This window comes from Myodes glareolus, chromosome 17, assembly GCF_982192425.1.
Source record: "Myodes glareolus chromosome 17, mMyoGla1.1, whole genome shotgun sequence".
Classification (NCBI taxonomy): Eukaryota; Metazoa; Chordata; class Mammalia; order Rodentia; family Cricetidae; genus Myodes; species Myodes glareolus.
Window position 1 is genome coordinate 39,780,566 of NC_142042.1, and position 144,179 is coordinate 39,924,744.

Sequence of the window (144,179 nt, forward strand, 5' to 3'; positions counted from 1 at the left end):
TTGTCATTCATGTAGCGACTCACAACTTGAAGAGCATTGTTGTGGGAGTGATATTGTTTAAACCATAGTAATTAAAATTTCTGAAAGTCAAAACTCTAAAAGTCAAGCTGGTTTGTAGGCAAACACAATCCAAAGGTATACATGTAATCAATACATTATATCTTGGCCTATTTATTTATTTTTAGTCTGCATCACTAACCTTACCTTCTGCATGCTAGGTAAGCACACTTACCATTGAGCTGTATACAAAGCATCCATACCATAGTCTTCTACTTCTTTGTTTTTACATATAAAGGCATGTCTTCTTCTTTATTAACAAATACAAGGAATTATATAAAATGTTTACGTCTAAATAAAAACCATATCAGATCTACTGATGCTTTAAATTCAAGAAAGAAAGTTCTCTATGGAGTCTGATCATGTGTGTGTGTAACTGCTACCTAGGGGAGTGATTATCCTGGTTTAGTTATCAGGGCTTGCTTTTTTCTCATTGCCATTTGTGGAATTTCCATGTTTAACAGACAGAATCCTCAAGAATTGTGAGGAACTAAAATCAGGAGGATTTGAATGCAATATTTGAATTTTTAGAAGTTTGTGGTAAATTGAATGCAAAATAAGACCCGGTTACTCACCCATCTCTGCACCCACCTCATTATTAGCCCCTTCTTTAGACTGGGGTGGCTCTGAGACATAGTTTGGCCAACTGAATGAGATGGGCAAGTGGCTATCTGCCATCACACAACTTGTTTCTGCATTCTCAAGCCAATCTGCTGAGGCTCCTCAGTTTCCTGATAGTTTTCTGAGTTATATAGAGAAGATATTAGAGTCTCAAGACATCCCCGACCACGTGGTCTGATAACTTTCATGTACATGAGAAAAGTTATGTGTCTTTTAACTATCATTTAGTCAGTACTAAATGTGAATCATTTGGTATCTAGAACCATATTTCTATAAAATCCTGGGTGAAATGAAGGCTGATTGCTCCAAAGAAACATGATTAAAATGAAAAGTTACTGTGTAGCTTGGAAGAGGTTTTCCTTTCTCAAGAGAAAAATACCACTACCAGTCTTTGACTAATGACAAATTTATAAGTAAGAATGAAATGCAAATATGTTTTCATTGTGTAAAGGTGTGGCCAATATCACCTTTCTAATGAATGGCATGGATTTTGATTCCCATTGGAACAGTGGAGGTCCCAGTGTGCCCACTCATCTATGTTTCCTTGTTTCAAATTCTTTGGGTAATTCATGTGAAAAAAGGCAATCTGAGTTTATAATTCATGAGTCACGAGAATAACAGTTTAGGGAAACACAATTTATCATCAATCAACCATATCCGACAGAATCATTGGACTAAAAAACAACCGAATCTCCACTGAGTGACAATAGAGAAAAATTCAATTATTCATCTTCTTCTTGATTGGAGATCTGATCACTTGTAATCTGGTATAACATGCTGCCTTGATTTGTATTTCTAAAGAATTATAATCCATAGCATTCATAAAAAAGCGAATTGTGAGATTCATGTTTCCAGTGTACAAACAGAATCACTTGGCACATGCCGAGGTGACCCTTTCAGAGCACAACCAGAGCTTGAGTGGTGATGGCCATAGGGACAAGATGAAGGGACATCTGCCTCTTAGTTGCTTGTCATTCACAGGAAGAAGACCGACTATACATCGCATGCCTGTTTGGTGTCCAAAGTCATTTCCAGAAGTTTACGATTTGTAACTACAGAACTTAACAGGATCCTAGGAGGGTTTGTGGAGTGTAAGGACCATTTACCTTAACTAGACGGAATCAAAATGGCCAATTTGGTACATTTTTAAACCCTCTCCAGCCAATATGAGAAATCTTAACTCTATGCACATTGGCAATGATTCTTCATTCCTCTGCCCCAATAAAGACCAATCCATGAGGAAAAAGAAATTTAACTTTTAATTTAATTTTTAAATTTTTATTTGAAAAATACAATACACAGCAGAGAATTATTTCCTCCCCCACTGTTCTCTCACAAAGGAAGCTATGGAAAATGTAACCAAGATATTTGGCTAGGATAGATCCTGAGAAAAAGAGAGGCCCAGTTAGAAGTTGAATAGACAAAGTTTGTCAAAGAAGGTTCACTTCTCTTTTAACATAAAAGACCCTTTTAAGTTACCTTAGGCATCGGATAAGACTTGTGCGGAATTTCTGCCATGCAAACAGAGGCTACTGAAGTTTTCAGTTGGAACAATTTACACTGACCTGGGCCCCAAGGAAGAGGAATAAAAACGAGGGTCTCTATCAGAAATGTATGGGATTGCCTGCTTTTACTAGACTATGTATGTACATATGTATATATCGAGATTCGTGCTTTCTTTTACAAGTCCTGGGGATTGAACCCAGGACCTGTGCACGCTCAGCAAGTACTGCACCACTGAACGCCAGCTTTTGTGATTGTTTTAACGTTTTCTCAAATGTGTTTTCCATTATTCTCAGTAATAGCATCATGGTTAAGTAATCTTTGCTGGGTTTGGTTTATTCTCACTCATCTTTAATTTTTTTCCTGGATTTTATAATTGTAGAACCTTCTTGATGCTTAACTAGTAGGAGTGATTTTTACTCTGATACTGTTTTGTTGTTTAATTCATAACTCTTTTATAGTGACCAGGTTTAGGAAGGTGCAAAAAAAAAAATCTACACTGACCTTGACATCCTTATATAATGTAAGGCCACCAAGGAGAAAACCCTTCTTTCTTAGGTCCTTCTAAAGTGGGTGTAGAACCACCAGAATTAAACAGCTGTACAAACCCAACCAGCCACCCGGCCTTTGTTTAGTATTATGCTCATACCGTTTATTCCAGAACCAAACTGCCCATTACTAATGCTTTCTAAAGTATTTAGAAATTTAGCATTTGCCAAAGGCATTTGTAAACAATGCCTTTAATAGGTCAAGACATGAAAGCTTGTTCTAAATTGTCAAAATAATTGAATTGTGATAGAGATCTCAATTTTTATAAAAGGGAATTTCTTCATTTGGCTCCTAGTGGAAGTGTTTTGACTCCTGCAGGATTGAAATTGGACAAATGAAATCCATTTGTAAATAACGGACAAGTCTTTGGTTTTAATTATTTGCTGATTAGAGGGTAAATTAAATGTTTGCTTTCAACTATTTTTCAAGACTAGAAAGATTTTTTTTAATTAGTTTCCACACATATAAATCAAAGCATCTTGGGTTAGCTGTAGAGATGCAAAGTGACTCTTTGCTTGATTCTCCTTATATTCTCTCTTTTTAGTTCCACGTGGTTACTGTAAAGTTGGTCCCTCGGCTGCTTTCCTGAATGGCAGCTGAGGTGCAGAATGAAGACACTTGATTTGGACTTCCCTTTTACAAAGAGCCTCACATCCGGACACTGAAACGTCATTGTTTTAGTAATAAAATTATTAAAAGAACCCTAGATAGCTCCGTGTTTGAAAAATGTGTTTTATGTTCATTAATATAAGGTAAACATTTAAAATACTGCAGACATTCTGTAACTCTATCTTGGCATTTCTTCAGCTTTTTAAAGATAGGTAGTTTATCAGAACTCTTATGGCCTCATAAGGCCTCAATGTCATGAATGTTGAGGCAGTTGTGGCATATTTAAGGGGAAAAATGCAAATCCAGGGTAATTCTGTATTTCAGCTTTTTCTCTCTGCTTGACTAGAGGTATGGGATTGGGCATGTTATCAGTCTTGGCTTCATTTTTCTCATGTGTAAATAAAGCCATCTTTCAATCTTTATACAGGATTACTGTGAGGATCAAATGATAAAGTAAATATAAATACATATTAATTAAATTATTGGACAATTACAAAAATACATTAATCATATTTCTAGCATCTACATAATTGCATGGTAAGATCTGGTTCATTTCCACTTAAATTATTTGAATTCTTGATCAGTAAGAAAGCTTATGACTGGACTACAGCCAACCTTGACACATTACTAATGATGGAAAGTTACTCAATAATATGGTATCATGGCTGGTTTGCCTTCATCTATTCCAAATATTGCTGCTTTCAAAAGTTGCAACTCAACCATTAAATCACAAGTGCCAAAGAAAAAGTCCAAATAAATAATTTTAATTATGATACATTACTTAGTGACAATAAAAATTGGCAATTTCCCCTTTAAAAGCAGAAGCACCAGTCTTAGAATGTGTAGTATGAATGGCATTGTAAGTGACATACAGAATAATGTGATGAGCAAACAATTTAGTATAGGACATACTTTCTAAAAGTAAAATGATTTCACACCCTGAAATCTGTTAGAATGGAAAAAAATGTCATGCTGCATAATAAAAAAAAGCCCCCGTGACTTTCAAAATTAACTTCAAATTAAATATACTGTACTGTTGAATAGATATATGAAAAATTAAAAAGGCTCAGTGAGTCCAAAATAGAGGGTTTCTCTCTTATACAAATATAACCCACATGGAGATTTCTTTTCACATAGTCACAGAGATTCTTTTGAGAAACTAAAGCGACTATTTTATTTAAGAATTAATTGGTTCATTTTGTCATCGTGTTTTTACTGAACACCCACACTTTGTGCTGGGCGGTAGGTGTTGGGGATACAGAAAAGAAAGCCATGGTCCTGCTCTTGAGGAGCTCACAGTCTAGTGGGGGACGGGGGAGGGGGTGGATCAGGGAGGGTGCTATTGAGTTTTCAATTTATAAAAAGTCTCAGATAACTTTATAAATTTCCTGTGTAATCAAATAAACCTTCTTATGAATGGATGGTAAAGAGAGATGACGTCCAGTGCAGGGAAAAACCATCTGCTTCAATATCATGTGACTTCTGCAAAGGCAGTGATGTGGTTCTGGAAGAGAAAAGGGAATTCCATAGTCAGAGTCCTGTGGAAACTAATTCTATAAAGTATTTCACATATTTGACAAATAACAAATATTAATTTAATAAAGACTTGTGGTCCACATGCATGCTGCCAAAACACGCAGTGCTGTTAAACTCACTTCTCGGTACTGTTATGTAATGTTAGCTAATTATATCTTTTATTCAGGATTCTTAATTAACGGAGTAGATTAAAATGTTATACCTGCTTTGCTCAAAATTAACACTCAAATTTGCGTAGACAAAAATGGGAATACCAGATGCATTAATATTCTGTGCGCTGTTAATGGACTTCAGTGTGCAGGCTGTAGCTTCAGACTAATTGCTCCCTGTGAGACAGATGGTGTAGAGTGGGGTGGGCAGGCGACTGAAATAGCATTCGGTAGTTGACAGAGCTCTACTTAAACACTGCACTTTTGATGCATGAATTCAGACTCCACACCAAAATCTGGGTTTGTTGTTGTTTTTATTTCCTATGACTACAGGATTATTTACAGCCTCCAAATGCTTTTTTGCTTCTTTTGCTTTTTTTTTTAAAAAAAGCCGTCAATTATAGAGACATAAACTTTGCAGAATGGCTAATGTTGAAATAGATTCAGGCATGTAATATGGATGCCATAGATGCTGAGATATTGTAGCAAAAAAAAATTGACAGTCTATGATTAATCCTGAAGTATGTGGAATTACTTTAAGGTCTGGAATAAATGGCAATCTTGTATCACGGCAACATTAGAAAAAGGTTCTCTCATCCACACTGTCCGTTCAAAGTGCTTTTCATAGCAGATATGTTCAGAGTTTTAGAGATAGAGACCGAGGTGTGACCATGGCAGAGTTAAAGCCCAGGCAGATGAAGAATAGGATTTACTAAATATCCATTAGCTACTGTTCTTTCAAGTTCACACCACACCAGCAGGCAAAATAATGAGGCTTGTCCTTGAGTGCAGGGGTCCCCTGAGGAAATAATCACTGTGTGCCTTAAAAGTCATTTTAGATCCTGAAATTTAGAAAATTTAAGACAATTTTGATATTCTGCGTGTCAGGACTTCCAGACATAGGTGCTGGGAACCTAGGGCTCCGTAGAGCAGCAACTGCTTCTAACCAGAGATGTCTCTCCAGGCGAATCTAAGTCCAGTTTTAATGCTTCAAAGTCTACGTGAAAAATCTTCATTTTACTATGTACGTCTCTAGGCAGTGTAAAATAATCAGGATGGCGTGTAAGTCAAGACTCATTTATTTACGACACCAGAATTTAGTGGTGGCTTCCTACTTGACAAGATCTGCCACTCACAAAATCCCTTTTTTCAAAATCAGGAGAAAAAAAAGACAAAAGAGCACTCCTGAAAAGTATTCATAAACAAAAGAGTTCAGAAAATCAATAATTTTAAGGTATTAAACTATTTCATTTTTTTAAAACGCTATATTTCTATTGAGGAAAAAAAATGAAGCAGTAATGACAACCGCAGACAAGCTAAGGGGTGGGATGAAGATCCCTGTGACTGTTGGAAGCCTGCGCAGAAGGACACAGCTCTCTGTATTTGCTCTAGCTCCGCAGCACAGCTCCACCACCAGTGCGCTGACGCGCACATACGTTTATTGCCTTAATTGGAGGTGTTCGCAGTGGCTAATCCCCATTATCCAGCCGAAGAACCTGGCAAGGCAGTCTTTATAGGACCTCCCCTGTGAATTTCCTTCTTGATCATCTTCCATACATTGGTTTTGGAACACCTACAAAATGTGGTTTACATGCGATTTAAATATTAACTTCTTCGCTTCAGTGGAAGTACTTGTTGCTTCAGAGGTCTAGGTTGCTATTGTTAGGTCACACACCATAAAAACATGCTAAAGTGATAATGTGTTCCATGACCCCCACTAACATGCCATGTGAACATCTCTCCCAAATAATTTGTAAATGAGTGTGTTAATTTAGTAGAAAGAAATGAGTAAAGTTCCCCTTTTTTTCAAGATGGCAAAAAAAGACCTCATATCTTAATACAATGTTGTCAAGTCAGCTTCAGTTTTTAACATAAAATGGGATATTTATGTTCTGATTTTTTGACTGAGGTATTTGCTTTCATGTTGAGGAAGCTGAATGGCACAGTAGACTCTACAGACAGATAGGTTGAATATCAAGTGTTTAAATGTGGCCTTCATCATAATGGGAAATTGCCAAGCAATTTGACCATCAAAATTCAGATTTCTCATACACAGAATACATGTATATGTACTTCAATGGATTTTTATTAATGTTAAATGATATATACGTGATCTTTCTTGTCCTCATTCCAACCCTCTTTTTGTGGTTTATCGATCATTTATTTGTGGTTGGTAATATTCAAAGGAGTGAGCTAAAAATAAACATTTTGAGAATTAAAGCAAAAAAAGGAAAAAAAGAATTAAAAAAATAATTAGTTGGTAGTTTTAAATAAAATTCACCATTTGTTCTTTCATCATAAAGTCCATAATTCAGAAATTGTACAACTGTAATATCCAATTCAACCTCAAAATTCAAATATTTATTACAAGAAGAATACAAACTCATTTGATGGCAAAAAACGTAACTAACGACACAAGACAATATATACTCTGTGTTTTGCTACATAAACAACAGTATTTTAATTCCAAAATCAGCAGTGTCTCCAGGCTACTTGTGCAACAGAATACATCATTTTCTAAAACACAAAGTATTTTGCATGCTGAAAACCATCTGGCTCTAAGGATTCCGAATAAGGGATCGTAGACCTACTGTTAAATCTACCAGTGAGGTCACTGTTACATGGATGCTGCCTACCCTTCACCAGGGGAAGTGGATTGCCTGTCATAATCAACAACGCTGCTATGCTACATTTTGCTATTTGCCTCCCTATTGCATTCATTGTCCGCGGTGAGACAGGGAGCATGGACAGCAGAGCAAAGAGAAAATGTCTGATTTGATGGCCTGTGCCTCTAATCCCAGCAAAAGGATAGGCTGCAGAGCTCAAGGGTGGATGTTGCTACATACCGAGCTGAAGAACAGCCTGTGCTACAGAGACTCTTTCTGAAGATACAAAAAGTCCCAATAAGATAACAAAAGTGGCACCCCAAAAGTAGAATGTGTCCTCCCCTCCCCACCAATGTGCCATGTGAAGTCTCTCTCCTAATGATTTGGAAAAAGAGTGAGATCATTTAGTAAAGAGAAATCATTTTATGTTTAATGATGAAATTATTAGAGCAATTCAGACTTGAGGCTCTGGAATTGGTGGGTCAAACTAAAAGTAAGCAATTACTGTGTTTAACGAAACTGAGAATAAGGAAAAATAAAAGCCCAGATATGAACTGCATTGGACAGAAGCACTTTTTTGGGACAACTTCTCTCTCTCTAGTGACTTTGTTTTAGTGCAAAGTTTTGTATTAATTCAGAGCTTTCCTTTAATTCAAGAATTTCCTTTTTATGCAATTAAAAGGGACTAAAAGCTACTTTCCGGAGAATCCTCCCTGCCTAGGAAATCTGTGGGAGGCTTCTTGTGGCAAGTTAATTAAACAAAAAATGGATCTAGGCTCTGCTGAGGCATTAGCTACATGAGCTTAGGAGCCTGAATAGCCATAGAAGCTGCAGCTCCCAGTCCAGATTTTTAGATGCTCTGGTGCTCATCCTGGGCTTCATACTGGAGTTTGACTAAATACAGGCACAGCCCCAGAGATTTGGATTTAATTGGTCCAAAGCCTCATACAGCCACCAGAATACAGAAAACCTCTCGTGTTGATCCTAGTGTGCAGCCCAAGTTGAGAGCTGCTGCATCGGATCTGCTAACCCATCTACATGAGGCCAAGTTCTAGTTTCATATCTAATTGCCCGGGAAACTTGATGTGCATTGCCCCCATCTCCAGATCTAAGCAGTGCCTATTGCAGCAGAATCCCTGGGCTTTCATCCCAGAACTTTACCAGTTTTGAAAGCGCTATCTATAAAAAAAAATTGTCCTTGGTGGTATAGGTATCCAAATAGTTTGTCATATCCTTCCTAAGACTCAGCACTTTTCTATCTGCCACAATTTTCATCCATATTCTCAGCTATGTTCCTAGAAATATGTCATGTTAGGAATGTAAACTCCTAGCTTCCCTCATCTAACTGCAAAATTTGAACATGTGAACACTTTTTGACTACTAATTCCTACATCATCCACCCCAGCTTCAGGTCCTAATTTTTTCTCACTCACTTGGACCCCATGATGATCTGACTATGATTAACAGCATCCCCAAACCTCTTATCCCTATGCTCTGACTTAACCTGTTGGGAAATGGTTCTCCTGTCTCTTCCTAGGTGATGCTAGGAAGTGAAGGAGGGTTTCCTCCAATGTCTTCATCTACCACATCTGTTCCACTGCCATCTGGGTCTGCTTGCAAAATAATGTCCTTCCTCACTATAATGGAAACTCAAAAGGCCTGAGGAATATATTACCAGCTTTTAATTGAGTGTTTGTTCAAGTTTCATTTATTGTAACCCTAATAGAAATCACACTGACATTCTTAGTAACTAGAACTTATCCATAAATTGTTTCTATGCTTCATTTATGCTGATTTAACCTAAGTGCAATCTTGTTTGTTTGGTTCCTTTTAACCTTTAAAAATGCTTTAGATTGGCTACATAAGCAGACACACACACACACACACACACACACACACACACACACACACACAGAGCAATCCCCAGCAGAGAAGAATATGAGGATGCAGATAAAGGAGCAGGTGCATAGTAAACTCCTTTATAACCAGTTGCTGATTAGCACCCAGAATCTTGTCTGTTTCCACAAAAATGCACTACTCAGTAAAAATCCAGATGGGCCACTTTGAAAATTCCTTTTCCAGGTGTGTGTCTCTCTCTGTGGTGTGTGTGTGTGTGTGTGTGTGTGAGCATGTGCATGTGTATCTATAATTTATGAATAAAAAATGTTTGTTAATACAAAATCTGTACATTAATATTTATGTCAGTTGCATTCATAATTTCTCTTGATCATATTCAATCTAAATGACCTCCAATCAGCTGATGGGAAGAGAAGCTGTGATACAGTCACAAAATAAAACACCTTTTGCCAGATGATGGTCGCACGCACCTTTAATCCAACCACTCAGGAGGCAGAGGCAGTCAGATTGCTTTGAGTTTGAGGCCAGCCTGACCTGCAGAGTAAGTTCCAGGAAAGGCTGAAAAGCTATACATAGAAACCCTGTCTTGAAAAACAAAAACAAACAAACAAACAAACAAAAACACCACACAAAGAACACTTCACTCTCATCAACAAAAGAATGGGTGGACAAGGACAACATATTGATACCCTCTCCCCCAAAAGCCAGACTCAAAAGCCTGAATATTATGTAAGCCTGTTTATGACAAACTAAGAAAGGCAAAGGTACAGGGACAGAAAAGAGAGCAGTGTTTGCCAAAAGGTGCTGCGGTATAATGCTCTTGTACACTCTAAAGATTTGCCATTCATATTGGTTTAATAAAATGCTGATTGGCCAGTAGCCAGGCAGGAGGTATAGGTGGGATGACCAGATAAAGAGAATTCTGGGAAGCAAAAGGCAGAGACAGAATTGCCACCCAGATACAGAGGAAGCCAGAAGAGAATGACTTACTGAGAAAACTTATCAGTTATATGGCAAAACATAGAAAAGAATTATGGGTTAATTTGTCAGAGCTAATTAATAATGAGCCCGAGTTAATAGGTAAAACAGTTTATAATTAATATAAGACTCTGTGTTTCTTTGGTACTGAATGGCTACTGGACTGAGCAGGACAGAAACTTCTATCTAAAAATAACACCTAAACGTTTGGTAAATTTCCACATAAAGCCAGAGAAAACCTTAAAAAAAAGAATTCTAGGCCGACAAGAACAGAGTCATGCACAGTTTCTTGGTAACCATCTTTTCTCTAGTAGGCTCTATTTGCTAGCAGCGAGCAAAGGTGCAGATCTTTTAAGAAAGGCTTACTGGCTCAGTGTTAGCAGGAAAAACCTTGCAGCTCTTTTAAGAATCTCTACCACCAAACATTTAAATGGCGTTTATGAGCAGCCAGCATTAGACTTCTTGGTGGTGACATGGACCTAGAAAACTCCAGAGAGTTGTGACAATAAATATGGCTCCCACCAGTACCTCCACCATGAAGATAGAATCTCAAAAAGCTAAGGAATGGGTGGAACCTGCAGCCAAGGCTGTAGCTTTAATCCTAGCCTAATCACTTAGCAGATTAAAAACTCTCCTGGTCACAAAATGGTTATAGAAATACAACTGTAGTTGTAGGCTGCTTGTTTGTTTCCCAGCCAACCAGACCTGAAATAATTACTCAGAAACTGTATTAATTATATCACTGCTTTACCAATAGGTATCTTTTCTAGCTAGCTCTTATATCTTAAATTAACCCATCTCTATTAATCTGAGCATCACCATGAGGTCATGGACTACCAGTAAGGTTCTGGCATCTGTCTCCTCCAGAGGCTACATAGTTTCTCCCTAATTCTGCCTACTCTTTCCTCCTCTATCTGCTTGGAATTTCTGCTTTGTCCTATTCTTCACTGCAATAGGTCCAAAGCAGATTCTTTATTAACCAGTGGTATCACAGCATACAGAGGGGAATCCCACATCATACAATAGAGACAGATTCAGATGGAAAAAACTCTTAATGGTTTACAGTGTGCCTAAAAATATACATAGGCTTGGGAGACAAAAGAAAAGGATAAAGAAAGTCCTTTAAAAAGAAAGAAAATAGCTAGGCATGGTGGCACATGCCTTTAATCCCAGTACTTGGGAGGCAGAGGCAGGCAGAACTCTGTGTGTTAAAAGCCAGCCTGGTCTACAGAGTGAGATCCAGGACAACCAAAGATACAAAAGGAAACCCTGTCTTAAAAAACCAAAAATTAAAAAATAAAAATAAAAGGAATAGAGTATATAAGAAAGCCATGTAAAGATGGAAAATATACAGAAAGTCTAGATATTGTATGATATTGTGTTGTCTTTATAATCAAATGCTTTTTAGCAGCTGTTGCTCATTCTTCAGCAGTCAAACAATTCAAAAAAACACAATAACATACAATATCTAGACTTTCTGTATATTTTCCATCCTTACATGGTCCTTGGGCAGTAGAGGAGAGGGTGCCTGAACTGGCCTTGTCTCATAGCCACACTGATGAATATCTTCAATATCACCATAGAACCTTCATCCGGCGATGGATGGAGATAGAGATAGAGATTCACATTGGAGCACTGGACTGAGCTCTCAAAGTCTAGTTGAAGTGAAAAAGGAATGAGAAGATGAGAAAGGAAGTCAGGACCACAAACGGTTCATCTACCCACTGAAACTGTGTGACTGATCTAGTGGGAGCTCACCAAGGCCAGCTGGACTGTGACTGAACGAGCATGTGATCAAACCAGACTCTCTGAATGTGGTTTGACAATGGGACTGACTGAGAAGCCAATGATAATGGCACTGGGATTCAATTCTATTGTATGTACTGGCTTTTTGGGATCCTAGTCAGTTTAGATGCACACCTTCCTAGACCGAGATGGAGGCAGGGAGGGCCTTGGACTTCGCACATGGCAGAGTACTTTACTCTCTCTTAGAACTGGAGGGGCAGAGGGTAGGTGAGTAGGGGAGCAGGAGGGAAATGGGAGGAGGAAAGGAGGTGGAAATTTTGAATGTTATTGCTAATAAAGCAATAAAAAAGAACACACACAAATATATGCAGACATATACAAAGTATATATATATGTGTGTGTGTATTTGCATAAGAATAAAAATGAATAAATCAATAAATACTGCTGGATAAACCCAACCTATATATTTTGAAAATATCTTGACTTCAAATTTTATGTCAAAAGATACATTACTTTGGAGAAGAGGTTTTGCTTTTGTTTTCAAAGGAAATGAGAGGCTGAGGCTTCATTCTTGATTAAGAAAAATAAAGTTTGATCAAGGAAGACCCCCTTGAAAAAATCTTTAATGGGAACACATGGTCCAGATGATCTACCATTTCAGAGTACCTCTGTAGCAGTTTCTTATGAGTTCTACATCCAGAATAGCTTCAAGACTGCTGGCTGAGATGATCAAGTCTCACAGAATACTCGAATCGGGACTTGACCATAAACCTAAATTTTCTTTGGGTCCCCATAAGATTATCAGTGCCCCCAATCAGCAGGAAGTAGTCTAGAAAACTATACCCACATTCCTAAAAATTTGTTTATGGATGTTTGTCTTTATTTAGTGTGATAGTTACAAGTTGTTATGGAAAATGGTAGGGAAAAAAGCTAAACAAAGGTGATTAGATTCAGGGTTCTTGTTTTGAAAATAAAAAGGAGAAAGTGCTGTAGGACAAAGCTCTTGTACACTTCAAAGATTTGTCACTCATATTGGTTTAATAAAACGCTGATTGGCCAGTAGCCAGGCAAGAAGTACAGTTGGGGCAACCAGACAAGCAGAATTCTGGGAAGACAAAGGCAAAGAGTCAATCACAACCCAGATGTAGAGAAAACAAGAAAAGAATGCCTTATTGAGAAAAGGTACCAAGTCACATAGCTAAGCATAGATAAGAAGCATTTTTAAAAAAATCAGTAGGAACACATACCAAGACAAAATGCCACAAAGTTCATTGCTGTTTCAAATACTAATCCATTTTTTTAAAAGTAACCGTGCTTTATTTGTTCCAGTATTCATTTGGATAAAGTTCTGTGTGCATAAAAAATTGATGATGAAAAAAGAATTATGGGTTAATTTAAGTTGTAAGAGCTAAATATGATAAGCATGAGCTAAAAACTTCTTCCTTTCCAATTCGGATCCCCTTGGTCCCCTTATGTCGTATTGCTATTGTTAGAACTTCTAGCACTATATTGAAGAGGTATGGGGGGAGTGGACAGCCTTGTTCCTGATTTCAATGGAATAGCTTTGAGTCTCTCTCTGTTCAGTTTGATGTTAGCTGTCGGCTTGCTGTAAATAGCTTTTATTATATTTAGGTATGATCCTTGTATCCCCAATCTCTTCAACACCTTTATCATAAAGGGATGTTGGATTTTGTCAAATGCTTTTTCAGCATCTAACGAGATGATCATATGGTTTTTTTCTTTCAGTTTATTTATATGATGGATTACATTGATAGATTTGCATATGTTGAACAAACCCTGCATCTCTGGGATGAAGCCTACTTGATCATAATGGATAATTTTTTTAATGTGTTCTTGGATTCGGTTTGCCAGGATTTTGTTGAGAATTTTTGCGTCAATGTTCATGAATGAGATTGGCCTGTAATTCTCTTTCTTGGTTGTATCTTTATGTGGTTTTGGTATCAGGGTAACTGTAGCTTCATAAAAAGAGTTTGGCAATGACTCTTCTGTTTCTATATTGTGAAATACCTTAAGGAGTATAGGTATCAGCTCTTCTTGGAAGTTCTGGTAGAATTCTGCATTGAAACCATCTGCCCTGGGCTTTTTTTGGTCGGGAGGTTTTTGATAACAGTTTCTAATTCTTCGCGACTAACAGGTCTATTTAGATTGTTCACCTGGATTCTTTCCTTAGTGTTATTAGTTTTCAAGGAACGTCAAGTATGTAGTACGTCTTTCACTTTTACCTTGTGTATGGTTTACTCACCCATATTAAATTTTCAAGTATTTATTCAAAGAAAAGTTTCCTTAAACTGTGCCCTAAGATATGAAGAAGATTAGATAATACTGTCACTGCTCTGCTGACTGCTGTGCTCTAGAAGACAGATCTTGGTGGGGAGTCTTCTCGACTTGGGTCACTTTCTTTCTTGTTAATTTATTCTTTAGTCTATCTTTTTAAAGGAAGAAAATACTTTTAATTTTGAAGATATGTATGTGTATATAACCATGTATGAGTTTGTGCACATGAGTGCAGGTACCTGCCACTCAGAGGTGTAAGATCCCCTGAAACTGTGTTTTAGGCAGCCTAAGCCTCCTAACACTGATGCTGGGACTAGAACTTGGGTCCAATCTAACAGCAGTGTTTCCTTTTAATTGCTGAGCCGTTTCTCCAGCTCTCTCTGTAACTCTATCTCAATCTACCTGTTTTTACTTTCCTCAGCATGGATTTTATTCCTTGTTTATGATTTCTAGAGTTGGTTTTAATTCACCAAGCCACCACATGAGTTTCTTCACTGCTTTCTAATCATACAGGTTATAATTTACCTTTCATTCCTGTTCTATTTAATTTCCTGTTCTGTGGAAAGGAGATACCAAGGCCAATAAATGTAGTCCAATTTCTTATTGTGTGTGTACAGGGGCAGGGTGTTGTAGAGTGTTTGCGCATATGTGTTCGTTTGTATGTGTGGGTGTACGGACACTTGTTAACATGTGCAGAGGCCAAAAGTCAACACTGAATGGCATTTTTCAATCCCTTATTTTTTAAATAGAGTTGCCTCCTAAAAGCAGAGATCCTCAAATGATTAAAATAGCTACCTGTTTCTGGCATCCCAGCACCAGTGTTACAGACACACATGGCAGCACCTGCCTTTTGTGTGCATGCCAGAGATCCCAACTCACCCCTCATGCTCGTGAACCAAGCAGGCTACTAACTGTACCTACCACCTTTGCTCCATCTCCCTCCTACCCATTCTTGCCTGGGCAATAAAACGCATCACACTGTCCCTCATGCTTGTCACAATGTCACACCAAGGGATCTAAATTCATGTTCTGATCACCCCCACTTGGTATAAAGTATATTTAGCTCAGTTAAATTTCCTAAAATGTGGGAGAAAGGATTCAGGAACAATCTAAACATTTCCCTTATGGAATCTTCAACTTCTTTCTGAGTTAAGAAACTGCAAGATGTGGCTTTCTGTCCTCATTTAGAGAATAAGAAGATAGTATGTGTGAGGAGATTCAGACCATGGGCATTTTTAGTAAGATAACTTTATTACTGTATAGTTTCATTCAGTGTTTGCTGACCCACTATATATCATGGTTATGTGCAGCCTCATTTCTACTCCATAAAGTTGGTAGGGTAGATGAAGCCAATTGTTTCTCTTGCTTTTGATCTGCTTGGTTAATTTTAAACATTTGTTTTTATTTATATGTTTGAGTGTTTTTTTCTACATGTATATGTAACCACATGTGTGTCTGGTACCCACAGAATAAAAAAAAGATTGTATCTTTTCTTGGGAGACTCTCTGGAGCTAAAGACCATTGTGAATTGCCACGTGAGTACTGAGAACCAAACCTGGGTCTTCTGGAAGAGCAGACAGTGCTCTTAACCACGTATTCATCTTGCTTTATTGGTATTTATTGTTTTGAATGAACGTAATTACCCACTCAGTTTGGTTATCCCCATTTCATTTAAAAAGAATTCTTTCATTTGGAATGAATCAAGACCAAAGTTTAGAGTGGGGGAAGTATTTCCCTCAACATGGGTTTATCTATGCTGTATTTGGTAGACATTCCTAAAATCTGCAGTAATTCGCTTTGATAATCAACTATTATGATATCAAGGCCTTGCTTATTCTTCCTAAAAATAGGAGGCAAAAGACAGCAGAACTATAAATTATTGCATCATCATTTCCTAGAAGAAAACACAGATCCTTGATTCTTAGATTCCCAAGGGGAATTAGTGTTTCGAGTTTCTGGAAACATCCCGAAGCTAACAACACTGCCAATTCTGCTGGAAATGAGCCTTGAAGGAGGAAGCAAACAGAATGAGTTTGGGAGATTGGGAGGTGTGGTATCCAAAGAGAGTTAATTCCCTGGGTATGAGACAGTAGAAACTTTAAGAGAGCTTATAAAGGAAAGATGCCAGCATATGAAAAGCCATAGTCTCTGTACTGATAGGACTTAAGATGACTGCAGGTGGACCAAGGAAATCTGAACCCTGAAGTGAGTACATGGGAGCTACAAGCAAGATTTCTGTGTTTAATTTGGCAGAGAAACATTTCAAAAGGAAATAGAAAAGGGATATAAAGTGTCCTGGAGAGATTTTTGTTTTTTCCTAAGGAATTTTGGTCAGTCTGAACATATCAATTAATGGGATTAATGAGGAAGTAGAACCTTCTAGTAATCAGCTCAAGAAAACAGGGTATTTTAAAACTGTAATCATCTTTAGTTGTGCATTTATTCATCAATAGCGCATAGCATAGCATCTGCTTATAGATAGAAAGATGGAGGAAGTGAAGGGAGAAAAACAGAGAGGGGGAGAACTAGAGTCAGAAAAAAGAGGGGAAACAAAGAAAAAGGAAGGTTTGGGAATGGACATGATGTCTTGTTTCCCACTCTCATTTTCTCTTAAGGTCTGAGCATTATTGTATTTGTTCTTTCATGGTCTCGGCCTATTTTTCTGTCTGTCTCTGCCTCTGCCTCTCTCTTCTCTGTCTCCATCTTCGTCTGTATCTGTGTCTCTATGTATCTCTTGTCTCTGTGTATCTCTGTCTCTCTGTTTCTCTCTCTGCCCCTCTCTCTCCCCCTCACCTCACCATATCTTCACTCCTCTACAGATAGTAGAGGTGAATATCTTGTGTGGTATTTTGAATAACAGTCTTCACTATGCACATATACAAGATTTTATATACATAACAATTCTTTTGCATCAAGTGTGGTGGCAGACACCTACAATACTAGAATTTAGATGAAAGCAGGAGGATCAGAATTTCAAGATTGTCCTAGGCTATATGAAAAATTTGAGACCAACTTGGGTTACATAATACCCAGTTTCAAGCACCTTAACCCCACCAAAATTTATTTTTAAAATGCTTTACAATAGATTTTTTTTGTATTTTGATGTACCTGTTGCATTTTATCACTGTAATAATAATAATAATAATAATAATAATAATAATAATAATAAGCCTTGTTGAGTTTCACAGGTACCAGACACTGTTCTAAGTATTCTGTGACTAACTTAAGGAACTCTTATATTGGAATCTTTTAAACAAGTTTCCAAAAAGAATCATTCATTTCATAAAGTGATATGAATGTTCAGACTTACTTAACTTTGAGACAACCGTTACTCTTCCTCATAAGTGATAGTATTCCACCAAATGAAAAACTACCTACAATTAAGGAATAAATCACTGGCATAGAAATAAAATGTCCTTGTATATTATAATTATACAGTAAGTATAAATTCATCAAATGCATGCTTGGAACATAAGAGGTTTATAAGTTTATGTAACTTCCAGAAGAAGCACACAAACGTGAAAGCAAAACAATGACATAGCATTATATTAAAGCTTTTGGCCCTGCCCAAACACCAGTGTTAACAAAAGCCTCCTCATCTCCCATTACAGGAACAGTGTTAAGGAGTAAATTACATTCTCCAATTTTCACATATTGAAATCAAAGCACTTGAGAAATTTTTACATGACCACCCTCTTGTTTTGGGAGAAAAAAAAGAGTAGAAGGCTCTTGAACTTCCTTCATGTGACTGCCCTCTGGCTCTGGATGAGGAACAGAAATGCATGGCCTCTTAGCAGTGAAAATTCAAAGGGTAGAATAAAATAGGCTTCCAGGAAATTCCTAGGATGCCTGCCGTGATTCTCCCACAATGTGGTCAGGGATACAGGCCATGTCTAATGAAGAAAGAATTCTAGTAGGGAACAGAAATAAAAAGAACAGAGAGGGTGTGGTCTTCACATATTCCAGCAAGTAAGAGAACACAGAATTTGCCTCATCTCAACCTTATTCCCCAAAGTTCTAGACTGCAACACACTGTCTAGAAGAACAAACGCACAACACCAACGCGATAGCATACCAGACCTCAAAACCAATCAAGAGAGTGATTAGTCATCCTCATAAGCAATGTTGCCACTAGTGAACTAGTGGGTCCTTCTTGCCTGGCAAGTTGGTATTGTAGCAGGCAGGATCTAGTACCAAATAAAACTACTGCTGTCCTTTCTCCCCCAGAAGCCTACATAGCACCATATAGTACTGTGAATACTAGTCAGACAGGAGAGAGTTTCCTTGTAATTCAAAACTAATTTTTCTTCCCATTAGCTAAAATAAAAGGCATATTCAGCAATAGGATCTTCGCCTCAAGTGTTGATGGGCAACCAAGAATAAGGCAGCAACCTGTGTTATTTTAATGTTTCCCTGAACGATCACTTACATAAAGGTAAGCCATAGTGACATGATGTTTTTCATGTAATAACATATCTTCTAGCATGTACACAGATGAGAAGTACTGCTTTTCAAACTCACCTTAGTTCTAGAAAATTAGTATTTTACTTATTTACAAACTAGTAAAATTTCATAAGCTTTTTCCGTACATCCTTAATTCTGCTTAATTCACCACCTTCTGGTCTTCCTTTTGTCCTGTGTCCTGTGCTCATCTCCACATAAATTTTTAGCTCAAAGTATGCTCTTTTTTCATATCACTTCTTGTACTATGAGCTCTTACTAAATGTTTTACTGGTTTTGCAAGATCACATACATTTCATTTTGGTTCAGCCTTCCCCGGTCCCTCATTTCTCCATTCTCAGTGCTCCACTATCCACTAGAACCCTTCTTTCTCAGCATTGCCCCTCTTTACTTTCATTTCAGCTCTATTCTAAAAATTTCTGCTTCCCAAAGTCATTTTTTTTCTGACTTGTTTCTAGTTTCCTGGATTCCATATACTCCAGGTTCAAAATAATTTGAAGCTAAGAATCCACATACAAAAAAGAATACATGGTCTTCATTATTAGGGACCTGGGTCACCTTACTCAGTACATTTATTTTTTTCATTTCTATACTTTTTATGCATAGTCAATGAGCTTAGATTTCTTTATAGTTGAATAATATTTCACTGTGTATGTGGGTTTGTGGCCTGCTTCACAGGAGAGAATTCATGCCAGGTACTGTAAGCGTGTTCAAATCCCATGGTTAGGGAATTCACTGGACCTAGAGGAGCACCTACTAAAACTGTTTTTTCCAAATGGTCATGTTGTCAAATTGTCTTCTAAATGCGTATGGCTATGTTAGTCAACCTGTGATGCGCCTCATCTTGGTTACAGGTGCTTTCTATTGCAGTGGAAATCAGTTAATCCAGAGACTCATTATCTAAGAATGAACGATCGATCATGAGTGCTCAGCCACAGGCAGGACCTCTGTATCAGCTCTTTCCTGCATATGTCTCAGGGAACATTATGGAAGATGGGGTGGTGCTGCGGGAGCATCTTCCACTGCTTCAGCCAATAGTCACTGAAGCACGAGCCCACGGTGCTGTGGGAGTGCCTTCTGCTCCATCAGCCAATAGCCGCTGAAATACCAGCCCACTGGGGCGTGGTATATTTCTCTTTTAAAAAGAGCCACAGAGCTCGGCTGGGGTCTCTTGGTTCCGGCACTTGGTCCCGGCTCCTGCTCCAGCAACTAGGCTCCCTTCCTGATGGTTTATGGTTTATGTAAGTTTTACCCCCCAAAATAAATAACCCCTTATAACATAACTGGTGTGGAATTGGTTCGCCGTTAGGGTGGAAAAAAACCAGAGGATGAGGAGAAAGGCTGCACCTTGCTGTCTTGGATCTACATGATGTGGCTGCTTTTTACGGGAACTCTAGGCAGCTGTGCTAACCTGCACAAGTCAAGCCAGTTAAAATTTCTAGCACTAGGTGGGGAAGAGCTCCTTAGGCCCCAGTCCTACCTGAAGAGCATTATAGTTAATTGATGCTGCAGGAGAAAGAATCACTTTTCTTTATGGGTTGATCACTAGTACGTTAGCCATGTCTCGTGGATGATTCCACACACGGGGGAAGCACAAATTGGACATAGTGGGGTTTTTTTCTAAAGTAATTTAAAAAGGAGGACGTGAAATTGAGAGGGAGATGTAATGGGGATCCTTGAAAGTGTAGCACTGAGAGACTAATGAACGGATACGACACACAGGATTAATCTAAACACATGTGAGCACATGGGATCTTTCCCCAAGAATACCATTTTCCATAAATAGAACAAAGTGCATTGGTACCTGGGCTATGCTGGGACACATGCTTACCAGTGTCCTACTGACCTCATGAGTCTTAAAGTGTGCTAAGATCACACCCTACCCTACACATTGACTTCTGCTCATTCAAAAATAAAACATTTGCTTTTGTTATAGTAAAGAGTATCTTATGGTTTATTCTACACATGATAAGGCAGAGTGAGACATTGTCTGAGGGGAAGGAGAGAGCAGCAGGAGAGAGGTACAAATGAGAATAAAGCATAAAGACATAAGAATTTGAGAAAAAAACAAGGAAGGAGTACATGGGAAGAGCTGAAGAGAGGAAAGGAAAGAGAGAAATGATGTAATTATATTTTAATTTAAACTAAAAATAACTTATTAAAATATGTGAGCCCGAGGCTGGAAAGAAGCTGTGAGCTAGCCCTTGAGTAATCATTTAACTAATTACAATTGCAAAGAACCACAGCAGCATTTAGGAAACATACCCTATCTGGTTCACAGAAGTTGCAAGAACAATTTTTGGAAAGTACTTGACTTCTTGCTCACAGGGACACCCACTGAGACATGAACCCGCTGTTTCAAACAATATCTGTGCACAGACTCAGCCCATCCTAACCCTCAGTACCTCTTCCATCAAAGAAGCACAGCAGGAGTTGAGGAGCTGCCTGATCCTTGTGCACTGAGGTTCAGTGTATGTCTCCCATACACTGAAGCACTTTCCTATTGACATAGAACATGGGAGAAATGGAGTATACTTTATTAAAAAAGAGATATCTTTGAAAATAAATGTGTCTTTTTTTCTGCCAATGTGTGAGGCCAATGAACAGCATTTATTAGACACTCTAGCAAAGTGCTGAATGAGTTCTCTGCATAGTTACCAAGCTTCTAGCATGAGAGATATCCATGGGTACTTTAAATGAAGTATGAATTTTCTAAGATGATCTTTCCAGTGATACATGCTTGCTAAATGACACCTTAGCTTCTGAGGTTAAGTAGGCAAACTAGTAACTGCACACTTTCTGAATACGCAAGCAGAAATAACTGTTGAGTTTGGTCTAGAACAGAAGTCATGGGTCACCTGCACAGATGCCACCTTTTCCAAAGGGCTTTCTACTCGAGGAATGTTGATCATCGGCATCCGGGCCACATTGTCCCTGTGCATGTGCCCATTTTCTGGTTGTCTTCCTTTGAAATTATTTACCACGCACACAACCTAAAATTTTAGGAAACAATTGCCATTAAGTAAGTCATGCATCCTGCAACTATCAACATTCTGAGAAGTTTAATAACACTCCTTATAGCAACCAAGATTTAAAATTACCTAAATGTTATACAAATAAAACTTTACATCCAGATTTACAATGAATAAATTTGAATAGCTATTCCAATTCAGATAGGTTCAAGAAAATTTACCGATGAATATGTATCAGAATGAATGATGACAATTCTGCTATTCCAAAATGTTCATTAATGTATAGACACTATTCAATCCGATCCAAAATTAACACCATAACCTTATAAAAAAAACTCACAGCAAGCTAACCTCTCCCTAATGTGACTAACCTACAACTTAATTTTCATTCTTCTTGTTTCTCACTATGTCAAGATTATTACATTCACACTAATCCTTGACAGTTGGCACTCTCTAATAATATCCATTTAATTATACTGGTCTATTGTCTATTGTGTCTCATATATATGTAAGAATTGAACAATAGCTTACCAAAGCGACTACTGAAACAGAAGACCCTTCACATAAAGGAAATTGACCTTCATTTTAACTGATTCTATTCTAGAGGTGAAAGAATGTGAACCAAAGCATGCATGAAAATTAAATTCTTGCAATGCTAAAAATACACATTTTTAACTCATATCCTCAAGTTTCAGATGTAGTAGGTGAAAAATAGGGTATAGAAGACAGAACATTTAAATGCATTCCAGAAGTTTCTGTATCAGGTGAATCATATTTAAGGAATAATAATTTAAGCCACACAGAAAAATTATTTTTTATGTTGACTTTATACTAACCACTGGGTTATATGTTTGTTTTTAACCTGGGCTCTATATTCTAGAATAAATAGGACTTAACTGTAGTTCCAACCTGATACTCATTCTAAATTATGCAAATGCTATCTCCATAATGATATGTTTAAATTTTTTTCATAAATTCGTTATTGGAAGATTTTTGTTAAACTTATTAATTAATGTTCATTTTGTTTCTAAAATTGTTTAAAAATTTATTCTATTTTTTGTGTATGAGTATGTTGCTTGCATACATGGGTGTGTGGCATATACATGCTTATTGCCAAAGAAGGTCAGAAGAGGTCAGATGGCCTGGAACTAGAGCTTCAGGAGATTGTGGGCCAACGTGTGAGTGCTGGGAATAAAACATAGGTCCTCTGCAAGAACAGCCAGTGCTCTTACCACTGAGCCTTCTCTTCAGCTACATTATTGCCAAGTAATTCTAAATACCAATTAAATCTTGGGTGATCCATTCTTGAATAAAATATACAAGTGTGTGAAATAATAACATACACTATGATACTTTATATCACAAACAGTATTTCATTTCAAGCTGTGATTTACTTTTTTTTAAAAAACCTTACTGTGTCCTAGAAGAGTTATAGGTTAAAAATATAGATCAAACCCCAAAACTGAAATACCACAGCTTTGTGGTATTTAACTTTAAATAGGGGCTTGAAGGTTGTTATTTAGTATGTCTTTTCTCTTATGAAGTTGTCATTTTCATGATCCCACAAAAGACTAAAAGAAATTGATTGCTCAAGAAATAGAGTCAGAATATTTTGCATAGAAAGAGGAGATATTAAATAATGTAGCAAATATTTTTGATGTTGTGGGGTCATAGTCGATGGCAACTACTCAACTCTTCCCTTTTGAAGGGAAAGCAGCAATTCCATTTGTTCAAAAGAGAAAAGACATGTTGACAGTCTGATAAACTGCACTTACTAAAAGAGGCAGCAGATCAAATTTGGTCTGAAGGCTAAAACTGATGAATGAGCGCTGTTCTAACACACAAAGGATAGATTTGATAACTTTGGGTAACAACTTCAATGAAACAAAGAGTTTCATATCCATATCATAACACACACTTTCAGAAATCACTCTCCTAGCATATGTTCAGGAAAGATCTCTTACTTCAACTCAGAGTTCACTAAATCCACTAGTCTATCTACACAGCTTGTCTAAAAGGTGTCTTTCTCAGCATTCCATGTGCTGGGATTACAGACATGCACATGGCTCTCTGAGCATTTTCATGGTTTCTGGAAATCAGAACTTCTCACGTGTGCACCAAGTGCTTCTAGCTTTGCCATGGATGTCTTCCCTGAGCCATAGACTTGGCAAGCTCACTGTTTCAAAGAGTTTGTCTTCCCTATGCTCACACAGAACTCTGAATCTTTCTGTCAGAGTAGCAGTCTCAGTATGACATTTCATAGAGGCTAAGAAAGTACATTGACTCATGTCTCATCTAAGACACAAATCGGGAACCCCATCTGAAGGCTGCTGCCTTTGTACCCCACCTGTCACAGGGAGCGACATCACTACAAATTGTCAAATTGTATGGTGTATATCTTTAATTAAAAGTTAATTTCTGCTGGGTGGTGGTGGCACATGCCTTTAATCCCAGTACTTGGGAGGCAGAGGCAGCCAGATCTCTGTGAGTTCAAAGTCAGCCTGGTTTACAAGAGCTAGTTCCAGTATAGGCTCCAAAGCTACAAAGAGACCCTGTCTCAAAAAGACAAAAAAACAAAGTTAATTTCCTATCAAACGCTGTGTTTAATATTAATGGCTTCCACTCATAAGTTTACATTCTCCTAAAAAGATTACACTAATTAACCACCACCACACATACTTTTGGTTTCTCTATGTTGTATTAACAATACATTTTTATGTGTTCACTTTTTTCTTTTCATAATTATTACATTATGTACTTTGTGGGGCAAAACAGTATTGGCTCCTGATTTGGTCTCAGTTTTTAATCTGTAAAGTGAGGACGATATATTTCAATAAAATGCTGTAGTGATTGTTACTCTTACATAAGCTCACATACAAGCTATTATTGGGATCAACAAAGCTGAACACTTCTGCTTAACAATTCCATCTCTCATGTTTGGGAGAGGTGAGGTTTTTAAGTTATCCATTTTTTGTAACAATAATTATCAGCAACTGCTGCTCAAGAATTAGTTTTGCATTTTGCTAAGCGTGATGATTCTACTCTTTACCCTTGAGCAAAATGTACAGGGGTACAGACAGATTTAGGACACAACGTAATTCCTTGTAAGATTCTAACAGTGCACACTGATACATATAGAAATTAAGGGGGAGCTGAGAAGATATTGACAGTTACAGCCTAGAAAATGTGGGACTTATCTGAGTCAAATCTTAGCAATGTAGAAGACTGGAATATTTGTGTAAGAGCTGGGCATGATAAGCAATGCTACAATGCTATGTTTACTACACATGAGAATTCATTGAGTCTTTTAAAGAACTCAGGGTAACAAATTTAACATTCATTTATGCTGCCCATATACAAGACCATATTTCAGATACATGAAAAGATAAGCAGTGAACAAAGCAAACAGAAATATTTCTCCACCATGGCTTATTTGCAAGAGAAATACCCGATGTGGTGTCTAGGAGTTGCAATGTGTTAGTGGGAAACACAAAAAAGGACTAAGGAGAGAAGATGTTCTGAGTGTGGTTTGGGGAAGGTTTCACTGTTTGATGGATAGTGAGCTGTGAGTGTTGTGTGTGGGGTCACACACATGCAAAGGCAGGACTCAGATATCCTTTTTTCTCACTTGCAACTGAAATATACAAAAGAAGGGGCATTCCCCCAGAACATATGTGTAGGAAGGGCAGCCTTGTTTTTGACAAGGGAAGAGGGTTGATTGTGATTCCATGAGTTGGATTCATGTACACAGTGAAAAGTGCAGGATACTTTTCACTAGCAAGTAAGCCATCAGATCATCGTGGACCCTGGAAATGCAGTAGAATGACTGGAGGTGAGGCATCAGGGAAGGTTTGTTTTGCCTTGTTATTGACAATGTATTATTGCAATAATTGCAATACAGGCCAAACCAGCAAGGTGATGGTGTGAGGGATATCTGTAGGAGTACATGGGAAAGGAAGCACACAGTTCTGGTTAGAAGGACTGATATAAGACACAGAAGGAATAATTGGGAAGTGGAAATGAACTTGAAGTGGATGAGTCACTGGTTGTTGGGGTTGAAGTGGGAGAATGAGTCAGAGGTAAATGCTAGGTGTAGATAAAGAACAAGACAGCAACTTGGAGTAGACTGATTTAATTTTATTTCAGACTCATTTTAGAATCCTAAAACACTGCAAGATAATTGCAGGACATTTGCAAGCCAGAGTTGGAGTGGCTGCACAAAATTCAAAATAAATGCTCTACTAGATTATCCAAATAAGGAATCTGGGAGTCATCCCAAGTTGCTTCCTGTCCCTCATCCACATCATCTTGTGTTCCCACAGGCTCTCTTTCTTCCCTTTCCCTTCCAAAGATTCTCTCTTCTTTCTGTGTCTCTATGGTCCAGTTTAGACCCTGATTTCCCTGGTTCTTCATAACACGTCTCCTCCATCTTCACTGTAGTGTTATGCTAGAGCATATTTTTAAAGCACAGGTCTCAAATGGCAAAAGGTAGTGAGCGGAAGCAAACTACCACTTATGGAAGTGTGCTTTACTAGTTCCCGTGGCCGTTCACTAAGCATGTACTACTTTGCTTAACCTTCTGCAAGTTCAAGAACAAGCCTTCAGGGAGGTTGTGATTGTCCTCATTTAAAGAGGTATACAGGAGCACAGAACGGCTCAATAAAGTACTCGATCGGACAAATTGACTACATGAATAAACTTGGACTCAAACAAGTCCCTTCGATTTCTACTCTTTTGAAGGCAGGGCATACTAACTCACCTACATTTTAAACAAAAGTCCACATTATTCTTCTGGCACACAAAACTTTTCCACGGCTCTAACCTTCATGATGGGAGACTAGTACCATTCCGGGAAGCTGTGCTTTCTCATTCATAAGCTGTGTCCTGGGCCTGTGGTATAAGAGCTCCACGCTCACTGTCTTTATACAGGCTTCCATGTTGTCTCTGTGCCCCATGTTTTGTTATCATTCCTTATGTAGAATCCAGACCTATCCTCTTTATAACCTCCCCAGGTTGATGTTTCACGTCTTCCTAACAGGTCTGGCACCCCAATAAAGTTAATATCTCCAGTACCTATTAGTAAATTATATGTAATCCTTTATAAAGTACAATGACTGTTTTCCTAATGGTTGTCTCTTTTTGTTCTCAAATATTTCTTCACATCTCCAAGTTCGGTATTTGTACTAGAGTAAGAACTTGGCAGCATTTTATTTTATGGTGGAAAACAGGGAAGGAGAGTTTAAGGGAATAGGCTCATCCCCAAACAAAACTCTAGCTCACAGTGGAGACAAGCCATAGTCATATGAGCTTCCTTGACTTACCAGTTGTTGCCTATAGGCACTGACATTCGTAAGTGATCATTAATGAGAACGTGATTCATATTTGGCTACATGATTGAAGCACCGTTTTGGTGTGACCTTTTCATGGAGTCATTTTTCTCATGTGTAATAATATTTAAAGGATGATTTCAGAATATGTGTAATATACATTCTTGGATTGAAAATGCACAATAGAGGGGCTTGAGCTCAGGGGACTTCACTTATCGAGTTCTCAGCTAGGGACATGGCTGAGATGACACTAGGGTCTGGTTTTACAGGATGACTAAGGCACTAAGATGCTCTCCGGTAGGAAGTTTGCAATGGCCACAGGAAGGACAGCAGGAGGCTGATGAGGCTTCAGGGAAGATAATCTACACCTAGGGAGCTGAGTTCCGTGCCATCAAATTTCCCTCACTTTTCTGTTTTGTTTTGTTTCTTTTAAATGTTAACCAGTCTCAACTGTGATGAGGGAAAGCAAGGAAAGTTTGTGATCCATGCTTGGCTCTGAGTTTCATGAGGCATCAAGCAGATTCCAAGAGACAGGGGTGTTAAAGGGTAACTTCAGCCTGTCTGTTGCTATATTTGGATGATGAAATTCAGCCAAAAGAGCCTGAAAGACTCAACAGTAAGCAATCTGTTTCTTATCTAGGAGCTTATCTGTAACCAAGCAACTGAATCTCAGCTATTCACATCACCTCAACCTCTAGCCAATCAGAGGCTATGAGCTGCCAGAATCTTTCCATAAAGGCAAATGCTGACTGGGGTCATCAGGTTATTTAGTATCTCTTCCTCTTCCACTGACCTTACCTGCCAACTCACTCTACAGATTTTTTAAAAGAAACTTTTAATCCAGAGTCCTCCAATGATCTTGAGACTCACAGTGAATGGCATCACAAGAGGAAAAAAAAAGGGTGGGAGAACAAAGCTCGGGACGCTGAACAGACATGAGATCATGCCCATTAATTTCCTACAGGAGGTTTTAGAGGAAATGCTTCATTTCAAATTCCAAGCATGTGATGTGTACTCAAACCTCACACATGCTTTTATTGCCTACTCATTATTAATTGGACAAAGGAGGCTGAGGAAGGAAGAAGCAAGTATGGTGGAAACAAGTCAAACTGAATGGAAATGGAAGTAAAGTGTTTCTGAAGCTACAAGGTGTCCCTGTAAAAAGGCTTTTGATTATCCACTGTGCACGTGGTCATCTAAGTAAGATGGTAAAAAACCCCACAAGTAACGGGCTGATAATTTTCAATTTAGGCTGAAATCTTCTATTGAACAAAATTATAGATTCATTCAAGTACATGTTTTAGCAGGCATACGGGTAGCCCCCATCAAAAGGCTCTGCGCGTTCTTCAGTGTGTGAAAGACATGACCGGGGATGCTAGTGTCCCCATTCCAGTCTCTGACGGTTTCAGTCCCCCAGGAGAAGTGATGCGTCTCAAAATCCTATGCCGTGGGAACACTGGTGGCGTAGATCTCATGGAGTGCACAGACTGAAGAAGGCATGAGGCACTTGGGTCCAGGAGGATGTTTTCATTCACTAGAGGCAAACTATCCTGAGGGATTTTGTGGATGTATAAACAATGCCATCTACAATACTAACTGAGAAGGGACAGGTGAGACAGCTCGGTGGATAAAGGTACTTGATGGCCTGACTTTAACCCTCGGACCTCACATGGTAGGAGAGAACTAACTCTCACTAGGTTATCTTTTGGATCTACATAGGCATGCCATGGCACATGTGTTCCCTGCCCCATAAATAAAAAAAATGTAAGATGCTATTTGAGGAGGAATGATTTTAGCTCTACTCCATTTTCTATAAAAGTATTTTAAGAGCAGAATTTATTTATTTTTCTTCCTCAAACCTAATCTTAAGAAGAATAAATGAAAGAAAAAAAAATGAGCAACCAAAAACATATATATTTCACATAATGTATCACAATGATTCATTCTTGTATTTTCTTAGAAATGATATTCAAGCTTTTTAAAACCAAACAAATATTTTAAAAATCCTACTTACCAGAAATACTGCTATAGATATTCCAACTAGAAAGCCCGCTATCACATCCGACCAATGATTTCGATATTCTGCTACTCTGTTGAGTCCAGTAAGAAAGGCCAAACACATTAATCCCAAGCATAGAACAGGCTTAGCAAGTCTGGTGCCTTTGGCTTTGATAGTGTTCGTAATGTACATCTGAAATAGCAAATAAAACAAGACTTTTCACAAAGGCATTTTCTTGGTCTACACATGAAATACATTATGTATACATTACAAAAATACAGTTAACATCTATATATGACTGTGTAGTTTTAATCATTGACTAGAGTTTGTGATTCTTGTATTTTTTTAAAAAAATGGTTATTTGCTATTTGGCTACTTAACTCAGGCTGGTTTCCAGCTCCCTACATAATATTATAGGTGTGTGCCACCATACCTATAATGAAGTTTGTGGTGATGATTTCTTAAATGTGGAATTTAAGAGTGCCAATTATTTAACTTTACTTATCAATCATGGCCATTTTTCACCAATTTTATTTTATCTTTTTAATTGCTTTTATTGAGCTATATATATTTCTCCTCTCCACTCCCCTGCTACTCTCTCCCATGGTCCCCATGCTCCCGACTTACTCAGGAGATCTTATCTTTTTTCTACTATTCATGTAGATTAGATCCATGTATGTCTCTCTTTGTTGTCTAGGTTCTCTGGGATTGTAAATTGTAGGCTGGCCATTTCTTACTAATTACCATTTAAAAAAATTGTGTGTGTGTGTGTGTCCACATGATTGCCAGAGTGTCCCGGATGGAACACAGCCCCTTGACCTGGAGTTACAAGAAGTTGTGAACTGTAGGATGTGGGTGCTGAGAACCAACTCAGTTCTTGTGTAAGAGTGGGGTGTGTTCTTCACTGCAAAACCGTCTCTTCAGTCCTATAAGAACCAATTCTTATGCCGTATCATCAGTTACCTGGGAATATGAGCACAGCCATTCCAAGTGTTCTCCTTCCTTCCACCCCGAAAACATTTTATCACACTTTTGTTTCAGCTGAATTTACATATTAGGTAACTCATAACATTACTGTTACAAGGGGTAAATTGATGATTTATTGATGTTTTCTTTTGTATATTCTGTATGGATAGGATTCATCCTTGGTGAAACCAAAATTATATATAACTAGAAAACTTAAATGGATCTTTCTAGCAAATTGATGGTACTGTGAAGATGGTAGTCCAGACAATGAAGAGTCAAGGCTAGTTTTTATATTGTTGCCTGGAAACATGAGATAAATGCCAATAAAGAACACACGGTGTCAACTGGTTGTGCTGACGGAAATATATCCACATTGTGAGCCAGCATGCCCAAGAATAATTTGGTTCTTCTCCCAATATCACTTATTCTATTGCTTCATTGCTTATAACTTAAGTCACAAATCATTCTGTTAGCAAACCTGTTGACTCCAAGTGTATAGTGACAATACTCATGTCAACAATATAGAGAGTGTGAAAGAGGCAGGTTGGAAAGTACACCTAGGCGGCACGGTGTTACTGATAACACACTCAGGAAAATACTTATAGAAGATATAATCTGTATATTATATGTATAATGTTAATTGTTATCTTGAATTAGATAGAAATATATTTACTTATGAGAGTAGACTAAAAGAGCTGTATCTAAGCTTTTAGTTCATGATGACCATTTTAGAATACTATGATATCCAACAATTATCTTTTTTTCTTAAGACTTTATCTCATTAAATCTTTAAAATCCTATAAAGTGAATACCACTATTAACTTCGTTATATAAATTTAAAAAATGGATGAAGATCAAGCTTACTGTAGACCACACAACTTTATTTTGGGGGTGGCACCATTGGCAAAGAAGAAATGGACCTTTTTTTGCTTGTTTGTTTTTGTTTTTTCAAGACAGGGTTTCTCTGTAGCTTTGAAACCTGTCCTGGAACTACCTTGTAGACCAAGCTGGCCTCGAACTCATAGAGATCTGCCTGCCTCTGCCTCCCAAATACTGGGATTAAAGGCGTGTGCCACCACCACCTGGTGAAGAAATGGAACTTTAAACAAAGAACTTTAGGCATTTCCTGATCATAAGGGATTTAGCAGGTCTTCCTTGCATTTCTTTTTCTTCTCTGAGTTCCTCTGGGGAGAAAATGGCCAAAAGACTTAAACAAAGTTTCAGAAAATGCAAGAAAGCAGGAAGCAAACATGAAAGAATGATGCCACCATAGCATTCTTTTTTAAATTAATTAATTTATTTATTAAAAATTTTCACCTTCTCCCCACCTCCCTTTTCCCTCCCCCTCCCCACCGCCCCATCCGTCTCTAGTTTTAAGAGCAGTCAGGGTTCCCTGCCCTGTGGGAAGTCCAAGGTCCTCCCCCCTCCATCCAGGTCTATATAGGTGAGCATCCAAACAAACCAGGTTCCCACAAAGTCAGTCCATGCAGTAGAATAAAAACCCAGTGACATTGTCCTTGGCTTCTCAGTAAGCCTTCATTGCCAGCCACATTCAGAGTGTCCATTTTGATCACATGCTCCAACACTCCCAGTTCAGCTGGCCTTGGTGAGCTCCCATTAGATCAGTCCCACCATCTCAGTGGGTGGACGCACCCCTCATGATCCTGACTTCCTTCATGTTCTCCCTCCTTCTGCTCCTCATACTATAGCATTCTAAGAGTAACAAAATGCCTGCTCCATTATTAGGGATGGAAAAGATGAAGTACAAAATCTCTACAGAATCTCTGTGGATTTGATAAATACTTGACATCATTCCCCAAGGGACAACTCAGTTACAACTTAACTCTTTACTTGGTCAGTTCATTTGGTCCAAATAAATTATTGACTTGGGCTTGAGCTGTTTCAAGTTTAGTGATGACTCTTTCCTTAATTACCCTACTTACTCTGGAAGGCTCACAAGAAGCCCCAAATAGTCTGTCCAGTTTGCGAACTAATGAAACATGCTTCTATTAGAAAGAATTCAAGCTTGATTTTTTTTTCTTCTATTACACCCATGTTAATGTCCAAACCTCGAATGGAGTGTGAGAGGTCACAGGATTGTAGACCTATGAGAATTACAAAAGCTAGCAAGAATTTTATAAGCCATAAATATAGCAATAAGGTTAATCATAGCAATGCTTTATAAAGTACACATATTCTTGAAGTATAATCACCACGAATATAACAAAAGGAAAACTAGAGAATTTTTTATTTGAACTTGGCAACTCTCTAGTAATTTATGACACGAGCCTTTTAAACAGTCTATTTGTTTTATCCTTGCAGAAAGTCTTTTAAAGCTAATCTGCAGAAGGGGAAATAATAGCATAATGATCTAACGAGGAAGCTAGATACAGGACGGTAATTGATTACTTCTGCTTTCTTTGTTTCTAATTCACTTATGAAACCATCTAGGTTAACCAGATGTCAAAATGTAGCTAAAATAAACACAAACAGAAGGTGGGTGTGATTTGAGCAGAATTTTGTTCCCTCTATCCTCAAGGGTCTGTGGATGCTAAAAGCTTACAGCCAACTCATTTAGCTGTGTTATCCATCCTTATTCACCCATTCCATGCAAGATGATGCAGAAGGCCAAAACTTATTATTTGATTCCTGCTAAGATCCTACTATACATTATTTCATGTTACTCTTTGCTTATTTAAATACATGCAAGACTTAATAGATACACTGAAATCTTTGATAACTGGTTTACTTTTACTAAAGGGTAACTACAATGTCCTATTATTCTGTAATGTGTGTTGTCTAACTTGTTATAGCAAACACCAATCCTTTAGTCATCATAAAATATAGTACTTGTAAAAGAACCCTGTTATAGCCAATATGCTTAATTTTTAAGCACCTACTATATGCCCAAGGCTGTATTTAATTTCTCCAATGAGGAAATATTCAAGATTTGATCCTGAAGGATGAGCATGGTTGTCCATGCCAGCAGAAACTGAACTAGCCTAGATGTAGGAGATAACCTAGGTAACCCAGCCATGTGCTTTCAAAGTATTTTGCTCATTTTCTTGGAACTCTTGCCATGGTGACTGGATCTTATTTGTTTTATTTGTTCCCCTCACTATAGAGGAGACATAGAAATGAAGCCTGGTCTTTCACTCTAAACTCTATGCTTGGCACTTGGCCTGACTTGCAGAGAACTGTTAGGAAAACGAGACTTAATACAGAGAAGATTGAGTGAGGGATAGCTACGGGGGAGAGCAGAGTATTTGTGACACTTGTCACCTTGTAGAAAAATGTATATACTGCCATGCTTCTCTCTTTTATAATATTCCGTTAGAATAGAACCTTTGCTCATTCACTGCTCTATCTGAAATGCTTAGAAGCTTTTTCACACAATAGGCATTCAAAACGTACCGCATGATGGAAGCATGAAAGGCATAGTTGGGCAAAGAGGGAATTTTGAACTCGTATTACCTGAAATCGCTACGTGAAATTATCTTGACTATATATGTGTTTACTAACGTACTGTCTCTCTTTATTTATTGTCATGTATTTCCAGGAGCAAAATCTGCAATGGGTGACTACTAATTGTGATAAGAAGACTATGAACCGCAAACAGACATCTATGAATCTTCAGTTCCCTGTTGTTTCTTGTGACTATGGTTCTTACTCACATGAGACTTTGATGAAGCCATGGGTGGAAGGAACACAGATACACTCTGATAAGGCTAGGAAATGTGAAGGATTAACTTGCCACAAGTATGTCCTCAAGGTTGGGCCACCAGATGACAAGTTCATTTTAGCCCAGTGATACCCATATTTGACTTCTGAAGTAATACACTTGCTTTGTTCCAACTCACTGTGTTTGTGGTATTTCCTATGTCCAATAGAAAACAGCTATACTTCGGCAGTATCTCTTTAATGTATTAATTAATACTAAGATTTGTAGTGATGCTCCATGGAGTGAAGTAAGTATGTTGTAGTGATCAAAACATCTACATTGGAACCAGAAAAAAATGTGTTGGAGTTCCAACTCTGACACTTGCATAAGGCAAGTCATGATGGTTTGAACAAGAATGGCCCCTATGGCTCATATATTTCAATGGTTGGTATCCAGTTAGTAAAATTGTTGTGGAAACATTAGAAGGTGTGGTCTTGTTGGAGGCAATGTGTCAGTGGGCATAGGTGATGAAGGTTTCAAAAGCCCATGCCATTCCCAGTTAGCTTTCTCTGCCTCATGTTTGTGGATCAAGATGCAAACTCTTAACTACTGCTCCGGCATCAAGCCTGAGTGTCTGCTGTCAGGTTCTTACTCGTGACGATTCTGGATTCTAAATAATATGAAACTGTACATCACAAATAAACTCCTTCTTCTATGAGATTCCTAGGTCCAAATGAGAAGCAGAAGGAAAGAGAACGTGAGCAAGGAAGGCAAGATCAGAGGGAACCTTCATCCTACGATGGATGGCGATACAGACGGAGACCCACATTGGAGCACTGGACTGAGCCCCCCAAGGTCCAAATGAGGAGCAGAAGGAGGAAGAACATGAAAAAGGAAATCAGGACCGCGAGGGGTGCGATCACCCACTGATACAAGGGGACTGACCTAATGAGAGTTCACCAAGGCCAGTTGACTGGGACTGAACGAGCAGAGCACGTGATCCAGCCAGATTCTCTGAATGAGGCCGGATTCTCTGAAAGTGGCTGGTCCGGACTCTTTCTGAAAAGCCATTGACAATGACACTGGGACTTGTTTCCTCTGCATATACTGGATTTCTGGGATCCAGTCTGTTTGGATGCTCACCTTCCTGGACCTGGAGGGAAGGGGGAGGAGCTTGAACTACCCACAGGGTGGGAGACCCTGACTGCTCTTGGGGATGGAGAGGGAGGAGGGGAGAGAGTGGGGGGAGTGGAAGGGGGGTTGGGAGGAGGGGCAGAAATGGAGACTTTTGTATTTTAATAAACTTTGAGAAAAAAAAGAGTTAGAACCTAAAAAAAAAAAAAAGAGAGAGAGAGACTAGGCTCCCACAAGGCCAGTCCATGCAGTACAATCAAAACTCAGTGCCATTGTCCTTGGCTTCTCAGTTAGCCCTCAATGTCAGCCACATTCAGAGAGTTCAGTTTGATCACATGCTCCATCACTCCCAGTCCAGCTGGCCTTGGTGAGCTCCCATTAGATCAGTCCCACTGTCTCAGTGGGGGGACGCACCCCTCGCGGTCCTGACTTCCTTGATCTTGTTCTCCCTGCTTCTGCTCCTCATTTGGACCTTGGGGAGCTCAGTCCAGTCCTCTAAAGTGGGTTTCTGTCTCACCATTTCACTAAAATCAGGAACAAGGCTGTCCACTCTCTCCATACTTCTTGTGTAGCTCAGGCTTCTTATTAACTAGCTCTTACATCTTAAATTAACCCATTGCTATTACTGGTAAGGTTCTGGGGCAAGTGTCTTTCTCCTTCAACAGCTACATGGCATCTCCCTGACTCTGCCTTCTTTCTCCTCTATTTCTGCTGGGAATTTCCACCTTGCCCTATTCTATTCTGCCATAGGCCCAAAGCAGATTCTTTATTGATCAGTGGTAATAAAACATACTTATAGCATACAGAGGGGAATCCCACATCAAGTCAGAGATATTTTTGCCATATTGTTTGAAAGTAAAGATATTAGGAGCCCCAAGAAATAAAGTCCCTTTTAACTCTGCCCTCCTATGTCTCATCCCCCTTTGTTTCACCTGAAAGAAACCATAGAAATCAAAATTCCTACTTTGAAAGATGGAGCATAAGAGCTAGAAAGAGGAGTCATACCTCCTGTACTGGGATTCACTTGGTCCATCTAAACTCTCAAACAATGAGCATCTTTCCATCTTCAACACATCTTCTTCAAGTCCATGTTCCTAATCTTAGCAACCCATCATCTACTGCTATGCTATTTCCTGTGAGCGTATTTTCTAATCATGTATGTCCTTATAAATAAAAAATGTTTCCTGGTGGTGGAAAGAGAAAATATTCTATGAAGTCATCATGATCCTGTCTTTGAATGGCAGAAGGAACACATATAATTCAGACTATGTTGGAAAATAAAGATTACCCCCATAACCTACATCCTTACTACCTCTGGTTCCAGTGGCAAATATCTTATCAGTTACTAAGCTTCTTATATCAGGGACATATTAAGGTAGGTGTTCTACCAATTCAATCCAGAAATAAAGTATAAATCCCTCTATTTTCTCTTATTCAAGGATAACTTTCCTCTGAGATGTGGTCTAATTTAAAGGTACTCATTGTTGGGTCCAGGGGGGACGCGCAAAGATGAGAGCACCACCGAGTCTAATAAACCAGAAGCAAACTTTATTCCAGAAACCAGATCCTAGGAAAACCAGAAGCAAACTTAAAAATAAAAAATAAAAATAAAACACCGCGGGGCACAGAAGCTTATCAGCTAGCTGAGACCACAGCCAGAAGTGGTGTTTGTTAGGCTGTGGCAAATGGCTGGTTTTTGAACCTACTTTTTATAGCAGGGGCACCAGTCATTATCCCTGAACAAAAGAATTTTACAACCTTGCCCCTGACCCTTGGGTTGGTCAGCGGAGACCCTAGGGAGGGGAGTGAGTGTTAATGTCAAGGAGGAATTTGGAATTAACTGGTTCCTGGGCTGAGAATTTAGGAGGAAAAACCTTTCACACTGCTTCCAGGTAAATCTTCAGATACTGGCTGCCATACTATATAACCTCCATCATCAGAGCTCATTAATTAAACCTTTGTATTTATCCACTGTCTCCTGGTACCTCTGGGTGTAAACTGAGGTCATGCCTCTCCTCTGGTGGTGCCAGTTTCCCATAACAGAGACAGTGTCTGACCCAGAGGTCACATATCTCTGTCTCCTAAAGGTTAAACTCAGTTTACATCTACTGTTTATTAAGGAGGGTCAGGACACTACCCTCAGTTTACAGGGAGATGCTCTGGCCTTGTAATAAAACAGTCAGTTGTAAATAGCTAACGTGATGGAGATTTCCCAGGCATCCGAGAAAGTAATCCCTGTGAAGATTGATCTGTGATCTGCTGAGAAAGTTGTTGATAGTTTACTTAGGTTTACAGCTTTATGTGTCCTTTTTCCTACATCCTAAACTTCTACCTTCTAATCTTTAGTGTCTATATTTCTATTTCTATATTTTTATTCTTGTCTTCAGACCCTTCACTCATATACATAAGCAAACGCACAAGATAGTCATTCAGTATTTTTTCCTGCTCTGGTTTTTCAGAACCCCAGCCCTTACCCTAAGTGAGCCGTTCCTTCTCTCCCAAGTACTAATTATCCTCCGCACTCTCCCTCCTACTGGCTTAAGTAAAACCCTCAGATTTCCTAGTTTTGCTTCAGCTATTCCCAAATTAGATTTGAGACTTAGAAATTCTTATTCTCTGGGAAACCCTGCCTTATTCAGTTATGAACTAAGCATAAGTTTTTTTTTTTTTTCCCTCTGATTTACACCGAATTCTCCTTTAAGGACTGCCCTTCACTAAATCCGATAAGGAACCTGTAGATACTTCAGCTAATGACTTCTTCAGCTGTGACTGGAGGAACTACAGAATCAAATCTTTTCTTCTACTTGATTTAATTAAATTAAGTCTAATTGAATTAAACTGATCTCAAAACTATTGCCTGATTAGGCTATCAGGCTATATTTAGGTATGTTCAGAACTAATTGGGTATGCAAACTTACATTTTACACTCTGGATTCTATGAAATCTAAATGTGGATCAAATATTTCAGATGAAGACTCGGTATCTGAATTAAGATGTTAAATTTGTGCTGGATTTAGAAAACTAAAAAAGGAATAAAAGGCACATCTAATTAAATTTTTATTGATACATGTTGAATGATGATTTTTTAGATATACTGGCAAATGTTTTCAAAATATCACAATTTTGCTTCTTTAAATGTGACTACTAGAAAATTGAAAAGTCATAGTTCACTTTATGTTTTATGTGTGCATGTGGTAGCATTTGTGTTTATATGTGTTTACATAGTATATGCGCACATGGGAGTATACATCAGGTGTCTTCCTCAGTCTTTCTCCACTACAGGTCTTGAGACATAGCTAACCCTGGAACTCACCTATTAGTCTAGGCTGGCTAGTCAGCCAGCCTCAGGCATCCTCCAACCTCCACATTCCAGCACTGGAATTACAGATGTATGGGCTTTTTGCCTAGGTGCCAAGACTTGAACCCTGGTCCTGATGCTGTGCAACAAGCACTCAATTATCAACTGAAATATCTCTTCAACCCCTCACAGTATGTTTCTATTAGACAGGGCTGACCTATCAAAAAACACCATAATTTAAGGGAAAAGGGAAAAAAAAGAGCTTTGAATTCTTTTAGATTACATCCATTCATCATTATCTACTGTTACTGTATTTTTTATTTATTTATTGCATTGGTTGGCACTAGCTACATACTAAATCCGAAGTCACTCTTCACACCACCTTTGTTTTGCCTTTGTATCTTGTACAATATTAATATGTGCACTTTTCAGATAATCCACACTCTGCTAAATGGTACTGTGGGATTATTTGAATACGCTAACAAACAAACACAGTCTGCTTTCTCACATACCAATTATCAGAACAGTTTCTAAAACTTTTACTTCATTAAAGTTAATGAACTGTTTTATATTTTATGAGTTTAACAAGCTGGATAAAGTCCATCTGCCACTGATTAACTTTTTAACCTTAGACAAATTATTAACCTTCTCTGAGCTTTGCTGGATAAATGATAAGTGAAAATGGCAATGCCGTTTATAGGACTTAGTAGTGACCACGTAAATAAGGTTTTTATTATTATCATGAGCAAATGAAAACTCTTATTTACTTAGAGACTAGAATGAAGGATTAAAATGATATGGTTATACTAAAATTACATAGGATAAATAATAAATTTAATGATCTGATGGGCAGGCAAGATGGCTCAGTAATAAAGGCATTTGTAATCAAGCTTGATGACCTGAATTTGACCCCTGGAACCCATATGATAAAAGGAGAGAACTTGCACTTGTAGTTCATGGCATAGAAGTTTGTGCACGCATATAAAATAAATAAATACATGTAATTTTTAAATGCCCAATTTACAGGCACAGCGGGCAAAGGATTTTATGATATTTGAGAAATCGAATGTTAGCATGCTTTATTCTTTAATAACCTCAAATGGACATCTAATAAAGATTACATCATCTCAAAGACAGGATTTATCCTGCCTTTGATGTCCTTGAATGGGTAACATTAGAGAGTCTCAAATGTGAAGTAAGTAACAAGCACCTCAGTGTTCAGGACCAGCTGGTACATGCAGTTTCAATTAGAATATGCTCAGTAACTCAGCTGCCCCCAGCACAATAGGTGATTGATGGCCTAGCTGTAAACAACAGCCCCTTCATCATGGCCTTAGCCACCTTATCCCTGAAGTGCAGCAATGGCTGATTTCACATGGAGACCATTTCTCCCTTGTGTACTACACACATAGCTCTTCACCCATCAGATGGGACAACAGGAAAACTTTGAAAATACTTCTGTCCTCTCTGAAATTAATATCACGTGCGCTCCTCTTGTACACACTTGTTTTCCTTGCACTGCACAGTAAGCAAGGTAAATTTTGCATTAATACAGCCTGCTCTCTTGTTTATGTTCCTTATAGAAGAAGTAAACAAGCTGCGACTTTTGAGGGGTTACCAGGAAATAAAATATGTTTGACAGCTGTGGTTTCAATAGCTCTGTCATCTCCAAGATTTAGAAGTATCTCAGTCGGAAGTAAGGAACTAAACTGGCATGCAAATGGCCAATTTGAACATTTTAAATCCGACAAAGAAATGCACAGTAGAGTGTTCGGATAATCTGAGGGATTTACTTTGGCTTAGCTTACAGGCAAACAAAGAAAGTAAAATCCCTATAAAGCTGTTAAAGATGTCTATAAAATTTAAGTTGAATGTTAAAGACAAAGCTAGTAAATGTACATTTCAAGTGTCTCTAACCTACCCTTAAGGTTTTGCTCACAGTTATATCTTTAGGAGCTTGTAAAGTTAAGGAAAAAAATTATAATTATTAACGATGTGAAATTCTATTTATATGATATTTTTGATGTATATATGTATGTAGTATATGTGTAAAGGTTTGGGTATTTTTCTGTGTGTGTGTGTACATGTGCTTGCAGGCGTACATATATGTAGAGACTTATGGTCAATACTTTATGACTTTCTTGATCACTCTTCACTCTGGTTTCTTTTGGGGGGCAGGGGTTTCGAGACAGGGTTTCAAGACAGTGTTTCTTTGTGTGGTTTTGGTGCCTGTCCTGGAAGTAGCTCTTGTAAATCAGGCTGGCCTCAAACTCACAAAGATCCACCTGCTTCTGCCTCTTGAGCACTGGGATTAAAGACATGGACCACCACCACCCAGCTCCACTCTGTTTTTGAGACACGGTATCTCATTGAATCTGCTGCTCACTGATTGAACAGACTGTCTTTCCAATGAGCTCTAGGGATCTGCTCATGTCTGCTTAAGCTTCGTGGCATATATTTCTTCCACTGAATCTCCTCTGTTGCTCCCAATATATGTGACCTATGAAAGAACTACAATACATAATATATTATTTATATAACCTACATAATCAGAAAATTCTATTTACAAGTAGATTTTAAATTTTGAGATATTGGTCTAAATTATATAATAATACGAAAAAACATAAATGATAACCTGAAAAGACAAATGTTATATTGTAATAAGAAAAATGTATGTCATGAAGCACAAGTGTGCAGACACTGTCAGTGTGAATGTTGGTGCACAAGTGGTATCTTGAGTCTTCCCAATGGCTCCTGCCCCCAACTGAGCAGCAGGGGACACAGGGCTATGCTACAGGGCCTGCAGAAAACTTGAACTTTGAAATTACCAAATAAACAGAGCAAATATTTAGGAGCTTGTACTGATGATCTTGTCTTTTTATGTTTAAATAGGATGTGTGCTTTGTGTATGCCCATAAGTGTGACCCAGGTGAAGGTCATAAGTGAAGAGCGAGGTGGGTGAGCACCATCACTCCTATTTCTGTTCTAGAACAAGCTCTGTAGAGTGAAGCCACCGGGCATACTAGTCCAGAACTCTCTATCCCATCCGGATGGATAATTGGGGTCAGTTACACCAAGAATTAAAACATTTGGTATCCCCATCCATGCATGCCATGGTAATCCCAAAATTGCTACTAAGAATACAAAATAGGTAATGGGTGGGTGAAATCATCATTTGAAGACTGAGCTGGGTGCAACAAATTGTCATCTCATGGTAACAATTTCTAACAACTGAGTTAAAGCAGCAGACTGTTCCTCTAGGACAGGGAGATGCTTATTTTGTCCTTCCCTGTAGCGTCCTCCCTTTGCACAAAGTTAGGAACACAGGAAGCACAGAAGGACACTGATATTCAATAAATACTTGAAAAAGCTGTCGAAGAAAAATTTGCATCTGGGTTGAGTTTTCACGAGAAGAAAAGAAATGTAGACAGAATTAATGAATTCCATCCATCCCACTTGCTGTCAATCCCTCCATCACTCCTCTATTCCCTCCCTCCCTTCTTCCCTCTCTCCCCTAGCCCTCCCTTCTTTTCTCATTTCTTATCCCCCTCCCTCCTCTTTGTCTGTATCCCTTTCCTTCTCCTTCTCTTCTGCTCTCTTATCCCTTCCTATGGGACATTCCTCTGTCCTAGACAATGAACCTGAGCTAGGCATATGGAGATGGCAAAGCCTGTCTTGCTGACCCAAAGAAGCTATTAGTGTAAGACAAAAGAGACAGATACATAAGCAGATTCGTTACTAGACAGACATAATGGCCAGCAGACAGCCTTGGCTAGATAGCAAGACCCTATATCAAACTCAAACAATTTTTTTCTATAAAATTAAACATTAAGAATAATTGAAGTATTCATCTGTTGTGAATTCTCTGTTCAGTTCAGTACCCCATTTTTTAATTGGGCTAATTAGAGTTTTAGTGTCTAGTTTCTTGAGTTCTTTGTATATTTTGGAGATCAGACCTTTGTCTGATGAGGGGTTTGTGAAGATCTTCTCCCAGTCGGAAGGTAGCCTTTGGTCTTACTGACAGTGTCCTTTGCTTTACAGAAGCTTCTCAGTTTCAGTAGGTCCCATTTATTCATTTCTTCTCTTATTGTCTGCGCTCCTGGGGTTCTGCTTAGGAACTGGTCTCCTGTGCCTATATCTTGTAGACTACTTCCCACTTTCTCTTCTATCAGGTTCAAAGTGGTCAGATTAATGTTGATGTCTTTACTCCATTTGGACCTGAGTTTTGTGCATGGTGATAGATATGGATCTATTTTCATTCTTCTACAGGTTGACATCCAGTTATGCCAGCACCATTTGTTAAAGATGCTTTCCTTCTTCCATTGTATACCTTTAGCTCCCTTGTCAAATATCAGGTGTTCATACGTTTGTGGGTTAATATCCGGGTCTTCTATTCGATTCCATAGGTCGACTTCTCTGTTGTTATGCCAATACCAAGCTGTTTTCAATACTGTTGCTTTGTAATAGAGTTTGAAGTCAGGGATGGTAATGCCTCCTGAAGTTCCTTTATTGTATAAGATTGTTTTGGCTATCCTGGGTTTTTTGTTTTTCCATATAAAATTGATTATTGTTCTCTCAAGGTCTGTGAAGAAGTTTGATGGAATTTTGATGGGAATTGCGTTGAATCTATAGATTGCTTTTGGTAGCATTGCCATTTTTACTATGTTGATTCTCCCAACCCAAGAGCAGGCGAGGTCTTTCCATTTTCTGGTATCCTCCTCAATTTCTTTCTTCAAGGACTTAAAGTTCTTGTCAAATAGGTCTTTCACTTCCTTAGTCAGAGTTATCCCAAGATATGTTATGCTATTTGTGGCTATGGTGAAAGGTGAAGTTTCTCTTATTTCCCTCCCTGCTTCTTTATCCTTTGTGTATAGGAGGGAAACTGATTTTTTGGAGTTGATCTTCGAATGGCCAAAAGGCACTTAAGGTCAAGCTCAACCTCCTTAGCGATCAGGGAAATGCAAATCAAAACAACTTTGAGATATCATCTTACACCTGTCAGAATAGCCAAACTCAAAAACACCAATGATAGCCTATGCTGGAGAGGATGTGGAATGAGGGGAACACTCATCCATTGTTGGTGGGAATGCAAATTTGTGCAGCCACTGTGGAAATCAGTGTGGCGGTTTCTCAGGAAACTGGGAGTAAACCTCCCTCAGGACCCAGCAATTCCTCTCTTGGGAATATACCCAAGAGATGCCCTATCATACTACAAAAGCATTTGTTCAACTATGTTCATAGCAGCACTATTTGTAATAGCCAGAACCTGGAAACAACCTAGGTGCCCCTCAATAGAAGAATGGTTAATAAAGGTGTGGAACATATATTCATTAGAGTTCTACTCAGCGGTAAAAAACAATGACATCTTGAATTTTGCATGCAAATGGATGGAAATAGAAAACGCTTTACTGAGTGAGGTAAGCCAGACCCAAAAAGAGGAATATGGTATGTATTCACTCATATGTGGATTCTAACCATAATTAAAGGTCTTTGAGCCTATTATTTGTGATCCTAGAGAAGCTAAATAAGAAGGTGAACCTGATGAAAATCATGTAGCTATCTGCCTGGAGATTGGAAATAGACAAGAGTCCCAGATCCTTCATCTGACGATGGATGGCGATACAGACGGAGACCCACATTGGAGCACCGGACTGAGCCCCCCATGGTCCAAATGAGGGGCAGAAGGAGGAAGAACATGAAAAAAACTCAGGACTGCGAGGGGTGCGATCACCGACTGATACAAGGGGACTGATCTAATGAGAGTTCACAAAGGCCAGTTGGACTGGGACTGAACGAGCATGTGATCCAACCAGATTCTCTGAATGTGGCCGGATTCTCTGAATGTGGCTGGCCTGGAGCCTTTCTGAAAAGCCACTGACAATGACACTGGGACTTGTTTCCTCTGCATATACTGGATTTTTGGGATCCAGTCTGTTCGGATACTCACCTTCTGGGACCTGGAAGGAGGGGGGAGGAACTTGAACTTCCCACAGGGCTGGAATCCCTGACTGTTCTTAGGGATGGAGAGGGAGGAGGAGGGGGAGGGGGGGAGTCGGAGGGTGTTGGGAGGAGGGGCGGAAATGGAAACTTTCATAATTTAATAAACTTTGAAAAAAAATAATAATTGAAGTATATGTCTTGGAGCATAAATGACAGAAATGATCCGCAGAAATCAGAAGTCACAGAGATCAATAAACTCTTTTAGGCCCTAAGTTTAAATATAATACCTGTCCTCACTGTGGGGGGGGACGGAGAGGGAGAGATTTTCAGGAGCAGCCATCCATTCAGAGGAGGAAAAGCTAAGCAAAACTTCTCCAGTGGGTTCTTTCTTTCTTTTTTTTACTATTTTTTTATTAATTTATAAAAGTTTCCACTTCCGCCCCTCCTCCAAATATCCTCCCATTCCCTCCACTCCCTCTCCTCCTCCCTCTCCAGCCCTAAGAGCAGTCAGTGTTTCCTGCCCTGTGGGAAGTTCAAGTTCCTCCCCCCTCCCTCCAGATCTAGGAAGATGAGCATCTTTCTTAACAAGAAGTTGAAAGATGAGGCTACAGGAGAAGTCGGGAAGGATTTCAGACAGAGGAAATCCCTTTGTAGAAAGAGTCATAAAGAGACAGTTACAAATTCATTTACCTTAAGGGCATGTCAGGTAATATAAATGAGCCCCACAGTTCAAACCCAGAAGCAGTCAACAGCAAAATCAACGAGCTCTCTGCCAAGGGACTCCAGCAATGTGCAGAGAAAATAGCCAAGGCTGAGCAGGCCAAGGAGACCAGCCCCTCCTTGTGGACAAAGCTGTCCTTAGTTCTTGCCAGTCAACACCAACACTCAAGGGAAAAGATGTCAGGGTTTCCATGTCACACACATCTCGAGGGTAAGTTGATGTGAGAGTTTTGATAAGAGATATTATCAATTTTCAAACTGTCTTAATAAGTACAATTTTAAAACGTGTTGTCTACTAGACAAACCTGTTAGTTGGACTTGGTATGCACCATTCATTCATCTCCTGAATGCATGAGGAGGGGAAACTCCCTGAAGGGCTTAGGATAAGTAATTCCAGATCATTTAATACATTCTGCAATGAATCCAGTCTCTAGGGAGGATGTACAGGTACCCCTTAAATCACCTTCCGGTGTTTCTCTAGTCTTACCAGTGAACTCATTCCCTGAAATCTAAGCTCATATCATGCTGAACTGCTTTCAGTTCACGCTGAGACTCCCATGCTCGCGCGCTCTCTCTCATTTCATCTCATCTCCTCACCTCTTGAATCAATTGATAGTGTCGCCCTGAATAGACATGATCAAATCGTAATCCGTGGAAACTTTAAATAGCACCTCATTTGGAAAAAGCATCTTTGCCTATGAAGTTTAGGAGGAGAGTCACCTGGCTTTTGGCTGGCCCTGTATCCTAGAGGAATTGTGTTTGAAAGAAAAGAATATGTAGAAAGAAGGAAAGAAGATGCAGGAACAGCTCCTGTGGGTGTGACTCTGTGGAGATAGGGTGATAGGGTGAGAATTAGGCTAGAAAAGCATTTACCACTTAATCTATTGGTAGCATTCAGTGTCTACCACCAACTCCCACTTGCCCCCAGTGCTGATCTCCCTCAGATCAAAGACAGAGTCTCTTGTCTGTGATGTCTCTGATCTCCTACATGCTCAACTGCTGTTTTTTTTTATTGACTAATAAATAAATGATTCAATGGCTTTTTCCGGTATTTGAAAGTTAACCAATTTGTACTTGTGTGGTTTTATTTTTTCAATTTTATTTATTATTATATGTGTGCATGTGCTTGCATGCACTTGGGCATGTGCATGTGTGCACATGTATGTGGGTATGTGTTCATGTACCATGGACAAGTTTCAGGAGTTGTTTCTTTCCTGGGCCATGTGTGTTCCAGGGGTTGAATTCAGGTCACCAGTGTTGGCAGCAAAGCACTTTTACCTATTGGGCCATCACACCAGCTCTAGTTAGATGAGCTACTGTATTCTAATATGTGGTATGATCATTGTAAATTGACATAAAAACAGAGTCATACAAAAGTCTATATAGTATGAGACCTTTTAGAAATATCAATTCAGACATCAAGATGACAGTAAAAATGATTTAAAAAGGCGATCAATAAAACAGAGGCAGAGATCCATAGCTAAGCCTGGACGGAGCTCCCTGAATCCAATCAAAGCGAAGGAGGAGCAATGATATGAACAAAAGGGTCAAGACTATGATGGGAAAACCCGTAGACACAGCTAACTCGAGCTAGTGGGAGCTCAATGACTCTGGACTGGCAGCTGGGGAACCTGCACAGGAATGAATTAGGCCCTCTGAATGTGGGTGATAGTTGTGTAACTAGGGCAGTGTATGGGGCCTCTGGCAGTGGGATCAGGATTTATTTCTAGTGTATGAACTGGCTTTTTGAAGCCCATTCCCTATGGAGGAATACCTTGCTCATTCTGAATTTGGCTGCTGTAGAGTTCAAAGTTGAGCTCTGAAGAAACCTGGGTACATGACCAAGAGAACCCAGAAAGTCAACCAGTATCAGGGACCAACCAGCCAGTATCTCTAAATTCAACTTGGATTCTTTGGGACACCTAGGCTGATGTGGGCATGAATCCTTCCCCAGGGAGGATCTGCAACTGTAAGACTGAAAATGATCTCAGGGAAAGTTAAAGAGATGAAGCTGTTTAGCAAGCAGATGTTGGGGGTTGTGCATCAACGCCAATGTGTATTGCCTTTACATCTCCTGGCTCTGATAGAATTGGCAGGAAAATGCAAGTGTTTGATTTATTTAAGGACCAGGAGCTATTTATTCAGAACCATTGATCCAGAGCTTCATGCAGGTACGGCCTCCTAAATCATGAGTATTTTCTTTTCTATATTAGCAGACTTTGAGATGATATATTAAAGGACTAAGTCAAAGCATCTATTTAAAACTCAGTGTTCCAAATAATAAGCACTTAATAGATGGTTGCAGTTGTTGGAGCCAATCAACATACTTTCTTATGTTTAGATTATATTCTTCCCATGATTAGCACTAAGGTAGCTCTAAAATAATGTTCTCCAGTCTTGGAGAGTGTATAATTTGCATGAGGTAAGAATATACAAACAGCTATAAAACAAGGCTAATCTTAAACCCGATTAAGTTCTAAATTATGCCGGCCTCTGCACATTATAATTTACTCAGAGGCATGCCATGAGAAGGATCCATCTCAAGTGCAGGAAATAAATGTTTGTGAAAACAAAACCTACCAGATGTACGCCTGGTCTTCATTATTACCACACACTCATCATCCTAAATGCTAGAAGGGTCTTATAAGCAGCAAGATCAAATTCCACACCACTATAGGGAAACCTAGGTAGGTGGATCATTCATGCGTGGTCAGTTTCAGTCTTCATTTTTCCCGATCAGGGCCAACAGGGAGATAAACAATCACAGTTGATTCTACACCTTGACTATGGAATCCTGTCACTCTTGACTCTCACTCTGAGTCTTCTCAGTAGAAAGCAGAAACAGTATAAATAATATTAAACCACATTGTGCCATTTTTCAGTCATCTGACTTATGTGAGTCTCTGAGTATGTAAATGGTTGTTCTCTGCCATCTTTGTGGTGATTAATCATGGAGTGCTATTAAGTGGAACGTTGCTTTAGGGTGAAATAATTCTTGTACTTCTTCCCGTGTTAATATATGTAAGTTTCAATTAGTACATTTTATTCTGTAATTGTGACTACACATTGTATTGTACCTGGAAGTTAATTCAAAGACTGCCCAGTCATCCATTTATTCCTGGCATGCAGACTCAGTTATTCAGATCTGTCTAGAAAGCAGGTTGGTAGAAAAGCTGGGAATCTTCCAAGTGCTTTGCAGGGACATTTAATGTCCCCAGGCCCCAGAGTGTTTCATTAAAATGGCAGGTTTGATAGAAGGCAAAGCACCAGTGCGTTTAACATGACAAAGATGAAGAGGGACGTGTGTACTTCAATTCTTCCAATCTAGGTGACTACTTAGAGTACTTAGTTATAGCTAAAACCAAGAAAAATTTTGAATACACAGTATAATATGTTCTATTGGATAAACACAAATTTCAGTTCATATGTGAAATAATATTTTTTCACATTTAAATATATTGTATTTTCATATAACCATAACATTCATTCAATTTTTTTTATTTAATACTTTGATTTCAAAATATTTTAAGTGGACGTTTTGTGTGTGCCATGACAAGAGACGAGTGTGTGTGTGTGTTTCTATTTGTGTGCCGGAGATCCACATTTCATGTCTTCCTCTATCATTCTCCTTCTCATTATTTTGAGGCAGCGTCTCCACCTTGCCAATTTGGCTAGACTGGCCATCCAGTGAGCTCCAGGGACCCTACTGCCTTTGCTACCACAAATGTGAGATTGCAGCTGACTTTGCTAATCCCTACCTGGTTACTGAGAACTGAACTCAGGTCTTCTTACTCTCTGAGTAATTTCCTGAACCCATTTTTACTTTTATATGTTCTTGATTTTAAAACTAAAAAATAAATAAACGATCAATAATCAATATCATCATCACACAACTATTATTTAAAAAGAGTTTTTATATAGAAGGGTTGTTAAACATGACTTTTTTAACATGTCAAATATAGGTATGCCATCAAATCCAGAAAGATTAGTTTCAATCAAGTTAGATAAATTTTCAAAGGGGTGCTTGTTATTGAGAGAGGTTATTATTTGCTTCATCATTTTTAGATTAGGAAACTTCTTTCATATACGCCTTCAAGATGGGAAGTAATTAGCTATAACCAAAACAAAAATCATCTGTATATGGCCTTCCACAGTGCCCTGGTAGACAGGCTGCTGGCACATAGTTTACATTCAGTTATTACAGTGGCTAACATGTAGGCGATACAGGCCTGATGGCAGCAGGGCAGGAAGAGACTGACTCATGGGAGGCAGTGGTACCAGAGTTGTACGGTCACAGCATCCCTCCTCTCATTTCTCTGTGGATTTATTCTTGCTGGCCTCTATCTAGGTCTTAGTGCTCCCTACTCATTCCTTGAGCCTCACATATCAACTTGTGTTTTGACAGCAGTTTGCCCAACTCAGCCTGCCTCATCCTCAATCATCTGTAATGCACAATGCTGACGAGAATATAAAGGTAAATTGCATCTTGTCAGAGTATGAAGACAATGGAAATATTGTAGGCTGAGGAAATCTGAAAGCAAGTGGATACGAGAGAGAGAGAAAGAGAGAGAGAGAGAGAGAGAGAGAGAGAGAGAGAGAGAGAGAGAATCATTATGCTTAGCAAATGGTAAAAATCTTCACCCAGAACAGAATTCACATGAACTGAAAAATGAGTTCCTAAAGAGGACAACGATGAAATAAGGGAGGTGCCCTAGTTAGTCCCAGTAGTCAGAACAAAATGCCAAAGATTAGATGAGTTAAGCAACAAAAAAACAGTTTTCACAGTCCAGGAATTTTGGAAGTCTAATGTATATGGTCAGGCTGTAGAAATGACAGGCACTGAATTAAAGTACAAAGACACTAAATTAAAGCAGGCATTACACTTGGTGTGGAGATGGTCAGAGTATTGCTACATCCTCTCCAGGTACAGAGAGACAGCAAGGGAGCATTCTGGTACCTCTTCTTATAAAGGCACTGATTCCATCCTGAAGGCCTATTTTCCTGACCTCATCTAATCTTAATCACCTCCAAAGACTCCATATGGAAACATCATCATGTTGTTGGTTATAACAACAATGTAGGAATGAGGAATAGGAGAGAAGAGAGAGGACACAGTTCAACCTATATTGTAGGATTTTTTTTAAGCCTTAACTAAAACAAAAATAGCCTCGGATGCATCACATGAGATTGTGAGGGGGCGATAAGGGGCAGCTACAGAAAGTTTCTATGCATACAGGAATGTACCTAGAGCTCATGCTACTCCAGGTACCTAGTGTAGTGTAGATGGGTGGGGAAAAGTTATATGAAGAATCTTATTTTAACGAGCACCTAGAACTGTCAAGGGCAGCAATACAAAAGCACAGAATTAAAGCAGTAGGAGAAAACAGGGTAAATGGGGAAAGTCTGAATTCCAGAGATAGATCAAAGGTGGAAGTAAGAATTAGTCAGACATCTGGATGTAAGGGTGTGGGAGAAGGAGGGGTTGAAAATGACTCAGATTTCAGAGCTGGATAATTGGAAGGGGAAGAATGCCAATCACCAAGGCAGAAGAGACAGACAGTTAACTTGGAGCAGTGGGAGTTGTCTCTGGTTTGGGAAATTTTAGCTGGAAGGAAGTGGTGGGACACTTCCTAAATTGATATTTTTAGGAATAGTCTAGTGCTCAGGAAAGAGATGAGGGCCAGTGAAAGACTTTGTGGATTTATTAGAAAAGACATCAAAATGGGGACTGATTACCCTTGGAAAGGGTCAAGGATCTGTGCTCTGAGGCAGGAAGATGGTTTCCTGACTTCCTGACCCTTCAGTAAGGCATTTGGGTGGGAGAGGAAGCGCATTTGGAGAGCATAGCATTTTTAATGCACTAAAATGAGTGAAGTTGAGATGAAAAACTCTGTGTACTTGAGTGTAAGAAAGGGGCAGCAGGTTTATGGAAAAGAAAGCTGAGGTCAAGCATCCTTCAGAACTACCTTTGTTAGGACAGAGCCCCATGACCATGTAGTGTGCTAAGATCTGGCCTTGAGATGAGAGAGCAAATAGGAGGGACAAGCATCCTATCAGTAACAGCATGACAGGCACCTTAAAGGCAAAGAGAGACTGCCTTTTTAAATCTGGAGAGGCACTACATCCTGAGAGATAGCTCAAGGTCAAAGTGAGACAGACAGACAGACAGACAGACAGACAGACAGAGATGGAGACAGATAGACCATGGAAGTAACCAAAGGGAGGAAGGAAAGGAAGAGGTGGGGAGATGATGAACGTAACCATAAGATATCCATGATCTCACTGAATCATGAGGTAGAAGTATAAGTGTGTCTTTCTAGAACTTTCTGTATACATGGACAGTATTTTCATTGCTAAAATTAATGAGATGTTAATTTGTGATTGTTAGGTTTTTGTTTTGTAGAAAGGTTATAAAGCAACATGTCTCTCTGCACTGTCCACAATCTAACACTGTTAAGTCCCTATGGAGAGGAAGATAACAGTAAACATACTGTATGGCAAGTTCTCTACACAGTAAGCACTTGGTAGTAATAATAATGGTTATGCCCTAGATTGCTATAGTATTATAGAGGAACGTCTACTTTTTATTTGAAGCCCTTCATTCCTCTTTCAAGATTTTTCCTAAAATGGCATAAACAAACAGCTCACAGTAGAGTATGTTCATAAGAACACAACTTTGAAGGTAATAAAACAGCAGTGGTACCAAGAAATTGCCTTCATTCAAACTGTATTTTTGGTTCAGTTTGATGGCTTAAATTAAAGTGCTGTAAGCTGTCCCTAGATATTAAGCCACTTACATGCGAATATAATTCAGGGAGAAACTCAGGAGATTGAACTTCATGCTGGAAATCTCTTGCTGGGCAATACCTTATAAAGTACCGGGAAGAAAGCTGCACAGGTTGGTAGCTTTCCAGTAAGCATAGTTGTGGGACAGAGATTGGAAATCTAATCAGAAGAGCTGAATTCTACAGTATGACTTGGCCCCATTGTCTGAAATCCTGTGACCATCTCCTCTGGCCGCCTGTTTTAACTCAGTGTAGAGAGAGAGTTCAGGTGCCTTCTAGGATGCAGTGCGCAGTTGTGAAATTAGGTCAAGGGTAATCGTGTGAAGTGCTATTTCTCATCCAAGTAGCTTTCTAGCCACATATTGCTCATTGAGTGTAGCCATGGAGTTTTGTTACAAGTCTTTTTGGCTTATTACTCTCTCCACTGTTTGCATCTCCTAATTCTACCTACTTATCCGAGCCCCACAAGGTCCTGTTTTCTTTGTTTCTCGGTCCTTTGTTTCTTTGTTTTCTTTCCTTCTTTGGCCTTGCATTTCATTCTGCTGCTCTTCTCCCGTGTTTCTTTCCAATTGCACAAACGACATCCAACCTCAAGACCCAAGTGCCACTTAGGTCTGAGGGATCCACCTTACCACCTGCCTACAGTGGACAATGTGGTGCTGTCACTGCCAAACCAGCAGTTGTAATACAACTGTCACTTTATTACATCCCACCGCAAGGGCAGACTTACTTTCTACATATCTTAAGCGCACCTACTGCCTAAGATGCCTTGAAGGAGCCAGGAAAACACTCTAAATTCTCTTAAAACTAAAAAGAGAGAAAGAAACAGAGACAGAAACACAGAAAGAAAGGAAATAACTTGATGATTTTTAGGTTCGATAAAACTTTTAGTGCTTCAAAAATATTCTTTACATCCAGGCAGTGATGACACATGCTTTTAAGACCAGCACTCAGGAGGCAGAGACAGGCAGGTCTCTGGGAGTTTTGTTCCAGCCTGGTCTCTGAATTGAGTTTCAGGTTAGCAAAGAATTTTGAAAAAGAAAACAAACAAAAAAACAAAAAATATCTTTTCATGGAAATACTGTCATAAAATGTTATTTTAAGATTTATAGGGTGAAAGTTTTCGGGGGCCTAGAGTATAAGCCTCAGTACCCCCTCATGGCTCAGAATAGGATGTCTATGGCAAGTGAAGATCTAAGGGGGGAAAAAAACCCCTCAAGTATGTTACTTCTGCATGTTCTTTATTTTTTACCTTCCTACTCAGTGCCTGTCCTCTTTAGCTATTTCTATGTGGTCTCTTAGCAAGTAATTTCGTGAGATTGACGCTATGTAAATTTGACCGTTAGAATAAAGAGTGAAAGTTGTCTCTCATGGTATTGGGGAACGGAAAGGTCATTCCATTGCCCGTGCCAGAGAAGTTACATTGCTAAGGTGTTTTGGGGATAAATTCTATTTTGAAGGGAAGAATCATGGCTTTGCAAGGTTTTTACAAATTTGACAGTGACTTTTCCAAAAGACAAGTGTTCCCGTAGCTCTGCAAACAGGTTCTTCCATGTGGACATGTACGTATACACTTCCTATGGATTTGTCTATCAGTCTGTCAGCTATACATTTACTGTATAGTCTCGTGGGCTCCAACACAAAGTATCCCAGGGAGGCATAATGTCCAGTGCCCACAAAGGTCACAATACAGCCCTCCCTACCTTACATTGTCCTGGGCTGGTAGGACCTCCTTTCCTAATGAGAAGGTGCAGCTTGCTGCAGTCCCCAAACTGCTTTGTTGACATTACCAAAGAAAACCCAACATATGAATGCCTATGACATACTTCTTAACTTTTAAAAATTGTGCAGTGAATATTGTATTCACTGATAATAAGCCCACATGTTCTAAAATGTCAGTGTTCTTTGCTTTCAGCCAGAAATAATTCAGCTGGCAGCGCTGGAGAGCTCAGACCGCTCCGAGGTTCTGATACACTGTTGACAATGCAGAGAGTTCTGGGATATGAGTAAAAATCCAGATACAATTAAAAATCCACATGTCAGTCACAGAACATACAAATACAGGTCTTATGTTTAGAGGCCATGTAAAACAAAACTTTGCAGAAAAATATGCGATATTTACATATCTTTAATCTTTTGCTTAAGGGTTTTATCACCATCTCACCTACATATTTTTGCAATTTTAAGGGTGCAATTTCAAAACAGCATCATTATACTTTATTGTTATGTATAATTGTTTACTGTCTGCACCCAAGATAGTAAGAGAGATTGTGTATTAGATAGAAAAATTTAAAACACTGAGTTCAAGAAAGAGAGTGGGGAAAGGGAACCAGTATGATGAAAAGGGCCCATGCCAGTAAATACATTGGAACACATAGGGTATTTTACAGATGGCCTTTGTCCCTTTTCGCATCAAACACAATAACACTCTGCTGGAAGCTAACAAGAAAAGTGTCAGTCGACTAATAATGGCAGTGGTGGCATCAGCCATCAATTTCAGGGTATAGTTGTTGAATTGATTGTGCGTCAAGAAATAATTTTTTATATATGTCTGAGCAGACAGTTGATCAAATTTACTCCTGTGAAATCTAAAGCCCAGGGATTTTATATATTTTAAGATTAAGTTACTTTTACGTGTGGAAGCTGCCATCACAGCTTAGGAATGGCAGCTGGCTCTCACTGGACAAATAAGACAGAGTGGGAGGCCACAGTGTGTTTTTAATATACATTATTTCCCCTTTAAGCATAATTTCAGGTCTGTCTTATGAAACAAATGGGGGGTGTTCTTCTAGTCATGTCTCGGCACCATATGATGTGTAGTTCGCATACATGGAGCCCTGTGAGATCACTACAAATACAGCTGGGGAGGAAGTAAGAGGAGTGTGCCCATGATTGACCACTAACACCTAAGGCAGAGGAAAAGCAGTAATCTTCCTTCCCATGATGGGGAGAAACATTGTTAAATTATGTGACGACCACGAATTCCTCCTACAGAATTATATCCACCTTTTATAGTCAAGTTGGTTGACTCTTCCACTCTACAGGTTGTCTGTGATTTGCCTGGATAGATAGAACATCATGATGTAATAAATACCGGGAATCAGGAGCATAAATCTCCAGACACCTTAATGCTTGGGGCTTCCATCTTTTTGGGAAGCTGCCCTAAGACACAATCTGGCTAGTTGGTTTACAGAAAGATCTCGTAAGAATGAGAGAAGTCCAGTTATTCTCACTGTACCAACTGAGGCAAACCCCAACTGACTGCTTAGGTAGCTGAACAAAACCCAGGAGGGAAGCTATGACTCACTTGTAGCTTTATAGTTGATCACTACAGGGAACTACACAATGGGAACCAATGACCACAGATTTAGGGACTCTAGCTTATAATTTCTTATTTTTAAGTTCTTAAAAATTATGTGTTCAGGAATTTTGCCTGCATGAATTTCTGTGCTCTGTGCACACACCTCATGCCTGCTGAGGCCAGAAGAGAACAACAGGATCATCGTGGAGCTGGAGTTACAGATGGTTGTGAGTCACCATGTAGGTGCTGAGAATCAAACCTGGATCCTTCGCAAGAGCAGCCAATGCTCTTAACCACTGAACCACCTTTCCAACCTTTCTATTAGTATCATGTTTTATTACAAGAAAAAATAAGGTCAGATTTGAAAGTGACCAAGAGATATGAGGGCATGCTTTTCTATTTCAAAAATTTATAGGGTTAACTGGGATTTAGATATGATTTTTCATTCTCAACATTGAAAGATTTTTTCTTTGCTTTTAATTTGAGAACTCATTCTCCAATATATATGAAAATACAACAAAACTAAATTTAAATATTATTTTAATATGACTTAACACTGAATCAGAAATTTGAGAGTTGAGGGTTAAATAACATTTAGATTATTCCCTCAACCGAGGAAACTAATAGCATTTGTAAAAATAGGATTAGGGGTTTTTCCCCCTTAAACTTCTCAGCAAAGCAAAAGAAATATCTACAATCAAATTATCTCCAAAGCCTTAATTAAAGTCAGATCCTTAAAGAGAGTTCAAATTCCTTGGGTTTATGCTAAGCCACACAGAGAAGCATCAAACAATCATTTCTCAGTTCATTTTCAAATACTTCATACTAACATCCTTTTATTCTTATGAGTTCACATGTTTATATCCTAACATTAAATAAACATATCTCTACACACCAGCATGAGATCATTTCCATAAAGAATACTGTTTGTGAGGCATTCTTTCCTAAATACCCTCTTATCGAAATTCTGGAAAACATTCCATGAAACTTAATTAATTTGAAACACCCAGCCTTTCCATTATAAAGTTTTTCCCAAGGTGTCACTAGCGAATCTGGGGCAAAATACATTTGTACATAAGTTCAAATATAACGGTAAAAGCTGACTGGAAATCCTGTGTTTGCAGCAGAAGTTATATTCAGAGTTGCCATAGCAGCCACCCACGTTCTCTCTCACACACAAAGGGGTGGTGAGGAAAAGAGAAGAAAGCAGTTAGCAGAGAACAGAATCTATTGTTGAAAAGACAGCGGTACCCATCAATGTAATTACAAGCAGGGATCCTAATTCTTAGTCTGAAAAGAATTTAATGATAGAAGATTCCGTAGCATTGGGCTGCTCTCTAATCTCATCACTGTCTGTACCCCCAGTTTTAAACTGTACTGGATGGTAAAATAATGTAGGAAGAAGAGGACTGTTGGCTAACCATGAACATTTGAGCTTTCAAAATTTAAAGTTTCCCTATCTGGGGCGTCTTGAAAACCATTATCACCAAGAAAATCTATGGGTCAATAGATCTGAACAAAGGACATCACTTTCTTGGTATCTCTGATTATAAATGGGTAGAATGAGTGCATACAGCTACAAAGTGTTGCACACGTTTTTAAAAACTATTGCACATAATAGATTATTAAATATAAATAATTATTAAAAGATGTTGATATGTATTAACATTAAAAATTAGTTTAGTAATAAATGAGTAAAGGTGAAGCCTGAACCACAGTAAGTGCTCAAGAGATGTTTGCTAAGGTCATTATAATTAATTATTATTAATACATTATTAGTCTTTTTTATGAATAGAACAGTGCAGAGTACAAGGCATCAGTTTCCAGAAGAAAGGCTTGCAGGTATTCAGCAGAATAGAGCTAAGATAAAACGTGAAGATTCCTTGAGCACACAAGAGGCTGATGTGCTGTCCCATAGCAATGTTTTTGAAGGACTATTTAGGATACTAAAAGGCTAAGCATTTTATTCTAGTGCATATTCATCACCATGGACAAAGACTGGATACACAGCAAAATCTAACTTCTATTGGTGCTAAAAGAGGGTACCATATCTGGCTTCAGAAAGCACCATGCAATTTCCCTTCCACCATTTGTTTGATCACATATTCATGTGCAGATATATTTAGAGTCTCTACACAAATATAAAAATTCAACATCAGATTTAGCTGAAGGCATAGATGAACAATTGCCAAATGCCTTCTGATTCACTCATTTCAAATCTTCCCCGTGTGACTGAGTACTGCATATTCCAACAGGAGGAGCCTGTAGTCACGCAATGGGATGAATAGGAAAGAATATGCGTATTCACACATTTCATTCAGTGGCAAGAGGTACTTTTCCTGTATAGGAGAATGCAAAGCTGATAGACTAAGGACACAAAAGAATTAGAGGAACATTCAGATTTGGGGGGGACAGAGTGAAAAGGCAAGAAGGAAATCGTGACAAACATTTTACAGCAGATTGCAGGAAGTGGAGGCAAAACAATAGGATAAGCTTCACTTCCGGACAGTAAGGGGTACAATTATCATGGCTTAGAAGCTTTCAAAAGTCTCAGTCCAAACACTTAAGAAGCTAAAGTGAACTCATTACCAGAAGTTTGAGGCCAGCTTAGGCTGCATAGTCAATTCTAGACCCATCTGGAAACAAGAAAAAACCCTACCTTTACAAAATGAACAACAGCAATTCAAATCTCTTCGAGTCTGTACTCTGTGACCTCTAGATTTCTCTTGCATTGGAAATGCTATGAACATTGGTGCTACTTAGTAATCTTTATTTTCAGTCTTAGAGAGACATATCATTACTTAACACTTGAGACTCTCCCTGCTTTCAGGGGCAGCCTGATGTGATTGCATTAGAAACACTCCCACCACCCAAGAGCTTCTGGCGTATAAAAATAATCCTGAGTTTTTCCAAGTCACTAGAAATAATTGAATTTGGTTTCAGTTGGGGCTGGATTCTTATTTTTTTTATTATTTTACAAACCTTTTCTTGATAAGGTGAGACCAGAAAGGAATAGATCTGGGAACTACTGAGAAGAAGAGGCCCCAAAGACATCTATCTACCTTCTCTGTGCTTCTCACCACGTTTTATGGACAAAGCCCACAGAAAACAAGTTTGGAGTTAAAGCCCACAACTCCAGCCTACTGGTGAAGTTGAGAAAGCTGATGGCCTGCACGATGGGGTCAAGTGCTCCCTGCCAAGGCTGCCCTTTTCCCCTTCCCTGCTGGCAGTAACACTGTGACTGCTCAGTCCCACTTCAAGGTCTTGGGATGCTTATACTCAGAGCCTGGCTCCTATCACCAAAATGATGGCAAATATTCAAGAATAAAAGGAAAATGTAATTTCTAAAGATATTTTGGTTAGTTCTGTGAGGAAATATCAGAACACTGATTGAGACTTTATGATGATGTAATTACCAATAACAGAAGAGCATTCTAAAATAAGAGTTCTTTCGTCCCCAGCGCCAGGCAATCTGAGAGCTTGAGTAGGCAGCCAGGAGCCCAGACAGTTCTCTAAACTATGCTATTAGAACCTAGTGGGGAGTGCTACAGAACAAATTTGTTTCCGTTAACTCTTATTAAATACAAAGGCAAATATATTTACAAACAGAAATTCCAATCGCAACATATTTTTTTTATGTAATCAGCTACCCACACATGACCTCAAGAGAATCAGCTGTGTTAACGTTGTTCACAGTACAACCCGCAATTGTTAAGAATAAATTGAATACTAGTTTTCTCTATTCAACTCTCATTACAGTGCAGGAAAAAATTTCACACTTGGGAAAGGGAAAAGACATTCCAAGGACTAGGCATTATTGATCACTCCTTACCGTCAGATACATGGCAGCATAGACACTGAGGGCAGCTTCTTTGGATGGGAAGGTTTTCCTTGCTCGCATGATGAGATCTGGGTTCCCTGTGCATGCTTCCTCTCCACTGATGAACTGTGTGTACTGTTGACACCCAAGAGCTGTGTAATTGGGCTTACACAAGGCCAGAAAGTGTGGAGCCAGGTTGCCTGTGACCACTTGTCCAGCATTTACAAAGATATCTGTAGCAAACAGCCCAAACGTGTAAATTCCTGGAGAAGAAAGAAAGCAAACGACATTAGCTTTCTTCTTGTTTAATAAAAAAATTGAAACTATAACACATTCCATACAAGCAAGTGCTCAGTTCTTTTCATTTTACATATCTCTAGTTTATTCCTTGACTTTCTGGAGTTATTGGGGGTGTTAAATTATTTAACATATTGAGCTGCCTTCCACTGGTTACATTTTCATGCATGGTAGGTTTGTGAGACATAAGATAAAGGAAGATATTATATTCTGAGACTATGTTTGGGTGATGTAGGTTTGGAAACAAAGAGACAGATCCCCTAAGAGGGTGCAGTGGATAGTGTTTTACTGATGTTAGCAATTTCTATTTTTTCCTTTTTTTTGACATTTTTTATCACACTAACATAAAGCAACGTTTTGTTTATAACAAATCTTGTCATCAACAAAAATGATATGCAAAAAACATAACCATCAAAGATACGGTTACGATGTGAAGAAATGCACTGGTTTCTAATTTGAGGTAATAAAACTCATGAGAATTTTTATTTTATTTTGATTATTTTCAAGGCTTATTTATTTTATATGACATGTGTGTGTTCATCTGAGTGTATATCTGTGTACCACATTTGTGCAGGTTCCCGTGGAGAGCATTTCACATCTCCTGGAGCTGGAGTTACGGGTGATTGAGAGTCACTGGATGTGGGCTTTGGGAATAAAACCCAAGTCATGGTAGAAGCAGGCTGTACTTTTAACTTCTGAGCCATTTCTTCATCTCCAAGGACTTTTAAACTTACAGAAAATAATATTTCCCAAAGAATTGGCCTATTGAAAAACCATATTAATTTTATTTATATAGATAAATGTTTTTTCTTCTTAGTTGTACACTTTGGAACTGTTTGTTTTTCTGAGACTTCCCTCACGACTGGCTGTTGTATTGGGAAGTCATCATGAAAACTGCAAAGGATTAAATATTTTTTCAGTATTGGATCCATGGGATTTTTTAATCTTCAAAATATTATGTAAGATTTCTTTATGCACAAAAATATACACATAACAAAACTTGAGTATCCAAATGTCAAGGTGATAGAAACATTGATTTTTCTATTTTAAGTTTCAAAAGAAAACAGCACGAATTCCTTTCCTGATTCTTAGCAGTTGCCATGAATCACACCAAGGAAAGGCTGTGAAAGGCAGAAACTCAGGGGAGGCAGAGAGGGTAGCAGACTGAGGCCAATAAGATGCTAGCGTACATAAGCTGTCCTTCAAAAACCTCAGAGCTAAGCACTGGCATCCATCCATATCTGTACTCCTTTGAAATGTAGGCTAAGATGTACTCATTTTTTTTTTTAGCTAAACTGATCTTTTTATCTAGTGTTAATAGGTCCCTTGTTTAAAATAGAAATATTTGGGAAGAATATAGAAATGTCTCTTGATACTTGAAAAGTTCCCGAATATGTCTTCAAACCAAAATGTCAGTGTTTCAGGTCCAAAGCCAATATTGCTGTGGATGACACAGATCATTTTTGAAGTGGGATCTCATAGACACAACCACCTTTTTGAGAGAAGGCACGGAGTCCCTATGCAAAGTGCAATCTCTTTATGCAGTGTGGCTTTAGTGACAGGCTTTCCTTTTCTTACAACAAATTTGAAACTTCAGGTCACCATAAAGGAACGAAAGAAAAGAAAACATATCTAATCAGTGAGAACCATGTCGAGTAATAGGCACACTTTACATTGTCGTACATGTTCTTCAGAAATGCAGGCCAATGCCGAGAACGTTTCTTCAACGACATAACCGATTTGCTTTGATAGTTCTTAGGAAAGTATTGATTTCAAGTACTTTTAGTTTTGCAGATGCCACAGAAGTCATTGATTATTACTTATTTTATTATTAAATGGAACGCTTCCAAAGAAAAGTGAGTTAAGAGCACATTACTTACACAAAGAAAAAATTTTGAGGTATATACATAATCTTAAAAACTGTATATGAGTATTTTATATCATTTTACATAATATTTATTATAAAATATTTATCTATTTTATATAATATTCCTTTAAAAGATAACTGGGGGCTTTGGAGATACCTAGAAGAATCAGGGCCATGGGCAGCTCTGGAGGCTAAAGGCCCATGGCCCTGATTCTTCTATGCCTCGTCTCTCATGTAGCAGCTACAGAACAGTGTGGTGGTTTCTGTCTCCAAAGCTCTCTCTTGAGCCCCATAACGTGAGACATACACTGAAAAGTCGCAGGCTTCTTGGTGAATCTCTCAGTGTTCATAAAAATTCATCTTGCATGCTTTTAAATACACACAGTGGTGGCCATTTTAATCTAACACACCAGGAAGTGATAATTTACAGTAAACTAGGCTGTCCAATGAAACTGGTTTGTCTAAATTTCTACTGAATTACAAGGATGCTTAGTAATTTGCCATTTTGTTAAGTGTTGACATTTTCATGGTGAACACCAAAGTATCAGTGTCTCTTGTTTTCTAACAAAAATGTCACTATAACTCAGTTTGCATGAAAACCAGCTCAGAATTAGAACAAGGAGAACAGCTTATTAAATATGATGTTTTTCTTGGGCCATGTTACCACTCAGGATTACTATTATTCATCATGCATACATTTTGAAATTTTATATACACACACTAAGTCATTTTTTTTTCATTGCAGACACGCTATTTTCTTTAAAAAATAATATTCAGGGGTTACAGTCTTGATTTCTTAATGTGGAAATTACATCCTAGGTCATCTTAAAAGTTGCCTTATATATGTTTATTATTATATTAAAGTAAGTCAATGGATACATACCAAGAAATCGGACAGTTCGGCGTACCAGTGGATTTATATAGCAACAGTCTCCAGTTAAGATGGTTTTTTCCTGGTTTTCAAAATCCCTTGTGGCTAACTGTAGGCAAAACACGGCAGTTTCTCCAACTATTATCTTGCAAAGAAGTAGAAGATTAAAGGGTGTTAGAACTTCAGAAGGCTATTTTCATTTAAAAGGTAGAAACTATCTCAATGTAAAACTGAAGCACAATCGCTAAGTAGACCCTTCAATTTTCATTTTGTCAGCACATATAAATCACATTTCTCTCAATTTTAGAAAGCATTAAAATGACAGATTTTTTAAATTCAAAGTAGACTATAATACCTGATATATACAAAAATTCTTTTTTTAATTGATTTTTATTGAGCTCTACATTTTTCTCTGTTCCCCTTAAGGGAATTCTAAGTTATTCTCATGTGAAATTTTCACCTTTAAAAAAGTGACTCTTTGCCCACCTGCCATCCAGAGGGCCATCGGAGGGGTGAGTTTGCTTCGGGCCCGCGGCAGGGGCCCGGCGAGGAGGAGCTCGGACTTTCCCCGACCCTATAGACTCCCAGGTCACCCTGCTCTGCTGGCTCCACCCTGCTAGCGCCCCCGCCAGCCATCCCAGCCTCCAGCCAGAGGGCCATCGGAGGGGTGAGTTTGCTTCAGGCCCGCGGCAGGGGCCCAACGAGGAGGAGCTCGGACTTTCCCCAACCCCATAGACTCCCAGGTCAACCTGCAGTGCTGGTTCCACCCTGCTAAGCTCTCCTGCCTGCCATCCCAGCTTTCATCCAGGTACAAATTTCTATATTTCTCCCTTCCCACTGGGGCCATAAAATTTCCCCAGCTCAGCTGCCTTGCACACTGGGCCTGCTCTGTAGGCATATCCCGAAAAGAGGGAGTGCCTGTGCTTCAATAGCCTACCTGAGGAAAGGTAGGCATTCTATCAGTGAACTCCCTGCCCAACAAGGGAACCTGACCCGCTACCAGAAGTTCCAATAGAGAGCATTTGAACGAAGAGATGGGCAGATGCCAAGGCAAGACCTCCTCCAACAATCTGAAAAACAACATGGAAACACCAGATCCCAACGACCCTACAACAGAAGGACTTGAACACTCTAACACAGATGAAGTGGAAAAAAGTGCCATTATGAAAGCAATAGAGTCCCTTAAACAGGATATGAATAACTCCCTTAAAGAATTGGACGAGAAGTATAACAAAAAGTTTGAAGAAATGAGTATAGAAATGGATGAGAAATATAACAAAAAGTTTGAAGAAATAAGTAAATCCGTGAATGATACCCTGAGAAACCAAGAAAAAACAATCAAACAAGTAAAGGAAACAGTCCAAGAATTGAAAACTGAAATGGAGGCAATGAAGAAAACACAAAACGAGAACCGGCTGGATATGGAAAACCTAGGTAAACGAACGGAGACTACAGAATCAAGCATAACCAACAGAATACAAGAGATAGAAGAACGAATCTCAGATTCTGAAGATACCATAGAGAAAATAAATGCTCTGGTCAAAGAAAACGGCAAATCCAACAAATTCTCTTCACAAAACATTCAGGAAATCTGGGACACAATAAAAAAAACCAAATCTAAGAATAATAGGGATTGAAGAAGGAGAAGAACTGCAGATCAAAGGCTCAGAAAATATATTTAACAAAATTATAGAAGAAAACTTTCCCAATCTAAAGAACGATATTCCTATGAAGGTTCAAGAAGCATACAGAACGCCGAATAGACTGGATCAAAAAAAAAGTCCCCTCGCATATAATAATCAAAACACAAAACATCCAGATTAAAGAAAGAATATTAAGAGCTGCAAAGGAAAAAGGTCAAGTAACTTATAAAGGTAAACCTATCAGGCTTACACCAGACTTCTCTATGGAAACCATGAAAGCCAGAAGATCCTGGATGGAGGTACTGCAGAAACTAAGAGACCATGGATGCAAACCCAGACTACTATACCCAGCCAAGTTATCATTCACTATCAACGGAGAAAACAAAATATTCCAGGATAAAAATGAATTTAAACAATTCGTAGCCACAAATCCAGCCCTACAGAAAGTAATAGAAGGAAAATCGCAACCCAAGGAATCCAACATTGCCATCAATGCCTACAATAACCCAGACATCTAGCGACCATTCACAACCACAACTCAAAGAAGAGAAACACACAAGCTCTACTACACAAACACACACACACACACACACACAAATAATAAACGGAATCAACAACCACTGGTCATTAATATCACTTAGTATTAATGGACTCAACTCACCTATAAAAAGGCACAGACTTAGAGACTGGATAAGAAAACAGGATCCAACATCCTGCTGTTTACAAGAAACACACCTCAACCACAGAGATAGACATCTACTCAGAGAAAAGGGTTGGGAAAAGGTTTTCCAAGCAAATGGACCTAAGAAACAAGCGGGTGTGGCCATTCTAATATCTAACAAAATTGACTTCAAACTAAAATCAATCAGAAGAGATGGAGATGGACATTTCATACTCATAACAGGAACAATTAATCAGGAGAAAGTCTCAATCCTGAATATCTATGCCCCTAATATAAAAGCACCCACTTATGTAAAAGAAAAACTTTTAGAACTCAAGGCAGTCATCAAACCACACACACTAATAGTAGGAGACTTCAACACACCTCTCTCACCAATGGACAGAGCAATCAAATAGAAACTCAACAGAGAAATAAGAGAATTGCTAGAGGTAATGAATCAAATGGACTTAACAGATATCTATAGAACATTCTACCCAAAAAGGAAAGAATATACCTTCTTCTCTGCAGCTCATGGAACTTTCTCGAAAATTGACTACATACTCGGTAACAAAGCAAACTTACACAAATACAAAAAAATATTAGTAATCACCTGTGTCTTGTCGGATCACCACGGAATAAAGTTAGAATTCAATAACAATTCGAATTTCAGAAAGCCTACAAATGCGTGGAAGTTGAACAGTCAGCTACTGAATCATCCTTGGGTCAAGGAAGAAATAAAGAAAGAAATTAAAGTCTTCCTTGAATTTAATGAAAATAAAGACACAACATACTCAAACCTATGGGACACAATGAAAGCAGTTCTAAGAGGAAAGTTCATAGCACTAAGTGCCCAATTAAAGAAAACAGAGAAAGCATATATTGGAGACTTAACAGCACACCTAAAAGCTCTGGAAAAAAAAGAAGCAGACTCTCCCAGGAGGAGTAGAAGACTGGAAATAATCAAACTGAGGGCTGAAATCAACAAAATAGAAACACAGAAAACAATCCAAAAAATCAACGAAACAAAAAGTTGGTTCTTGGAGAAAATCAACAAGATTGACAAACCCCTAGCCAAACTAATCAAACGGCAGAGAGAGAACACTCAAATTAATAAGATCAGAAATGAAAAGGGGGACATAACAACAGACACAGTGGAAATTCAGAGAATCATTAGATCTTACTATGAGAGTTTATATGCCACAAAGTTGGAAAATGTACAAGAAATGGATTGGTTTTTAGATAAATACCATTTACCAAAGTTAAATCAAGAGCAAGTGACCAATCTAAATAGACCTATTAGTCGCAAAGAATTAGAAGCTGTTATCAAAAGCCTCCCCACCAAAAAAAGCCCAGGGCCAGATGGTTTCAATGCAGAATTCTACCAGAACTTCCAGGAAGAGCTAATACCTATACTCCTTAATGTATTTCACAATATAGAAACAGAAGAATCATTGCCAAACTCTTTTTATGAAGCTACAGTTACCCTGCTACCAAAACCACACAAAGACACAACCAAGAAAGAGAATTACAGACCAATCTCACTCATGAACATTGAGGCTAAAATACTCAATAAAATACCAGCAAACCGAATCCAAGAATACATTAGAAAAATTATCCATTATGATCAAGTGGGCTTCATCCCAGAGATGCAGGGCTTGTTCAACATACGCAAATCTATCAATGTAATCCATCATATAAATAAACTGAAAGAAAAAAACCATATGATCATTTCATTGGATGCTGAAAAAGCATTTGACAAAATTCAACACCCCTTTATGATAAAGGTGTTGGAGAGATTGGGTATACGAGGATCATACCTAAATATAATGAAAGCAATATATAGTAAGCCGACAGCTAACATCAAATTGAACAGAGAGAAACTCAAAGCCTTTCCACTAAAATCAGGAACGCGACAAGGCTGTCCACTCTCTCCATACCTCTTCAATATAGTGCTTGAAGTTCTAGCAATAGCAATAAGACAACATAAGGGGATTAAGGGGATTCGAATTGGAAAGGATGAAGTTAAACTTTCGTTATTTGCAGACGATATGATAGTGTACATAAGCGACCCCAAAAACTCTACCAAAGAACTTCTACAATTGATAAACACCTTTAGTAATGTGGCAGGATACAAGATCAACTCGAAAAAATTGGTTGCCCTCCTATACACAAAGGATAAAGAAGCAGAGAGGGAAATCAGAGAAACATCACCTATCATGATAGCCACAAATAGCATAAAATATCTTGGGGTAACTCTAACCAAGGAAGTGAAAGACCTATTTGACAAGAACTTTAAGTCCTTGAAGAAAGAAATTGAGGAGGATACCAGAAAATGGAAAAAACTGCCCTGTTCTTGGATTGGGAGAATCAACATAGTAAAAATGGCAATTCTATCAAAAGCAATCTATAGATTCAACGCAATTCCCATCAAAATTCCATCAAACTTCTTCACAGACCTTGAGAGAACAATAATCAAGTTTATATGGAAAAACAAAAAACCCAGGATAGCCAAAACAACCTTATACAATAAAGGAACTTCTGGAGGCATTACCATCCCTGACTTCAAACTCTATTACACAGCTACAGTATTGAAAACAGCTTGGTATTGGCATAACAACAGAGAAGTCGACCTATGGAATCGAATAGAAGAACCGGGTATTAACCCACAAACGTATGAGCACCTGATATTTGACAAGGGAGCTAAAGGCATACAATGGAAGAAGGAAAGCATCTTTAACAAATGGTGCTGGCATAACTGGATCTCAACCTGTAGAAGAATGAAAATAGATCCATATCTATCACCATGCACAAAACTCAGGTCGAAATGGATTAAAGACATCAACATTAATCCAACCACTTTGAACCTGATAGAAGAGAAAGTGGGAAGTAGTCTACAAGATATAGGCACAGGAGACCAGTTCCTAAGCAGAACCCCAGGAGCTCAGACAATAAGAGAGCAATGAATAAATGGGACCTCCTGAAACTGAGAAGCTTCTGTAAAGCAAAGGACACTGTCAGTAAGACCAAAAGACTACCTTCCGACTGGGAGAAGATCTTCACAAACCCCTCATCAGACAAAGGTCTGATCTCCAAAATATACAAAGAACTCAAGAAACTAGACACTAAAACTCTAATTAACCCAATTAAAAAATGGGGTACTGAACTGAACAGAGAATTCACAACAGATGAACTCCGAATGGCCAAAAGGCACTTAAGGTCATGCTCAACCTCCTTAGCGATCAGGGAAATGCAAATCAAAATAACTTTGAGATATCATCTTACACCTGTCAGAATAGCCAAACTCAAAAACACCAATGATAGCCTATGCTGGAGAGGATGTGGAATGAGGGGAACACTCATCCATTGTTGGTGGGAATGCAAACTTGTGCAGCCACTGTGGAAAGAAGTGTGGCAGTTTCTCAGGAAACTGGGAGTCAACCTCCCTCAGGACCCAGCAATTCCACTCTTGGGAATATACCCAAGAGATGCCCTATCATACCACAAAAGCATTTGTTCATCTATGTTCATAGCAGCAGTATTTGTAATAGCCAGAACCTGGAAACAGTCTAGGTGCCCCTCAATAGAAGAATGGTTAAAAAAGGTGTGGAACATATACACATTAGAGTTTTACTCAGCAGTAAAAAGCAATGACATCTTGAATTTTGCATGAAAATGGATGGACATAGAAAACGCTTTACTGAGTGAGGTAAGCCAGACCCAAAAAGAGAAATATGGTATGTATTCACTCATATGTGGATTCTAACCATAATTAAAGGTCTTTGAGCCTATTATTCGTGATCCTAGAGAAGCTAAATAAGAAGGTGAACCTGATGAAAATCATGAAGCTATCTGCCTGGAGATTGGAAATAGATAAGAGTCCCAGGTAACCTCGGGTGCATGGGGTGGTGGGATGGTTGTTGGAAGGGGAGAGGGTTAGAGAGAAGGGAGTAGGGGAGGAATGGGGAAAGCTAGGTGGACTGGGATGGGGGGAGAAAGGAAGGATGGATGTGAGATCAGGGAAGAATATATTTCAACTAAGGGAGTCATCTTAGGGTTTACAGGAGACTTGATTATAAATGGGATCACAGGTCCAAGGAGAGATCCCCAGATTGTTCTCGGGACAGAAGAGAGGGTGCCTGAAACGGCCTAGGCCCATAACCATACTGATGAATATTTTGCTTATCACCATAGAATCTTCATCTGGCGATGGATGGAGATAGAGACAGAGACCCACATCGTAACACTGAACTTAACTCCCTAGGTCCAAACGAGAAGCAGAAGGAAAGAGAACGTGAGCAAAGACGGCAAGATCAGAGAGAACCTTCATCCCACGATGGATGGCGATACAGATGGAGACCCACATTGGAGCACCGGACTGAGCCCCCCAAGGTCCAAATGAGGAGCAGAAGGACGAAGAAAATGAAAAAGGAAATGAGGACTTCGATGGATGTCATCACTCACTGATACAAGGGGACGGATCTAATGAAAGTTTACCAAGGCCAGTTGGACTGGGACTGAACGAGGATGCAATCCAACCAGATTCTCTGAATGTGGCCGGATTCTCTGAATGTGGCTGGCCGGAGTCTTTCTGAAAAGCCATTGACAATGGCACTGGGACTTATTTCCTCTGCATATACTGGATTTTGCGGATCCAGTCTGTCTGGACACTCACCTTCCTGGACCTGGAGGGAGGGGGGAGGAACTGGAACTTCCCACAAGGCAGGAAACCCTGACTGCTCTTTGGGATGGAGAGGGAGGAGTAGAGGGAGTGGGGGGGGAGTGGGAGGGTGGTGGGAGGAGGGGCAGAAATGGAAACTTTTATAATTTCATAAAATTACAAAAAAAGTGACTCTTCTCTAAATTTCAAAATATTTTCTATAATCAATGCATATATATTATATATGCATATATGTATTAATGAAATGGCAAAGTGAATCCACTAATTCATGCTTTTAGTCTTTATGAGGAATTACTACAGTAAAAGATGATAATAAAATAAATTCTCTGCAAATATTTTTTACAAAGATCTTAGACATACTGATTTGAAAACATATCAATATAATACCCTTATGAGAAAAAAAATCAATTTGTGGATGTTTAACCTTGTGTTGATTCTATTCTGAGAAGTTTTAACAATTAGTCTATTATTTACACCCTACTAAAATGTGTTACATTAATCTTCATCAGAGATATGAAGTGAAGTATGACCATATCTCTTTACAAGTGAAGAAGCTGAGTACTTGTTCAGGACCTAGTGGTTAGAACTAGGCTTTGGCCTGGCTTCCTTGTTCCTGCTTACCAGAACTTGGCTATGATCTATTCATCATTGTTCAGTTGTGGTAGTTTCCATACATTTCCTCATTGAATTAGAGCAAGAATTCCTCCATTTTACAGATGAGGGCATGGAAACTTAGGGAAGTCAAATATTTCGTTCTCTTTCAGACTAATAAGAAGTCAAACAGAAATTTTTGACTTAACCAGAGACCTCAGATTCCATTTAGCATCATGGACAAAGGATAAGATATAACATTAATGAAGAAGTTTCAACAGGATGGCTCAGTAGGTAAAGGATAATACAAACTCAGCTACCCAAGTTGGATTCACAGAACCCATATTAAGAGGTAAAGAATGAACTGGCTCCCCAAAGTTATCCACTGACTTCCACATGCACACCGTGGCATGGGAACCCACTCAACATTAAGAAATTGAAATAAATTTTAAATTAAAATTAAGCAAAAAAGAAACGGGAGCCAATCATTTGCATGTTAATTTGTCGCTATTAGTTTTGGTTTTAATTTATCTTGTTGAGGTTAAATAAGCTGTTCTATTGAGAGAACAGGTGCAAGCCATGTCAGTTTGAAGAACAGGTACAGGCTATGCCAGCCAGGAAAACAGACCACTCGTGCCAGAAGAACAGATAGGAAAACTTGGACAGAGACACCCTGCTGGACCAGAGACCATGTAGCAGCAATAATTCCAGATAGGTGGCCACCAGGGAACCTCCTTCACTCTCTAGGTGCCTCTTCACATCATCCTCCATCTCTATTCTCCTTCTCATCACTATGCCCCATCCCCAACTTCCATAGGTACCCTCTGCTAGGCTAAAGGCCAAATAGCTGCCAGTACTCCAGCCCCCACTCCCTGATGAAATGGCTGTCAGATTCAGGTTGCAAAGATCAGAAGATGAAAGAGGAAACAGAAACAAAGGAGGAAAAAAGAAAACCAAACCAGACCCAAAACAAGCAAACAAAAAACAAAAACAAAAACAAATGAAAAGCAAAAATAAACATCAAAAACCATACCCATCCAACAAAGAAAAATTCAGAAATCAGTAACTAGACCTAAAATCACCCCAAACTCAGATGACTTGATGCCAGTTTAAGAACACAGTCAACAACAGTTAGGGCAATATGTCATCATCAGAGCCTAGCTATCCTTCTACAGCAAGCCATGAACATTCCAACATGGTGGAACACAAGAAAACAACTTCAAAATCAACTTTATGAAGATGACAAAGGTCCTTAAAAAGTAAATGAATAAATCTTTTAAAGAAATCCATGAAAATACAAACAAACAATTGGAGGAAATGAATAAATCCCCCAAAGAAAGCCAAAAAAACACAAACTACAGGAGGAAATAAATAAATCTCTTAAAGAAAGTCAAGAAAGGCAAATATTTAAAGGAAACAAATAAAACAGTTTAAGACCTGAATATGGAAGTAAAGGCAAAAAAGAAAACAGGAAATAGAAAATCTATATCTAAGTAAGTAACAGAAACAACAGATGCAAACATCACCAACAGAATACAAGAGATGGAAGAATCTCAGATATTGAAAATATGATAAAAACAATAGATAAGAAGTAGGTCAAAGAAAAAGTTAAATCTAGAAGAATTCCTGGCATAAAAAATCCAGGAAATCTGTGAACTATGAAAAGACCAAACCTAAGAATAATAGTAAAAGAAGGTGAAGAATCTTAATTCAAAGGCAAAAAACATATTTTCAACAAAATCACAGAAAAAAAGTTTCCTAACTTAGAAGAGGATATGTCTATATAGTACAAGAAGCTTAAAGAACAACAATTAGATTGGAACAAAAAAGAAAATCCCCTTTATTATGTAATAATCAAAATTTTAAACATACAGAAAAAAGAAACAATATTAAAGGCTGCAAAGGGAAAATATCAAGTAGTATGTAAAGGTAAATCTAATTAAACCTGACTTCTCAACACAGACTCTATAAGCCAGAAGAACCTGAACAGATGTGCTGCAGACTCTAAAAGACCACATATGCCAGTCCAGAATACTACCTGGCAGAACTTTCAATCACTATATATGGAGAAAATAAGATATTTTTTGATAAAGTCAAATTTAAACAATATCTATCCACAATCCAACCCTACAGAAAGAACTAAAAGTAAAGTTACAACCTAAGGCAGCTAACTACCCCATGAAAACATAGGAAATAAATAATCTGTCAATGTAATCTACTTTATAAACAAACTGAAAGAAAAAATACACATCTCATTATATGCTGAAAAACTTTTGGCAAAATATAACACCCACTTGATGATAAAATTATTGGGGAGATCAGGAATATAAGGAATATACCTAAGCATAATAAAGGCAATTTGCAATAATCTTATAGCAAGCATAAAATTAAATGGAAAAATAACTGAAAGCAAATCAGTTAAAATCAGGAACAAGACAAGACTATCCATTCTTTTCATATCTGTTCAATACAGTATTTGATGTTCTAGCTAAAGCAATAAGACAACTACAGGGGCATAGGGGATGCAAATTAGAAAGAAAGAAGTCAAAGTATCACTATTTGTAGATGATATTATGGCATATATAAGCAATCCCAAATATTCTACCAGGGAAATCCTACCACAGATAAATACCTTCAGGAAAGTTGTTGGATACATTTTTAATGAAAGAAAGGAAGAAAGAAAGAAAGAAAGAAAGAAAGAAAGAAAGAAAGAAAGAAAGAAAAACAATTAGTAGCCATCCTCTATACAAATGACAAACTAGCAAATAGACTGAGAAAGGAATCAGAGAAACAACACCCTTCACAATATCCACAAATAATATGAAATATCTTGGGGTAACTCTAACCAAGCAGTGAAAAACTTGGATGACAATAACTTCAAGCCTTTGAAGAGAGAAATTGAGGAAGATATCAAAAGATAGAAAGATCTTCCACACTCGTGGGTCAGTAAGATTAACATAATAAAAATGGCCATCTTACCAAAAGCTATCTACAGATTCAAAGCAAACCCCATTAATATTCCAGCACACTTCTTACAGATCTTGAATGAACAATACTCAACTTCATATGAAACACAAAAACAAAACAAGATAGCAAACAACAACCTAAATACTGTAATAACTTCCAGAGGTATCACTCCCCTAATTTTAAGCTATATAACAAAACTCTAGTACTAAAAACAACATGGTATTGGAAACAAAAGCAGACAGATTGTTCAATGGACTCAAATCAAAGACCCATAAATAAATCCACACACCTATTGAACACTTAATTTTTGATAAATAAGCCATAGATATGGGGAAAATCATCTTTGTTCAATGGTGCTAGTCTAATTGGATGTTGTCATGTAAAAGAATGCAAATAGATCCATATCTATCACTCTACACAAAACTCAAGTCCAGGTGGATCAAAGACTTCAACATAAAACCAGATATACCAAACCGGACAGAAGAGAATGTGGATAATAGCCTTGAACACGTTAGCAGAGGAGATAACATCCTGAACAGAACACCAATAGCACAGGTACCAAGATCAACAATCAATAAATGGGACTTCATGAAACTGAAAACTTTCTGTAAGGCAAAGGACACTGTCAATAGGACAAAAATGTTCGCCCACAGAATGAGAAAAGACTCTCACCAACTCAACATCTGACAGAGGGTTAATATTCAAAGTATATAAAGAATTCAAGATACTAGGCATAAACAAAAAAAATAATCTAATTAAATAGTGGGGTACAGACTTAACCAGATAATTCTAAATGGAAGAATCTCAAATGACAAAAAAACAACAACAACGAAAAAAAAAAACTTAAGGAAATGTTCCAACATCCTTAGCCATCAAGGAAATGCAAATAAAAATGATTTTGAGATTCCATCTTACACCTGTCAATATGGCTAAGGTGAAAAATACAAATGATAGTTCATTCTGGTAAAGTTGTGCAGCAAGGAAAACACTCCTCCATTGCTGGTGGAAGTGCAAAACTTGCACAGCCACTGTGAAATCAATATAGTAGTTTCTTAGAAAATTGGGAATCAATCTACCTCAAGATCCAGCTATCCCATCGTTGGGTAGGATACTCCATCTTACCACAAGGACACTTGCTCAACTACGTTCATTGTGGCTTTATTTGTAATAACTAGAAACTGAAAAAAACCTAGGTGTACCTGAACCAAAGAATGGATAAAGAAAATGTGGTACATTTTACACCATTTAGTATTACTTAGCTGTTGAAAAATGATATCTTGAAATTTGTAGGCAAATGGATGGAACTAAATAAACAATCATCCTGAGTGAGGTAATCCAGGTACAGAAAGGCAGGCATGGTAAGTACTCACTTATAAGTGGATATTATCTGTAATAGATAATCATACTATGTACTCAAAGAGGCTAAGTAACAGAAAGGGCTCAAGGGGAGAATGCGTGACTCACCCTGGGAAGGAGAAATAGAAATATTTTTTGGGTGAATTGGAGGCAGGTTGCAGTGAGAGTAAGAGGGATCAGAAGTGAAGGAAGGGACTAATGAGAGAGACTGGAACTAAAAGAACATTTCAGCGGTGAGGTAAAAACCTAGTGGAATGGAAACTTCCAGGAATCTACCAGGATGACCCTAGCAAAGACTTCCAGAAATGGCAGATATAGAGTCTAAACAAACCATCTTCTATAACCATGCAAGACTCCCAGTGGAGGGACTCAGACACCAACTCAGCCATAAAACCTTCGATCTACAATGTATCGTCTGCAAGGTGTGCTGAGTTAAAGGTAATGCAGAACTTGTGTGAGTGGCCAACCAATGACTGGTGCAGCTGGAGACCCACACCATGAGAGGGAGCTCACATCTGGCAGCCAGAGATTCGATAGCTCAGAGACCTGGGACAGAGTCAAATCGACTAGGAAAAAAAGTAATCAATGAAATGATCGCTAATGATATTCTGCTATACTGGAAATCAGAGCCTAAAATAGTAGACTAGCAGACTAATTTCTGCAAAAGGGAAGGAAGGATTGTAGGAGCCAGAGGGGTCAAGGACACCACAAAACACGACCCACAGAATCAATTAACCCACACTCATAGGGGCTCACAGAGACTTAACCAACAGTCAGGGAGCCAGCATGGGGATGACTTAGGTTCTCTGCATATATGTTACAGTTCTGTAGCTTGGTGTTTTTGTGGAACTCCTAACAGTGAGAGTAGAGGATGTCTCTGGCTATTTTGCCTGCTTTTGAGACCCTTTTCCTCCTATTGGGTTGTTTTACCCAGCACTGATGTAAGGATTTGGGCCTACTCTTATTGCAACCTGTTATGCCATGTTTGGTCGATACCCCTAGGAGGCCTACCCTTTTCTGTAGGAAAACAGAGGAGGAGTGAATCTGGGAGAAAGCAGAGGTAGAGGGAGGAGCAGAGAGGAGAGGAAGGAGTGGAAACTGTGGTTGGAAAGCAATATATGAGAGGAGAAGAAAGAAAGAAAGAAAGAGAGAGAGAGAGAGAGAGAGAGAGAGAGAGAAGAAAGAAAGAAAGAAAGAAAGAAAGAAAGAAAGAAAGAAAGAAAGAAAGAAAAAAGAAAGAAAGATTGGAGGGAGGGAGGGGGGGAGGGAGGAAGGGAGGATGGGAGGAAGGGAGGGAGGGAGGGAGGGAGGGAAGGAGGGAGGAAGGGAGGGAGGGAGGGAGAGAGAGGACAAAACAAAAAAAGATCCTCTAAGAAGTCCCTGGCATTCCCTATGTACTATAGTTTGCTTATATCCCCCTGAATTATACATTGGAAACTCATTCTCCCAAGAACTGTGTCCCCTGTTTGGTTATAAGACAAATGACAGAACTGTTCCAAATAAATCCAACATTCCCCAGCCACTGAAAGGACTTGTCTTCAGGAAAGAGATTTTGCAGAGTCCTGAAGAGTTGATGGGTAAGACACACACTAATGACAGATAATTGCTGTTGTGCATCTCTATTGCTCTCCATTGTAACCTAAACTTGTAAGCTAGAGGAATGGTTTAGCAGATAAAAACACTTAACTATTTTTCAGAGAACTCCAGTTTGGTTCCCAGTAACTACATTCGGTGGCTAGCGACTGCCTGGAACACCAATACCAGGAAATTCAATTCCTTCGATTGGCTTCCATGGGCACTCACACACATGTAATATACACTCACACACATGTAATGTACACTCACACATACACATACACCAATACAAACACACAGAAACGTGTGTGTATAACACACAAACAAATAAAAATAAATCATAAGAAGTTAAAAGAATAAGAAATCCAAACTTCAAGTTAAGTACCCAAAAATAGACATGAAGGGTCAATGTGTCTCTTTCGTTGCTTCTTTTCTCAATGTGGGACACTGAATAAGCCTTTTTCTGTTTTTCATGATTATATCTCTATATAATTGACTCATTGCGGATGGATGGCCAAGCCTAGGTTGTTAGAGCTGCCAAGGCCCAGGCTATGACCCTGGAAACTCCAGTAACATGTTGTCTCAGGTATTTTGTTATAAAAATGGAAAACTAATTAAAACATCAAAAAAAATATTTTGGAGGCTCTACACAAATAATGTCTGTGATAATAAGACATTCAAGATAGTAACGAAATGTAGAAAAGGAGGAACCACAGAAGGTTAGATGTTTGGCCATCTTCCCCCACAACATGAGAAGCAGCTTGGGCATCTTTCCTTGCTTTCTTCCTTTTTTTCCTTTTGTTACTGTATCTTTAAAAAAAAACCCAAGACAGTAAGTGTTCAAGGTTAAACCAGAACAAACTACCGTGAGCTGTGTTTAAGTCTAGTCTTCTCTGGCTGATAAGGTTGGGTTGTATTTAAAAAAATAAAACTTCCAACTTTGTCTTGCATTTTAACTTTGGCCTTGGGGAAGTTGAGAAACTGTGTGTTAAAGCAATTCTTCTGGCTGAAGAAGACACAGAACTATTTTTCATGGCTACCTCACCTGTCACCTGGGCCTTAGGAGACATGAAACAGACAAGCTGTGTACTTAGTATTTCCTAAGCTCCCTCTCTGAATAAATCCCTCAGATCATGCTATCTTGTTGACTGCTTCTCTAAAGAAACAGCCACTGTGAGTCTTTCTGGGGAAAAGTTAATTTGCACTGTTTTTCCACAAACTATTTCATAATCGAGCAATGTGCCATCTACTCACTTCACGACTTCTCACTTCCCTAGACAATTGGTGCCTTCCTCTGGGGCACAGCAGTTGCCACACATTCACACTGACATTGCCACCCATGACCCTGAGCCCCCTCTTAGACTGTGAAATACAGAACTGCTTAAGAGATTGTGGATAGCCAGTGATATGTATTGGATACATAAAAGTTTCTCATCATCAGAACATCGTATCTCCAATCAATTCAAATATTCTGGCCTATGTTTTGCCTCTCACTCGACTGAAGATACCAACTTCTTCCTTGTTGCTGTGAGGATGTCTATCTAATACTCTGCTTCCTGTAACCAGATCTTAGTAACTCTTGGTTACTAAGCCAGACGACAACCTGCTTTCTTTGAACGACTTGTCCTAGTGCTACTCTTCCATGTAGCTGCAGAACATGGTCCTTACTTGCTTGTCCTGCAGCCCATTTCGCATTTCTGAGTTTCCTATTTATGGATTACAGACATTAGTCAATGTCATTTGACTGCTGTGATAAGGAACCCAAACTCAAAGTAGATTAAACATACAGAAATAGGTCTCAGGCTAGAGGGTTATCTCAAAACCCAATTGGTGTGGGAAGGGTTAGAGAACAGGCACACACATAATAGCTCGCGATGTCATTCTTCCTCTTTCTATGGAGTCATGCACCATCCTCTATCATGTCTGCTCTATGAAGACTTAATTTGATTTCATCTTTCTGAAAGCCAGACATGCATTCTATGATTGCTCTAACAATCTGTTGAGAGCCTTATCTTGAACTCGAGAGATAAGTTCAAAGAAAAAGCCCAAAATGTCAAGTAAGGGACTAGAGGGATGGCTCAGAAGTTAAGAACATTTACAGCTCTTCCGGAAGATTCAAGTCAAGTTCATCATTTATGTCAGGCAGCTCATAATAATCCAGCTCTAGAGGATGTGATATCCTTTCCTGGCCTCTGCGGGTACTGCACACACATGCACAAACAAACCCACTCAGAACTGCTGCAAAATACGGCTGTGTTTAGGAAAATAATCTTCTGTGTTAAGGACACAGTGATACACTGGTAATCGAGAAAGGGATTGGAATACAATTTGGTCACAATTAAAATAATTTACAATGGTGTGGGACTTCACATACTGAGCCTTTTTTTGCATGATTTAGAATATATATGCCAGTAGAACACTCAGGAAAAAGTGTCATGAGTCACTGACAGCACCTGCGATGATCATGCACAGATGGGGCTCATCTCTATGTAAATATTGATTCCACTCTTCCTAGATTCTTCCTAGCCAATGAGTGATTAATGGTGAGAGACTACGGTCTACCTTCAAATGGTAATTGTCTAAAAAGACTTCTCATGATCTTGAATACATTTTTATTTGCCTGTTCTACAGTCTGTGGTCTTGGTGATCCTATTTTTCTTCCTCTTCTCCTGAAGTGAGCTCAACCCTCATCAGTCTGAAGGTTCTGTCCACCTTTTCCAGTTTAATTCCCAACCCTAATATTTTACAGATATTTCTCCTAAGAAACCTCTGTATATCTCACGTTGTCTCATTTTCACCTGCATCTGAGAAACATAAACTATTATAAGATCAAAGAAAGACAGGGTGTGAAGCTGATTACACATGAAAGGAAGGCTGTGACTTCAAAGTCTGAAGAATTTATCAACAAATCTAACCAGAAAGACAGTGTTAGGAGGGGAGAGGAAGAAGCCTTTCTCATGGTTGCTTTCAGCTTGACTTCAGCAAAGGCTATGGTGGATGGGGCTGGCCTTGAAGACAGAGACAAAGACACTTATTATAAATGTTAACCATTATCATAATCAATAGTGCCATTAAAAACAACAATAATAGTATTAATGCCAATAGCTTTGACTTCAGTCTTACACACACACACACACACACACACACACACACACACACACACACTCCTTTGCTCTCCCACTCGTATTGATTTAATATCAGGTTGCATTGATTCTAATGTATCCATTTCTTTTTCTATTCTGAGTTTGAATTCAAATATCTGGTCTGTAAATTGTGGACCCCAAGTCTGTGTTTCCCACTATTTTAGTTTAATTCTTTGTCTTTTCCTCTCAGAAGCTCTCTTCAGTGAATTTTATATATTGTATGGCTTTCACAACCTTTGCTCCTCTACATAATCCTGAGCATCATTTATCATTCCTCTGAACTCTAGATGCAGGGCTCCGATTAAAGTGGAATGACTTAAGAAGCTCAGGTCTATCTCCCGAGACTCCCAAAGCTCTCACATTCACAGTCGATCCATGGGTCTCATTCTGAGCCTCCTGCTCTTCCATGTGAACAAAATAACCCTCCACTAGTATGCCCAAGCTGAAACTCTCACCTATCACAGTGGTCCTTGTTTCTCTAATATGGTTCTCTTCATTGGAAACTTTCAACTGTGTTGTTTTATTTAATAAAAGTTGTATATATTAAGATTAATATGTACAATATGTCTTAAATTATGCATGTTTTTGAATAACAATAGATTGTTGCATTACTATTTCACATGTCTTCTTTGTGGTAACTGCACTTACAATCTACTTTCTTAGAAATTTCTAAAGTATATAACACATTTATTATTATTATTTGTTATAGTCAACATATTGTGTAAGAGATCACTGATTTTATTCTTCCTAATCAAACTTCTATCAGTTTCTAAATAATGATTAAAATATATCTTAATTCAATTTCAAATATCTATTTCTCTTATGGTTTCAATGTTAAAATCTGGTCCCTTGTCATTTCTTATATGCCTATGGAGTGCTTGGGACTAACCACTGCTTTAAAAACTGTCTACTACCATATTGCTCAACTGAAACCAAATTTTGTACAATCCAAATTTCCTACTTAAAATTTCAGTGTATAGATTAACAGGAATTGTTACAAGAGGCCTTTAACAACTGAATTTAACCTATCTTTCTCAGCTTCCTTAAAAAGCTTTGGGACATGTTATGTTATAGTCATAACCAAACAATTTTATCCCATAACATACCAGGTATTTGTACGCATGAATGGTTTTATACTTGTCCATGGGCTAATATGGTCTGATATGCAGGGAATTGAGACAAGATTTAAATATCACTTGCTCTATTACAAATTTATTCTATGCTCGATGCACTCTATCCTTCCTTCTTACATTTCAATGGTACTTCATACATTTATTATTGTAATTATATATTTTTTTTAATTGTCAGAAACATCTGCGTACTGCACTCATTTGAAAGCTTCTCTCAGTCAGGGATTGTACAGTATTTCTACCTCTACATTTTTAAGCTCAGTGATTGACAGTATATGTGAATGCCATATAGATGAATGAAATCCAGCTCAATGTACTCATTAATAGACAAAAAAATCTATTACAAGAGAAATAGAAGAATCAAACAGGCCTGAAACACATGGCTACTGTCTTAGCCGAGATCTGCATCCAAGATCAAAGGGATGCTCATACCTCTGGAGACAGCTGTCAGACAACTGAATACAGAGACATTCTGATCTCATTCAATACACTTCAGTTTTCTAATATAAACTCAAGGAGTATCTCACCCTTCCTAATTCCTAATTCCTTCTGTAGATTCCCTTTTCTGGGAAATCACTTCTTGTCTTCTCCATATGGCTTTTATGAGGATTTGAGGACTGTTGCAGAGTATTTCTTTATACTGTGTGAAGACGTATCATTACGATTGGTTTAGTAAAGAGCTGAATGGCCAATAGCTAGACAAGATCCTACACAACTAACTTGCAAAAAGGAATTAAAGAAAAGCTTAGAGGTGGTCGTGTAGTGCATGCCTTTGTTTCAAACACTTGGGAGGCAGAGGCTGGCAGATCTCTAAGTTTGGAGGCCAGCCTAATCTGCAGATCCAATTCCAAGATAGCTAAACTTCAACCATAATGGGAACCATCATAAACAGAAAACTGGTGAAAATGTAGCTGAATGAGGGACCCAAGTTCCAACCCCTACAAGCAGCAGAACATGGAAGCTTTGGCCACATGGTTTCTGGCTTGAGAGTAAAAAAATACAAGAAAAGATTATGGGATCTTCTTCTCCTGCCAAGGAAAGCCACTGAGGCCAGGTGTGAAGTAGAGGTGTCCTTGCCTAGAGGTCAAGAGAGGTCATTGCATGAAGCAGTGAGGATGAAGGCTGAATATTCTTAGGGACCCCAGGATATTGGAGATACCAGAGTCATAGGTTATCTGCTGAGGAAAGTTGTTGACTAGGTGTGGGACCAGTCCAAGAGAGTTAAAGAGTTTTGCAGGCAACAAAGATGAAAGGAGTTGGAGATCTGAAGAGTGCTTTGACATCAGACATGGAATTGAAGAGTATGGGGTTTGTCCAGCTGATTTTCAATCTTGATTTAGTCCAATATTTTCTTACTGTGCTCCTTTTGGAATGCCATTATATTTCAGAAGTCTGTGATCTTCTTTTCATTTTGATTTTACAGAGCATTGCAATTAAGAGATTGCACTGAGTCTCAGAAGAGACTTTGAACTTTGCACTTTTAAACAGCATGGAGACTGGGAAAGAATATAGACGGGGATTTTTGAAGTAGGACTGAATGCAGTTATGCATTATTATTTGACCATAAGCCTATGGGGGCAGGGAGCTGACTGTGGAGTTTTGAATGAAAGTGGCTCTTATAAGTTCACAGAGTGGCACTATTGGGAAATAGTTTGTTGAAGTAGACGTGGCCTTGTTGGAAGAAGAGTGTCACTCGGAGTGAGCTTTGGGGTTTCAGAAGCTCAAACTAGGCCCAGTGTCACTTTCTCTTCCTGCTACTTGCCCATCTAGATGGAGAACTCTCAATTGTTCTTCAGCACCATGCATACATGCTCTCATGCTTCCTGCCATGATGAAAATGGACTAAACCTCTGAAACTGTAAGCCAGTCCCAATTAAAGGTTTCCTTTATAAGAGTTGCCAGGGTCGTGGTATCTTGTCTCTTCACATCAAAAAAGAAAAAAAAAAACCTAAGATAAGGTGACGTGTTATCATGACAGACATCCTGAGATTGAACACACATTGAAAACTCAGCTGTGCTGTATTTAACAAGGTGCAGCCTCTCTATAAATATTTACTAATTTAAGACTCAAGGCACACCCTAAGTGGGCACTGATATTTATACTCAGTGAAAAATGATAAAAACAGAGCACAGAGAGAGCAGTTTTGTAGGCTAACAGTAGCCAGGATTGTGGGTGAATGCAAGGGAAGATTCCCCAGGGTCCAGGGAAAAGATTAGGTTTTAGGTTCTATTGGGTCAAAAGACAGCTGAGAGGTAGATGAGGCAAAGAACTGGACTCATTCCCTTAGATCAAAATGTGCAGCCTTTGGGTGACCCATACTAAAAGTTTTAGCAAGGTCCAGAAAACAGGAAGTTCTTTACAGATACACTAGGTACCATAAACTTGTCAGCTCAAAACTTAGCTGTAAAACCTTAGGAAAGGCTCCCGTCCATTTTGACAACTCAGGGGGCAGTTGTACTGAATGTGACATCTTGGCTATATAGTGTGTATGTGTGCAGACAATTGCCCAGGCACAATTCTGACATGCGAACAATGCGGCTTGGGTCTAAAAATCTATGTTCTTCTCACAGCCACCCTAGATAGTTCAGATTATTTGAACCTCTCAGTTTTATCTGTAAACTTATCAGGGATATTTTAAAAGGTAATTTTAGATTTTATATAAACAAACAATGATTATGCCCTTGTGTTGCACCTGGTATTTCCAAGCATTATAATTAAAGGTGGGTTTGTATAGAGAATTTAAGTGAGTGCTAAAATTAATAGAAATTTAACACTAACCGTTTTCAGATTTGTGCATGTGTGTGTGCATGTGTGCATGTGTGTGTCCATGCACGATGTGTCCCTGTAGAAGCCAGAGCACAGCCTTAAATATCATTCTTTAGCCATGCTCTACATTCTGGTTGAGAAAAAGCTTCTCACTGGCTTGGCACTAGACTAGTAAGCTAGGCTGGATGACCAGTGAGCTCAGAGAATGCCCTGGTGCTGAGACAATAGGTGTGTAAAAGCACACCCAGCCTTATTTTTAAATGTGGATTCTATGAATCAAACCCAGGTTCACATGCTCACACAACAAACACTTTACTGACTGACCATCTCCCTGACCCCACAGTCCAGACAACTGAATTGAGAGATCAAGTAAGCTAATAAGGCAAACTTAAGTCCTCTGTGGCCCATACCAGGTTCACTCACATCTGCCACAATGCTCACTCCATTTAGTGTGGAGGAGGCCATCATTGTCTCACACTTAGAACTTGCTCCTGTATAATCACGTCTTAGTGCTTCAATTGCTATGAAGAGACACCATGACCACAACAACTCTTATAAAGAAAATCATTTAATGGGGAGTGGCCTACATTTTCAAAGATTTTATTCCATTATTATGGTGTTACATGGTGGTGTGCAGGCAGACATGATGCTAGAGAGGGAGCTGGGACTTCTTACACCTCGACTCAGAAGTAATTTGAGACATTTAGCGTGGCTTTAACATATATGAGACTTCAAAGCCCACCTCCACAGTGACACTCTTCCTCCAACAAAGCCATACCTACTCTAACAAAGCCACACCTCCTCATAGTGACTCCCTATGAGATTATGAGGGCAATTGCATTCAAACTACCACGTTAAATGTGCAGACAGTATTGGAGAATGAATACAGAAGTCATGAGATTGAGCATCAGTGATGACTGAGAAGTGTGAATGCAATCAGAAAACCTTGCAGCAAAAGGAATCTGGTTTACCTTTCTGGAACACTCTTTGCAAAAAGGAATTCCAGCTTTTCCAACCCCATCTAAGAAGAGTGGTTAGTACCCCTATATAGTCTACAGATCTGAGACTATGAGACATGACCCAAGTTCTTAGAAGGGATGTTCATCTCTCCCAAACAGCACAGCACTAGAACAAGACAGCATGGCCACCCCTGATTTTTGACCTTTTTCTAGCTGAATGACTAAGGAAAGTTGTACACATACTCTTCACCTATGTGTATCTTCCTCTGTAAAATGAAGATAAACAGAATGATGATATCATTCTGATTTTGACTTTATAATTAAACGAGTAAGTAGTTTTTATAAAATTGTTAGCAGATGTAAAACCACACAAGTCACTTTGCAAATTCCAGTTGTCACTTTATGGCAACGCAAAGGTTCTATCAAACACACATCTGTGATAGCAGTGCTTGAAGGAAGGGAGGAATAGAGTAAGAGAGCCTGTGACACTTGACAGGATAGTTGAACACTTTGGTATTGTGGAAATGCTTACACCAATAATCTTTCAGTCCCTATAAAGAACAATATGAAAACCTATAGACAGACACACAGTTTGCCTAACAATGGGTTATAAAGCTAAGCACATTCAGAGGCTGGGGAGATTGCCCAGTGAGTCAAGTATTTTCCACTCAAACATGAAGACTTGGCTTCAGATCCCTATCATCTACATAAAAGGCTGGAGTGGCTGTGGGCATCTCTAACCCCAGCGCAGATGAAGATGGGTGGATTTTTGGAGCTAGCAGGGCAGTCAGTGTCCCATAAAGCCCAGGACGACCTCAAACTTACTGTGTAGTCAAGGATGAGCTTGAACTTCTGATCCTCCTGAATCTACATGCTAAGTGACAGGATTACAAGCTTGTGCTATCATGTCTCATTTATGCTGTACTAGGGATCAAATCCAATTCTTGAATGAGAGGCAAACATTCTATCCACCAAGCTACAGTTCAAATTCTGGGCATAATTTCTTAAAAGAAAAGTCTCAACACATCTTAACATCAGCATACTGGGGAACAAGTTCTTAGAAAAAGGAAAGACAGAAGGTTAAAAGAGAGTCAAATAATTATTACTATAAGACTGAGATATAGTTTTAAAAGCTACTCAGCAGAATTCTGAGATTTGTGTGCAACAGAAAGTTGCCAGCGTAGGACATTGGGATTTCCCTTTCTTTCCAGATCTACAGATTACAAAGAGTAATATAAATAATTACTTATTTTCTTATAGTACAAAAAAGATAAGCTTCTCCCCATGTGGCTGTGAGGTGTCTACGGACAGCTGTATCAAAGGAGAATGGCCACGGAGCTAGAATGGAGGATCTCCCTCACTCTCTGGTAGTAGAGAACCATTCCACCGCTCTTTCCTTTATCTGCTGCTGCTGTACAGTTCAGTTTTCTTTTAGTTTTGTTTCTGTACCAAAACATTGATTTCGATTGCACTCTGGGGTTGGAAGCTTAGTGACCTTGGAGTGCTCACTGCCACACGAAAGGTGTATGTATTCAATAGGCTACACCATAATCATCTGAACAGAACTGTCCTTCTCGTGAAAACTAGTTTTGGAGGTGGCAGGCCTGCCTGGGAAAGCAGAAGCGCTATTCCTTGCGATTTCATATTCAGTATTCGGTTGGTTTCCTGTAGGTTATATTCTTCTGTACTGTTGGCTTTAATCTCTCCCATCTTTAAACCAACTGCCAGAACAAATGTCTTTAAGGCCACTGGTTTTTATTGGAAAAAAATGAAAGACTAGACATTTGAAAGATTTTATTTTTAAAATGCTTTTATGGGATACTAAATGATGATTACATAGGAAATCCTTACACTGCATTGAGCTATTAAAAATGCTTGATGAGTGTGCATAAAGAAAAGCATGATTGAAACCCAAAAATAAATGGATGAGACAAATCTTGGAACATGAAATCTTTTGTCAGCCTGGCCTCATTTGCAGTTGGTACAAGGGCAATATTCCCAATTACTGCTCATGGGGTATTAGGAAGAGGCATCATTAAAATTCAAGTTGCAATGTTCTAACAACTCTAAAGTAATTGAATTTTTAAAGCAAGACCATTTAAAGGCTTCTATATTATATTGGTAAATACATTTAAAAATCATTAGTCCAAATGCCTAATTTAATTTCAGCTTATTATATACACCCACTCATCCAATAAATTCATATATATAAACATATATGTAAAATCTTTCATTATCATTTTCAAGAGTAGCATAGCAATTCACCATGATCAAAACCACAAATACTGTTCTAACATTTGACATGTATCACTATGAGCTGAACCTTCCCAAATACTAAATTGACTCATCAGGTGGTATATATATATATATATATATATATATATATATATATATATATGTGTGTGTTTGCATATGTAACAATAATAAATGAGAAGAGGATATGAATTTGAAAGAAAATGAGAAGGACACATGAGGTTGAGGAGGGAGATGTAAGAGAAATTATTATGTATAGTACTTATGTAGAAATTCTACAAAAATAAATATGAAAGAAAAGCAAATATTTTTTTCAAAATTTTATAAATTAATACTATTTTTTCAAAGAAGATACTGACTAAATGTTCACTTGTACATGGTGAACAGCAGAGGAGAAGCCTACGGAACAAATGTGAAGGACTTCTATTTATTTAACTGTTGAGAAAAATATGTGAGTTTGAAGCCCACTGCCTCCTCCAAGGTGACAAAGTTTCTAAGATATTCCCCCACTTCTCCATCCTGCTAGGTTCTGGCTCACACTCCCATTATTTGAAGACTCATGGAAAAAAATACCATGAAATCAGAATTACTGACTCTTTGATAAGAAGTCAATCTACCCGGCCCTTTTAATCCTTCAAAACACTAGATCATACATAATCTTAGAGCCTGCTTGTTTGGTTAGCCCCATTGCTAGCTGTCAAAATATTTAAGAGTAGTGATATTTCAGCTCTAAGCCAGAGTATTGATGAGAACATAAAGTAAATTTCCAGGCTCACTGGCTCTATAGTCCATAACTGCACAGCAATGTCCAAGGAGGGCTACAGAAGCTATTTAACCTGACCCTACTTTTACTTCCTTTAGAAGCAACCATGTTTCTAGTTATGTTTGTGCATGTAACTAGTTTTGGTTCCTTCTCATGATGATACAAAGAGTGTGGTCTCTAACGCCTCCCACCAGGACCACCTGTGCTTCTTGGTGAAAATATATCAGAAGGTTCCCCAGGTCCCCATCTCAGAGCATGGCACTAACCATTGCACAAGGGCCCAACAACTACCCCCAACTCTCTGCTTCCACTTTGTCTTGGCCTTGGGTGGTATTTCATAGTGTTAAACCTGAGCCTACTGATGAGAAAGTTATCTTCCTAGCCTTGGGAGTATTCTCATTTGGTAAGCTCACCTGAGAGCTTCAGGACATTTCAAACATTATAGAGTTTTGATCTGTTGCTTGTCCCATTTCACAATTGGCAGACATTTTGAGAATTCTGTGGTTCAATATCAAAAGATAGTTATAACAGAAATTTGAAATCATGCAAACACTTGAGTCCTGGAACTAAAATACTTGGCAAAGTTGTCCCTCAAAAATCACTGGGAAAGAATCCATGTAATGAGCAATGCTGAGCGTAGATTGCTGGCCAGTAATTTTAGGTGATATTAAAATCACAAGCAAGTTTTCTTTCAAAATCTTATTTTATGTCTCTCCATATTAACTTAAAGTGCTATTAAAATGAACCTGTTACTTGCACTATTGAAAACTTTTAAGTTTATTAAGCATACATTTTTATAATCCATGATACCATTAGAATAGTGAAATCAATTAAAAACATCCAAATATTATTTAGAATTTATAAAACTAAAATTCCGACTAATAATTATGGATTAAACTTGCCTATAGCTGATATTATTGTTTTCAGAAACATTGTTACTTATCCCTCTTCTTCTAAAAGTCTTGGTTTGTTCAGTTGCTATACCTCTCAGGAAGAAAGAACATTCAGTGGACTGGGGCTACCCTTTGCCCGAAAGTATAAAAAAAATGTGTCAAGTCCCCATGGTTCTGTCTGCTCAACTAGCACTTTCTAAGACCTGAGCTCTGAGGAAATATAGGTCAACGAGGCAGAAGATGTCTGTTGGTGGTGAGTGTTTCTAAAACAGGGATTTTTGTCTTAAAATGTCTTGGATCCAGAAAATGCTCGTTCCACTGGATATCATTATGCTTAGGTTTGATTTCTAGACTAGTCCATTGTTAAGTCATAAAGAGAGCTACTCATCATAGAGAAGATACCTATTATGGGGCAGATTCAGAGAAGAGGAGATCAGATCGATGTTCCAGAAGAATCCACACAGAGGGAAGGAGGGGAGAGAAGAAGTAGAGCTCACATTTAAAAGCTACCGCAGTAATTCTTCCCGAGTAACAAGCCAGAATTACAGCAGCAGAAAAGCAAAAGAATGTAAGCAAATAACGACAGCAAAGGGAAAGGAGGATAAATTTTGAGCTGTAATCTACATTTGCATGCTAAATAAAACAAGACTCAAGACCACTATGCAGGAATGTCAGCTGAGAACTATGAAAATAGTGGACAGACTTCCAGGAGGAAGGGCCTGTCCTGACCTGCTACAATCAGCATTGCAATGAAACCGAAGAAGTAAACATTCAGGAATAGAGATTATTGCCAGCTGTTCGTTTGCAGGGGAAAGTCTGATATGGTTTAGAGTAGGAAGCTTTTCACATGGCCTTTGCAATTCAGAAAGCCTTGCTGAGTGAATCAATGAAGTAACTCCCAGAACCAAACAGAACGACCTCAAAGGACCTGACAATGGATTCGATTTGAGTGATGGGATCAATTAGACAAGGAGTAGGCGGGGAGGAATCTGAAATGGATTGCAGGGCTTTCGTCCCACTTTATCCTGTGCTTCACACCACCCATCCTCTACACTAGTCACAAACTGAAGGCATAAAAATACATTACTTATTCCATCATCAAGCAATGCTCTGACTTTCATGGATCTCAAAACTTTGTCCTTAGGAAGGAGAGATTTATATACTCTGTGCCAGTGCCAACTCTAAGATTCAGTTTCCAGTCTCCTAGTTTAAGTTGAACTTTCTTTTCTTTTTTTTTTCTGAGACAGGCTTTCTCTGTGTAACAGTCCTAGCAATCCTGGAACTCACTTTGTAGACCAGGCTGGCCTCAAACTCACAGAGATCAGCCTGACTCTGCCTCCCAAGTGCTGGGATTAAAGGCGTGTGTCAGAGCCAATTATGGTGGCCCTCGCTGGTAGGAATTGCTGAAGGAGGCAGAGGCTCAGGAGGATCATGAGTACCTCATCTTTTAAGACCATTATTGTCATTTCCTATCTATAACCCTGTTACTTGCTGCGGAGCTGTATAGTGACTAAGCCAATAGCCTTTTATTTAGCAAAGGATTTTCTTAATATTTCCAGGTCTTGTGTTCCTGGGAGCTACATTCCATTGTCTTTCAGTTTGTTCCAATATTGTCTCTATAGCTTTGTAGCAGATTTTTCTCTAGAATGCCTTTTGTTCTGCAGCTATTTATTCCAGAGTCTATATTTTGTTGAAAGACCAGAGAGCATCCTGGGGAAGGATATGCTTCTGTCTCTTCACTGTGTTTACTCTTCAAATGTGTCCTACACAAGCTCCTTCAACGTTATCCATTCCACCAAGTTTCTCAGTGGGCCTCTACCTCATCTTGTTCAGACACGTGATAGGTTTTGATTCAATTCAATTTTTGCCTAAAAGCATTGGCAAATAAAAATACTTGCAAATTGGAGCTAATGGAAGACAGATTTTACATTGTCTTCTCCATTGACAAAAATTGCAGCATGTGATTCATGCACTTGGATATGAACAGGAAGTGTGAACTCATGCATATAAATGAGCTGAAGCCATTTAAGGTTGCAGCAGTGCATTTGCTACCAATGTTTGCATTCTGAATAAAATTGCCCATAAAAAATATTTGTGATAGTGCCTTACTTACAAGAAGAAGATGTCTGCATGGATTTGGAGATGATAAAATACTGACTTCCCTACCATACATCTAATGGTAGCACATAGCACTGTGATTTAAGCACTGATAGAGAGTTACTTGCAGGAAATGGAGAAGGTAAACCTGTAGGTGATAACATGACCAGGGACCTGTAATAAAGCTAAAGGAAGAGAGAGGCATGCTCTATTTCCAGCCTGTAGAAAGATCTGGATCCACACTTCACCATGCTAACACAGAACAAAAAGCTTGGCCCACTGAGCCACTGAGCTCAATGGTGGACCACATATACAAAGATTTGTAATTTTCTTACTCAATTCTTCCACAGCATTGTGAAGCTTATGAGATGTCTAAAATGTCACATGTAGATGGAGCTATATATTAAATGACTCTTACATAGCTAGAACAGTGTAGGTCCAAAAAATATACAAACCTACAGTCTTTGGGGTACAGTCTGGAATAATGCATGCCAGAGACAAAATAAGATAAGATCCCTTTAAGAACAAAAAGCAAGAATGTCTAAGTTATGCATGAATAACCTTTATTCACAACTTCTGCAATGTCCAGAGCAGGCAAAAAGAGAGTAGAAGAATCTATACACAAATGAATCCTTTCCTCTCTTAGGAAGACATATGAAAGGGAAATTTATAATGTCATTTGATTCAAATGTAAGTGTAAAAAATGCTCTAGTAGTGTATGTGTGATGTACACACATATGTATATGTATATGCACAAAAAGTATCTGAAGTACTTTTTTAAAAAGATATTTAAAATGGGAACAATATTGTTTCATTAAAAATTGATTTTGATGTTTTCTGAAGTACAGACAAAAATTACACGTAATTTAAAATACCATTTTAACTCCCCTGAATTCACATCAAAGTAAACCAGTGAGCCACGGAAATTCTTTAAAATAATGAAGGGAAGAATCTAGACCAGACAAGTGAGTACAACTGCCAATAGCCTTGAGTAGCAGGCTACCAGGCACTGTGTTTCTGAAAGGACTGATACATACTCAAGTCGTGAACATGTAAGTGGTTTTTGAAGACTCAGAGCCCTTACCCCACACACATGCAAAAGAATAGAAAGGAACCAAGTAATATTTTTTTATTTTGATTATAGATTGGGGTTATGCTTAGGATATATAAAGTTAGTAATATAATATGTAAGTTAATTTCCTCTATTACTTTTTATTTTTGATGGAGCTAGTATAAAATTTTAAATAAGATTTGCATTAAACTGATATTGGGTTTCAGAGTCTGGATTCTCTCTGATCATATCTTCTGGCCTATCAAAAGCTGTGAATAAAGGCATGGTTACCAAGATTATTAAAACCATCCCAGGTACTGAAGGAGTCACATCTCAGGAGAGAGCTGTGTTAATGTCATCGGCAGACATTTAGAGGCTTTATTTAGCTTGCATATCTGATCAATTGTCCAAGAATGTACAAATACAAAATTAAATATGAGGAAAGCTTCAATAAACCTGTCCATTATGCAACCTCATTATAATGTCTTGGTATCTAAAAAGCAAAATGTCCAGTAGAGGAGAGTTCATGAAGCAACTGGGCATGTAGCTTTAGATAGATAAAATAAATGTACAAGAAACTAGATGTACCAGGTGGGGGTTTCTAATGAACTGTCTTGACATCACTCATGTTCCTGAATTATTAGATTCTACTCTGGCTTGTCAATCATATCTGATGTCTAATCTGCAACAATCAATTTATTATTTCTTACCCTTACATAGCTTAAAATTAGCTCACAGAATTTGTACTTTGAACTTGATTTTAATTCTTCTCTACCTAAAGTCAATGTTTTCAATATTTCTTTGGGCACAGATAGTGTTTCTAGAATTTCTAATCTATTTTATCTTGACTACAATGTTGTCTAGCACAGAGGATTCATAAATGACCTTTTATGCCCACAAATTATTGGAATGCAGCAAGTTCAATTAATTCTTTCCTGTGAATCATTTCCTTCCACACACTTCCTCATCTGACATTATTTAAACATACCTTCTTTTTGGTGTGTTTTTAACCAGTTTAGTTACCCTATAAGGCTTATACTGGCCTCTGGAATCTGCTTGAGAGGAAGATTTATCCTCTAGTCTATAGTAGACCTGTTAATTAATGTTATTACAGACTATTCACAGACTATGTTATATTCTCTCTCTCTCTCTCTCTCCTCTCTCTCTTTCTCTCTCTCTCTTTCTCTCTCTCTCTCTCTCACACACACACAACACACACACACACACACACACACACACAAACACACACCAGTGTAAAACTTTAGGAAAAGTTTTGCAAATAAGTTACATAAGCCAGTCACCAAAGACAAGAAACTGGCATGAAGAAAAATCTTAGAATATACTTTCAAAAAACCAAGCCACCTCTGATGATATAACTATGAAATAGACCACTAATATAACTTTACATAAAGCTTATGAAGTTTCTGGTGTTCTTCAACTTTGGCCTGCCAGCAGTTTGGATCCCACTAACATTCACACTGACTATGATGATTTTCTGGCTTTGTATTTTTAATGCTTGTTTCAGTGCAGTGTTGACCAATTCCTGGCATGAATATGTCAAATAACTGCTGGAAAAAAAACCAAGAGAGCAGAGATGAAAGAAAAAAAGAAAGGGAGCAATGGAGATGGGAGGGAGGGAGAGAAGTATGGGGGGAACAAAGGAAGGAAGGAAGATGAGAAGGTGAGAGGAAAGGAAGAAAAGATGGGAGGGAAAGAGCAAGAAAGGAAGGGAGACATGAGAAAGATGGAAACAGATCCATTGATTAATTCACAAAATGTGTCATTAAGTATGCTGCATTGATGATACAATTTTATTTATATTTCAATGTTGTTTTTTTTTATATTTCATGTTTTAATATCTTATATTGATATCATTGTCATTCAATGCCTATGGTGAAACCTCTCACTACTGTTCCACATATTTCAATCTAGACTACATTCATGGCTTAGAATTCATGGCCTCAGCAATGCTTTGATAAGTTAAAGAAGCTGTGTTCCTCAAAGCTGCCCAGATACAGAGGAGCCTCTTCCTTCACAAGTCCTAAAATTTCCATCTTTATCTTTTCTACTCATTTGGTATCCACCATCAATAGAGAGTAATTTATAACAAGCAAACTTAACAAAAACAAGCAAAATAATATTTAAATATAAGCACATCCAAGAGAATACTGAAGAAGGATTAGCATACAATTTTTCTATCATTCCAATTCAACTTAATATTCTTAATGAATTTAAGTAATTTTCTTTTGATTCAAAATTCTCATAGTATATACACTAATCTGACTGCTTACTTTATCTCAATGTCATATTGACTTATTCTCTGTAATTGTTTATACCTATAGATCTAGGACATCTTTGTTTGTGCCTTGCCTTCTACAGATGTCTGCCATTTGATGTTGTGTGGATTCTTGTTCCTTACTCTAATCTTCTCCATTATTGTTGCCTTGAAATTCCTTTGGAATTTACTTCAAATACACATCAATTATTGTCCTATTCATTTAGTGTACATAAGCGACCCCAAAAACTCTACCAAAAAACTTCTATTGCTGATAAACACCTTTAGTAATGTGGCAGGATACAAGATCAACTCCAAAAAGGCAGTTGCCCTCCTATGCACAAAGGATAAAGAAGCAGAGAGGGAAATCAGAGAAGTATCACCTTTCATGATAGCCACAAATAGCATAAAATATCTTAGGGTAACTCTAACCAAGGAAGTGAAAGACCTATTTGACAAGAACTTTAAGTCTTTGAAGAAAGAAATTGAGGAGGATACCAGAAAATGGAAGGATCTCCCTTGCTCTTGGATTGGGAATATCAACATAGTAAAAATGGCAATTCTACCAAAAGCAATCTATAGATTCGATGCAATCCCCATCAAAATCCCATCAAAATTCTTCACAGACCTTGAGAGAACAATAATCAACTTTATATGGAAAAACAAAAAACCCAGGATAGTCAAAACAATCTTATACAATAAAGGAATTTCTGGAGGCATTACCATCCCTGACTTCAAACTCTATTACACAGCTACAGTATTGAAAACAGTTTGGTACTGGCATAAAAACAGAGACGTCAACCTATGGAATCGGATAGAAGACCCGGATATTAACCCACAAACCTATGAACACCTGATTTTCGACAAGGGAGCTAAAAGTATTCAATGGAAGAAAGAAAGCATCTTTAACAAATGGTGCTGGCATAACTGGATGTCAACCTGTAGAAGAATGAAAGCAGATCCATATCTATCACCATGCACAAAACTCAAATTCAAATGGATTAAAGACCTCAATATTAATCTGACCATATTGAACCTGATAGAAAAGAAAGTGGGAAGTAGTCTACAAGACATGGGCATGGAAGACCACTTCCTAGGTACAACCCCAGTAGCACAGACAATAAGAGAAACAGTGAATAAATGGGACCTCCTGAAACTGAGAAGCTTCTGTAAAGCAAAGGACACTGTCACTAAGACAAAAAGGCTACCTTCTGACTGAGAGAAGATCTTCACCAACCCCTCATCAAACAAAGGTATGATCTCCAAAATATACAAAGAATTCAAGAAACTAGACACTAAAATTCTAACCCAATTTAAAAAATGGCGTACTGAACTGAACAGAGAATTCTCAACAGAAGAACTTCAAGTGGCCAAAAGATACTTAAGGTCATGTTCAACCTCCTTAGCAATCAGGGAAATGCAAATCAAAACAACTCTGAGATACCATCTTACACCTGTCAGAATAGCTAAAATCAAAAACACCAATGATAACCTATACTGGAAAGGATGTGGAGTGAGGGGAACACTCATCCATTGTTGGTGGGAATGCAAACTTGTGCAGCCACTTTGGAAATCAGTGTGGCGGTTTCTCAGGAAATGGGGAGTAAACCTACCTCAGGACCCAGCAATTCCACTCTTGGGAATATACCCAGGAGATGCTCTATCGTACTACAAAAGCATTTGTTCAACTATGTTCATAGCAGCACTATTTGTAATAGCCAGAACCAGGAAACAACCTAGGTGCCCCTCAATAGAAGAGTGGTTAAAGAAGGTGTGGAACATATACACATTAGAGTTTTACTCAGCAGTAAAAAACAATGACATCTTGAATTTTGCAAGCAAATGAATGGAAATAGAAAACGCTTTACTGAGTGAGGTAACCCAGACCCAAAAAGAGGAATATAGTATATACTCACTCATAAGTGGAATCTAGACATAATTAAAGGTCTTTGAGCCTATAATTCATGATCCTAAATAAGAAGGTGAACCTGAAGAAAATCATATAGTTATCCTCTGGGATATTGGAAGTAGACAAGATTGCCAGGCAAAACTTGGGTTCACGGGGGGGAGGTAGGGGGTGGATGTAAGGGGAAATGGGTAGAGAGAAGGGAGAAGGGAAGGATTGGGGAAAACTTGGGGGAATGGGATGGGTGGGATGAAGGAAGGATGCATATGGGAGCAGGGAAGTAAATAACTTAATTAAGGGAGCCATTTTAGGGTTTGCAAGAGACTTGATTCTAGAGGGGTTCCCAGGTCCAAGGAGAGGTCCCTTGATTGTTCCCTGGGCAGCAGAGCAGAGGGTGCCTGAACTGGCCTTGTCCCATAGCCATACTGATGAATATCTCGCATATCACCATAGAACCTTCATCTGGCGATGGATGGAGATAGAGACAGAGACCCACATTGGAGCACTAGAATTAGCTCCCTAGGTCCAAATGAGGAGCAGAAAGAGGGAGAATGTGAGCAAGTAAGTCAGGATCACGAGGGGTGCGTCTACCCACTGAAACGGTGGGAGCTCACCAAGGCCATCTGGACTGGGAGTAATGGAGCATGCGATCAAAATGGACACTCTGAACATGGCTGGCAATGAAGGCTGACTGAGAAGCCAAGGACAATGGCACTGGGTTTTTATTCTACTGCATGGACTGACTTTGTGGGAGCCTGGTTTGTTTGAATGCTCACCTTTAAAGACCTGGATGGAGGGGGGAGGACCTTGGACTTCCCACTTGGCAGGGAACCCTGACTGCTCTTAGGACTAGAGAGGGAGGGGGAGATGGAGAGGGTAAGGGGAAAGGGAGGCAGGGAAGAGGTGGAAATTTTTAATAAATAAATAAATAGATAAATAAATAAAAATTAAAAAAATTCCACAAAGTATTAAAATGAAATGGACTAAATGAAACATAGACATACTCCTTCTTTTTAAAACTTCAAGTAGAGGCCCAGAATGCATTCTTTATTGTCACTGGAGAAAAATATGGATTATGGAATCAAGAAGACTTTTTGTTTCAAATTACTTAACACTGTGCAAATTACTTAGTGTTTGGGTTGTAGTTTTTTCTTCTATAAAGGAGGGATGCCAGTAAAAAAAAAATGACATAGCTGGGATGAAAATTAAATCCCTTTCCTCATTAATATCTTCCAAAATACAAGCTCTTATACAATAAGCATGCCACTACAATAAAACTGGAAAGTAACGAGGTCAGTGACCAACCACCCCCATTACACTGATTAATAGTAGAGGCAATGTTAAACCCAGTCGTGTCTGATTTTTAAATCGGCCTTAACAAATATTAGTTCTCATCCCCTCTCAACCAAATCAGAACACTCTTAACAAGATATCCTGAAATATGCTGTTGTTAAATGGATGTCTTTCCTGGCTACCACAGCACTTCTCTTTGGTGCCTAATCATTAAGTGGGGGAGTGGGATCCACTCCTGAGTCCTCTCCGTGGTACTGAAACAATTTGGTTAGGAAATGCTATCATTTTGGGAGGTTATTTGCTAATCCATCTGGACACTTACATGAACTGTAAGTCTTTCTGGAATAAAAAAAAGACCTCTTATCCCTTTTCTTACTCACTGATAAATACCTGACAAAGGTATTTGAACTGCCAGAAACAAGTTCTCGTGTAAGTTTTGCAACTATTTTGGTTACAAACTGGACAACTCAAATTTTTCTCGGTCACTATTTTGTCATTTGCAGATGACTGCTATACCTATACCACACATATTTTCTGAGTAAGAGAATGCCATGAAATGGGTTGGGCTGGGAGTGGGGCAATAGCTCAGCTGCTAAGACTGTTCCTTCAAAGAATCGAATTTCAGTTCCCAGAATTTCCATCCAGCGGCTCACAAACAACTACCTGCAAATTGAGTTCTATTCTAGATGTGATATCGTCTTCTGGCCTCCACAGGTACCCATTTCCACATGTGCATAATAACACACACACACACACACACACACGCATAACCTCTCATTTTTAAAATGCCATCTTTAAAAATGGGCAAGTCTTTGTTCTTCCTGTTCTCATTATCACATTGTCATAATCTCCATGAATGCCAGGATGAATGACAGGCACATTCTAAACCAGGAACTACAAATAGAAAGATTAGATCTAAATAAAAGCCTTCATAATTGACTTGTATCCTATCTGCTGTTTAAACGCTACCTGGCTTCCATTCCAACTCTTCTTGCAGCGTACTGCCATTCAGGACAGTTTCTGGTCTGTGATGCCTGAGATCCCAGAGCGTGTGCCTGCCTGGTACCTCATCTCACAGTCTATTCACTCTTAGCCCAACTTTGCCTCCCACTTCGATCAACCTTGCCAGGTTCCATGTGTCTGCTTCCATTTCACAGTTCTTTCCGTCACCATGTGGACTTGCTCTTCTCACCCTTCCAGAGTTCCATTTCCAATTTCCTTCCCTTCTTTAGCTTCTGATCAGCACTAGTGGCTGATGACCAGGTAACTCCATGTTAGAACTGCTTCCCAGAAGCCCACCTGCCCAAGCAGGCAAGCTTGTCTTGGCCTACAAGCTCCAGAAAACAAAAGAGGTTCCCTCTGCCTCTATGATCAGACTGATCTCTGGCACCAAGACTGATATAACACCTTCTTTGCTGCAAGAAACACCGACATCATGTGGTCTTTGTGATTCATCTCTCTCTTTTCCTCAGCATTCAGCCTTTTGGTCTTGAACTGCTGATACTGCCAACGCGTTTTGCTGCTTCGGCTGCTTGTGGTGTGTTCTCTCTCTGTTACTACTTTTCCATGCATCCTTCGCAAAATTTTGTACATTTCTCCTTCATGACTCCCTTCAGCTTACCTCTCTAAGCAAAAGGAGCCATGACAGCAGTACATTCCCACTATAAAGTTTATGCAAATCTAACAAATCCAATCAAAGTGTGCTCATGAAAAGCTGGCTTTCATGTGCTCTTTGAAGCCATTTCCCATGAACAGGAATCTTAATTAGATGATCAAAAATTAGAAGAATAACACATCTTTCAAGAAAGCCAAGCATGCTTAATCCTTGATCCTCTAAACTGGAAAACTCTATTCTTCACCTACCCAGAATAGCACAATTGTACTTCACATAAATTTTAATTTTGTTCTTGAAAGAACTTCTGTAGTAGGTCTTCAAATTGCTAGAACGGTATGGAATTGTGTGAAGTTTAATTTTCAATTTGTAATGAGAGGATGGAAGACAGTACAAAGAAGAGCACACTTGTTATGCAATTTGGAAAAATTTGAGTTGAGATGAACTAATAACTACAGAAGCAAAGCAGTAATAGCAATAAGATAACAGTATCAACTTAAATTTAATTGTTCATTCCCAAAATAATCATTAGGATTGTACAAATATTTATCTTTTAGCTTCAGCATTGTCCGTGTTGAAACAATTACTTGAAAATTATATAGTATATATGTCATAGAAGTTAACTTCTTACTAATTATTCAAAATTTTGTTTCTCAGTGGCATTTTATATTTGATAAAGACAAAAATTTATTATTTCTGAAATACACTTGGCAGTCAAGATCCACGTGCTAAATATTGCCCTAGATTTCTTAAGACTGGAAGACAATATTTTTATTCTTCTTGGTAGTTCACTAAATTAAATCAGTCACGGACATAAAATTACTTTTGAAGGACAGGTTGGCCAAGATGTCTAGGTGAAGCCGGGACACAAGAATGTGTAGTACAGATTTATTTCTTCAGGCTGGCTATGGACTGTGGCCTTCAAACACCATGTATGATTGGAATGTAGAGTACATTGAAACATGTTCTGGACTCAGTAGTTTACTGTTGGAAACACTTTCCTCTTCTAGTCTTGTATTGTGCCCCCAGCCTGCCAAAACCTCCCTGGCCCAAATCACCACACACACTATCTTCTTGGAGTCCCTTTCCTTCATTTCCTTGACTAGCTATCATATCTTCTGCCTTAATGTTTCCTTCTTCCATCCACCCCAACTCTTCATTCTCCTACACTATTATGAATATCTCTGCCAGGACCAGTTAAAATATACAAGCTCAGGGATCCTGCCTTCCATGTGTGAGCATCTAAAACTCATTCCCCACACATAAAACACCTTTATCCAAGGAAAAACTCAATAGTTGTTCTTTTAATGAATACATGAGGGAATACATTTGAGTACCATGCCATGTTCTATGACGCGATGTTATTCGGAGATTTCATGTACATCTATTTGAGAAGGTGAAGAATTAATTTCCACATACTTGGTATTTCAGTCTAATTTGGATGTCCTGAATTTCAGTGAGAGAATCCATAAACACTAAAATGCAAACTTCATGTTCCCAGCTCTGCCTGAGTTAATTGTGAGTGATTTGCTTGCCCATGCAACACTGAATCCTTCTTTCCACATTACTGTCATTCTCTAAAGTACTACTAATTCTTTTATCAGTCTCAAAGGAAAGAAACTCTTCTCAAAAGATTGCCATGTATTGAGTCTAGTATTTCATCTTAATATATGATCACTAATAAAAATGTATAAAGCATGTCTCATAAATCCTGTGTGACTCTAAAATACTGACTCATCTCATTTAGAACCCCTGCCAGCTATCTGAATGCAGCATCAAAACACCATCAAAATGTATTTTTGGGGCTGGTGAGATGACTCAGTCAGCAAAGTACTTGCAGCACCAGGATGGAGATCTGAGTTCGAATATAAAGCGCTCACAGAAAACAGTGTGGGCAAATCAAAGCACACTGTAATATCAGAACCCGAGAGACAGAGAAACAAGAACTTTTACAGCTTGCTGGCCAGTTAGTCTAGCAGAATTCATGAATCCTAGATTCGGTGACAGACCTTACCTCAAAAGCTAAGGTGGAACTGGTTGAGAAAGATACCTACCATCAATCTATGGCTTCCACATTCGTATATATCCCATACATGTGAGCAAAGACACACAAATTTTTTCTAGTTTTGTCATACATAGAAGTTTCAGATGTAAAATGAATTAATAATTTAAATCAATGAATTTTAAAGAAAGATGATGATGATGATGATGCAATCTTAGGTAACCTGGTGTGTGTGTGTGTGTGTGTGTGTGTGTGTGTGTGTGTGTGTGCGTGTGTGTGTCCATATACTAAGAATCTAGCCCATGAATGTTAGCCAAGTACTAACCACACTACCAACCAATATTTCCTGCACCTCTGGCTTAGTTAAGAAAAAAGCTTAAGTATATTAAAATGCATAAAACATCTCACTTGATTTTCAAAAAATAACAGGTATAACAAAAATCCTCTTATAGTGATAATTTTAAAAGTGCTATATATAATTTAAAACAAATAAATTATGTTTATAGAGCAAAGCCATAATGATGCTAAAGATTTGTAAATGAAAAATTAGAGGTATTAGAAATATTCTCCACTTAAATGAAATGAGGTTTACTTTCAGGGTACATTATGCATAACTTTGATTAAATTAAAAGTTAAATGAACACACAGAGGAAAAATATTTAAAATTTATGACTATAAAATAAAGTAAAATGTTAACAATCTGGAGCTTGGGAAAATAACTTGGGTTCAACAACCTAAACATCTATGAGTGGATAATGCACTTAGGCACATTTTATCATAATATGACATGCACTCAAGTAAATAAATAATAAATTTAAATAAACAAGAATCCCTCATGGTTGATAAAAGGGCTTACAGTTACCATGTACAGAGAGTAAGTGACTGTGAAGTATTCATCCCTAGATGGGACATCCACATCACCACACCCACAGGTTCAGGAAACAGTATAGAAGAGGTAGGAGAAGGTTTTCAAAAGACAAAAATTATGGAGAACTTCTGGAACCACTGTCATCTGGGCATGAAAGAGCCACAGCAGCTGTGGTTAGGTGCACAAGATCTGAACAAGATCAAACAACAGTTCAAAACAAATATCCAAGATCCCACCTATGGACAACGAGAAATTGGCATTTGAGGGTTACGAATAATTTTTCTTTGGAGATGTGACTCCTAGAATGTTGTACAAGCTCCAGCAGAATACCCAACACCTATGTGCATACAAACAGCAGCAACTAGACTCAATTGCTCACAAAAGCAGGTCATGAAGTTGGCAGAATTGAGAGGGGGACTTTTGGGAGTCTCTGGAAGGAACAGGGTATGTGGGAATAGATATGATTAAAATGCAGTATATTGTATTTGTCTATGAAATTCTTAAATAATTTTAATTCTAAAGAATTGAATAAAAAGAGGATTTCTGAAATAATTATAATTTCTTTTTAATTATATTATTTTAAAATACACAAATAATTATTTATTGTTGTCGTTTGAAGGGTTGTTAGGCATTGAGCAGGAAGCAAATATTTTTATAAAACATATTTGTTCCCCTATAGGAATTTATACTGTTTTGACAGCCATTAAGTTTTATACAATCAAATCAAATGTGTAACCAACCATGTGTCCTTGTAATATATTGTATAGGGTATATTTAAATAAGTGTTTAGCAGTTATGTGCTTCCAAGATGGCAAATTCAATTAGAAGAGTTTGCCTTAGGCTCCAGCTTAAAGTGTAGGAAGCCAAGAAGCCAGCCTTTGGGAAGATATTGACTCTTTCCTTTCACAGACATGGTAGTGGACCAGTAGAAGCTTCTATTCCTATCTAAGGCTGATGGATTCAATAGAAAGATAGTGAGAGAAGTGGTAGAATTCCTGTTCTGCTTCGCTACAGCTGAAAGTGTATAAGACAAGAAACAAATGGCCATTATGTAAAAAGGAAATTACAGTAACAACAGATTTAAGGTTACTAAAAACATCCAGGAAAGGGGTGTCAGAGAGATGGCCCTGAAGCTTGCTAAACTAAGGAAGAGGATATGGAAACATAGGAAATGAAGAGAGGGAGAATAATATGAGCATCGTAGAGAAGTGCCTTCAAGCCTCAGCGGGTCCTCAAGGAAGGCAATCAGACCAGAAAAGCTTTGTCTTTATTATTCTGGCACTAGCACTCAAAACAGTGCATCCTCTAAAAATATGAGTTCAAAAATAGTATACATTGTCTATAATTTTCCCTAAATATGTCTATACCCTTGAATCTCCTTTCTATCCTCTTGTTCCAAACCTGATGGTAAAGGCAATGTCTTGGTTGTATCTGATATTCTCTACGACGGTGATACGGTTATTTCTGTCAAAACCACAGCATAAGAGTTTAAAATGTGTGCATCAAAACTGGATAGACAGTTACTCAACTATCAGCTAAACTCCAAATGGGGCTTTCCTTTTTGGATGAAAATAGTTGATATTAAGGGAAAGAAAAAAGTATCATAGACCCAACACCGATTTCAGATTCCAATATTATTCATTCATCCATTAGTTAATTCATTCATTCATTCACTTATTCATTGTGCATGAGTACATGTATGTATGCAGGGGATATATATGTGTTCATATTTGAGGAAGTGTGCTTAATCATGTGTGGAGGCCAGTGGTTGGTCTCATATTTTTCTTCTATTGTCCACTACAATGGCTTTTGAGCCACCACTACTCATGAAACCAGTATCATTACATATTGCTTAGGCTAGCTGCCCAGGGAACTCCTGGGATCTGCCTGTATCTAACTACACAGCACTGGGCTTGTAGGCACACACACCATCACACCCAACCAACATTTGTACATGGCTGCTTGGGATCTCAACTCAGAATCTTGTGCATGTGCAGCTAGCATTTTACCCAAAGAGCAAGCTCCCCAGCCCCTTAAAAGCTCTTCTTCCACCAGGCAGTGGTGGCACACACCTTTAATCCCAGCACTCGGGAGGTAGAGACAGGCAGAACTCTGAGTTTAAGGCCATCCTGGTGTACTAAAACTAGTTCTAGGACAGGCTCCAAAGCTACAGAGAAAACCCGTATCAAAAAACCAAAACCAAAACCAAAAAAAAACCCAAAGCCTCTTTTTCCTCATCTTTGGTTGCATCTTTAAAATCCCAAGTGTTAACTATAAACACACTGTTAATAGAATCTTTTGGGTCAATAGTAAAAGTCACAAAAAAACTATTACCATAAGCACACTGTGCATTTTATTTTCCCAAATAACACTGCAAAACAAAGATATTCACCACAGGTGGCCTTCATCCTTCCAAAAGAAGTAAAACCTAGGCAGGAAAAGTATCAGGTCAAGGCATACCACTTCCATGCTCTGTGTCATAGGTTAGTTGCTCACTCTCTGAGCCTTGATACAATCTATAAATTGAGATACAATAGGGTCACCCCAATGTTGAGAAGAACACTAAATTAGTATGTATGTAGCAGTTGCAACAATACTAGATAGGCATTAAGCAATCTAAACATATTAACTGCCTGTACAATCTACTCATTAGTTGAGTGGCCTTGGACAAGTCACTTCATCTCTATGGCAACTCATTAGAAAATTAAGAGGCAAAAATAAAGAATCACTAATTTCATCTTCCATGGCTGAAGAGGTCTGCCTATGAGGATGCATGTTCCATTTCACACTGAATTCACAAACCTTTCCCAAAAATATAAGGCCAGAAAGAGACTGATTGTGCGGCTTGGATAAAGCATCTTCTAGAGTCTGATATCTGTATTCCAGACTTCACCCAGAAAAACAAGGGGACCCCAAGTAGCCATGTGATGTGAAACCAGAGAGAAGAGGAAACAAATGTCCCTTTGTAAAAAAGCAAGAGGGCTATCACGTACTTATGACTAAGGCTCTTCATTCATTTTCGTAACTAAGCAAATACTGCCCAGGCACATGGGAAGGAAGAGGTCATTGTCACCAGCCCCAAGATACGGTCTTTTTTTTTCCCCCTTTCAATTGAAAATGTCAGGAGTTCATTTGAAATTCCAAGATGAATCCTCCAGGGCAGCATCTCTCTGAGACTGCTTGGTTTCAGTGTTTGTGAGATCGTGACACTCGGCTTTGATGAGGTCTCTGGAAATACAAGGTGCTTCTATGTAACAAGCTGACAGGGGCCAAATCTAAAATGACGATTTCAACAAAGTACAGTTTTTGCTGTCAATACTGCAAGTATGAGAAGCACACGGAGGTTTGGGCTATACCAACACAAATCTGCCTTCTATTAGCAGGAAGAGGCCACAAGTTATATCAACAATATGCAGATATAGAAGCAAAGTGTTTACTTCACTACCCCATAATGTTTCACCTATTTCCGAATTTGCTTTGAAACATAACAAATCCCTGGATTTTTGCAACAACGAATTTGACTTCTTAAAGACTTTATTTCAAAGTATGATGCCCGTGAAAGCTATTCACTATGTGTTTGTCCAGGGGAAGAGAATCTGAGAGGAGAGAAGGAAGCACAAAGTGGTTGAAGAGAAGCCACTTTTCACAGCCCTGCTTTCTATTATTCTATTTGCACTTATTTTATATCTCTGCATCCATACCCTGTGTGCCACACACTGTACATTCTGAGGAAATAAGTAAGCCAGCCAAATATGGAAATGACTATGAGACAAATGCATGCCACCATGTAGCTAAGGTATCCTGAGCATATGTTTGAGTAACAATGAGTTAGAGAAGGACCAGCCCTTAGGTGATGGCATCTGCAATTGAGTCCAGGGTGATGTATGGGATATGAATTAGTACGTATCATTAAGCTTACTGATTTCAGCTCTACTTCCAGGGATGGTCTGCTAAAATGCTAGCCAAGTTCAAAGTCCAGAGTAGTCAGTCACAAGTATGGTTATGATTTGGTTCATGAATCTGTCCTGAAGAGCATGTGTTGAAGACTTTGGTCCCTGGTGCTGCAGTGCAGCCTTTAGGAAGTCAATGGATCATGAGGGCTCCAAACTCATGGAAGATTAACCCATTGATAAAGTAATAACTTAATGGCTTTTTGGAGTAGAGCTTTGCTATAAATGCTAACACTCTCTTTCTCTTTCTCTGCTGCCTAGCCAGTGTGAGGTGAATTGCTTTGCCCCTTCATGTACTTTCATTTTGGTGCACTGCCTTTCCCCTATCCCCCAGGCCCAGAAGCCAAGGAACTGTGGACTGAAACCATGAATCTAACTAAATCCTTCCTTCCTCCATGCTATTCATCACATGTATGTTGTCACAGTGACGGAGAATTAAAACAGGTCTTATTATTTCAAAGAAGCTGCCAAAATCTCTTTGCTATCTGTATGTTAATTAATGACTGACTTAATTAGCAAAGAGGATAGAAGAAAAGGGTTTTCTCTATTGACGAAAAGACTGGCTTTTAATTATCATGATGAATTGCTAAAAATGCACCTTCACTGGTGAAAGGAAAAAAAAACTTCAATTGATGTGAATGGGCTTATATTCCCATACCTGAACACGCAAGGATTAAGATTCTGCTGTGGTCTATACCCTCTTCCCTAATGCTTTTATCCTGATGAAATCAGAAGATCTCAACTGTGGTTGGTTTGGACTATGTCAATCCAATTCCATCTTGGCTGTGCTAATCCTTCAGACAGCATTTCATCCATCTAAATCATCACTGAGGACCAAGAGCTAAGGATTCATTGAACTTACAAGTCATTTGGACACTTCTGCCTGCTGTAATGGAAAGCTATTAAATAACTGAAAGCTCAGCAGAATTTGGCCTATTATTTGAATTCAAATTCATTATAATTTCATCACCACAACTTCAATGAGTGCCCTGATAGATTATTTATCAAAAATAGACTACATATTCAATCAAAGAAAACTGACTCAAGTCAATTTACACTATTCTAACTTTGAAATGTCCAAATCTAATGACGGAACTATGATAATAATGCATTATCAACCACATCACAAAATGACCTGAATGTCATAATTCATATCCAACTTGTAATTTGCAAGAGATACAAGTCGGGAGATTACTGCTTGGATGCAAAGAATGTTCTAGAAAGTTGGACTGGAGTGGGAAGAAGCATCAGAGATGAGACACAGGGGAGACAAAAGTGAATTCATACAAAACTTACATATGTATTAAATGCCAAACCCCTTATAAATCTACACACACACACACACACACACACACACACTCATTCATTCATACATGTTCTCTTAGTGAGAAATATGTAACACAGAATCTGTCTTTAAAATAATTTTAAATGTACCTGTTTTGAAAAAAATGTAATTCTGTTTTTATTCCTTTAAAATGATAATTTTGCTGACAATGATTTTCAAACTACTTCTGTCATAATAAGACTGAAAATGTAACCAGCCTGCTGAGTGAAAACTGCCATTCTCAGAAACAGTTTAAATAGTACTGATAAAATCCTATTTTACATATTTTAAAATGTCTTCCAACCTAATAATATTCCAAGAGTTTCTGAAGTGTTGAAAGGGTTCTCCTAACTCTAGGTAAGGGTCATTGTTCTGACATCAGTACCTATTCTGCCATGTGAGTGGGTGAGAATGCAGACCTGAAAAAATTAAATCCTATTGGCTATTGTGATGGTTTAAATATGAAGAGAGTTCATATATTTGAACATTGATTTTTAAACTCCCCTTTCAAAGTTTAGCTTTTTCAATTTCTGTTCACTGAGACTCTACATTAATGGGCATTAGGGCAAATAACACATTGATATTAATTCAATATGCTTTAACTCTTCTCTGCTGCTAGGAATTCAGTCATATAAACTATGAATCAAATTAGTGGCCAACTCTATGTAGCTACCAGGGCACTGGACTTGAAGTAATAGGTGCAGGTCTTCAACATGTCATTTACCTACTGAAGTGAATTGCTAAAGCACCCTAGAGGTGCCACTGCACACACTGTCTAAAAGAATTAATGTGCACAGTAAATGGCTTACCTCATTTGTTCAAATGTGGTTAAGTGTGCATGATGTCATTTTACCCCGTATTATCAATAAGAATAGCAGGCATTTATTGTAGAAAACAGCTACCACCAACTGAACACTTAGCACAGACATTGTTAGTTCATGGAAGAGATCATGTTATGTATTCTTATGTTTGTTTTATAGACAAGAGAACTGAGGCTTAAAGGTATAATTTTTACTCAGCTGGTATGCATTCTTGAAGAGGAGGGATTATTTCTTTTCTTTCTTATATTTTAGAAGCCCGGTCAGCAGTGCTTGTACCTAGTACATGGCAAATTCCTTATATCATTTAAAAAGTCTACAGATTTCTGCTTGATGGGGTTACAACACCTAAAACTTCATGGGTTGTGACATATATTTAACAAAGGCATTCATGTACTCCCCCAAAACTATATATCTATTTAAAATTACAGAAATGAACAAGATGATTCTTAATAAGGATCTTGAAAACACTTAAAGTTACCAAAATATTTTAGAAACCAGCATTATACATTAGATCAATAGTCTGTAATAATTAGTTAGACCTTTTTATACTACTAACTTTTTACCTATACCATTCTGTGCATAGAAAAATCAGTAAAAAGATGGTAAAAGTCATATTCATTTTCTTGCATCACAATATACATGCATAAGTCTGACAAAATAGAGTTAGAAATGATGCCAATCACGGGTAGCTACACAACCTGTGTGACCTGTTCACAATGTATCTTCCTTGTATTTTTGAAGTGGCATGGTCTCCTAAATTTTTTTTTCTCTCATTCAATTGTCACTCATAAAATCTTTTAAAGGTAGGGTGGAGTAAGTTCACATATTTCAATTACAGTAAATTTCTCAAAAATGTCACAAGGATGACTTGTAGATAACAGGAGGAAGGAAAGGAGAAAAGATAGAGGAAGAGAGAGTGAGAGACAGAAGCCGGAGAAAGCTAGCAGGGCTTCTGCTTCCTGCCACCACTTCCATATCAGTAGGAAAATGAGTGGAGATGAAAGGAAAAAGAGGGGCAAAGAGAATTACTTTTTAAACAGAAAAGGAAGGAAAGAGGAGGAAGAAAAGGGAAAGGAGAATGAGAATGGATGGGAGTGGCAATTTCTAAAGAAAAACAAAAGGCATTAGTAGGGCTTCAAACAGATGCTCAGACCCTCCCTGCAAGAATAGTCCATTTAGGGAATCCTAAAACAAACATTTTAAACTTTACTTCTGTATGTATAAGCATACATCCAATTTCCACACATTCATGGCATTGCACAGTCTAGTGCTAAGCCTCCCTTTTTTTAAGAAACATGCCGTAGAGGATGCACCTCACCTCTCCAGCACCACAGACTGCAAATCTAGGAGACTGCGGATCTCCACAAATGTGGGTGCCTACAGTCCCTGCTCGGTGTGTGCAGCTGAGATAATAGCCATGCTTCAAAGCAGAACCACACATCTCTGAATTCCTTCTGCTGCCACCCACCTCTCCGCAACACTTCCAAGCAGAACAGGAAACAAAACAATTTCCTACATCACACATAGAGACTATTCTCTACAGTGGGGCACACAGTTTACCACCAAACCAAGGAAAATGAAATTCAGGACAAAAGGTTTGAGAAAAATGTTGACTTTCTTGGATTGAGTCACTATGACTAAAAATCTTAAAAGACTGGTTAGCCTGTCAGAGTAAAGGTTTTTAACAAAAGAGGTAAATGCACAGGCTTCGGAGAATGGCACTGTCATCGAGAGACTCCGGGTGTGCCATCTAAACTCCCTATGTCTCAGTCACCTTCATAATTGTATTGTGGAAATGAAATGCATTAATGGATTTAAATAACTAAATTCTGACACAATGATCTTTCACTGAACTTCTTACATGCCATTGATAAAAATGGCTGTAAGGATGGGACATGTGTCTGAGGAGAGCACTCTCACAGTGGTACTGAGTAAAGCGATCCACAGAGGTATAGAGAGGGCCACTAATCTACCACATATGCGTATTAACTAATTTTACATTCACAAAAGCCCCACAAGGCCAATTTCCACAACACCTCCATTTTATCATTGAAGAACTCTGGGCAGAGAGACACACTGGCTCAAGTTCTTACCACTGGAAAATACCAGAATAGACTTACACCCAAGCAAGAGAATTCTGAATCTGAACCTCCGCATGCATTAGCTCCCCAGGAGTTAGATGTGGTTTTATATTATTTTAGTTTCATGGGAGGATTTTTTTTTCATTTTAGGTATCCTGGGCTTGCCTGCCACTCACTGTATGGACCAGGATTGCCTGGAACTCACAGAAATCTGTTTGCTTTGGGAAGACTAAAGGCATAAGCCATCCCTACACAGCAGGAAATTATGTTTTTGTTTGTTTGTTTTATTGTTTTTTTAATCTCCAGTTTATGAAAAAGAAACTTTGGCCCAAGGAGCTGGCTAATTAGTAAGAGAAGCCAAACCAAGAGTCCAGACTTATAAGTGCTGTGTCCTGTAGTACAACACAGAAGTGGTTTTCCGAGGCCAGACTTTAAGAAAGGAAGACCCTGAGTAGGAAGTGATTGCCTGTCGTCTGTTTCCACCATTCTTGGAATGAAGCTGTAGGTACACCCCTTAAATCCCAAGGGCTGGAAATGCAGCTCACCAGGACGGTACTTTCTGAGTATTCACACAAGGCTCTTGGTATTGACGCTAACAAAAAATAGTTAATTAATTAATTAGAGATAAAGCATTCTTCATATGCAACCATTTTCATGAAGTCCTCCTTCAGTCCTCCAAAAGAAAGTGATCTTGTCTTTCCCTGTATCAGCATAGGTCTTTGTGATATATACACACATGTATGTGTATATGGGTGAATACATATGTCTGTACAAATCAACATATTTCTTTTCTTTCTTGCAGTGTTGGGGACTAAACTAAGGACCTTGAATATACTAAGCTAACAGAATCTACAACTACACTGTATCCCTGGCTGTTTTGTTTTGTTTTATTTTGCTTTGTTTTGTGGATACAGGGTTTTACTCTGAAGACAAGACTAACTTTCAACTCACTATGTAGTCCAGGTTAACCTGACATTGATGATCCTCCTGTCTCAGCCTCTGAATACTGCTTTTATAAGTGTGCACCACCACACCCAGTCAAGCATATAATGATCATTGTAATTGCCAGTGTGTTCCTTGAATTTTTCAAATTCCACTGTAAACTACCTAGAACCAGCAACTGTAGTTTATGTCTGAAATTACCCTTAGAGCTGCTGCTCTAGCAGACAAATGTTTGGAACAGAATGATTCAGGAAACTTTTCATGACCATTATTTTATTAATAATAATGCTGAGCTAGAAACAAATTTCCTCAGTCCCTGGATTCAATACACAGCACCCTAAATTACAATACACGTCAATGACCTATGAAAAAGTATCACTCATGAAGAGAAAAGGATATTTGTATATTATAAATAATTTAAATGCAAATTTTTGTGACTGAAAGAACTGAGAATTAATAAGCTTAAATAAAAATTTCAAGGTTTCACAGCAAGTAAAATTTCCACTCCTAAAATTCACCCAGGTAAAGTCATGTGCCTGCAATCTCCACATTAGGGAAGATCACACATCTTAGGCTGCCTGCTATATTTAGAAATCTCCTGTCTTGCTGCCCATAAATAAGTAGGTAAATAAATAAATGTAATGCAGCCCAAAAGGCACAAACAAATTTTTGGACAAATAAAAAATAATCCACAGGTAGAAATATTGAAGAGATTTCAAAATCACCCTCTAGGTTAAGAACACATATAAAAAGTTAAGACAATAAATCAATAAATATGAACCTTAGCAGTCAAAATGCACTAACTATGACACAAGGGAAAGGCTTGAAGCACTTAATTAGAATAATAATTTATGATCGGATTGAATCAATAATTGGTAACAGAAAAAGCACAAACTTAGAAGACTGATAGACTAGGGCTGAAATCATTAGGGCAACACTTTATTTGGTCCTTGAGCACATAATCTTTCTCAGCTCCTGCTTCCCAAAATGGCTTTATGAAAGAGCTGGAGAGATGGCTCTGTGGTTAAGAGCATTGCATGCTCTTCAAGAAGACTGGGTTCAACCCCCAGGACCCCTATGGCAGTTCACAATTGTCTGTAACTCCAGTACCAGGGGTCCATTGTCCTACATGAAATAATAAAATTAAATTAAAAACAAAATGTCTTTGTCTTTTGTTTGTTTGCTTGTTTTTTGTTTTTCAAGACAGGGTTTCTCTGTAGCTTTGGATCCTGTCCTGAAACTAGCTCTTGTACATCAGGCTGGACTTGAACTCACAGAAATCCTCCTGCATCTGATTCCCGAGTGCTGGAATTAAAGGCATTATCACCACTGCCTGGCAAAATGTCTTATGAAAATAATAATGATGGATCTCAAAGATGATGACTACCTTACAGTATGGAAAGCATACTCAAGTATTCAAGAATAAAATATTGTCTTCCCTGTGGTTGAGTATTGTTCACATTGTTGCTATTCTTATGAGAAAAAGAGTATGCTTAAAGCCATGTTCTTAAGAAGAATGGAGAAGCAAGCTGACATTGCTGCATTGGCTCATCATGTGGTAACAGAATTTACTATTCCTAGGAGAAAGGGAAACAGAGTTCAACCATCCAAAATTCAATATTTTTTCTTCACATTGATTTTTAAATCTATTCATTCATCTCTGGAGGTCAACACAAGAAACCCAGGTTGGAGCCCCCCTTTCATAAATCTCTGTTTGTGGGTCTCTCCATGTCATCTCCAGCAGCCAGCTCCCAGCTTTGAGACAAGTTCTTTGAAAGTAGAAGCATGGCACTTGGCACTAGTTCCTGGTATGTGAACACCAGATCTACCTTTTGTTGTCGTTTTCAGATATTTCCAGTGTAGTGTCTGAACCTCAGCTTCCTCTAATATAAGTAGATGCTGTTCCTTAAAAATGCATGCCTACAGCGACTCAGTTCCACTCAGTGGTGGCTTAGCTCCCTTATCCCCTTAGGTTCTCCCTAGGTCTCCCAATAGTGAGAAGTCTTGGACCAATGTATTTTCAACTCTAAACTGGTACTTGCCACCAGGTAGGTATAGGTCAAGGCTGGCAAACGCTGTCTTATTGAGGAAAATGAATGTCAATTACAGAGACAGACATATTGATTATGGTTGTAGATGAATCAATGACCCAAAAAGCAATTGGCTTTTTCCATTAAAAAAAAAACTTTAAAAAAAATTTCTGTGCTACTTAATCTCCTAGAAAGCATGTGCCTGAAAACCCAGAATCTGCAAAGTCAAAAAGTACCCCAGAAACTAGGACACCTTTTGTTCTGGCAACTTTTCAAACTAGGAGGGAGAGAAATAGAGCTTGAAACTGCATTGAGGATTTCTGACACATTTTAGCAAATCCAATGTTAAAAACAAAATCAAACTAAAGATATTTCAAGGGAAGGAAATCCTTACACAGGCCCAACCATTGTGCTAGAGCTCAACTTGAAGCCATCTGTGCAGTGGTGTGTTAAACAGTTACTTTGACGCTATCTAGAACTGGCTTGGTTTATTTGATTTGTTGCCATTTTGTGATAAGAACTTTTCCTTTTGAAAATTCTTAAAACACTTTCCTGAAGATCAAACAAAAGAAAAAATTTTAGAAAATGGGAGCCATAGATACACTTACTCACAACTTCAATTCATACCTTCAGCTGTGGGAAATGAAAGTTCAAGTTCCCTTGCCCTTCTGTTATCTAACTTCTTATTCCTGGTGAGGGAAGAGAGGGAGAGGGAGGGTAGAAAGGAGAGGGAGTTTCATGGGAAGGGAACCTCAGATATTTTGTATTTTGTCAATGTAAAGGAACCATAGTGCGGTCGGTCTCCAAAGGAATATCAGTCTTCTTCTACAATGAACTTTGTATTGTGTTCATATATGCAAATTGGGGTATATTTATTAGCTCAAGAGTTACATGTCGTGTGTATGTGTGTGTGTGTGTATGAGAGAGAGAGAGAGAGAGAGAGAGAGAGAGAGAGAGAGAGAGGGAGAGAGAGAGAGAGAAAGAGAACATATCTATATAGCCTTGTTTGTCCTCTCCCCCCACTTGGACAGTCACACACACACACACACACACACACACACACACACACACACACACACACCAGAGAGAAGAGAGAGAGTTAATAAATCTAGCGAGGAAGAAGCAGGCACTAGAGCTGTCCGGGGAGAAGATAGCCTTTAAATAAATCTAAAGTGCTCTTGCTCTTGTGATGCAGGCTCCTCCGCTCCTGATTTCCAGCAAAGCCCTGTTGCTGAGGCCTCTTCATTTACAGATGCCCACAGACATTTTTAGACACTTGTGAGCTGATCTCCAGCTCAGTGCACCTGGCTCTTTCATCTGGAGGGAAAGGAGGGGGATTTACAGAAGCATTTGCCCCTGCCCCAACTGGGCAGGGATCCCTTCCCCAGCCCAGCATCTTACTCCTCTACCCCACCCCAGGCTGCTGCTCCACTTCCTAGGAAAATCCAGGAGGAGGCCAACCAGCTAGGCAGGGCCACAGAATGGATCCAGTCTATTTGATTCAGAGGCTCACCCCCTTTGCAGCCTGCCACCCACCCATCACCTTCTGCAGAGCTCTTCTCTGTCTTTGAGCCACCCAACCCTGCAGGCTTCCCTCTCACCCCCGCCCCCGCCCCCTGTGATCCCCAGAAGGATGTCCTCTGAAGGAAGAGGGCTGCCACCAAGTTGGAGAAACTTAGATGGTAAAGGTTGGTGTACCCTGGTCCTCCTGGAGGATCCTCAATCTGCAGAAGGCAAGTAAGGGCTGGTAGCCCTGGGCTTACCACGAGCACCGGGACGCCAGCAGCCAGCGAGTAGAGGAGTACAGGGGGCACGGCGCTGCTGTCCTCTGGGCCCGGATAGGGCTTGCGGTAGGCGCTGTCGTGGCAGAAGAATCCCTGCACGTTCACAGTGAACGTGTCCGTGTATTCGAAGTAGTACGCCAACATCACCGTCCCTGCCATGATCACCATCTGGAAATAGAGCATGCTGCTGATGAGCGCCGCGGGCAGCAGGGGCATGCACGCCTCCCGGCCAAGTCGAGCCGAGCGGGCGGCCGACGAGCCACAGGCCCCCTCAGGGCTCCGCCGAGGCACAGCCACCGGGGGCGCGGGGGCGGGGGCGACGGGAGGCCGAGGTGGCGCGAGGCGGAGGTTGGCAGCAGCCAGAGGCAGAGGTGGAGGATGCGGCTGGGCTCCGGGATGCGCGGGCAGGATGCAGAGGAGGCGGCTACCCCAGGACGAGTCCAGGCTGCCCTACCCGCCCCCTGCCCGCCGCAAGCGCCGCCCGCCCGGGCGCGGGGTCGTGCGCAAGGGCGGGGAGTCCCCGGCCCCGGCACGGGAGCATCCGCCACACCGCAGCGCCTGGGTCAAGCCCTCAGACCGGTCCGCGGAAAGCGGCGTCGGAGGCACCTGGTCCCCTTGGAGAGCGGGTGGATACTGTGGAGCTGCAGCTGCTAGCTCCCTGGCGGGGGTAAAATCCAAAATCCGAAAGGGAGGGGAGGCAGCAGAGATGGAGCTTCTAGAAACTCCCTTTCGAGGCACCAGCTGGGCTGTTTCAGACCTCCCGCACAGCGCCTGGGAAGATGGTGCGGGGACACGTCTTCAGGGCGCAAAGCCCACCGAAGCGCAAAGTGTCCGGGTGGCGCCTGCGACTTGCAGCCTCTGTTCACAGCGCTGCCCGGACTCAGTGACCCCTGCGCTGGACAGCCCCTGGGCGGTGTGGCTTCCAGGATGAGGACAGAAATTATCTCAAAGGATTTTATATTCTGAATGGCTTTGCCTCTCCTCCAGTTTTCCAAGGCTTTGTAAATAAAGCCGCAAAATCAAGGCTCCTAGATTCGGAGACATCATCTTAGGTACACCCGCTCTTCCCAAGTTCTACGTATATCCTTTCTCATCTTCACACTCTCCTCTGATTAGCTGCTTGAGAGATGAGGCATTGCAGATTCTTGGGACTCAGGGGTGCCAGTCACCAGGGAAGGCAGAAAGAGCTATGTGCTTTATGTCCCTAACTCCAGAGTTCAGGGAATTGCAGGGATTCCTCCGAGGTCAGGAGACTCACACGGAATCATAGCACAGGCATACCAAATGCAATCTTACGTAGCTATTCACACGTGTGTGTGGATATTAAGTAGCTTAGGAGCTATACATATGCAGAGAGCCAGTTCTGCAATGTCTAGTGAGTTCTGCACACCATCTTAGGCAATACCTTCAAGCCACCCTGACCCTGCTCATACCAGTCAGTTCAGCAGGCAGAGAAAACATCATGTGCATAAGGCAAGGGAAGGAAAATAACTTTAAGAGCTCTGCCCTTCTCATTAGATTGTGAAATTACTTACCAGATTTCTGGGGCGTTCATTCATTTTAATAGGCTGTCTTGGTGGCTTTTGGTGGTAGGCCTTTGTCATCAGGGAAATACAACATAAGCCCAAAGCAATAGCGGCTTTAATTTGGCAGACGACTGAGTGTGAGGATGGAATGGAAATAGCACTGTGAATTTCTGGAAGGTTAAATTGATGTGAGATGGACCACCCCATAATCAAAAACACCACTCAGCAACTCATTATTTCAGAGAACGCTTGACAGATCACTCCAAGGGATGGATATGACAGGCAGTTTTGACCAGTAAAAGTAAGTAAGATGCCTCTAAACGTACAAGAATGACGTGCCAGTTTATGAGAATGTGGCTACTCTAAAGATAGATGATGATGTAAGACTTCATTCAGAAAATTGCTCCAAGGCTATAAAGGGGCTTGACTGCTCCTCTGGTTCCCTGGTTAGGACTGTCACTAACCTCCTCACTCAGTAGATTTTTTTTTGGTAGAAATGGTATTAACTGTTAAGGGTTGCACCTTTGAAACAGTGGATGAAAATGCACATTATTCTTAAAATTAAAATATCTGTGATCGCCCCAGTGTGTGTTGATTGCCTTGTCCTGGGCATGCAGCAAAGCTCTTGTTCTGTTTCCCCTCCTGTGTTGGCAGTGTGGCACGTGGAGTGAATGTCCTTTTGAAAAATTAATGTGGTCACGCCCCTCCCAAGAGCACAGACATAGCTTCACATGTACAACTTGCCGAGAGGTAGGATCCACAGTCTTTTTGTCCATGCCCTGCCATTGCCACCGTGACAGAGAGAGCATAAAGGGAGCAGCAACTAGATCACTGCCTGGACTCAGATGTGAGCTCTGCCACGGGACTGCTCTAGAAACCTGGGCAAGGGCCATGGCTTCTGTGGGGTGAAAAAAATCCTTAGTTCGCTGCATTAGCTGTACAATGGTGTTTAAAATATTTTTTAAAATCTTCTAAAAGTAAAGATATTGACTGTACATAAATTTGCCTCAGAGCTGTCACCAGTCACCTCCTTATGTTAACTTCTAGTATTGGAGCCTCTGTAAAGGACCTGGCTTCTCTATAAGCCTGTACCGTGTCTACATGTACTCTCAATCGGTCCTTCTAGAATTTTAATACACTAATTACTTGTTTAGATGATCAAAGAGTGCTGTTGGCTGATTCATGGTTAGCTACCCATCAAGTGTTAAAATTCAAGTTAGTATTGAATTTTATGTTCTTCCCTTTCATCATAAGGACATCAACACGACAATCACCTTCCATGGATATTTGAGCAGACTGGATATTCACAGTCCAGCTCAGGTGGGTGAGAATGTGTATTCTACATTCCTGTATAATGTGTAATACACCTACTTCACCCACCTACACCTGAGCTGCTTTGGGCTAAAGTAGACACATTTTCTTACCTCTGAACTAATTTTGTCAATAGTGATAATATGCAAATTACCTTGTTCAAACAATGTACTTATTTGAGTGTGTTTTTCCACCTTATATTCTATTACATAGTTTAAACAATATTTTCTAAAATATATCTTCTCAACTACCAATAATTTTTAAAGTCATACCTTAATTTTTATCTAGACTAGGCTAGATTAAAAATAGCATTATTGGCGCTTAATCTTTTGGAATCAGGACTAAATATGTGATTTAATTTAACTCTTAATCAATCCGTGTGCTTGCAAAAAACCTACCACATCAGACTCTCTTAACAAAATACTGCTTTGTCCTTCAGGCTCCCCCCATATCAGCTCTCACCCAGGAATGTTCATATAATTCATGTGAAAATGCGAAAGTTAAACATCCTTCATTTCCAGTCTCTAGTAATCCATATCACCTGCAAATGCACATGCCCTAAGAAACAGCTCATGCCCTTTACCACATTTTGTCTCAGTAAACTTCTGAGACAAACCTCGGGGAATTATTGATCAATTCTAGTATCTCTCTCGCCTTCAAGCTAATGCTATGTGATCTGCTAGCAAACAGAAAGGTACCACTGCCCCATTGGAAGATGTGACCCTTCCGCAAACGGTTTACAACTATTCTTTAGCAGACAGAAGAGAGATATACCAAAAAATGAAGATAGAAAATATCTATGTTGATTCTAAGTACAAGAACAAAGAGATCAGTCATGGGCAGGCAAACACTGACTATTGGAGAGTGTCTAGTTAAGTGAAAGCTGAATGAACGTATTCTCCCCTTTGGACTTTGAGAACTGAAGGTGCTCGCTAGAAAGATACAGAATGTCTCACCTTGGCTCCTGAAGATTATTATCAGCTGGCTTCTCAAAATATTCTACTAAGGGGCAAGATTTTGGAGCTAATGAATCAAAAGAATTTATTTTAAGAACCAGGTGTAGTCACAAATGCCTACCACCCCATCATTAAATTTATTGAAGAAGAAGGGTTGGATGAAGCAGAGGGTAAGATTGAGGATTTCCTAAGATATGAATATATGGAATAGAAAATGTGCATATCAATGTATTACCAATAACTAATAGTAAGCCCAGATATGTTCTTAATATTGTATCATCAAATGTAGAAAGTAAACCATAAAAACAACAGAAAGCCTAGGAAGTAACTTTTTCTTCCATACATAGTCATGCAGTGGAATGTGAAGGACACAGGGCTTTCATATGAGATTAAGTAGGTAACACTCCCCAAAATAACGTATCCTTCCTTTATACACACAAAAAATGTACATTTATATTACCAAGCCTGAGAGGGTGATGCTTGAAAAGACTTGGAGCTGAAGAGCTAGATGACTTTGTATTAATGAGGAATTTTAAATATTAACTTACAGAATGGTGGAAGCTCTCCTGAGACGAGAGTGGAAATAGAGTAAGAAAAGGGATGCTTAAAAAAAAATAGATCAGGTAACTGTTTTTGGAATTGGGCCACCCAGTAGTCTGTTCTAAACTATTGACTGTGCACTGCACAAGACAATATGTAGCTCATTTATTGGGTTGGATGAGGAAAATAATACATATACTAATGTATTAAGTCCTTGACTGTTTGGTACAGGCAGCACCTCTGAAGCATGAATGAGAAATGAGACCATGAAATACAGTCTTTGAAAATGGTCATATAAACCCAAAGACACAACATCACAAAAGACTCATTGAAAAGGTTTGGCTATTTGGGATTACATCCTTAACTTCTCATGAGTTACATCTCAGAGGATTGCAACCTTGCAGAATGAGGTTCAGTGTTTGCCGGGAGGTAGCTGCTCTCTCAAGATGCAAGAACGGTGATCTGTGTGTCTTCTTTGATGTTCCAGTTGCAGCATGACCCTTATCTCAAAGGGCATATTCTTCTGAACTGAACTGAACAACTCACTTGTTACAACTGAGGCTGCCAAGATATCTTTAATATGACTTATTCTGTGACAGAATTATAATTTATTTTATTCTTCTGCACGTCCAGTTTTTCAAATCCTTATTTTCAATGTGGTTACCACCAATAAAGCATGTACCTCATTTAGTGAAACTGCCTTCCCTGAGTGTGCATAGCTGAAATTAATAGAATTGTCCAAGAGAGGCAAAATAGCTTCTTAAGTATGAATGCTGAGAAAAAATAGAAATAGTTAATGTGTCCTAACCAAAATCCTCCTGTGTTATGGAAATTCAAAGTATGAGGTTGGCAGACGTTAATTGCGGCATGCTGGTCATATTCACTGTGTATCCCTGTCTATTGCTGAGCTTCCCTGAGCTCATTTGCTCGCCTGTGAGATGCTGCTTATGAATCTTAACTGCACAGATGTTGAAGGGCTTATATTTACAAAATGCTTCATAAATGTTAAAATCTTGGGAAAATATGAATTAGAAAATATAATCAGCTGTACTAACTGCTTCATCTAAGTCAGGCCTAGGTGTTTTTCCATCTTGGATTTCAGCTCAGCAATTATTCAGATGGATGCTGGCTGCTGCGCTTCCCAGGCTATAAGCATTAGATTACTTGTTGTATCTCTCAAGCATTAAAACAAGCATTGTTATGTTAGGTATCAATCCATAGGTCTATGATGTCAGGGGACATTACGAAGTATTCAGAGTCCCTGAGAATTGCTTTAAAGGGCTTGAAGAAAATGGACATAAGAATGTGACCAGGAGTGCTGAGACTTTAGCTCATCAGAAATCAGGGATGTTGACAATCTTTGCTCTATAGAGTTATGAGGACAGGGTCCTGACCATGCTATTTGAGTGTCTTAGTTTCTACAGCATTCTAAAATGTTGATAATCTTGTCTGCTTCATGTAAATATAATGTATAGCCCAGGCCATCCTTGACCCTCAGAAGTTATTCCTACTGGTATTATTCTTCACCAAACCAGTATAATCCTGTCACAGTGAGATCAGCAAGATATTCATTGATCCATTTGGGAACATGCCAGCATAAAACCTGCTGAGCTGTCTTCACCTTCATACTCCTTGAGAATACCTGAGAGTCATTATTTGTGCTGTGATTAATAAGGACCATTTCAAACCAAATCATAAATCCTACAAATACTTTGAGAAACAGTGGGGCTTCAGCAGTGAAGTAAAACATGAAACGAATTGAGCTGATGATGTTTGCACGTCCGTGCTCAAAAAGAGATACGAATGCTGGTTGGCACGCCTTTGCTTGTCCTTGGATGTGCTGGGGGAAATGATTGACGTGAGAGCAAAGCAGATGGTAGACATGCAAAATATTCCCTTGCTCGTAGCTGGATCATATCAACTAACATTTTTAAAATTTGTAATTAAGAGCAAATGAACAAATCAGGGTTTGTCGCTCTGACTAGTTAAAGCCCTGATTCGTTTATAACCAGACTCCGTACATACTGGAGCCTTGCTGAGGAAGAGCAGTTTTAATACAAACATTTCACACAGTATTTTTCAGAAGATAGGCAAACTGAGAGTGGCACTATTATGTCACTTCAGTAAGCATAAGGTGGTCAGGAGTAAAACACTTTTCTGGGCCTCTGAGAAGTAATAGGCAATACGTAGTATCATCATGGTTGTTGAAAAAAAAAGGTATTTGAAGAACTACCCCTTCCAGTTTTATTTTGTTTTTTACAAATAATACAACATTTATTTTAACATCAACCCTAAGAAAAATCAATCTCCTGAGCTGGCAGGATGGCTCAGTGGGTGAAATAACTTGCTCACAAGTCTGGCAACTTGAGTCCAATACCTAGGACCCACCTTACAAAAAGTCCGACTGGATGGTCACATCTCTGCAAGCCCAGAAATCCTACAGTGACATGGGGGACAGACAAAAATCACCAGGAAGCTCCTTGGTCAGGTAGCCCCGAATACAGTGTGGCAGAAGCAAGGGGCCCTTCCTCAAATAGGAGCTGGAAAGAGAAAAAAAATTCTGAAATGGCCTCTTACTGCCCACATACATGCCATCACACACACACACACACACACACACACAGAGAGAGAGGCACTCACCACCCCCCATACATATACACACATGCATACACACACCATAATACACCACACACACAAACACCAAATATACACCACACACATACACACTCACCACCACTCCATACACAAAACCCATAAACATACACACACACACATACATACACACCACACACACAACACACACACCAAATATACACCACACACACACACACACCTCACACACTCTCTTACATACACACACCACACGTACACAACATGCACAAGCACCACACAAACATACATGCATAAAATACAACACTCATAGCATGCATGCATACACATGCATGCACACACACAAACATAAAAAAGTTCTTATACCTCAAACCACTATAGTAACAAGCAGTAAGATCAGAGCTTCAAACTGGTGACCCTTTGCTATGCCATTAAATCAAAGACGCATGCTTTGTTGACTAATTTAGAGTTCTAACAAAATATGTGGAAGGTTTCTATCAATAAAAGCCAAAGCTCCCCCAGGATACCCTAGTTTATGAAATTAATTAAGGTTTTACAATTTACGTTCTGTTTTTATTGGAGATCTATATGAGTCAACAGAAGTATTAAAGCAACTCATCAGCGAGTGTAAACAAACTGTTTTAAAAACATTTCCATTCTCTGCATTGCATTAAAGATGGCATTGCTCACAGAAACAGTGACTGTGATGAGGGTGGGATAAGTCAGTGAAACCTGGTTAGCAACAATGATTTAATATTAAGATTGAAATCAGAAAAGCAAACAGAAGAATATGTGGTGACTTCTCTCACGAGTTCTTCCTTCAACTTTCTCTCAAAACAATGTTGTTGACAGTGATACAGGATATAGATATCCATGTTTTTAAGGATAAAATTTTCAACTACTTAATATCTCCTGACTGACTAATTAAAGTATTTATATTTTCATTTTAAACTAAAAATTATTTTGCTTATCATTGTAAACTTTTTGGAGAAAGTAGGAGGAAGGCCAAGTAGTCTATTATTTACTATGTGAATGTGAAGCATGCACATGTGTATATTTAAGTGAAGAGATAAAATGTCTTATTCTATCAATCTCTACTCCGTTCCCTTGAGGTAGGGTCTCTCACTGAACCTGAAGTTTTGCTGGCCAACTAGCTCCTGGAATCTACAATTCCCACCTCCTAATGCTGGGATTTTAGGCATGTGTAGCCACAGTTGACTTTCTAAAGTGTGAAATTTGAGGACTTGAACTCAGGTCCTCATGCTTGAGTACCAAGCACTCTTACTCACAGAACCACCTCCCCTGCCCCCATTGAACCGTCTTTCCAATTTCTAAGTAATTTAGTACCCCACTCAAGTTCAGTGCATATCCAGATGATCAGAGAAATCAACCCAGGGGTTTTGAACTCTCAATGAAATGGAATTTTAGAAAAAGACAAGATCTCTTGAGTAAATTGGGAGCATGGGGGTCCTGGGAGAGGGCAGAAGGGGAGAGGATGAAAAGGAAGGAGGAGGAAGGGGGAGGGGAGAAAAATATATAGCTCAATTAAAAACAGTAAAAATTGATGGAGGGGTATAGAACTGAACAGAGAATTCATAAAGAATAAATAAAATGTATGAGAAATGTATTAGAAAGTGTTCAACATCCGTAGTTATCAGAGTAATGCAGACCATATCTACCTTGAGATTTCATCTTGCCACAGTTCAAATTGACTAAGATTGTGAAACCAATTGGCAATGAATGCTGGCAAGACTGTGAAAAAAGGGGAAACCCTTATTCACTGTGGAAGGGACATCAAACGGGTGTCTCGAAACAGTCCAAATGAAAAGGTTAAACAATATGGAGTGCTTAACCTATACGTGAAATGACATTTCCCATCCCAGGCAATGTATCAGAATGCATCACGAGATTGGCGGCAAGGAGATGCTAACTACCAGTTGTTGGGAAGGCAGCTGGAGAAGAATGTGTTTTGAAGATGACATGGCAGATGTATTCACGAACTGACTTTGGTGCAGTTACCCGGAGCAGACCTGTACACATTTGGTGTCTTGAATTTTTTCATTGAAGAAGTGGGGAGGCTTCATCTCCCTGGGTGACTACTGAGAGCTAATTTTTTTTTCCTGGTGTAAGTGGTCTAACTCCCTTTATTGAGGTCACCACTGATGAGTTGCCTACGTTCCAGTAAATAACCACCCACCATGCTCATCCAGAAAAACCAGCTTAAACTCAAAATAAATCAGGATAAAGACATTTCAAAAAAGAAAAGGTGTCTGTTGGGGGTAATAAGGTTTGTATTCGGATAAAGGGGATGAATAAGACAAGATAATGATGGATGTGAAACATAAAATTAATTACCTGAAAATATAAAATTTTCAAAGAATGAAAATAAAAGTATAAAATAAAAAAATTAAAAATTCATGAAAAGGCTCACCAAAAATAGTGGTAATTTTCTCTTCTTTGCATTCCTCACTTGATGTGAGCAAAGCAGAAAGATCACGACGAAAACCTGCTTTCCTTAAATCCAGTATTGTTCTCAAGGATGGTAAGCAGCAGAGATCTCCTGTTTGAATGCAAGTCCTTAAGTCTGTTCTACTATGGGAATATCCAGTTCAACTTACATAAAGAAACCCAATTTCAAGTCACTGTCTATATGAGGTCACCTAGCTATGGAACAAAGAAGGGAAACTCACTCAGTTTTCTGGTCCACCTTATTTCAGTTCCATTTTCCTTGCTGAGACATTATGGTTGGTCGCCACCAATCGGCTTAATTATTTTAACAGAGTGTGCATACCTCTTAGCCTGAAATCTGTCTAAATAACTGTGCGAAATCCACTTCCATGGAGCTCACATATCCAGGCTCTCTGACTCTCAGTCCAGATATTCTTTCTCTGTAGCACACTGTCTCTCACACAATTTTCAGATTCATAACAAAATAAATGTGAAGAATCATGATGCTTTGTGGCAAGGTTTAGTTTGCACAACTAGCTAGCTAATCATGTGGTGTAGGTTGAAAAAGGTAGGTGAGTTAGCCTAATAAAGCGTTTCTCAGAAGGATGTTGGGACACTCACGTTTGGTTTGTTAACCTCAAAGAAACATACATCTATTTTTTAGCACTGTAACGGTACCTTTGGGGCAGAATGAACACACATCACAGAGATCCTAGTTCACAGCTTGGGTGTTAGACTTTTAAACCCAGTCTACAATCCTGATGCATTGTAAGAAACAGAGGAAGGAACTTGAAATGAGACTGAACTTTTTTCCTTGTTCTTTGGTGGACCTTGGGGAAAGGCCACAGGTATGAAACTTATATACTGCTTTATTCCTTTAATAATTGTTATCTTGGCTTAGCTATTGAGACAAGAATGCAGGAATCTGAGACAGTTTTCTGAGCTTTCAAAATGAACAAACAGAAACAAACTAGGCAGCTTAGTGCTAGAAATCTCTTTCTTCACAATGCTGTTTATGGAAAGTTCGATACCAAGGTGTTATAGCAATGACTTCAGGAAAGCCTCTCAATGGCCTGTATGTGACTGACCTTGCACATGTGTGTATGTGACCTCAGATGACCTTTTCTCTGAGCCTACAAACAATGAGGGACTCCAGTTCTTACTGAACACCAACGCTATCTGATGAGAGCCTCATATATATTTCTTTATTCATTCTCAGTGGTCTTCCTTGAGAACTTATCTCTGAAATACATACATACAGATAGATAGATAGATAGATAGATAGATAGATAGATAGATAGATAGATAGATGATATAAATTTAGATATAGGATATATTATCAAGTTGAACCAGAGGGGAGTTCAAATTTTAGAGATAAAAACAGCTATTTGCTGGAAACTTGAAATGACTTAACCTGTTCAAGGTCTCCATTGGAATTTTTTTCTTGATGAAATAGCCAGTTGGTGATCACATGAGTTATAACCCTTGAGAATAATAAATTACATTTACTTATTTTTAATGATGTCTAAGTTTGCCAGTCAATGGATTTATGGTTGAACTCTTTAAAGTCAAGTTAGCGAACAAGTTAATTTTTATGACCCCATTGTAAACGTCAGAAAGCCTGAGTTAAAACTACATCATGAGAAAGTATTTTAACCATCTCCTTGGCAGTGGCACCTCACTACGGTCTACTTCAAAATGATTTTCATACCATAAGCACTGGCATGTGAAGGGCGATCTCTCTCCTCATGTAGCTAGAAGTACAGCATGAATAAAATATGGATTATTTGGAATAAACACCCCTATATATTTTTTAAATAATTTATTTATTTGTTTATAAAAATTTCCACTTCCTCTCCTCCTCCCCATATCCTCCCATTCCCCCCACTCCCTCTCCTCCCCCCCCCCACTCCCTCTCCTCCTCCCTCTCCAGTCCTAAGAGCAGTCAGGGTTTCCTGCCCTGTGGGAAGTTCAAGTTCCTCCCCTCTCCCTTCAGGTCTAGGAAGGTGAGCATCCAAACAGACTAGGATCCCAAAAAGCCAGTACATGCAGACAAAACAAGACCCAGTGCCATTGTCAATGGCTTCTCAGTCAGTCCTCATGTCAACCACATTCAGAGACTCTGGTTTGATCACATGCTCGTTCAGTCCCAGTCCAGCTGGCCTTGGTGAGCTCTCATTAGATCAGTCCCCTTGTATCAGTGGGTGAACGCACCCCTCGCGGTCCTGATTTCCTTTTTCATGTTCTCCCTCCTTCTGCTCCTCATTTGGACCTTGGCGGCTCAGGAACCTTCATCTGACGATAGATAGAGATAGAGACGGAGACCCACATTGGAGCACTGGACTGAGCCCCCTATATATTTTTTAACTAAAGTCAGAAATTTAGTTTCTTCTTTTTATTCATCCTGATAAGGAAACCACAGGCTGCACTCAGAAATTGCAACAAATCAATTACTGGCAGGTAATGGAGTCTCATATGTAGGGAGATAAGGACAGTTAGTAGCAGGCTATATCATAGGGCTTAACGCTGTCTGAATCAGTCAAGCCTCGTTGGAATCTAAGTTCTGCTTCCTTCTCTCCAGCTGGAGATGACAGCGTGATGAGGAGTAGGGAAATCATGTGTCCATCATCACATGGCATGGCGGCCCCCCGCTTTGCTGAGACAGTTTCAAAGACTTACTAGAGACTTTGTCCTACTGACTCACTAATAACCTTGTGACTGGGAAAAGCACAAACTGGTGCTTTGCATATGTTCAGTCCTATCCTTTAAGATTTTATAATACTATGCAAAAATCCACATCAGGCATGGTACAACAGATTATCTCCTGTTTGCTAGCAAAACCAACTACTTAAAAAATGACTATACATTGCCACACTCAAAGAAGGATATTACACGTTCAGGAGGATAAACTTCCTTAAACTGTACACTATGTTATTGATTTTCTGACAGAAGGTAAGGCAAAGACACATTTGAGAATTTACACTGTTCAGACACTATGTTTCAATGCTATGCGATTCTTCATAAATTCTAAGAAAGAGAACTCAGTACCTTCTTCTTTGTTCAGAACCTTGTCAACTAGCCATTAATTGTGCACAGTATGTGGGAAATGTTTGACCCATGAAATGACTATTTCTGAGACATTCCCAACGTGTTGTAATATGGTATGCAAGTTCTCCCAATGCTGCTATGTGGATTAAAGGAATCATTTGATCACATAAACTCTTGTCCGACCTATGAGAAATTACATTCAATGCTAAAAATAAGCAAACTCCACACATTATCTTTCAATAAAGGCTGTTAGTTGAATGAAGAGGGCTCGTTTCAAATGTTACATAGTTGTAGGATTCCATTGTGTCATTCTTGACAGAACAGAACCATGGCATTGGAAACTAGATCAGGGATTGTCAGGCCTGGGATGGGCATGCAGAATAAATATAAAGGATTGCCACTAGAAATATCAACTGAGGTATTAGAAAATAAGAATCCTGAATGTCATAGTGATAATCTGAGCTGTGATTGTCATACCCTCCACACATCTGCACAAAAAGACACCAAGAGAAAGCAAGACATAAAAATATTATACAAGATATCCCCTCCGCCAAGATTCAGGGGTGTTTGCGGAAGAGGGGGCAGAAACCTCAGAAGAGTTCTAGGGTAGTCAATGACAACAAGGAGACAGGGTTTTACAGACATAACAGAGCAGATGCTCAGATGACCTCATAGTAACTGTGACAGCATTCACAAGACCTATGCAAGATCCAGTCAGAAAAAATCCTAGCATAGGGTGGGCCCTGAGCAGAAAATCTCACACAGAGAGGAGGAGTCAGTTTTCCTCAGCAATGTGATGTCTGGTAGGCTGAACACACACCAAGGCAGGTTATACTTCCAGAACTAACTAGTCAACACACACTAGACTCAATGGGGAAAGAGAAGATGAAAAACATGCAGCGATATCATAGTTGGTCGGGAAGTACTATAGGATAGAAATAATGGAAAAGGAAAAGTCAAGAGGGCTAAATGTATTCAAAACACATTATGGAATGCTTAAAGAAAGTAGTAAGAATATTGCTTAATGAAACTTTACAAAGCTTTTTACCATAAAATATAATTGATAATATCAGCTTTAATCTTCCACAGAAGGTGATGTCTTTTGGAGATCAGTAATCCCTTTGTGGACAGGCCCATGTTGTGACACAGTGGTAAGCAATAATGGAGAGGAATGCATAGCAGTATTTTAAGTTTTATTTGCACCTGCTTTATTCTAAGGAATATTGTCGACTCCTTAGGCCACACCCCAATAGCCTAAGAGGAAGATCTTATTCAAGAGTTAGGCAGAGCCTAGATAAGATTTTAATCTCTGTATCATTCTCCACAATAACTGGTGATAAGAATTGGTACATTGTTTTAGTAATAAAGGAAATATAGCAATTTCTGGGGAGAGCTAGAGTGTTCTAGAAAATAGGATATGTTGGGAGGAAATTGCTGGTTGCAACAAATAAAATAAAATAATAAAATAAATGGAATTTGGTATGAGATAGCAGGTAGTAAAACTGAGATGCCACAGTTTGATCTGGTAATAGTAGACAGTAGCTTACCATCAAACTCCAGCCACTGCCAAGTCCACTCAATGTGATACTTGAGCAAGCTTGGGAACCTGAGGATCGAAACTGGGAGGGGAAGAGTTGACTCTTCAAGTGGTTCACTTAGCTTTTAAAAGGTCATTAAACCTTTTTAATAATTTGAATATGCCACGAACTGAGTGGACATATGTGAAAAGACTCTTATAAATGAGAAGGCACCACAGAAGCCTGAGTTGCTATTAGCTTTGAAACTGGGAAGCTGATTCAGCAAACTATCAAACTGCATGACGAACATCTCTCAGGTCACCAAAATTCCAAAAGCTCCGTCTTTTAAAATGCTGACGTCGTCCCTTCAGGTGGATAGGATGCACGCATGCTGGTACATTGTGTGGTAGAGCCATCCTGAGCAGTAATGAACACAGATAAATGAGCTGAGGAATGCGAATGACTCAGTAAAACCGCAGCGGTCCATCTTGATGAGACGATTACCCTTTCAGGAAGAGAACCATTAAAATACAAATATGCTAAATAAATCAAATTTGGGAGGTCAGATTTTCCAGAGACATCTAATCCACTAGCAATATCACATCTCTGTGGAATTTCCATCTGAATTGTGCGGATGGTATGCAGCCTGGGTGTGGAATGAAAGAAACCTTTCTGAGACTACGGGTTTCAGCTTTAGCAGATGCTGTCTATTCTGATAACTAGATGAAAATGAGATGGATAAAGTTCTTTGCACACATTTCTTGCATATTGCTAGAAGAAAGATAACTCTGTAATAAGCAATTCACAGAAGAAATCAGAAAGTATATGCAAAATGGCATAATTCATGCAGATCAAATATTAAATACATTGAGGGTACAGTAACATCTTTTACCAGGCATGCTGGGTAAAGGATTGCATAGGGTTTTAACAATGATTTCCTCAAGCAGAATGACCCTCTTCCCAGCTAACTCACCCTTGATTTCCAGAAGCTATTGCTACCTGGTAGCTATTACTACCACACTCCTCAATTGAAAACTCAACTTCAGACTGTGAGAATAATACTTGGCTTATCACTACTGTCTCATTCTGCTAAATTCATGGTTTTATGCTTGTGAAATCATCCAAGAAGAAACAGTGTCCAAAGGCCGCTGTCAGGGTGACTGTGGAAGGAAAGCCTTCAGATGCTTTAAGTGCTGTGCTACTCCCTTTTCACACTCTTTACGAAACTAGCATCCCTCATTGTCTTCTGAGATGCCATCCTCTTTTACTCTGACACATACTTAGGACACCATGAATATTTATAGTGCCCATGAATGAATCTGATCTCAGAGGCCAAGCATGGCCATGTGTGCCTTTATTCCCACAAATCAGAAGACTTCAAGCAAAGCTGAACTACAATAACAAGATCTTGACAAAAATAAAGAAAGGAAGGGAGAGAGGGAAAGAAAGAAAGAAGGAAAAAAAGAAATTCCAAACCAAGTCTTCCACCTAAGGGGATGCACTTGCATCCTTTTCAAAGCAATTTTCAAACACTTGAGAAGTGATAATGCTACTTATGCACATTTAAAGCAAAACAACGTCACTGGCATTTTTTATTTAAAAAAAAGAAAATAAATGCAACAGTAAAAATCAGTGCTATCAAGATGGGGCTGAAATGAATTTTGTTCTATTCTATCTGAAGTTCAGGTTTGCTGGAAAACTACCAGGTGATAGGTAACCATAGTTGGACACTCGAACCAGTAGTTATGTATTTCTGAGTCTCTCCTGCGGAAATAATTGAGGCTTAACAAAAAAGAAATTATGGTTTAGCTACATTATTTACACCCATGGTGAAACAAAAAAAAAATGTTCAACAGCAAAATAATATGGAAGAAATTGTGGGATAATATCTCAGCAGTCTATCAAGTAGCAAATAAAAGTATTACTGAAAGATTTCAAAGAAAAATCTCATGATTGTATTTACACTCAAATTCTTCTCTGTTCCTTTTCCTTTTCTCTGTATTCTGAATTTTCATTAGAAAAACATCATAGTCACCTTGACAAAACAAAATAAAATTGCCATTGCTTAAGGAGATCATAATCTAGTAGACAGAGTAAGCCAGGATAATGGTGCCTGAAATGGAAGGTAAATTGCATCCCTGCAAAGACTACCCCTGCAAGGGTCTTTCTTACTATAATTACATATGTGCTGGTAAAGCACAGTGAAAATGAGACTACACAGTGGTCAAGAGTGGTTATTGAGCAGTCTATGGAGCTAGGAGGATTTGAGTGGAACCTCAAATATGTTTAGATCTTATTTTTAAAAATGCTATACAATGGGTTTCAGAAGTCTCTGTTTTAAAAAAGAAATGAAAGACAAAGTATGCTTGGAAGACTGGTAGACGACATCTAAGTCAAAGAGTGGGGGCTTACTTTGGTGGGAAGAAAGAAGATATTTAGAAAGGACGATGGATCCACATAGTAGAAAAATACTATTATTATTTGTTTATTATTATATTAATAGCTGTAATAAACCAAATGGTTTGAAATTTCTCCTAAAAGTTATCAGAAGCCACCTGCACGATCTTGTTGAGAAATAATAAAAATTTAAACAGCACAGCCTGGGGAGTCTTGGGACATTGATTTGTGTAATATACATGGTGCAGGGGAAGGAGGCATACACTCACCTAGGGCAGCAGAGGAAGCCACCCCCAAGTGTAAGTCAATCCTTGCAAAGTTCAATCTGATATAATCTCCTTATTGTTGAGCTATCTTAATAGCTTCCTTTGCTCTCCAGTACAAAGAAGACTTCTTAACAACAAACAAGAGGCCCCACTTGTCATCAGCCAATCTTTCTAGCTTCCATATTCCCCTAATATACTCATCATTCCCCTATGCAGCTCATCGCCACACTACCTCCTTTCATAAGGCATGTGCACTTGTGCTGGGCTACTGCGACCTCCCACTTTCCCACCTACCCAATAACTATTCATCCCTGACATTTCAATTCTCGTGCCACTTCCTGAGAACGCTACCTCCTACCCTTCTATTTAGCCTATGAATTCCAAGTGAATTACAGTGGATACAGTTGTCTCTATTGAGATTAGATTAGACAACTGTTTCCTTCCTGTGCTAAGCTCCACCCCACCCCACAAAGCCAGCCAAAAGATAAGTAGATGCTTTGCTTTTATCTTTTCATGAACTGAAGACCCATAACATCTGCATGTACTTGATTAAAATCAGTAAATAAGTGCATGATAAAGAAGATGCTGATCGATGCAGAGTATAAATTAGAAAGGATGAATTTGAAAGGTATTTTAAAAGGAGAACAATGAGGAAGAAAGAAGGAAAGAATGACATGGCGAATAAAGAACGGTGTGAAAGGTCATCTTAGCAACGTAATAGAAAAGTGTAGAGTAATAGTCTGTACTGTTGTGCTTTTCTTTTCTGCTCAAGTAGAGGCAGTGATTTACCTGAGGGCAAAACAGTGACACTCAGTGGCTCACAGTTTTCACCAGGAAGGATTTATCTAACTAAACACTGGAGGATCTGGAGAGCTCCTTCCTCCTTTGAAGTGGGGGGGGGGGCTATTCTGAGAGACTGTTTCCTGGAATAGGTTCTTTCAGTCTCTGAGTCTGTGATTATCAGAGACAGAAAACTGTAGCATCCCTCTTTGGTCACGGATCTAGGCAAAGAATTTATGTGTATCTACTTGCTGATGTTCTATATGTATTCTTTCCACTTAGTTCCAAATGACACAATGGAATGAAATGATGCGGTAGTTTTTTTTTTTGCCCCTAAGAGCCTGATATTTTGTGGAGAAAAGACATAAAGTGAAGGAGAAAAAAGCAGCCAGTGAAAGAAAAATCATTCAAATTCCTGGTAAATAATGACATGAAGACAAATGTTCACAGTGAGACAGGAGAGACCCAGAGACAATATCTTCTGATCCAACAAGTATACAGTAAGATGGAGCCTGAGTCACTGGACATGGTGAGTATGTACGTAATCACATACAAAACGCTCCTGAGATAATCAAAGAGAAAGTTTCATTTGGGAAGACAGTGAGGAAACAGGAACACTGTGCTGCCTCCTGTTGAAAGGAGGGCCACTTGCTTGTTTGGATGGCTCAGCCCCCAAATAATCACACAGAAACTATATTATTTAAATCACTGCTTGCACCATTAGTTCTAGTTTCTTATTGGCTAACTCTTATAACTTAGTTTAACCCATTTCTATTAATCTGTGTATTGTCACGTGACTGTGGCTTGCCTGGTAAAGTTCCTACCGTCTGTCCGTGGCAGGGTTACATGGCTTCTCCCTGAATCCACCTTCTTCCTCCCATCATTCAGTTTAGTTCATACATAACATAATTGGTAGCGGTAGGTTCTCCCAAGTGCCTATGGCAATCTAGACACAGGTTCTTGGCTCCATAATGGTGACAGATATGGGTTTCACCTCACAGAGCATGGCTTATAGTCAATACAGAAAATGATTGAAAAGCACCTCTTGGTAGGGGGAACAGAGCAGTCAGTTTTAAAGGAGAGCACCAAGGATGAGAAGATGAGATGTGATCACCCAGTAAGCCACTGTCACGTGGTGATGCACAGATTAATGGAGATGGGTTAAATTAAGATGTAAGAGTTAGCCAATAAGAAACTAGAGCTAATGGGCCAAGCAGCGATTTAATTAACACAGTTTTTCTGTGGTTATTTCAGGAGTCTGGGCAGCTAGGAAACGAACAAGTGGCCCCCTTATAACAGGGGAGCTATGGCAACTCATGAAGAGAGGTGTGCAAATGTATGGAGAACCTCCACCCAGGGCTGTAGAAAGAAAAAGGCCAGAGAGAAAGTGAACCATTCCCAACAGTGTTCCCAAGCAGGCAGATAACACGTTCAGTTTATCTGAAAACAAGCACTGCTCTCTCTAACTTAGTTCTGGCATTAAAGTCTCTCGCCCAGATTGTAGGATGAGTGAGAAGTGGCCTAAAATAAAGCAAGCTAACCCAATTCAAAAGCAGCATTTGACGGATTCATAGAGTTCCTCTCCCTCTCCCTCTCCCTCTCCCTCTCCTTCTCCCCCCCCCCTCTCTCTCTCTCTCTCTCTCTCTCTCTCTGTGTGTGTGTAAAGAGACCCAAGTGACCCACTTTAGAGATGTAAAAACCCATGAAAACAGAGCTTCATCCTGAAGTTCAAAGGCAGACCCAGAGATTCAGAAAATGTGTCCTCCACTCTCTTGATGCCATATTTGCCTAGTCCTGCCCCATCCTTCTTTTCCTCTTCTTTTGGAAAAATAGCGAAGACACAAGCACTTTTATTTTTCTTTTAGAAACTAAAACTTGAATATGATTTCTTTGTGGAGACTCCTATATCAGATTAACTCAAGTTCTGCCAAATTCAGTGATTGATCCAGTGCCACATTTTGAGGCTGAGTCTCAAAAGGAACAAACTAGTAAAGCATGGGAAACAGCAGAATGATTCTCATGGGAGTGGGGGAGTGCATGTGAAACACCAGGACTGGAACTTTCCTTGAAAATCAGTATTGTTTGGTGCCCTTACCCAATTCTGTTGATGAGAGAGAGGAAAACATTTCAAATGCAGGGTTAAAAACAAGTTCAGTTTTGAAAATAGAAGATAGAAGACAATAGAGATGCAGGTATTTAAAGAGTGGTTATGGGTGAAATAATCCCTTTTTTCCTGATAATTAATCATAATTTATTTTAAAGCAATTCTTTGGTACTCATAGAGCATTAACATATTTAGAGACAATAGCAAATTTGCATACTAAGAGATGGATATTCTTATCTGTTTTTACATAAAGGATTTGATCTTGGTTGAATATTTCATACTGCAGGACACAGAACACCTTCAATAGTTTTGGCAAAACCATTAAAGCTGAGAATGTTGCTTCACCTAAATATATTGTACAAAATGGCAAAAAGTATATTTGGGGGTATTTCTGAATTTATTAGGAATTCTGTCCTAATCTCAAGTCAAAATTCATTTAACAATTATTTTGTATTGTTTGAGAATTTCATACAAATACATAACATGTTTTGATCAAACATATTCCTCCATTCCCTCCCTTGCGATTCCTCCACTAGGCCTTCGCACCACTGTCCTCCCAACTTCTTGTGCTGTATTTTCTTAAACCCACTGAGTCAACTTAGCACGATCTGTATGTGCCTGGATATTTAAGATTATGTACATGGCATATTCATAACCCCTCTTGTCTGCTGTGCCTTAAGAAAACCAACCCTCCCTGGCAACACAGCCATCAGTTTCCTGTAGCTTTTCAGCTAGAAGTGTTACTCATGACCAACTCCCCTTCCAGGCTGTGATTTTCTATGGTTTTAATTTATGCGGGTCTTTGTGCATGCTGTCACAACTGTTTTGAATTTGTATGTGAAACTCCCCGACTGTACCTGAGAAGCAGTTTCATTGTAGCCATCCCACATCTGTGGCTCTTATAATCTTAAAATCATACTTTTCAGTAATGATTTTCTATAAGGAACTTGAGGCATAGAAAAACAGAGTTTATTGATTACCAGCTTATGCTTTGCTATTTCAAAAGTAAAGAAATAAAGACGCAAAAGAATAAGATATTTTCTGAGAATGCAGAATAGTTAATATATAAGTCAACTTAATCATATGCTATGTCTCATTACTTACCTTTGATGGAGTCTAAGAAGCCAATTCACTTTTAGAAACTGGCAAGCAAAGAGAACCCATCAGGAATTTGACTGAGGTTTACATTCTTGCTCTGCCTGCCCTCACTGTGCAATAACACAGCTTAATATGATTCAATGTCTCTGGGGCTAATTTTTCTCATTTGTAAAATGACCAATTTACCACAAAAAATTTGTGCTGACTCATTGAGACAATGCCTTTAGTAGAGTTGTCAGAACTCCTAATACAAAAGAGATTTCAAGAAACGCAAGCGGTTACAGCTGGCATTTATGGCAATAGAGGATTGATGAAGGTAAAAGGTAGAGTGAGGACATAGTCAGACTCAAGAGAGGCATCCGTGTGAGTAGATGCTGATGCAAGAGAAGCCTAATTGAGGACAGAATGAAAAGGTTTCCAAGTAGCTTCCTGACCTAAACTAGTATCTGTAGCTCAACTAGTCTCACAAGGCAATTCTCAAGTGAGGCTGCCAATGCTGGCAGAGTGGCTAGATAAAAGGCAGTAGGGTGCACAAAGGGTAGTTCTCAGACAGGTGCCTTTGACATCAATAGATGTGAAGTGGCAGAGCTTGCTTGGGAAAGCAAGAAGTAGAGGTGCTGCATTGCAGGTCTAAAGCTTCCCTGTTCCCAGAGTATCCTGAAGTCCTCTCCTTATCCAGACTGTATCTTGAAATAGAATCTTTGCAGCTGAAGCCAGTTTGAGATGAGGACATCAAGGGTGGATCGAATTGGATGTAATCTCTGTTCTTATAAATGGGAAATTTCGACATAGGAATGGAAATGTGCAAATGATGATGATGTAAAAGCAAACAAGAAGACAGGCATGTGGCTGGAGTGATTATACCACCAGTCAAGGTAAGCTAAGGATCATTTCTACTGGAGAGCCTGATAAAACAGGGCAGGGGTCTCTCCTGAACTGTCGAAGGAAACTTGACTCTGCACACACGTTGAGTGATGGGGGTACAGAGATCAGAACTCAAGTAGTGTTCTTAACCATTTAGCTATCTCTCCAATTCCCCAATGTCAATTTTTAACTGGTGTTAAATTTTATACATTTATGATGAGTGCAACCTTTTGATGTTTGTATGCATGTATAAATAACTAAATCAACAAAATTTTCATATTTAATATTTACAGATAATTTTTTTCCTGTGGTGAGAAAATTTCAAAGTTACTGTTGCACATTTTTAGAGAACACAATGTCATTAACTATAATTGCCTTATTCTATAATAACTCTCCTGAGCTGATTACATCTTTCTGACTCAGATTTATCCTTTGTTTATGAGTCCCAAATCTTGTCCAATTCCCGAGACTCTGGTACTTGTTATTTTACTCTCAAGATACATACTTCTCTTGGACTTTCATTCTCGATCCTGAATAGTCTACAAATTGTGCATAACACTGAGCTTTAATGAGGTCAAGACATTTTATCTGGAGTCACAAAACTAGAAAAGTGCAGAGTCTACACTACCTGACTCAAGGCACACAGCTTCTATGTGGTGCACACTGACGCTCTGAATTGTAGACTAGCTTAAGCCAGTGGACAAGAACCTTCCCCTGCTATGCTGTATCAACGAATAACAAAATAAATTCTTACAATGTGTACTGTAATCAATGTTCTTAGTATAGCCTAAGATATACTATAGAGTTTCCACAGCATACCTGCCTCATAACGTTGAACTTCAGGTACACATCCTGCAGGCTCATTGTGGACATTTTTATTTACATGAAACATAGCTAATGTAGAGAGCTCACTGACTGTGAAATAAATTCAGAGTTTTGTGGTTGCCTGTTTCACCTGAATCACATGCTTAAAGTTAGCTTGACTCATTATCTACAGACTAAAATAAAAACAATTAGAAAAAGAAATTGGGCGAACGGTTTGAAACAGGCATTGCTACCTACCTTATGACCTCCACTTGATTGTCTCGCAAAATGAAAAATAGGCACACATCTCAAAAGTGAGCCCCAATACCTACTCGAAAACCCATTTACAATATCCAGCTTGGAGTACTTTCAAATCCAACTCTCAAAAAAAAAATATGAATGTAAAAATTTTGGTGGCCAAACAATCTCTCCCATTGGTCAAAAAGCATCCACTTTATTTTTACACACAATGAAATAATGCTTTAGTATTTGCTGTGTTTTAAATGATTTCATGTTCTATACTTTATTAATAAACAGGACACTAAACTCTTACAAGAATTAATGGTAAGGATATCCTGCCTCCCGAGAAAATTCAGTCTATTCAAATGGGGTTCTCTCATTTGACTGAGACCCTGTATTATAGATAGATATTACATAGGAAGCGCTTAATGAATTTAAATGCAGACAGTTCATCAACTTCTTGATAGAGAATGCTGAAAGGCAGAGAAATTGTGATGATGTTATGAAGGACATCCAAATCAATCAGAAGCTCAGAAAAAATAACTCTTCTCAATAAGTCTATGCAATTAGGTTTACATTTACAATTTTATTTACATTGCAATTGTACATATAACTGTTTAGAAATTTATGTACTGAATAAAAGTCTTATATGCATCAAATTAATTTCAGCCAACAGCACTTTTCAGATTCTGCCTCTTTGTTGCATACTTCTCAAATTAATTTCTAAATTTTATATAGGATGTTTCTGGCCAATTGAAAATAACCTTTATTGTGTTTTTATACAACAGTAGTTGTGTGGACCCTGTAAACCCTACCTACATCTCTAGACTTCAAAAGTACTTCTGTTATACCCAAGTCAAATCTGATTTTTCTGTCTGGATGCTGCCTGGCTGGCAGTTCTGTCTCTCCAACAGCAAAGAGAATGAAGAATCTAATCCTTAAAAGACACAGTGATTATTCTTTTAAGACGCTCTTAGGGAATGCCAATAAACCACAATTACACTAGATATCATTCCAAGTGATGGAGATAAATTGTTATTCCTTTAATTTTTCCCTAACACCACATAGATTTCAATTACTTTCACCTAATATTTACTTAAATTTTCATTAATGTGTATGCATTCTGCATGCTAATGTGTCAATGTGATCTTTAACACATTGCATATAATCCAACCTTTCTTTATTAAATCTTCAGCTTTGCATGCTTGCTCACTAGAAGTCACTATTGTACCTGCAGCTCAACTTCATTGGCTTCCACATATGAGTAAGAACAGGTGACACGGGACCTTTACTGTTTCACTTAACAAAGAATTCCAATTCCATCATTTTGCTTTTAGTGACTTCTTTATAGTTGGATAATATTCTATTATATATTATAATACTAATGTTCTTTGTGGGTGAATAATATCCAATTGTGTGTATGTGTTATATTTTCTTATTCCTTTCATATGCTGACAGCCACTCAAGCTGAGTCTGTTTCTGTACTATTGTAAACGGTAGCCCCCAGAGCTCCAGTATGTACCTCTCTAGTATCCTGATTAGAGCCACAATCTCAAGCCAACTCCACACTCTGCCTTAACAGATGAAAGTTTTCAATTTTTTCCTAAAAATGATATATTCCTAGAATCATTATTTTAGGGATCTATGTATTGCTTATTTAGTCTCTACACTCAGTTTACTGATAAATATTATTTTCTTCAGTGTTTCTGTAATATTTTTTTGCTATTTAATCAAAGCCCTTTCATCAAACATCTGCAGTGGTAAGCTTATTCTCAACCTGATGGATTTAAAATCTCAGAGCTAAAAAGTCTGCTCTTGTATAAAGGGACTTCTTAGATTGAGTTAATGGGAGTGGGAAGTAACATCCTCAGTGTGGCCAACAACATGCCGTGGGATAGAGTAGACTAAAGGAAAAGAAAGAAGCAAGCTGAACACCAGAATTCATGTCTTTGTTTCCTGACTCCAGACAAGAGACCAGCCGCCTCAGGCTTCTGACATCATGCATTCCCTCGAATGAAGAGAAGCCAGAAGTGAGCCCATCATTCTTTCATTTGTGTTTGTCATATATCAAGAGAGTAACTAAAACGGAAGGGGCCATGTACCTGTCATTAATCTATATGGTCAGTTCAACAGTTCAAAGTAAGCAGAGATCAAAGGAGCTTAAACAATCAGTAATAATGGGGCAATGTGGAAAAACCAAAAAGACTGTGGGAGAAGCACTCCGTGGGTTATCTCTAGTGTCTGAGTTCAACCTTTGCTTTTTAAGCGACAGAATATCCCTGACCTCTTGTCATCATCCGCTTGAATTACTGCAGTTACTTCAGCGTGTTTCACTTTTATCCTGTAATTTTTGTCTAATTTAGTATCTGCAAAGTCTTTTTCTCCAAACTTCAATATGAACTCTTGAAAACCAGCAATTTAGTTCTCCGAGTTACCCAAATGCACATTACTTTAATTATTGCATGTTAGTCTGAAAATCTCCATCAGTGCCCACTCAGGACTGACATTCAGGGGTGCTCATGGGGTTGTAACTTCTTCCTAAACGCAGATGCAAAGCTCTGAATTTTTCCTTTAAGCATCTCTCATATTGCATGACAAAAGCTCTGGGAAAGCAGTCTATTGATTGTAAACATTTTTGTGTGTTTGCTGTTACTGTTGTTCCTTTAAAAATCTAGGCTCTGGGTTGTTAACCTCCTTTTTCCAAATAAATCCAGCAGAGCCGAGCTTGAGTCCTTGGAACACTTGATCTCTGTGCACCAATGATCTACTAGTAAATAATTTTCAGCCCTACAATGTGTCTTCCCATGGAGCAGCATAACCACAAACTGTATGTCTGAGGACTGAATTTAGGTTATTATCTCTCATTGTCTGCTGTAATTTCCTTTAATCCTGGAGAGCATTCTACACTATGGAGTTGTATCTAAGCTATTAAAAATAAATTTTAATATCTGTTAATCATTCCCAAATGCATTCAGTATTTTTCCAGATCAAAATTCCTAAGATAAATTTATGATGACATTTTCCCCACCCCTTACATTTTAGTCTATCACTCCTGACACTCTGCACAGTCAAGAGTTTTACCAACTGCTCTTTGGTTGTCGAGAAAGATGATGGCAACTCAACTTCAATTCTCTCAGATTTCTGGAGCCAGGAGACCAGAACATGTAAAGATAAAGGGGCCCTCCAGCTAGTAGCACAGTACTTCTTAATGTGGTTAATCTGACTCAAGTGAATCAGCTTTGCTTGAGTTTGTAAGAAGAAGAGGGCCCTCAACGTGATCCTAACTGACCATCAGTATCTTACCAGGAACAGGTCCTTGAGAAGAAAATGTCAACTGAATGGATGGATAAGTGAATGAGCACGAATTAGTTTTTTTTTTTTAATTTAATATGTCCATAATGAAGGTACTTGTGGTTATTAGTTCAGGAACCTGTCCATACTTAATCTACGGTAGTCACACAACATGAGGCCAATATTTTGAAACCTTTTCTTCAAATAACACCCAGTTTGGGGGGGAGGTTCATCTCAGAACCAAAGACTGTGTTGAAAGCGAAAGGATGATTTCAAAAGAACTAAATTGTGCCATATGTGACCCACGGATACGTCTAGAGCAGAGCACATGAAATGGAATAAGAGGGGCACAGGAAGGCAAATGGGTGATTGCATGGTATGGGAATTACATCCCAATAAAGATTCTTTTTACTAAATGGAGAAAACTGATGAAATCCTGAAACAGCTGAAAATGCACTAGATTTTTTCTGACCAGATTAAGGTATATTAGTGGGTTTTTGTTTGTTTGTTTACTAAGAGGGGACAATCTTATACAATGAGATATTTCCCTAGAAGTCTCATGCACTTGAATACTTGATCCCCTTGCCAAGGGTTGAGGGATATGGCCTTGATAGAGGAGGTATGTCACTGGGGTCAGGCTTTGAGCTTTCTATCTACTTTCTGTTTGTGGTTCCAGATGTGAACTCTCAGCTGTTTCTGACTCCATGCCTCAGTTCAACCATCACGAACTCTAAACCTCTGGACTGTAAGCCCAAAATAAACTTGTAAGCCCAAAATAAAATTGTCTTAGTTGTGATGTTTCATCATGGCAATAGAAAAGTTTCAAGACACACCCAGTCAAGCAATTGTCCTGATCTAGCCAGACTATGCTATTTCTGTCTGCCCTACTCTGCTCACACCTAACAATCTTTTCTTCCATGTTTCATGCATAAATCATGTCTATTCCACGACACAATTCAGTAAAATTTTTCACAATCATTCTTCATAACACTCCAACTGAAAACACTTTCTTCATAAAATTTTATACATTGAGCTATTGAATTTGTCATAATGACTGCTAATGGGAAATTCAGTTGCATGTGTTCTAAGTTAGCAGTCAAGAGCAGGCCACCGTTCTAATTGTCCTCCAAGATGATCTGACCAGGGTGAGCCCAGGAGTGGGTATCTACTCATAAAGAAGGTGTTTCACTTTATTGCACTCTCTCCTTTGATCTTAGATGACTCTCCCTGAGTGGCTTTGGCTGTAACAGAGGCAGCAGACCACAGGACTAGGAAAGTGTCATCCTTTCTCTGGAGCAGTTCCAACATGAACAAGGCTCAGGCCTGAAAAGAGGGACATGATATCTAAACAGAGAATTGTCTTGGTGAAATGAGTGTACCACAGTGCTGAGTCAGACATGACTTTACTTTTAATTAAAGAGATTCAATATGCAATCTTTAAAGTGATGTTTTGTTGGTAGAACTGAAGTTTTAACACAGAATATACTAGTTATTTAATGTAAAATTACGTTAATACTCTTATCATACACATTTTAATAATTAAGTTTGACTTAAACATATGATAATGATCTCAAGCAAATAACTAGACAAAATGCTCAACTTTTATAAATTTTATCAAGCAACCCATTTACTTGTTCATTTATTCTTCAATTGCACTTGAGTACATACGTGTCTGTGTACATGCATGCATGTATGAATGTGTGTTCATGTGTGCATGCATTCATGTGTGCATGTGTGTGTTGTATGTGGGCATATTTGCCCATGTAGGCGCACATGGAAACTAGGGGCTGATATCAGGATGATGTCTTACTCAATCAATTTTTTATCTTTTTTTTTAGAGATGTAGTCTCTCATTGAATCTGTAATTTGTCATTAACCTGACTGACTTGCTAGCAAGCACCTATGATGTACCTGTCTCTACCTGTACCACTGGGGTCACAGGCATATATATGATGCTATTCTATGGTTTATATATAGATTTTTTTTCTATGGATCCAAACTGAATTCTACATGCTTGTATGTTCCGCACATAATCTATTCAACTATCTTCCCAGTCCTTCATCACCAATTCTTTGGGGAAAACTATGACACACAGGGGGCTATGCCAGGAACATTGTCCACTAAAGCACATAGAAACTATCATTATCTACTTGAAGCTTAGAGTTCATGAGAGACACATAAAATAAGTAAATATACAATTGAGAATGCAAAAAGTACTAAAATGAACACATTTGTTTAGCAGAATACACAAAGAGAATAATGACTTTAATATGAATAATAAGAAAGAGGCCCCTAAGAAAGGGCTGTTTAAACAGATTTGAAAGCAAGAAGGAGATAATCCATCAGGGCCTGAGAAAGGACATTTTAGGCAGAGGTACGATCACCTCCAAGGTTATAATGAAGTGTCATAAGTGCCATGATCAGATGTAAGCAAGGAGTAAGCCAACCTAAACCAGACAGTAGGAAATTAAGCTTCTTTCTAAACACAATAGCAAGATATTAGTTTTTTATTTTGTGTTTATAATAGTTTAAACTAGCTGTGTATTTGAAAAGGTTTCTAAATGGAGCCCTAAAACCTGGTGTGGGAATGTGGAAGCTTGTACCGTGGTAGAGGTGACAGACAGAGAAGCTCCTAGATCTTGATGTGCTTTTAACAAAGTAATAAGATTTGGTGATGGATTTCCCCTGGTGTTCCAGAAAGAATAGAGAGGAAGATACTGGTTGATTTCCAGGTTTGGCAGAATTGGGTACTGTGCCTATGGGTTGCTAGTGTAACCACGACCCAATCAGCAAGAAGAGAACAGGTAAGGCCATAAGGATGAGTGTGGAGTGCCATTCAGTCCCCAGAATCAGGGAGAGGATGAATGAATGAGTGTGCAAGTATGTGTTTTGGGGGGGTGGCGTGGAGAGAGAGAGAGAGAGAGAGAGAGGAACTGAGACTGTAAAGTCCAGATCCCTCCAATTTTTGAGACCTTCCTGTTTATTCTATGGTTTTTGAGGCAACACTTCCTACACAACAAATTCTCTCTGAATGAAGAAAGAGTATCTAGAAAAAAAATACAGAAAAGTGTCTGCTAAAGCAAATGTATATACTTTCTGTAATTTTTCAGCCTGTATTGTATCTATAAGAATTACAAAAACAAAGACCTTAAGGAGATGCTATGGAACCATGCTGTAGAATGTAACAGAAAAATACTGGTGCAAAAATAATTAAATATGAAGAAAAGTTAAAGATTAAGTTACTGGAAAAATTAGGTTGATGAACCAAAATTCAAGTACAAATTTGTATCTCATTTGACCATACTTTTCCCCCTAAAAAACATACTTCTAAAATTAGAAACTTCAGGGCCTCCCTCAGCTATTTTAGCTGTGTGCTTTCCTAGCCTTTCATACCCAGAAGCTTAGGCAAATCCATTATCTCGTGGAACTTTAAGTGTATTTTTGTTAATGAATGTGTGTTTTCATTAGCGAGTGTAGAAGAAAATAAAGGCAAATGGGAAAATAGTTCTTGCCAAGTAGTTAACTCAACAGCAATTTCTATAGACCAAAGTTTCAGAGGGATATATGTGATACTTACATTTAATTGATCTGATGCTTAGTTTAATGAGATTTCCAACAAATAGCCCAGGTTGAATTAAGTGATATAAAATCAAACTCAAATATCAAATAATGCAAAAAGCAAACCGGAGTAGAGTGAAACTGGTGAGCTTTATCAGGATCAGCATTGTTCATTTCTGTGATTTTATTATGGAATCTATAAAATTAAGGTACTCTAAGTCTCATCTCAGAGCTGCTGCAGGATAAAAATTAGATAATCTATGCAAATGTAGTATTGGGTACCAGTGATTTCTCCAAAGAAAATAATCATGCTAGCATATAGAACAAAACCAAGTATATGTACAGTATGTATGCTGTAAATAAGTTATAATATATTATATAGTAGACTATTGTGCTTATAATATTATAATTTTTTCCAAACTATTTTTTGTTAGCAGTAACATTAAAAGTATAACCCTGGAGGCAGAAATAAAAAAAAATACACAATGCAGACTTCCATTTCTTATATAACACACTCTTACAGAAGATTGAAAACATATCATGCCACATTTAAGTGTTGGAAACTGATACATAGGAAAATAGAGACTGGTAGCTTAACAGGTATGGCCTCCACAGACTCATACATTTGAATGCTTGACCTATAGGGAGTGGCACTATTAGGAAGTGTTGCCTTGCTGGGGTAGATGTGACTTGGTTGGCAGACATGTGTCATTGTGTGGACAGGCTTTGGGGTCTTGTACATGCTCCAAGTATGCCCAGTATGGGAGAGTTTCCTTCCTGCTGCCTCTGGATCAAGAAGTAGAACTCTCAGCTCCTTCTCTAGCACCGTGTCTGCCTGAACACCACTCACCCTGATGATAATGAACTAAATCCCTGAACTGTGAGCCAGCGCCAGTAAAATGTTTTCCTTTAGAAGAGTTGTTGTGGCCATGGTGTCTCTTCACAGCAGTGAAACTCTAACTAACACAAAGACATAGATAGTTGGGGAAGACTTTTTGTTTTATTTTTTTATTTAAAATAAAGTTATTTTCATACACTATATTCTGATCGTGGTTTCCCCTCTCTCGTCTCCTCCAAGATCCTCCCTGTCTTTCCAACTCCATGCCTTCTTTCTTTTTCTTAAGAAAAGAAAAAAGTTTGCGAAAAGGACAAAGATGAAACAAAATAAAACAAACTAGTGAGTAGTAAAAAGAAAAAGAGCTAGGTGAGAACATGAGAAATACACATACACAGAGACACACTAACACGCACACACACCATTAAAAACTCAAAATCTGAAACCATAATATACAAGCAAAAGACCAGTAAGATTTAAGAAAAAATGCCCAAGTAAAGCAGTATGAGGCAAAAAAATCTTCCAAAATGCATTTATATTCATTATGTGTTGGCCATCTATCTCTGGGCACAGGGCCTGCCCTTAAGTATAGTTTTTATACCCAGTGAGACTCCCTTGAGGAAGACATTTAATCAGAAGGTAACAT

At 38.8% G+C, this 144,179-nt stretch overlaps 1 protein-coding gene across 1 annotated transcript; it reads right to left on the minus strand.

The window, feature by feature from the left end:
• Positions 1-4,082: 4,082 nt before the first annotated feature.
• On the minus strand, positions 4,083-113,728 carry Plppr5 (phospholipid phosphatase related 5). The gene is made up of 6 exons (XM_048456953.3): positions 113,320-113,728; positions 61,938-62,070; positions 58,903-59,153; positions 29,281-29,457; positions 21,826-21,960; positions 4,083-4,843 (listed from the first exon to the last, which is right to left on the minus strand). The coding sequence occupies exons 1-6, from the start codon at positions 113,554-113,556 to the stop codon at positions 4,811-4,813; spliced, it is 966 nt and encodes a 321-aa protein (XP_048312910.3). The 5' UTR covers positions 113,557-113,728; the 3' UTR covers positions 4,083-4,810.
• Positions 113,729-144,179: the final 30,451 nt, after the last annotated feature.

Coding starts and splice junctions, on each gene's coding strand:
- Plppr5 (XM_048456953.3), bottom strand. CDS start 113,556: ATGCCCCTGCTGCCCGCGGCGCTCATCAGCAGCATGCTCTATTTCCAG. Junction 59,154..61,937: donor CCGAACTGTCCGATTTCTTG/GTATGTATCCAT, acceptor TTTCTTCTCCAG/GAATTTACACGTTTGGGCTG. Junction 4,844..21,825: donor AAAAGGTGGCATCTGTGCAG/GTGACCCATGAC, acceptor TTTCTCTTCCAG/AACCACATCACTGCCTTTGC.